At 49.0% G+C, this 116,473-nt stretch overlaps 5 protein-coding genes across 6 annotated transcripts; 3 read left to right on the top strand and 2 right to left on the bottom strand.

Annotated features, from left to right (window-relative positions):
• Positions 1-11,009: 11,009 nt before the first annotated feature.
• CD300LG (CD300 molecule like family member g) lies at positions 11,010-19,962 on the bottom strand. The gene is made up of 6 exons (XM_032617042.1): positions 19,905-19,962; positions 18,614-18,949; positions 17,937-18,075; positions 17,133-17,245; positions 14,573-14,625; positions 11,010-11,123 (listed from the first exon to the last, which is right to left on the bottom strand). The coding sequence occupies exons 1-6, from the start codon at positions 19,945-19,947 to the stop codon at positions 11,010-11,012; spliced, it is 798 nt and encodes a 265-aa protein (XP_032472933.1). The 5' UTR covers positions 19,948-19,962.
• Positions 19,963-33,591: 13,629 nt separating this feature from the next.
• Positions 33,592-60,680, top strand: MPP3 (membrane palmitoylated protein 3). 2 transcript variants are annotated; one of them, XM_032616804.1, is made up of 19 exons: positions 33,592-33,665; positions 34,861-34,917; positions 35,161-35,279; positions 35,417-35,494; positions 36,750-36,830; positions 37,069-37,206; positions 40,277-40,358; positions 42,305-42,390; positions 43,765-43,839; positions 47,086-47,282; positions 49,117-49,181; positions 50,620-50,640; positions 51,201-51,242; positions 52,395-52,559; positions 52,654-52,734; positions 56,075-56,168; positions 56,386-56,494; positions 57,863-57,985; positions 60,236-60,680. In XM_032616804.1, the coding sequence occupies exons 2-19, from the start codon at positions 34,893-34,895 to the stop codon at positions 60,410-60,412; spliced, it is 1,758 nt and encodes a 585-aa protein (XP_032472695.1). In that variant the 5' UTR covers positions 33,592-33,665; positions 34,861-34,892; the 3' UTR covers positions 60,413-60,680. The 2 variants fall into 2 exon arrangements, with proteins under 2 accessions (XP_032472695.1, XP_032472694.1); XM_032616803.1 differs by lacking the exon at positions 33,592-33,665 and having other exon boundaries at positions 34,751-34,917.
• On the bottom strand, positions 58,286-73,492 carry CFAP97D1 (CFAP97 domain containing 1). Its single transcript, XM_032616805.1, has 6 exons — positions 73,303-73,492; positions 72,735-72,805; positions 72,345-72,463; positions 71,251-71,374; positions 70,705-70,761; positions 58,286-58,471 (listed from the first exon to the last, which is right to left on the bottom strand). The coding sequence occupies exons 1-5, from the start codon at positions 73,424-73,426 to the stop codon at positions 70,714-70,716; spliced, it is 486 nt and encodes a 161-aa protein (XP_032472696.1). The 5' UTR covers positions 73,427-73,492; the 3' UTR covers positions 58,286-58,471; positions 70,705-70,713.
• A 1,440-nt stretch (positions 73,493-74,932) lies between these two features.
• On the top strand, positions 74,933-87,960 carry DUSP3 (dual specificity phosphatase 3). The gene is made up of 3 exons (XM_032616802.1): positions 74,933-75,099; positions 78,025-78,251; positions 84,002-87,960. The coding sequence occupies exons 1-3, from the start codon at positions 74,975-74,977 to the stop codon at positions 84,205-84,207; spliced, it is 558 nt and encodes a 185-aa protein (XP_032472693.1). The 5' UTR covers positions 74,933-74,974; the 3' UTR covers positions 84,208-87,960.
• Positions 87,961-95,796: 7,836 nt separating this feature from the next.
• Positions 95,797-100,732, top strand: SOST (sclerostin). The gene is made up of 2 exons (XM_032617599.1): positions 95,797-96,047; positions 98,747-100,732. The coding sequence occupies exons 1-2, from the start codon at positions 95,831-95,833 to the stop codon at positions 99,166-99,168; spliced, it is 639 nt and encodes a 212-aa protein (XP_032473490.1). The 5' UTR covers positions 95,797-95,830; the 3' UTR covers positions 99,169-100,732.
• Positions 100,733-116,473: the final 15,741 nt, after the last annotated feature.

The following is a 116,473-nucleotide window of genomic DNA, read 5'->3' as shown; positions in this document are numbered from 1 at the left end:
GCTTTGGCTTCTCCCTGTGATGACCTTCTCCCTGTGATGACCAGGTGTGGAACTGGCCCCCTTTCCTTTGACTTCCCCGCAAGCATCCGTTCACACAGGGACGAGTGTGGAGCTAATTTGACTGGTGATTTGGAGGCAGCCATAGGGGTCTATATCACCCACCTGACAGCCCTGATGAGAATTTAGACCTGAATATTAAACACCCCGATTCTGAAATGTCCCTTGACCATTCCCAGCATGTAGAATGTTTTCCTGGCCAACTTTCTGTTCTTGGGTCCCCCTGCTTCCCTCCGTGTTTCTGGGCCCTCTCCTGCTTTTTTCTCTCATTTCTGGACAACTTTCTCCCCATCTCCTGGGGCACCCCAGGAAACTCAATATTTCTTTACTATACCTAGCAACTCCACACTTGTAATTCTGTCCTAATCCAGTGGTTCTCAACCCTGGTCTCACATTAAAATTGCCTGTGGGGTTAAAAAATACAATTGCCTGGACCCCAATCCAGAACAATTAAATCCGAAGTTCAGGAAAGGCTAAGAGCTTAGCAACTGAACAACTTTATTATTCATTTCTTTCTCACAACACAACTGATGGAGATTGGGTGGCACTCCTTGCAGTGATTCAGGGATCCAGTCTCCCTAGTCACGGGGCCCTGGATTACTGCAAGTGAAGCTGGGAAATGTAGTCTTCCTTGGTGCTCCAGAAGAGGAAACAGCATCTAACCAGGACATGGGTTTGAGCCCTGGGCTGGGAAGATCCCACGTGCCGTGGAGCAACTAAGCCTGTGCACCACAACTACTGAGCCTGCGCTCTAGAGCCCGCGAGCCACAACTTCTGAGCCCATGTGCCACAACTACTGAAGCCCATGCCCATGCTCTGCAACAAGAGAAGCCACCGCAAAGAGAAACCCACGCACTGGAACCAAGAGCAGCCCAGTTCACTGCAACAAGAGGAAGCCCGTGCGCAGCAACGGAGACCCAACACAGCCCAAAAAAATTGAAAAAAAAATTGAAAAAGACCACATTAAATAAATAAATAAATAAATAAATAAATAAAAGCTCCCCAGATGATTCTAATATGTAGCCAAGTTTGCCAACCACTGCCCATCTATTTTGGACGTAACTTTGTGGTGTGGGGAATTTCCTTTTAGTCCCAAACTGGCATCAGTTTTCCTAATAAAGGCAGTTAAATTTCTAAAAGGAATTCTGCCAGTTTTTTAAAAAATCCTTTTTCCCTCTTGGCACAGTAGCATGTGGTTAGTAGGGCAGAAAGGATTCTTATCACACTATAGTTGGGAAGACTGGCCTAGAGGGGCAAGGGCTTTGTCTAATGTCACACAGAAAATTGTTCGCAGAGCTGGAACCAGGCTCTTGGACTCTTGGCTCCCAGCCAGGCTTCCCTGCCATGCTGCCTTCCAGAGATGGAGGGGGATTGATCAGAAATGGGGGTAGGGTTGTGCTTGGGGAAGGAGGCACTGTTGGAGGAGAAACATGGGCTAAGAAAGGGAACCACGAGGGATCGCGTGGGCTCCCTTGCCATCCCCAGATTCAGCTCCTCAAGAGACCCAGGGGGTTGAGAGCGTCACCTTTAGACAAGCTCACTGGCCCGGCTTCCTCCGGGCTGGGTTTGGTGGGGACCACAGAGTTCTGGGAGAGACAAGTGCAGGCCATGCCAGCTGGTAAGGAGGGCCGTCTAGCTTGTTCCATTGATCTGTTTATCTAGCCTAATTGCCATGATCAGAGTTTTAATTCTTTAGAAACTTCTGTTTTACTATCTAGTAAGGAAAGTTTCCAATTAATCTCTTTTTTTAATTTATTATTTTTAAAATAAATTTATATTTTTGGCTGCGTTGGGTCTTCGTTGCTGCTCACGGGCTTTCTCTAGTTGTGGTGAGCGGGGGTTACTGTTCATTGCGGCGCGCGGGCTTCTCACTGCAGTGGCTTCTCTTGTTGCGGAGCACCAGCTCCAGGAGCGAGGGCCTCAGTAGTTGTGGCATGCGGTCTCAGTAGTTGTGGCTCTCGGGCTCTAGAGAACAGGCTCAGTAGTCGTGGCGCACTGGCTTAGTTGCTCCGCGGTATGTGGGATCAGACCAGAGCTCGAACCCGTGTCCCCTGCATTGGCAGGCGGATTCTCAACCACTGCACCACCAGGGAAGTCCCTGTGGCTGTAACTTTTGCAGTTTGAGGTGTGACAGCAAAGCTGGCACAAATGTTTTTCCTTCTTCACAGTTTCCTGGATAGATTTGTTCTTAGACCGTTTGATGTTTTTTGTTTGTTTGTTTGTTTTTTGGCCGTGTGGCTTGTGGGATCTTAGTTCCCTGACCAGGGATGGAACGGGACCCTCCACAGCAAAAGCTCGGAGTTCTAACCATTGGACCACCAGGGAATTCCCTTTCTTTCCTTTTGAAGTTGAGAACTTTCACCTTTTCCCTTAAAGGAAGCACGTTACGGCTTCTCTGTGGCAGATCCGAATTGCCAACATCACTTCTCTGGTACTTTGGGGCGATTTTGAGTAAAATAAAAGTTACTTGAATGCAAAGCGCTGTGGTAGCAAGACAGTCGATCTAACTTAGAGGGCTACTAAGTGACTATCAGGTGAAATACGCTGGACAAAGGAATGATGTGTGTCCTGGGCAGGACAGAGTGGGACAGTGAGAGGTTTCATCACTCTACTCAAAATGGCACACAATTTGGGGACTTCCCTGGTGGCGCAGCGGTTAAGAATCTGCCTGCCAATGCAGGGGACACGGGTTGGAGCCCTGGTCCGGGAAGTTCCCACATGCTGCAGAGCAGCTAAGCCCGTGTGCCACAACTACTGAAGCCCGTGTGCACCGCCACAAAGAGTAGCCCCCGTTCGCCGCAACTAAAGAAAGCACGGGCACAGCAATGAAGACCCAATTCAGCCAAAATTAAATAAATTTATTTTTTTTAAAAAAATGGTACGGGGGCTTCCCTGGTGGCTCAGTGGTTGAGAGTCCGCCTGCCAATGCTGGGGACACAGGTTCGTGCCCCGGTCTGGGAAGATACCACATGCCGCGGAGCGGCTGCGCCCGTGAGCCATGGCCACTGAGCCTGCGCGTCCGGAGACTGTGCCCCGCAACGGGAGAGGCCACAACAGTGAGAGGCCCGCGTACCGCAAAAAAAAAAAAAAAAAAAAATGGCACGCAATTTGAAACTTATAAGTTGTTTATTTCTGAAGTTTTCCACTTAATATTTTTGGACAGCGGTTGCCCATGGGTAACTGAAAACGCCGATAAGTGGGGACGACTGTATTCATTCAACAATTATCTACTGAGCACCTTTGAACAAGGCGGGGTCCCTACATCCAGAGGCCCAGAGTTTACGGGAGCAGATAGGAAGAGGGTCCTGATCCGGACTCTGTAATGAGAAGCTGTTACGGCAGCACCAAGAAATGGCTCCTCAGTCAGTCCGTGGGAGCATCAAAAAGCATTTCCAAGAGGTGCTGATGCCGGAACGAATTCTCAAACATACGGGGATGTTTGCTAAGTGGATGAATAAATGCTTGTTGCACACTGAAAAGGAATTGGTATTTTGGTAATATTTTTGATCTTGAATATCTTTTTCTACTCTAGAATCCTGCCTATGAGTGTGTGTGCACATCTGTGAGGGGAGGTGGTGGTCGTGGGGTTTTTGCTTAAGGCACAGATCACCTAATTCCCCACTACCTTCCGTTTACAAATTTCCAAGTTAGGAAGGGAGTATCCCTCCCCTTAGTCTGTCGTGCTACCTTGGCTTAGGGCCAGACTTAAGATACTCAGACTTGCCAGATTAGAATACTGCCCCTTTTTTTGCCTACTGGGGGGCTAAGGTGTGTCCTCATATACTGTACTTAATGCAGAAAATAAAGCTGTGTTCTCTAAACAGGGACACAAGACTGGGAGGAAACGAGAATATAATAAGCCAACCTCTGAAATGTTATGCTGTCTTTAGCTCTTGTTTCTTCTCTGCTACACGGACTCCCGGGCCAGTGGGTCCACAGCATCTGTTACCTTGTACACATTAAGACTCCCAAACCCTATTTTCAACTGCTCATGAGACATATCTCCACCTGGATGGACTTCTTAGAGATTTTCCAAGACCCAAAGCCACAGTCGCACGTGCCTGCTGTTCACTTTCCATGTGACTCTCCAAGAACCCCATGGACCCCCTCGGGACACTGTGGTCATTGTTTATGTGGCTCCCCGCCCTCCATAACCAAGAGTTCCTAGAGGGCAGAGGCCAAGATTTCTTGTCCTTTGGCACAAGGCTTAGTACAATTATATCAACCAAAAACCATTTCTTTGAACAAATGAATACTGTCAGCTGACATGTTGACATTTTCTTCCCTTAAAAAGTTATGAGTTGGGCAACAGCCTCTGAATTTCTGAACAGGAAAGAGCTTTATAAGATGCAGTGTCATGTCATTTTACATGGAGGAAGTGGACCCTGTGTGTGTAAGTTTTGAACCCAGAAACCGGTTAGGAACAGAGGCTTCATTCTCTTTAACACCACTAGCTTAGTCAAACGTCAGCATAAATTCATGATGAAGGATCTAGAAACAACTTAAAGTATGAGCTTTCCGGGACAACACAAAAGGATAAAGGTAAATTTGGCCCCAATGAGACAAACTTTAAACACACACACAAACACTCCCAGCTACAGCCCCACACCTGGGAGGGGTCCCGTCAACTAGAGGGATGTTTCGATCTACTTGTTAATTTCAATAATGACTGTAATTGTTCTGGATAACAGATTGATAGACATTTTCAGGACTCCTGGCATGAGTGAGTTAGAAAATTATTTTAGGCTAAGGAATCAAGGAGAAAAGCTATTGGGAAGTGAGACTGAGCCTGAGGAAGAGTGTATGCAGAGTTGCCAGAAGATCGAGCTGACGGTTAAGAGAATTCATTGAACCCACTTAACCGAGGACATCTTTCAGTTGGTGGGAGTCCAGCTCATGGGAGCAGCCAAATATCCTCGAAAAAGGCTGTGCTGGAGCCACAGTGCACTGTGGGAACCAGATGTGCCAGGTGTGAGGCATGAGTGCGCACCTCTGACCACCATCCCCACCTAAGGAGGAGAAAGTGCAGCATCCGGATGTTTATATTTGTATCCTCTCTTATTTCATGTTTGCGAGTCTTGGCACAGTGCCTGACAGTTTCAGGAATTATTTAAGTGTTTAAGGCTGTTTCCACCCATTTTTTTCAGGGCTCGGTTTTCCTTCCAGAAACAGATCTTCCTCTCTCTGCAGTTTCTCATAAACCTGCCTTTATACTGTGTAGTACTGGTACCCAAGTGTTGGTCTGTGGACCATTTCATCTGTATCAAGTGAGAAAATTAAGTACAAGAGGATAGTTTATAATTAAGCTGAATATATGTAATTTTAAGGATTACCCTTTATTCTGATGTGGTGACTGTGAATTTTTTTTCGTCACATGCCGGTATAAGCAACACCCCATTACTTTCCTAACTTGAATAAAATCTTTCCCTGAGTGCCTGCTCACCAGAGTGGAAATAAATGATACCTCAATCCTGTTTGGGAAGACTTCTTCCCTTCCCTAGAGTTACATAAAAATCTAAGGGCCTTACATGGTGCCTGGAAAATGGGAGTCAGGGTTTTAGTGCAGACAGAGTGAACAAGGTACCTTGTGCTCTTAAACGATGAGATCCTACGTGAAACATTTTTTTTTATTGCATTGCTGGGCTGGTGGGAAGGGAAATCTCAAAGAGCTCACAAAACAAAAGAAAACAGCCCTCTTAGGCATGGTGAGTGGACAGGAAAGGTGGAGTTGTCCTAAAGGAAAATGCCAATATTAGCATCTTAGTTGGTAAGTTAAACATAAAGCCAGGGTCAAGGTAAGATAACCTGAGATTCTGGTAAGTTAGGGACCTGGTTCCAAGTTGGTATCTTTATCCTGGACCCATCCTGACAGAAGCAAATGCAAATCGTTTCTGGAGGAAGGTATCCTCAATTTAAGCCCCCAGATTTTCCGTAGATTCATCCAAACATGAGCTCACAACAAGAGATCACAAAATTCAGAGAAACGGACCACCATGAACAATAGTCAACATAAACAACAACATATTTATATGTCCAAGAACTTCTGATATTAGGCACAAAATGTAAACTAACCATGTGCGTGTAAATGTTTAATGAAATAAAAGATGGCATTACAAAAATTAACAAGCAAGAAGACACTAGAATGGACAGTTAGTTTTGAAGGAGAACCATCCAGAACTTATAGAAATAAAAATACAATGATTAAAACAAAAACTAATTGGAGGGGGTTAACAGCAAATCAAACACAACTGAAAAGAGATGAATGAACCAGAAAGGTGCTCCCCTAAGTATGGTCCTCAGATTAGCATCATCATCGGCCTGGGAGCTTGTTAGAAATGCAGCTCTCAGGCCCCATCCAGAACTACTGCATCAGATTTGCAGTTTAACAAGATTCCTTGGTAATTAATAGGCATTTTCAAGTTTAAGAAGTACTAAACTAGAAGATAGAGCTGAAGAAATTATATAGAATGAAGAACAGAGATAAGGAGAAGGGAAATATGAAAGAGAGGGTAAGAGATATGGCAGTTACAAAGATAAGGTCTAAAAAAATTTTTATCCTGGTCAATGGAGACATTAAAAAGAATGGAGTATAGATAAATATTTGAAGAGAATTTTCCAGAACTGATGAAAGGCATGAATCCACAGATGTAAGGATTTACACCAAACAAGAAAAATTTACTCATGGTCAGGAGTAAAACTGCAGAACACCAGTACAAGTAGAAAGCAGTCTGAGAAAAACGATCACATCACTCAGTCTGACAGCAGACTTCCCAACAACAACACTTATAGCTAAAAGACAAAACAATAGTATTTCCAAAATGCTGAGAGAGAATGGCTGTAAACCTAGAATTGTATACCCAGCAAAACTCTTTCAAGAATTTTTATGAAGTAGAGCTTTTCAGATAAAAGCTGACAGACTTTACCACTAACATGACTTTTTAAAAAGAAAATCTGAAATGTAAGAATCTAAGTAAACATTGTCTGTGTAAAATAGCAATTAACAATAATGTCTAGTTTGTACCTTCCTACAAAGAAAATTCTAGGCCCAGATGCCTTCACTGACGAAGTCTACCAAACATATGAAAAAGAAATATTACCAATTCTACACAAACTCTTCCAGAAAATTGAAGAGGAGGGATCACTTCTCAGCTTACCCTGATACCAAAACCAGGCAGAGAACTTAATAAGAAAAGAAAACTACATACCGGTACTGACCAAGTCAAGTTAATCCCAGGTTGGCTTAATGTTAGAAAATCAAAGAATAGAGTCATATTTGCAGACTAAAAAAGAAAAAACATATAATCATCTCAATAGTTGTTGAAAAATCATTGATAAAATCAACATCAATTTCTGATTTAAAAAAGCTCAGTAAACTAGGACTAGAAGGGAAATTTCTCAACCTGGTAAATGGTCTCTATGAAACACACACACACACACACACACACACACACACACACACATATATATTCTTTTTCAGTTTTTTTTCCATTCTAGGTTATTACAAGATACTGAATCTAGTTCCTTGTGCTATATGGTAGGTCCTTGTTGTTTATCTCTTTTCTATGTAGTAGTGCATATCTGTTAATCCCAAACTCCTAATTTATATCTTCCCCACTCTTCCCCTTTTGTAACCAAAAGATTGTAGAAAATCTCTCTTCAATAGGCCTCAGTGGATTAGGATCATAACATCCAATTCTTTGTCTAGGGGTTGATTAGGGAAGGCCTATCTTAAAACATTCATTTTCCCATCGACACTCTCTTTGGTGTTAAAATATTTCTTTAAAAGAAACTAATGGGAGGATAAAGGGTAGTTTATTATTATAGCTAATATCCCAATTTGGCAAAACAGAACTTTAGCAATGCTGATGTTCCCCTAGTTTTTACCTCTCAGCAAGTTCCCAGGCTGGAAACCCTTGCTCTTGGGATGGGCGAGTAGCGACTTATTGCAATTCTTTTGTTCAAGGGCCTCTCATAGGTACACGAGATCACAGAGCTGAAGATGTGGGTGTACAAATATAAAACCAAGGTGTATCAAGATGGGGGACTGCAGAGTGGCAGCTGGTGAGGGAGTAGACTTCTTCCCCTGCCCAGGAGGGTGGCACTGGGCCAGCACTGTGGCAGCACTGGGAGCTAGGACAGTGTGCCAGGGTCTATGAAGGATGCTTGAGTATTTAATAAATCCACGGAAACTTGGAATCCAGTGGATGCCAATCCTAGGCTGCCTTGGAGAGAGCTCTGCTTCACAAAAGACACAGATCTCTTTAGCAGGCACATGGTCTGAAATCAGGCAAGGGGTGGGACTGGGATGACCCAGCTGAGCATTCCTGGTCCCCCAAAAGCTGCTGTAGGTGACAGGCTGAGAGGACAGGAAATTTCTTTCCCTTCTGAGAAGCCCCTGTTCTCACCAGCCTCCAGCTGAGGGATTTCTCATGGGGCAAGCCTGCTTTGGAGGAACTTCTGGGGTCTCTGAGACCACCTGAAACTTGCTAATTCCTACTTCCCCCAACATCTGGGCACACACTGTGCCCAGATCCTGGGCAGAGTCCCTAGAGCTCAGACTCGGGTCTCCCTTTCCATTCACAGAAGGTAAAAAGTGCTCACTACTTCACCTCCCGGGGAACTGGCTACCACCTTCTGGTGAGTTTCCCTTGCATCTTCAGACCGGCTCCACCTTGCCCAGCCCCCTAGGCCCTCATTCCATAGGCCTTACGGGTGGTTTCTCCTCCCACACCCACTGGGATGGGTGCAGAGGCTCGTGAGGACTTTGAGAAATGCTGACTGCTAGGCCCTGGTGGGGGTGAAACTGGTACTGCCATTTCTCAAAGCTGTTTAGCAATGGGTATCAGTAACTTCAGAACCGTTCACACCCTCTGACCTGGCACTTCCACATATGCACATCCTTCTGAAAGAAATCTCCAGATGCAGGCAAAGCTATGTGCCTAGATTCACCATGCTGTTATCTATAGCAAAAATAGAAACAAATTAAATATCTAGTGAGAGAGAACTGAAATAAACTGAAGCATACCAATCTGAAATATTATGCTGCTGGTCAACATTTAATTTATAAAAGGTTTGTAAAAACATTACGCAAAAACATGCTTATGATATAATAATTAAGTGGGAAAAGCAGGATATAAATTTATATGTACAAAATAATTTGTAGAAGCACATCAGCAAGTGATGTGGAGAAAAAAGACTGGAAAGAAATAAAACAAGTTGTAGTCATTCTGTCTCCGGGTAGCGGGGAGACCATGGGTGACATGTGTTCTTCCTTTTATCCCCCCATCTTTCTAGGTTTTGTATATTGAGCAGCCCCCGGTTCATTTTTCAAAAACCCAGTCGTTCTGTTATTCTACCTTCCCTCTGCCCACTCCAGGGGACCAAACTCCAGGTCACCGTCAGGTTCCCCTTAGGGTCCTGCCCTGCCCCTCCCTCCTCCCTTTTAGATACCTACCTCCACCTGCACCCTGTGTTTTCCTACCCCCTCCCCAGCTCTCAGAACCCACAGGTAGTCAACCCTTTCTTTTTTTTTTTTTTTTTTTCGGTACGCGGGCTGTTGTGGCCTCTCCTGTTGCGGAGCACAGGCTCTGGACGTGCAGGCTCAGCGGCCATGGCGCACGGGCCCAGCCGCTCCACGGCATGTGGGATCTTCCCGGACCAGGGCAGGAACCCGCGTCCCCTGCATCAGCAGGCGGACTCTCAACCACTGAGCCACCAGGGAAGCCCTCAACCCTTTCTTGACAAGGAAGGAGCCGTGCTTTTTTCCATCCTCCTTCCAAAGCCTGGAATGCATGGCTAGGTAGGGAGATCAGAAAGACAACCGCTCCCCGCCAGTCCTGGGCTCACCCCTTCCAATGTGCACTTGACCTGGAACTGAACTCGGGCAGGTCCAGGAAAGCCCCCAGCTGGGTCATGGTGTCATGGGCAGAGCAGGCCCTATAGGGGGCAGGGGGGAGACTCCACACACCAAATGTAGACTCTCTAAACTGGAGGGGCCTGAGAGCTCAACCAGCCCACTGGTGCTCAAACTCAAGAGTTAGAATCACCAGTGCACTTTTTAGAAATGCAGAGTCCCGGGCCCAGCCTCAGAGATGGTTTTCGTAGTTCTTTTTTTTTTTTTTTAATTATTTTTGGCTTTGTTGCTGCGCGCGGGCTTTCTCTAGTTGCGGCGAGTGGGGGCTACTCTTCGGTGCGGTGCGTGGGCTTCTCATCGCAGTGGCTTCTCTTGTTGCGGAGCACGGGCTCTAGGCGCATGGGCTTCAGTAGTTGTGGCGTACGGGCTTAGTTGCTCCACGGCATGCGGGATCTTCCCGGACCAGGGATCTAACCTGTGTCCCCTGTGTTGGCAGGCAGATTCTCAACCATTGCACCACCAGGGAAGTTCCGTTTTGGTAGTTCTTGATGGGGCCCAGGAATTATCTTTTTAACCAGCTTCCTGAAGGACTGGAATGCAGGAGGTTCACAGCCTGGCTTTGAGAAATCAGAATCCGGTCTAACCCAGCAGTCTCCCTCCTCACCAGCTTATGTAGGAGAACTTGACCTTGCGTCTGAGGATGGAAGGAAGGGAAGAGAAGGTGGGATCTGGAGGGGGAGTTAGGAGCGGCCTGTGACTGGGCACCCAGGCCCAGGGGAGTTCCCGTAGCAGATACAAACTTGGACCAGACCCCCTGAGCCCTGCCTGGCCCCTTGAGGGTCCAGCGGCTGCACACTTTGCCCAGGAATGTGACCATCTTGGGGAGGTCCCCGTCTCCAGCTGGAACCGTGAAGCCACCACTCCAGGCTCCAGTGCGGACGAAGCCTTCTGGGTCAGCTGGGGCATGCAGGAGGAAAGCTTGGGGAGGGTGGAGGAGAGCCCTGGACTCTGGCAGGAGGACTCTGAAGCCGTAGCAGAAAACTTATCCGAGTCAGTGCAAATTCAGCCCTTCCAGAGATTCACGGAGGGTGTTAGGCGGCTAGACTGAGACGAACTTAGAAAAGTCTGGCTCTTCCCCAGACACGGGGAGGGGAGGGCCTGGGGTCATGTCTCCCTCAGGGGTCTGCCACGAGGCTTCGTCTTCCTTTGAAGTCTGTAAAGACAACAGTAGGGGTTGAAAAGCAGAGTCCGGCTTGGGGGGGTCTCCAGGTAGCTGCTGGGTCCAGCCCAGCCTTTTCTGCACATTCTGGGCCTGTCCGTCTGGGGGTCACAGGACTAACCACTCCTTTTTCCCAGAACCCCCAGGCTTTGATTCATTGCCCCCCCCCCCGCCCCGCCCCACACACACCAGGCGCCACTCCCTGGGAGATCAACCTCATGGCCTCGGGCCCAGTTGTGGCTGCAGACGTGGGGATCCTGCCAGCTCAGAACTCTTTAAGCTGTCACTGTCACCATGCTGTTCAAGAATTTTCTGGATCAGAAGAAATGAGGACGTGAGGTCAGGAGGCCTGGCTTCCTGGGTGAAATGGTCTAAGCTCTGGCTGTGATGCGGAAGGTAGGTGGATGCTGAGGGCAGAGACCTCCCCCACTTCCTTGCATTGTCTGAGTGGAGCCAGGCTAGGTGGCTCCAGACCCCCAGCGCCCTCTGTCCACACCTGGCTCAGGCACCAGATCTCCACGTTGGGGCTGGCAGGAGGCCCAGTGGGCCCTGCAAGGTCGATCACAGCATACTCTGGGACCCCGCTGTTCCCCAGTGGCTGAAACACAGACTCAGTCAGAACGGCCTGTTCTTGGCAGCAGGGATGGTCCGCAAGCCAGAGGAGGAGGAGGGAAAGGCAGGGGGTGGATTTTGCAGAGTCAGAGTCCTTGCGGCCCATTCACTATGTCTCAGCGTGACCTCAGGTGAGCCACCTAAACTTCTCTGAGGCCCCGCTTCCCAAGCTATAAAATGGGGATAGAAAGTTTTCCCTTAGGGTTATAATACATATTTCTGATAATGCTTTTATCACTCAACAACTGGGAACTCCTGGAATGATTAATTTGTTTCCATGATTATTATTTCTATCCTTGAAGCGGGAAGAACGTACAGGCTGCAGGATCTTTGTAATAGGCCCGGAGAGAGCAAAGTTGGACACCTCAAAGATTCACCAAATAACAAACAGCACAGGAAGAATTCTTTAGGGATCATGGGTCAGAGCAATCCCTCCCTGATCAGATGAGAAAGCCGAGGCCCAGGGAAGCGAGGTGGGTAGTCCAGAGCGAGTGCGGAAGCCCGTCTCCTGGCCTGGGCTCAGCTGCCCCCGTGGTCCTCAGGTCAGAATGCCGGGCCCCTCCGTCACCTGCTCCCTTGCCCAGCAGCTGAGCAGAGCAGAGGCTGGAGCTGGCCAAGGCCCCCAGCCATGTCTCCTAACAGCACAGCTGCCCTGAGGTGGCCTGGCCAGCAAACCCCTGGCCTGATAGGCACCGAAGCCAAGGAAAGAAGCTCCCATTTTCTGGCTAACTACGAGGGTCTCATCTCACTCGTTCCTAAACACAGTCTCGTGAGATGGGGAAGCCGAGGCTCAGAGCGGTGATGTAACTTGCCAGATGTCACACAGCTGGTGAGTGGCTGAGCTGGGCCTTGTCTTCGTGATTCTTTGGTCTCAGACTCTTTCCTACACCTACACTCTTTCCTGGTAGGGCGTCCTGCACACTTCTCTTTGTGGCAGTGTCCCTTGTCTACTAACTGGGCCCCTGCTTCTATCAATACCCTAGGTGGGGGACATGGGGGCAGAGGTAGATGTTTGAGCCACCTCTGGTGACACCTTCAGTTTTACGGGGACAAGGTAAGAGTCAGAACAGAATCCCTCAGGTGAGATGTGACTGGGGGGATGAGGGCCTGAAGGAATAGGGGAGGGGGAGGGAGAATTCACAAATGCTGTCACTCACGGCCCTCCTGCGTCCCAGCCCTGCCTGTGGGGAGGACATGGCAGAGCTGGGGTTGGGCCAGAGGACTCCTGACATCAGGTCCATTTCCCATGAATCCCATACTGACAGCTTTCTGATTTGGTCGAAACCCAGCCACTGCTGACCGCTGACCACCAACAGCTGCAGAAGCGTCACCTTCTCAAGGGTGACAGAATTTGAGGAAAGAACCTCAGGGGACAGAGAGCAAACCACACATGTAGGCCAGGACCGCTACCCTCTGTCCAGGGGGGCGTCTGCATCTCTCAATGGTCCCTCTGCCCACGCAGTGGACCCTGGGCTGTTCCAGCGAGCGTGGAGGCATTTTCTGGGTTGTTGACTATACGAGATCTATACGAGAGCCTCTACTTCTAGGCACTAGAAAAAACGGTAGCAAGGCATGGAGGTTCTCCCTCCTAGCCCAGCCCCTCTTCTGGAGTTGGGGGAGGGGTGAGCCTCAGGACACCGAGCCAGGAGGAGGGCCCCGGCAGTGGCCGTGGCAGCCCCTCCATCTGTTTCCATGACCTTTCCCTCACTCCTGTCCACCTCTTTGGTCTTGCTGAGCTTCCTGAGATAACAACAGCTGCTTCCTAAGTGAAGAAAGGCCCGGTACCCCATCCCACCGCAGCCCCTCCCTAGGGGGATCGGGCCTGAGTGTTTTGTCCCTGCTGGCGCCAGGAAAGAAGGCAATGGCAGCCCCCCTTTCCTGCTCCAGTGTTTAAGGGAATCAGGGTAGAGGCATCTCAGTAAACAGCTGAGGAAGGAGAGGCTGGGGACGGGGGTGTTGGCGAGGCAGATGAGGCAGTGACTCTCTCCGTAGGAGTGCTGGTGTGGGAAGAGGGTCTCTCTTTGCAGGGGTCAGGGAGGGGCCCAGCAGCAGGTAGACTCAGGGCAGCTTCCTCTCTCCAGGATGATGGGCACAGGGACCCCCATTCTGTCTGTCCCCTGGTCTCCAGAGCACCACCCGCAGCCCGAGTGTCAAGGTAGCTACACCACCTTGGTCTCAGAGCCAACGAAAGCTCAGAGAAGGGTGTTATGGAAAGAGGAGAGATGGGAGTCGAGAGCTCTGGATCCTGCTCTGTATCTGGGCCACAGCCTGCTGTGTGACCTCGGGCAAGACTTTTTCCCTTTCTGGGCCTCAGTTCTCCCTTCTGCAAAAGCAGACTAGAGTCTATTGGTAGTCACACTCTGGTGTGCTATCAGAATCCCCCAGGGCAGCATTTAAATTTCAGGTTCCTGGCCCCCACCCCAAGAGGTTCTGGCTGGGACCGATGTCGGGGAGAGTGTATTTCTAATAAATAGCCGCCCACACACACCCCAAGGTGTTCCGTAGGGGATTTTGCACCAAATTTAGAGAAAGGCTGGACTAGCTGATATCAAAGCCCCCCTGTGGAGCCAGCTCCAATGTTCTCTGATTCTAAAAGGGGAGATGGGAAGAGGGCCTTGGGCCTGGAGCAGAGCCCCACTGGCACCCGGTGGGAAGTCTGGGTGAGGAGGGCAGCCTGAAGGGCTGATCTCGGGGCTCACACAGATTCCCTGGATGTGGGAAGCAAGTCCTGCCTTGAGGTCAGCCGTGGAGGACCAGGCAGGGAGCCAGAGAGGCAGGGCCTGGGAGTCGGACGCAGAGGGATCTGAGCTTGGGCTTGCCTCCTTCCTTACCAAGTGGGAGAGATGGACCTTCTCCTTCCTCTGTGTCTCCGTGGCCAGTTGAGCTGAAAGAGACCAGAAGTGTTAAGGGAACCATTGACTGAAACCGCCCACCCTGGCCAGGCCTGTTAGTAACCACTTGCATGAGTTATCTTAAACAGGAGGTCCTGGTAAGGAATGCGGAACTAACAAGCTACCACCAACCAGAAGAATTCAGGAAAGGTCAAAAGGAGAGAGGAGACTCCAGTCCGTATGTCCTACCAACCTCCCAGAATCCTTCTCGCTGGAATCCATCTTGAGTGAGTGATGCGTGGGCCACCAGAAAGGACCCTGAGTCAGAATGATTGGCCAGAGACAACCCGGAAACTAACCCCATTCCCATAAAACCCGAGACTGCGAGCCACGTGGCAGAGCAGTTCTCCTGGGTTCCCTTACCCTCCTGCCCTCCGCCCGGGTGCCCCTTCCCAATAAAGTCTCTTGTTGTGTCAGCATGTGTGTCTCCTCAGACAATTCATTTCTGAGTGTTAGACAAGAGCCCACTCTCGGGCCCCGGACGGGGTCCCCCTTCCTGCAACAGAAGGAGCACCTTGAAGCCAGGAGTAGCTGGGAGTCGTTTGCAGCTGCTCCCACATAGGTGGACCGGGTTCCTTGCACCTGGGGCTTCCCAGAGGGAGCTGGCAAGCAGATTGGGCCGAGAACCCCAGCACCTCGGCAATGACCTGGACTTTTGAGATTGGTACATGGAAATCCCCTCGCGTGGGCCAGAAACTGGCTAGGGAAGTGATCCTGTATGCCAAGGTCATTGCTTCTTAAATCTCAGTGTGTGCACAGGACCTTGGGAAATTTTACCCAAACACAGATTCTAATTCAGTAGGCTGAGGTTGGGGCCTGAGGGTCTGAGTTGCTAACAGGCTACCAGGGGATGTTGCTGCTGCCAGCTGGGGACCACAATTGGAGAGGCAAAGCGCTAAGAGGCTCTGAGGTTGTGATGGGAACGTTCTCACCCTGTGTGCTCCTCCCAATTCCTCTGAGGGGGCCTAGGGACGTGGGCAAAGCTGACATTTCTTCCTGGGGGCCACACAGAGGGGAGTCACGTAGCAAGCCCAGCGTTCCCCACCACGGCCACCAGTGCTGGGACAACACTGCCAGTTTGCAAAGTTGGTTTCCTGGTTCTGCCACTTTCCAGCTGTACAAACACAGGGCAAGTTGCTTAACCACTCTGTGCCTCAGTTTCTTGCCCTGTAAATTGGGGGTATTTGTACGTGTTGAATAAGTAGTTCCTAACTCGACAGTATTGAGGAGATTAAAGGAGATAAAAAGAACATAAGCCACACCACTGCGCTGGGCACAAGGCAGCTCCCGTTACTGTTACTTCGGTTAAACCCTCTTAATCTGTGCCGTCCACCACGGGAGCTACACACGGCCACTGAGCACCAGAAATGTGACTACTCTGAATTACACTGGGGTTGAAAGACTCAATTGGAAAAAATGAACGTAGAATGTGTGTCAGTAGTATCTTTTTTTTAAAAAATAAATTTATTCATTTATTTATTTATTTTTGGCTGCATTGGATCTTCGTTGCTGCATGCGGGCTTTCTCTAGTCGCGGTGAGTGGGGGCTACTCTTGGTTGCTGTGCGCAGGCTTCTCACTGCGGTGGCTTCTCTTGTTGCGGAGCATGGGCTCTAGGCACGTGGGCTTCAGTAGCTGTGGCAGGTGGGCTCAGTAGTTGTGGCTCACGGGCTCTAGAGCGCAGGCTCGGTAGTTGTGGCGCACGGGCTTAGTTGCTCCGCGGCATGTGGGATCTTCCCGGACCAGGGCTCGAACCCGTGTCCCCTGCATTGGCAGGCGGATTCTTAACCACTGCGCCACCAGGGAAGTCCTCATTAGTATCTTTATATTGATTCCATGTTGAAATGATAATGTTTTGGATATATCATATTAAATAAAGTGTATCATTTGAATTAACTTCACTAGTTTCTTCTTTTTCTCATGTGACTATTAGGGAATTTTAAATCACACGTGTGGCTTCTATTCTATTTCTGTTGGGCATATATCTGAGGAAGCTGAGGCTCAGGGAAGTTAGATGACTTACCCAAGGTCACACAGCTAAAAAGTGGCAGAGCTGGAATTTGAAGCCAAGTCTTGAAAGGAGCTGAGCACCTCTAGAGACCCAGCGGCAGGTGCGGGGCCATAGCACACATCCTGCTCAAGTTCAAGTGCTCAGGCCTGCACTTCCCCCTGTAATCAGTCCTCGTACAAGAAGCAGAACCTACAGAGACTGGACATGGATTCACTGGGATTGACAGGGAGAGAAGTGGCTGATGAGCTTGGTCGGACAGACCAGAGCAAGATGAGAGCCCCCCAGCCTCTTGCTCCCCCATTTGAATTGCTTGTGCCTGGTGTGGACGGCCCTGCGGGTCCCTCAGAAAAGAGGAGCAGGGCTCCTGATGCCCACGTCTCGGACGCATACGCCGAGGCCCGTGAGGTCTCTCTGGGGCGGTAGTGGGGACTGTGGGTCTCAGCGAGGCCCCTGGCTGACAGCTTCTCACCCCTCCTGTCTACACTGCTCACCTTTCTTCCTCCATTGGAGCATGTAGCTGCCGAGGGTGGCCAGGCCTGTGGCCAGCAGAAGGGCCAGCAGCACCAGGACTGGGGCCAACATGCGGGTCATCGGGATGGACACCCTGCGGACGAGATGGAAGGAGACTGGTGGCTGTCATCAGATGTTGGCAGCACACTGGGCATTCTCATTCTGAGTCCCAGTCATATCCCTCATCTCTCCCAAGGAGGTCAGAGGGTACCAGGGACCACAACATCTGGTTAGTCCCAATGGAAGGGACCTCAGCCCCCATCGCCAGACCTAGGAGGCACTTTCCGCTGGGTCTGAACCTGTGAGTAGTTACCTGGCCACCAGCAATGGAGGGCAGTTATATATAAAGACCCAAGAGCCAGTCCTTCAGGCTGGGATTCCAGTTGGGTAAGAAAACATCACATTGTTTGGTTCTACAGTTTCCTGCTTAGCACAGGGCCCAGTGTAAAGTGCACAAACAAGAACTACTGAACTGGGGTGGCTGTCCCTGAAGCCGGGCAGGGAGCGAGGTGGGGACTGGGGCCATGGCGGACCCTTCACCTTGGGCGGGCCTGCATGTCCAAGGCAAAAGGGCTGCTGGCCCCCGTAATGTAGGTCGTTCACTGCTCCAGGGCCCTGCTGGGTAGGGGGTGGGATGGGGGCTGAATCTGCCCTCTCTGCATGTCTGTGGCCACGACAAGAAGCTGTGTTCTCCCAGAGGAAGGAGTATTGTGTTCTTATTTGCTCAGGGGCACCTTATGGTTCAGTGATGACCTGAAAAGGTGGCCTTGGTTGGAGCTGCTCACCTGGTCTTCGAGCTGCTTCTGATGGGGACAAAACTGGTGTCCTCTGTTGAGGTAGAGTCTAGTCGTGTGGCTTGGCGGGAGATCCCTGCAGGAGGAGAGGTTGCTGGGTGAGGAGAGGTCCTTGCATTTGGAAGGGTTGCTGCATACGGAGAGGTCCTTGCATATGGAGAGGTCCCTGCATACGGAGAGGTTGCTGGGTGAGAAGAGGTCCTTGCAAATGGAGAGGTTGTCGGGTGAGGAGAGGTCCCTGCATACGGAGAGGTTGCTGCATGCTCGGATGGGGAGGTCCCTGTGAATGGAGAGGCCTCTGCCCCTGTCTTCCCCAGCTTGGCTGTGGTGACTGTCGGGTGGAGACCAGCAGAAGCTACAAGTCCAAAAGCAATGCCTCAGCACCTGCCCTGATCCTTGATTCCCAGCATTCCCAGACCTCTGACCCTTGACCCCTGAACCCTAATCTCCCCAGGACCAATTTCTCAGAACTTCCCCAGCTACACCTCAAACAGAGGCCTTGAGGAAGCCATTTTGAGCAAGCAGGTCATATCTCAGGAACACCCCAAACCTGTGCGTGGCTCTCAGCTCCCCCCCATTTGAGCTGCAGCCTGTCCTTTATTGTGGGGAGGTGCCATCCTCCAGCCCCCACCTCCATGACCCTGAACCCCTCCCAGGGAAGGAGGGACATTTGTTACCTGGAAAGACGAGCAAAGAAACCGAGAAAGTCTTATCGAAGCCCACTCTTTTGACCCCACACCAGTACTTCCCCACGTCCTTCAGGGTGAGGTTCCTCAGGGTGACCTCAAACCTGAGCTGCCGGGGGTTGTCGTGGACGGACACCCTGCCTTCCTGGCCATATTCTCCAGCGTAGACAGTCCCAGAGCAGCGGGAGATCAAGAACCCGCTCTCCCTGCACCAGTATTTCCTGTACTTCTTCAGCTCTTCCCCGTAGGTGCACTGCAGGGACACGGTGTCACCTTCAAAGCCGCTGATCTCCTTCGGGCCCTCCAGGGCTCCATAACCTGAAACCACAGCAGGGATGAAGGTTGGAATTCCCTGATTCAAGTACCAGGATCAAGACCAGAAGGCTTTCCTCAGTCACTCCCTTCTTGGGGCAGCCCTGGTAGGAGCTGGTACTCCACTCTGCCACCGAGGGATCTTGGGACAGGACTGTTACTGTTTCTCTACACCTGGCATATTGAAGGCTGGTGATGGGGAAGATCTAGATTCATACAGCCCAGAGTCTGAATCCCAGCACTGCCACTTAGTAGCTGTGTGACCCTGGGGAAATTGCTTGACCCCTCTGAGTTTTCTCACCTATAGATGATGACAATGTCCTATTTCATTGAATTAAGATGCTATCATATGTAAGAGCCACCATAATTTTATAAAACATTAAGAAAAAAACACTGTCATTTGACCAACTGACATCAGTTATAAGATGCATCCTAATTTTTTATGTTAAAAGGTTAAAAAACGAAAGAAAGAAAAAAAAGAAAAGCAGGCTTGTGAATTGACGAAACAGGATAATTTATCTCTCGGGGCTGTTGTGAGTGGTACAGCAGAGGTTCAAGAAATATTTGCTGAGTTTAATGTGGCAACATTAAATAAGGGGTGTCTTGTCTGTCTCCAGGCTGGCACAGAGTCAGGAAATGAAGACAAAAGAGGTAAAGGTACTCTCACAGCCACTTGGACATGAAGGGTCTGGAGCCCACAGGTCTGGGGGAAGACCTGGCTCTGGGTTCCAGAAACAGCAAGAGCCCGCACCCTCTGAGGGCTGAGGACGAATGGGGAGGGGTGAAACCTGGAAGGATCAGGCGGCTGGGCTGGGTCACCCCCACAAGGAAATGTAGGTTCAGTAGGTCCCTCTCTTGCAGACCCAACGGGCAATAAGAATAAGCAATAAGGACGTTGGGGATAAGCCCCACATCCCTCCATCCCCGTCCCGCATCTCACCATCCCCGCCCTCCATCTCACCTGGGAGCACGAGGCAGCCCCACAGCAGGACGAGGGGCCGCATGGTGAGCGCTGGCCAAGCGGGAGTGCACGCCAGGAGCTGGGAGTTCCTCTCCGGGCCACGCGGGACTTTAACTTCCTCCAGAGGCAAAATCGAGAGAAGGAAGGGAGGGGAGGGGCCGTGTGGCTCCCCCAACCAGGGGAGGCGCCTCTGCTGATCCCTTCAGTACTTACCCTTGGTTCACAGCGACCTGCACCCGAAAACCCACCCAGCGCTTCTCCCAAACCCATGCCCTTTCAGGGGGTCTTAACCATGCCCCCGGCCGCGCACCCCAGAGGGCCTCTGTGTAGAAGTCAAGGAGCCCATGAATCTGGGCGGGGAAATAGTACATCTTGACTTTTCACTAAACTTTACGTAATATTTATATAGCTTGAAATACTGTGTACGCACCTCACTACTTGGAAAATCATTAGTTATTAGATCTGCCACTGGAGTTGTTATTTAACATGCTAATTTTAAAAAGCACATTTGGGCTTCCCTGGTGGCGTGGTGGTTGAGAGTCCGCCTGTCGATGCAGGGGACACAAGTTCGTGTCCCGGTCCGGGAGGATCCCGCATCCCGCAGAGCGGCTGGGCTCGTGAGCCGTGGCCGCTGGTTCTGCGCGTCCGGGGCCTGTGCTCCGCGGCGGGAGGGGCCGCAACAGTGAGGGGCCCGCGTACCGCAAAAAAAAAAAAAAAAAAAAAAAAAAAAGCACATTTATTACAGTATTACACAATTATATTTTGATAACCACTTCATTTATTATTGGTTTTCTTTCAAGCATGTGTATAGTATTTTATATGTTTTAAAAGACCATTATTCTGAGGCGTGGCGCATAAGCTTCACCAGACTGCCAAGTGGTCTATGGTACAGAAGTTAGGGGTCCACAGGCAGCCGCCACTGCTTCTCCTCCCCATCGCCTCCCGGAGGGCGCAGTACCGCCCTGGGCCACAGGGCGGCGGTGCAGGCGGAGGGTGAGGGAAGCTGTCCGGCTGGGCTGAGCCGGGTACCTGGAGCCACCAGCAGGCCGAGCACAAAGGCTAGGGAGCCGCGCTGAGGTGTCTTGCCTTTTTAAAAGTTAATTAGCGGCTTCCCACCGCGGAACTGAATCCTTCCTGAAAGGAATAGAACAAACACGCACACTAGAGGGAGCCCTGACATACCGTTTTTCCAAAATAGTTCTGTTTGTTTTTTCTGATTGCAAAGGTCACACCGGTTGCAAGCAAAATTTTACACGGTGCAGATATGTTAAAAAAAAAATGGTAACGTTTCCTGTTATTCTCCTCCTCTCTTAGAAAACCACTGTTAATATTTTGGCATATATACTTCCATATGTACAGGTGGAATTTTTACCCACTTGCTGGGCTAATATTTGAAGCATTAACTCAGTGGTTCTGGGAGGGGAGATTGTGTGTGTGTGCGTGTGCGTGTGTGTGTGTGTGTGTGAACGATGTGGGAGATATGTTTGAATTTCACAATGTTGGCGGCTTGGGGGGCGCTGCTGGCATTCAATTGGCAGGGACAGGGGTTCACATGGGTGAAAACTCTGTTATCACCTCAGACTACAAAAGGTAATCACAGTTTTTTTTAAAAAAATTAATTTAGACTGCATTTGGTCTTCGTTGCTGCGCGCGGGCTTTCTCTAGTTGTGGCGAGCGGGGGCTACTCTTCGTTGTGGCCCACAGGCTTCTCCTTGCAGTGGCTTCTCTTGTTGCGGAGCACAGACTCCAGGCACGCGGGCTTCAGTAGTTGTGGCACATGGGCTCAGTAGTTGTGGCTCTTTGGCACAGGCTCAGTAGTTGTGCGCATGGGCTTAGTTGCTCCACGGCATGTGGGATCTTCCCGGACGAGGGCTCGAACCTGTGTTCCCTGCATTGGCAGGCGGATTCTTAACCACTGCACCACCAGGGAAGTCCCGGTAATCACAGTTTTAAAAACACAGATTAAAATAATGTTTATTCTAGTGTTTAATAGTATAGCTCTGCTCTTTTATTTTTTGGTTCTTATACAGAATAATTTCTGATCTTCTTGCTTTCGTAAATCCTAACTTATTTGTTATAAGCAGGGGCAAGCATCTGACACTTTATTGTGTTTTCTAGTGTCATGAGGCCTCAGCATTGATGCCTTGAGTATGTGTTATTTGGTTACAAATCGTTTTCCTTCGATTTTTTTTCCCCCTCTATTACAGCTCAGGCACTATATTGTGATTTTTAAAAATTGAGTATGTGAGAAGGCATATTATTGATGATTGCCATTTCGGGAGAGTAATGGAAGCATTACCCCAATTTTTATTTTTATGAAGAGGGTGTGGGGTGTACTGTGCAACACTCCTGATGCCTTCATGTGTATTGTGAGGTCCTTTTCCTCCACCCCCGCCAGCCCCACACCTAGCCAGGAGTGAGGTTCCGCGGAGCGGCTGGGCCCGTGAGCCATGGCCGCTGAGCCTGCGCGTCCGGAGCCTGTGCTCCGCAACGGGAGACGCCACAACAGTGAGAGGCCCGCGTACCGCAAAAAAAAAAAAAAAAGTCTCTCTAGATGTTGTCAAATATTTCCCTGGGAGGCAAAATTACTCTGGGTTGAGAACCACTGCCTTAGATGATGCATGAAACTTTGGGGAAAAAAACAGTGTAAGTTGTGTTTACATAGGTACAGTAACCAGGTTTTGGATGTAGGAGAGTGAGCTCTCTACTCCTGAACCTCAGAGTTAGGCGCACTATGCACTCACAGGCAGTGCAGAACACAGTCTCTGCAGGCGAGCCAGCTCCCAGGAGGAAGGGAAGTAGAAAGGGCTGGGCGACACATGCCTTGTCCTCCTTGCAATTCATCTATCAAATAAGTAAAGGTGTGGGGAGAGAGCAAGAGTGTTACACCCAGCAAAGATGGGTGAACCAAAAGCTGGAAAGAACCTGGATCCTTGAGTCACCACTTGGAAGAGAGCTGACTCTCTTCCATGCCGGCGGCAGACTTGCTTTTATGAGCAAGAGAGGCTTTTATGTGTTTAGCCACTGAGATTTTTTTAAAAGATTTATTTATTTATTTATAATTTTGGCTGCTTCGGGTCTTAGTTGTGGCACACGGGCCCTTCATTGCGGAGCGCGAGCTTCTCTCTAGTTGTGGTGTGCAGGTTTTCTCTTCTCTAGTTGTGGCACGCAGGCTCCAGGGCATGCGAGCTCGGTAGTTGTGACGTGTGGGCTTAGTTGTCCCGCAGCATGTGGGATCTTAGTTCCCTGACCAGGGATCAAACCTGCGTCCCCTGCATTGTAAAGCGGATTCTTTACCACTGGACCAACTGGGAAGTCCCTAGCCACTGAGATTTTGCAGTTTGTTTGTTTCTGGGGCATAGCCTGAGCCAACACAAAGTTTTTTGTTTTCTCACATACATTTCATCCTCTATTCCACTTACAGCTCCCCCATCCCCAGCCAGTGACAAACTCAATTGTTCAACTTCCTCCACTATACAAGTCTAAAAACTGCTTTCGAGATTTTTATGTTGACTGTTTAAAGGATTTTAAAAAAAAATTTCTAGGAATGCCAGTGAAACAATGGGGGAGGGCAGCAATGCAAGACGAAGTAGGACCATCCTCCCTCAGAAGCTGGATGAAATAGACATATATTTTAAAATATTCTCAAAAACATTTAAGGCTAACTGCAATGTGGTGTCTTGGATTGGATCCCAGAACAGAAAAAGGATATTAGAAAAACTAGCGAAATACTAAGAAAGCCTGGATTTTAGTTAATAGTAATATACCAATGTTAATTTCTTAGACGTGACCAACGTACATGGTTATGTAAGATGTTAACATTAGGGGAAACAGACAGAGTGAAGGGTATTCAGAGACTTTCTGTACTAATTTTGCAACTTTTCTGTAAATCTAAAATTATTCCCTAACATAAAGTTTATTTTTAAAAAAAGCAGTGAAGAGCTAACAAGAGTGGGAAGGATTACCCGGCTGAGGTCTGCAAGTAAAACCCCAGAAAGATGAACTGAGTAGGCAAGGTCCCTTTGTCCTTGGGAGCATTTACTGGTTCAGAGGAAGCAACTAAGGGGATGAGCTAGGAGTGGGGGGCCCTCCAAGGGTGAGAAATCTGGTCTATATGTAATTTTTTATCACCTTAGGCTAGGACCCCAAAGAGCTGCACTTTGGGAGAAGACTGAATTGCAGATAAACCAAGCCACATGGACTTCACTCAGCTTCCTGTCTTTTGGGTGTCCCAGGAAACCTCAAACTTTGAACTTGAATTTTAAATGGTCTTGGTCCGACAAGAGCTTAATCTCCAAAATATACAAACAGCTCATACAACTCAACAACAAAAAAATAAAGCAGAAAAATGATCAAAGAATGGGCAGAAGCCCTTAATAGACATTTCTCCAAAGAAGACCTACAGATGGCCAGTAGGCATGTGAAAAAATGCTCAGCATCACTAATTATTAGAGAAATGCAAATCAAAACTACAATGAGCCATGGCCACTGAGCCTGCGCGTCCGGAGCCTGTGCTCCGCAACGGGAGAGGCCACAACAGTGAGAGGCCCGCGTACCGCAAAAAAAATTAAAAAAAGATGCCTTGAAGAGCGAAGAGACACACCCACAGAGAGGGAGAAAAGGTCAGCAATGCACATGACAGGCAACATGGATAAATCATAAAAAAAGATGACGTTGAGTGAAAGAAGCCAGGCATACAAAAGACTGATTTCATTTAGATGAAATTTAAAAACAGACCCAACGAAATGGCATTGTATTGTGATATATATATACTTAGAGGGTAAAACCAGAAAGCAGAAGTGATTCCTATAAAAGTCAGGGTAGCGGATGTCTTTGTGGGAAGATGTTGTGCTCTCAGGGGTCACATGGGGGCTTCTGGGGCCGGAAGGGTTTATTTCTTCATTGGGGTGGTGGCTACCCAGATGTTCGTTTTTTATTAATTTGTGAAGTTGTCTTGTTTATGCCCTTTCCTGCGAGCATATTTTATATCACAAATCTAAACTTTCTTTTTGAGATGGAGTAACAGAAACAACAAATAGGAAAAGTTATCAGAAATCTCAAAAAACAAAACAAAAACAAAAACCCAAGGTTACAGTACTTTCCCTAGTTCTCACTGAGATGTAAACAGGCTGAGCCCGCCCTTTCTTCAGACCCTCTGACTCACTCTCTTTGTCTGGGAGTGAGCCCATTTCTCCTCTTGGAATTATTCTTCTTTCTCTTCGGTGTCTGGGCTGAGTGCCAAACCAAACGATGCAGACCTGTAGCCTGAAGCAGAGATTCTGTCACCTCTAGGAGGATAAAGGACCATTGACATTCTATTTTTGCCAGAGCATGCCTCCTCTACTTTCTCTCCCTGCAAAGATGGACCCCCAAGTTATTCATTCCTCTGGCCTCAAGCTCATCTTTCTATTCCATCTGTGGCTGCCCTGGCTGGAGCACCTTGACCAAGGCCTGGGTGGGTGAGGTGACCCTGCCTGGGCTTCCAGCTATCTTGGCCACCGCCGCCCTGAGTTATCTGCTCTGTCCTGGGGTTCAGCCCTCTCCTCAGCTCTCCAGCTCTAAACTCTCATTCATCCAAACATCTAACACTATGTTAGTTTCAGGTGCACAACACAGGGATTTGATATTTCCATACATTGCAAAATGATCGCCACAATAAGTCTAGTTACCATCTGTCACCATAGAAAGTTACTACAATATTATTGACTATATTCCCCATGCTGTACATTTCATCTCCCTGACTCATTTATTTTTGTACCTGGAAGTTTATACCTATGAATCTCCTTCACCTATTTCATTCATTTCCCCACCCTCTCCCCTCTGGCAATCACCTGTTTGTTCTCTGTATCTATGAGTCTTTTACTGTTTTAGGTTTGTTCTTATGTTTCGTTTGTTAGATTCCACATTCGAGTGAAATAATATAGTATTTTTGTCTGACTTATTTAACTTAGCATAATACCCTCTAGTTCCATCCATATTGTTGTAAATAGCAAGATTTCATTCTCTTTTATGGCTGAGTAGTATTCCATTGTATATATATATACCACATCTTCTTATATCCTTTCATCTATTGATGGACACTTAGATTGCTTCTATATCTTGACTGTTGTAAATAATGTTGCATTGAATATAGGGGTGCATATATCGTTTTGAATTCGTGTTTTTTTCTTCTTCAGAAAAATACCCAGGAGTAGAGCTGCTGGATTGTATGGTAGTTCTATTTTTACTTTTTTGAGGAACCTCCATACTGTTCTCCATAGCAGCTGCACCAATTCTCATTCTCGCTAACAGTGCATGAAGTTTCCCTTTTCTCTCCATCCTTGCCAGCACTTGTTATTTGTTGTCTTTTTGATAGAAGCCATTCTCACAGATGTGAGGTGATATCTCATTGTAGTTTTTTTTTTTTTTTTGCGGTACGCGGGCCTCTCACTGCTGTGGCCTCTCGTGTTGCGGAGCACAGGCTCCGGACGCGCAGGCTCAGTGGCCATGGCTCAGGGGCCCAGCCGCTCCGCGGCATGTGGGATCTTCCCAGACCGGGGCACGAACCCGTGTCCCCTGCATCGGCAGGCAGACTCTCAACCACTGCGCCACCAGGGAAGCCCCCCTCATTGTAGTTTTGATTTTCATTTCCCTGATGATTGGTGATGCTGAGCCTGTTTTCCTGCACCCGTCGGTTTTCTATATGTCTTCTTTGGAAAAATGTCTATATCAGTTCTCTGCCCATTTTTCAATTGGGTTGTTTGTTTTTTTGATGTTGAGTTGTATGAGTTTTTTGGTATATTTTGGATAGTAACCCCTTATCAGATGTATCATTTGCAAATATCATCTCCCATTCAGTAGGCGGCCTTTTGTTTTATTGATAGTTTCTTCTGCTGTGCAAAATCTTTTTAGTTTTTTTTTTAATATTAAAAAAATTTTTTTTTATTTGGTTGCGCCGGGTCTTAGTTGCGGCAGGCAGCCTCCTTAGTTGTGGCAGGCGGGCTCCTCAGTTGTGGCACGCGAACTCTTAGTTGCGGCACGCGAACTCTTAGTTGCGGCATGCATGTGGGATCTACTTCCCTGACCAGGGATCGAACCCGGGACCCCTGCATTGGGAGTGCGGAGTCTTATCCACTGTGCCACCAGGGAAGTCCCAAAAGCTTTTTAGTTTGATGTAGTCCCATTTGTTTATTTTTGCTTTTGTTTCCCTTGTCTGAGGAGACATACCTAAAAAATATTGCTAAGACCAATGTCAAAGAGTATGCTGCTTTTGTTTTCTCCTGGGAGTTTTATGGATTCAGGTCTAACATTTAAGTCTTTAATCCATTTTGAGTTAATTTTTGTATATGGTGTGAAAAAGTAGTCCAGTTTGATTCTTTTGCATGTAGCTACACTATTTTTTTAGTAATTTCTCCCCCCCAACTGATTTATAATGTCATCTTTCTTAAAAGTTAAATTAGCATATACATGAGGAATATTTCTGTACTTTCTATTCTGTTCTATTTGTCTAGTTGTTGATGGTTTCTTCTGTACAAAACTTTAAAAAAATTGTTTTCATATCAGAAATATTTCGTATCTGATAGGTCTAATGCCTCCCCACCCCCCAATCTAGTCCCATAACTTTTCTTTTTCAGAATTTTCCTGCTATTCACCAATGCTTATTTTTCATGAAGAACTTCTGTATCATTTAATAAGTTCCCTCTGCAAATCCTCTTTATATTTTAATTGAGATTGCATTGGGTTTGGAGATTATTTTAGAATGAATTGACATATTTACAGTATTCAATTGTCCTTTTCCCTGAGTTATAGTTTGTTGTATATGTCCTTTACTAGTGTTTTAAAGGTCCCCCCTCCCATATCAATAGGTCCTTTACTTTTCCTATTCAGTTTATAACTTGGTATTTAATCTTTTGATTGGTATTTTAGTTTGGAACTTTTTTCTTACATTATGCTTTTTTTTACTCTTTTTTTTCGTTTTTGTTTTTGCGATACGTGGGCCTCTCACTGTTGTGGCCTCTCCCGTTGCGGAGCACAGGCTCCGGACGCGCAGGCTCAGTGGCCATGGCTCACGGGCCCAGCCGCTCCGCGGCATGTGGGATCTTCCCAGACCAGGGCACGAACCCGCGTCCCCTGCATCGGCAGGCGGACTCTCAACCACTGCGCCACCAGGGAAGCCCGATATGTTTTCTTCATTAACCGATTCCCTTATCATTATGAAATATTCATCTTTATGCCTGGCAATAGTCCTCGTCTTGAGGTCTACTTTGCCTTGTATTAATGTAGTCGCTTCAGCTTTCTCAATTAGTATTTCCATGGTAAGTCTTTTTTCACTCATTTTCTTTTAACATGTGTGTCTTTGTGTTTAAAGTGAGTTTCTTCTAGCTAGCACATAGTTAAGTCTTTCTTTTTAAATCTATCCTGACAATCTCTGTCTTTTATTTGGAGGATTTAGACCATTTACTTTATACAAAACAACTTTGAGATATAATTTACGCACCATAAATTTCATCCATTTAAAGTGTACAAGACAATAGTTTTTAGGATATTCACAGAGTTGTAAAACCATCACTATAATCTAATTTTAGAACATTTTCATCATCTTAGTAAGGAACCTCACGCCCACTTGCAATCGCTCCCAACCTCCATCTCTCCCAGCCTAGGCAACCACTAATGTACTTTCTGCCGCTATAGATTTGCCCATTCTGGATTTTTCACATTAATGAAATCATACAATATGTGGTCTTTTGTGACTGGCTTCTTTCACTTTGCATTATGTTTTGAGGTTTATCCACGTTGTGGCACAGATCAGTATCTCATTTCTTTTTATTGCTAAATAATATTCCATTGTATGGTTATACCCCATTTTATTTATCCCTTTATCAATTGACGGACCTTTGGATTTTTTTACACATTTGGCTGTTATGAGTAATATTGCTTCAATATTCTTGTGTAAGTTTTTGTGTTTTCATTTTCATTTCTCTTGGGTATATATCTAGGAGAGGATATATATGAAAACTCTATGTTTTACATTTAGTTCACCTTCACTTTTGAAAGACATTTTTGAAAAATCAGCATCTGTGGACATAATAATATGAAAATTTCACTTTTTATTCTATTAAAAGATTATTTTATATGGAGTTATAGTAACAGATTTCCAGAGAGTAAACCGTTTAATTTCCAAATATTAAACCATTTTTAGAATACACTCTACTTGATCATTTGTATTATTTTTCTGGTATTCTGGTGACACTGTCAGCTAATATAGCTTTTAGGATTTTTTAATAAGTGAGACTGGTTTGAAGGGTTGGAGTGTGTGTGTGTGTGTGTGTGTGTGTGTGTGTGCTGCTTTCTTTGACAGGTTTTGGTGTCAATGTTATGTTCACTTCTTAAAAAGAATTTTGAAGATTTCCTTTTATTTCTGTGTTCTAGAGGAGTTCAAGGTAACTGTTCCTTAAATGTTTGGTAGAATTCTTCTGCAGAACTATGTGGTGCTTCTTGAAGGAGAAATTCTTTGACATCTCTACTCTATTAAAATCAGCCTGTTAGTATTTCTCTTCTGGGGTAATTTGGTAATTTGTATAATAATAATAAACTGGGTTTCTGGACCAGCCAGGTCAAGGCCTCTGAGTGCAGTGACAGCATCAAGATCACAACCCTCCAAGAATCATACAGTGTGTATTTTTCGTGTCTTCCTTCTTTCATTCAGTCTAACGTTTTGACATCTACCCATGTTGTTGCATGGTGGGGATAATCTTTGAATATTAGTTTTTTTTCACTTGTGAGTCAATATACCACTGTATGGACGTACCACAATTTATTTATCCATTCACTTGTCGGTGGAATCTGGATTGTTTCCCTTTTTTGGCAATTATGAATAATACTCACATGGCAGTCTGACAGTTTCAGATGCTCCCCGTCCTTATGTGTTATTCAGTCTAACACTCTAGTGTATGCAGAGTGGTACCTGCTTGTGGATTTACTTTGCAATTCCCTAACAAATAATGTTGGATGAGCACTTTCTCATATGCTGCTTATTGGCTATTTATGTATCATCTTTTGTGAAGCGTGTGTTTACACGTTTTGCCTGATTTTTGGTTGGATTGTTTTTCTTTTTATTATTATTATTTCTTTTATTATTGGGTGGCAGGAGTTCTTTATTGTGGATACAAATCCTTTGTCATATATATATATATATACATATATATATATATATATATACATATATATATATGTTGTGAGTATTTCCTCTCAGTCTGCTGCTTGCCTATTTATTTTCTTGACAGTGTTTTTTGATGAACAGAAATTTAAAATTTTGATGAAGTCAGTTTTGTTTTGTTTTTTGGAGTCCATGCTTTTTATGTCCTTTCTAGAAATCGTTGGCTTCCAAAAGATTGAGAAGATCGTCTTCTATGTTTTTCTTCTAGAAGCTTTCTCAATTTAATTTATGTTTATGGTCCCTTTTATTTTTTTAATTTTTAAAAAGTTTAGTAAAATATTTTCATCAGCCCACTATGTCCAAAATATTATCATTTCAACATGTAATCATCATACAAATTGTTAATGAAGTATTTTACATTCTTTTTTCTGTATCAGGTCTTTAAAGCTGGTGTGTAGTTTATAGTTACTCACACCTCAGTACAGAGTAGCTGCATTTAAATGCTCAACATGTTAGTGGCTGTAGTATCGCACAGTGTGTATTATACTTATATGTCTCCCCACCTCATGGATACTCTTGTGTATGACCTACTTGATCATCAAACCAAATACAGTCTTTTCCCCATACACCTGCTCCTCAAACCTCTCCATCTGGACCTATGGTCCCATTTATTTATTTTTGAGAGATGGAAAAAAATTCTCATATTTCTTTGTTCTTTTTTTAATTTTTGAATTTTATTTAATTTTTTTTTTATACAGCAGTTTCTTATTAGTTATCCATTTTATACATATTAGTGTATATATGTCAATCCCAATCTCCCAATTCATCACCCCCCCCGCATTGCTTTGCTCTTAATGACATGAGTGTACTTCATTCATCCTCCACACGGTCAGTATAGTGTTACAATATCAAATTAAGATGAGGACACAGAAGCTCTTGACCAGAAGTTAAAGGTGAGGGGGCAAGTCTGCATAGTACCCAGGGTCCCTACAGGGGACACATAGGACCGTTGTCAGGATTAAGGGAATGAGGTGAGTCACCCAGGGGTCTGTGACAGTGGGAAACTCTTGCCTTTTACCTTGGCCAAAAAGGGCCGATGGGAGGGAACTGTGTGGGCGAGCCTGGACAGCTGGAGGTGTGGCAAAGGAGGGGAATAGTCCCTGACCTCTCTCTCCTCCCTCCTGCCAGTTTCCTGCTGTGGCTCCCACTGGCCAAATCCAACTGGAAGTCCAAAGTAAAGGGAGCCCAGGTAACACAATCCATCAGTGTCAGTCTCCAAGGACACAGAGCAAAACAGAGTAGGACAGAGAAAGAATTGGGGGCAGGGTGTGGAGCGAGGTACATGGAAAATACCCAGCATGGTCTGATGCCCATAATCCTAAGATGTGGCTGACGTCCTCAGCACAGTCTCTGCATTTCTGTATGATTTTCTAAAACCAGAGAACAGCAGCCCAAGAGCTGTGCTTGGGTGGCCAATCGAACACCTGAAAAGAATCTGTTTTTCAATTTTCCAAAGAAATTAAGAAATTTCCATCATCTTCCCCAAGGCTGTGATGTCAGACTGTTTTAGTCTCAGCTCAGCTACTTCAAACACTGTCACGTATTTCTATAAATTTGAACCATGGGAGTTCCGCTTTCACGGTTTTAATATACAATCTAGAGACAAAGACTGTGTCGATATGTCACAGATGTCCTGGTTACAGGATGCACCGCTACCCGGCCCGGACGAGGAGCCAGCGGGCCCTGCCAGACCCAGCTGACCTCATTTGGCAAAGCTGGCTTTGGGGGATTTTATTTTAAAACCTGAATATTTATACAGTTTGCATTCTTAGGGAGGTGAGAAATTCTGTGAAACTTCAAGAGCTCTCATTTGCTTTATCTTTTTGCTAAGAGAAGCCAGGCGGTCTGGCTGAGGGGACCTAGCTGACTTGGCTTAGCTGAAACATACCTGTTGTTATTAACCACAGAGCAGAATTATTTGAAGTTCAATTTCTACGTTAAACATAATCATTTTGCTCTGTTTGGATTTCTGAGGGCTCTTTGGATTCTGTAATTTATTTCATTGCTCTGATGCTGCGCCTCCCCCCACCCCCTTGTATTCCAGACTCTTCGGCCCCTATGGTCCCTTTTAAACTGAACTTTGTATGTGGTGTAGGGTAGGGATTGACCCCCCTCCCGCCCCCACCCCAGAATATCTACTTTTTCCAGCACATCGGTTGGTGCCCTCGTCAAAAATCATCTGACCCTATATCAGATGACTCTTGATATCTCTCAAACGCTAAGCACCCCTGGTAAAAATGTGTCTCATTTAGGCTTTCCCTACTCAAAGTGAGGTCCTAAGACAAGAGGCGTCACATCACCTGGGAGCTGAAATGCAGAACCTGGCACCACTCCAGCCCTACACAACCCCCAGATGATTCATAATCACATTACATTTTCAGAAGCACCGGTGTAGATCATTTTTGAGGAAGGAGGGGAAATGTGATCACGACATATTCTGCCACTGACAGCCTGCCCGTGCACCGCAGGCTGTGGGGGCCTATGGATCCATTTGTTCTCCTTGAATCACTGGACTTACTCCCATACTTCAGCCCTGGGTCCACGCTCCCGCTGCGTGCTGCGTGCTGGGGGCGAGGGGCGGGGACTCACCGGCCCAGTCCTCACCCTCGAATACCCACAACCACCTGCTCACTCATCCAGCAGCTCCTGCCCGCTCCTCCGTACACATCCTTCCCTCTGAGCCTCAGTTTCCTCAATCACAGAGCAGAGATAATAATGGTCTCCATCTCAGGAGTTAATGCGATGCAAAGTGATCTGAAGAGTGCCTCGGGCATAGAGACCGCACAATAAAAGTCAGTGATCGTCACGGCTGTTTCCGAGCCGGTCCCCCAGGAGAAGCCCCTGCCCACAAGCCGCCGTTTCCCCGGCAGATCCACCCCCGCCAACTACAGCGGGGCAGAATTGAGCCTTGCAGTCTGGCCGACTCGACTTCTCCTCTCTCCCTTCCCCGCTCCCCCAGGACCCGGTGCACCGATAAATCTTTCCCAGTACCGTTGCATTGTTACGAGTTGCCCTCGCATCTGACTGGTCCCCCGCCCCGGCCTGGGGACTCCTCAAATCCAGGATCTCTGCCTTGGTAGTCTCGGAACCCCCAGCCCCCGGCACAGTGCCTGGCACTTGGAGGGCGCGCAATAAATGTTTGCAAAACCTAATTCGGCGTTAAGCAAGCGTCCACCTTTCAGCACGTGGGGGTGGGGTGGGGGTGGTAAGTGCGGGCTATGGTGGGGGAGGGAAGGCTGGCTGTGTGCCCGGGGGGGGACACAAGGCAGGGAGCTCCTCGTGGCTCGGGTGGGAGGACACTGAGGAGGGGGTACGACGCAGGAGAGCGGAGTCAGGGCCGGCAGAGGGCTGGCGGCGCCAGACGCCGCTGGGACCCTCCGCTCCTCCCCCTCCTCCCGGCGCGCCCCCTTCCCCCTCCTCCTCCCGGTGCCTTGCCTCCTCCGGCTCCTCCGCCCCAGCCAGCGCGGCCGTGGCAGGGAGGGGCCGGGGAGGCGGAGCCAGCGGCGGCCGAGGCTCCCGGCACCCGCGCGGCTCCCGGTCTGGAGCTGAGATCCCGGCGCGCCGAGGTAGGAATCCGCGCGGAGGACGGACCAGGGGCTCGGAGCCGCAGGGGCCGGGCGGGACTGGAGGATGGGCTGAGACCCGCCTCTCATGCCCAGGCAGCCACGCGGCTCACGGGGCCCCCAGCTTGGTGATGGTCTGGCGGGGGGGCTCAGTCCCCGCCCCTCGGCCCCTGGTCTTCTCACCGCACCCACCCCCTCCTCCGTGCGCCCCTCTCTTTTCCTGCCGCTCCGCATCCTCCGAGACCGCCCCGAGCGCCCCCCAGGTCTCGCCTCGCCTTCACCTTCGCCCAGCCGCGCTCCTTGTTGGTCCCACAGGTTCCTTCCCAGAGCGAGCTGGAGTCTCTGCTTGGCTGCCTGGGGGAGTCGGGGGCACAGCTAGAAGGAGCCAGAGGATGAGTCTGGCGTAGGGGGGCGGGGCGTTGGCTGGAGGGCCGGGGACCATTCTTATGCATCTCGGTGTCAGCGGGGCTCGGGCGGGCGCTGTGGGGCTGGCTCCATGTTTGCGGAATGAATGAATCATTACTCTCCTTATCTCCTTCTGAAGGAGGACTTTTTGAGGTCCACGTGCTGCAGAACACGTCGGGGGGCCTGCCGAAACAGGGCTCCCCCCGCCGGCATAGTAGACACTGACTCTCATCTCTCCACCTCCTCTCTATACGCTCTGTTTTGGCGGCAGGCTCCCTTTAGGTTGGGGCTTGGGGATGGCGGGGGAGGAAGGGTTGTAGGCCCAGCCAGGTACTTGTTGACAGTCAAGGGACTTGAGTGAGGCCCCTTAGAAGGTAACAGGGGAGGGGTGCGCTGTGGAGGAGAGCACCCACTGTCAGCCAGGGGCCACTTCTCATCTCTGAGACCTGCCTGGAAGGGCCAGTCGAGTATGGATTCTGACCTACAATTTACTGAATCCTCCAAGCTTCTGTTTCTTCATCAGTAAAATAGGAATATTAGTGTCAATTCCTCAGGGCTTTGAACAGATTAAGAAAAATGTCATATGAAATCACCCAGGACAATGCTTGACACACTGGGAGCACTCAGCAAGGCTTTGTTTTCTTTCCTTCGTCTCTGAAAAAACTGAGCAGAGAATTATTTATTCCTAACCCTTCTGTCCCGAAATTGATCCCGGACAGACACAGTACATGTGTAATCACTGTTTGTTGAATGAATATGCTTGATGGAGTTTCACCCCTCTTTTTTCTCCCAGAATCCACAGGCAGAGATCTGACCAGCGCAGACATGCCGGTGCTGTCCGAGGACTCTGGTGAGTGTCTCCCGGGGCTGGACCTGCCACAGTCTTGAAGATGAGACCCTGCCTAGCAACCTGGGGCAGCAAAGAAAGCAGCTGCTATCCAGTGTCAGCTCCAAGCCCCGGGAATGAGAGCTGGGGGAGAAAATGTGCACATAGCAGGGCTGAAGTGTTGTTGGAAGGTCCGTTAGGGGGTCCCACAGGGCAGGAAGTACCCACTGCATTGGTTATACAGTGTTTTTCTTACTCTCTCCTCAGGTTTGCATGAAACCCTGGCGCTACTGACCTCTCAGCTCAGACCTGACTCCAACCAGAAGGAAGAGATGGGCTTCCTGAGGGATGTTTTCAGTGAAAAAAGCCTCAATTATTTAATGAAGGTAAATATGCTGCCCCGTGGATGACCCGGTCTGCAGCCCCAGGCATCCCCACAGCCGTGGGTGGGGTGTGTGATGTCCAGGGTAAACCTGGGGAGCTGGCTCGGGAGGCCGCAGCCTGAGATCAGCTGTCTTTGCAGATTCATGAGAAGCTTCGCTATTACGAGAGGCAAAGTCCAACCCCCGTTCTGCACAGCGCTGTGGCCCTTGCTGAGGATGTAAGCCCCAGGTTTCTCCTTACGGCCTCAGCCCCCCTCCCACCTGTAGCTCCTTCATCTGGCCTGCATGCCATTGCTTAGTGAGGGGACGTTGGGACTCGGGAGCCCCAAGGTGAAGAGTGTCTTCTCCCCTTCCCCTCCTCCCTGGGCTTCCTAATAGGCAGAGAGGAACTCGTGAGTCTTGGACAGGGCCAGGGGACATGGTGACGCCCACTTACTTTGTGTTCCTGAGAAAGTCTGTTTCCCCAGCTGTGAGAAGAGGACCGTTCCCAAACGGTTGAGAACTGGTGACAAGAACAGTTCAAACATGCACATTGTGTATCTGCTTTGGGGAGGCCCAATGTGAAGTCCTGCGTCCAGGGACTTGCAGCTTCTTGGACTTTTGTTGTTTGTTTGTTTGCTGTACGCATATGGCTTGCGGGATCGACTAGGGATTGAACCCTGGCCCAGATAGAACCCGGGCCTCCAGCAGTGAAAGTGCTGAGTCCTAATCACTGGACCGCCAGGGAATTTCCAGGCTTTGTTTTTTAAAGGAATCCTTCCTCATTTCTTGTGGACCTGTCTGCTGTGTTGCATGGTTGGAAAAACTGTCCCGGTTGATTACTAAGGCTGGCTTCTGAATAAACTCACATAACCCCAGGAGATGGCCTAGTGAGGGGTCGGGGCAGATCCCCTGCCTTTCTTGGCTGTGGAATGCCATTAGGAGCAGGTTAGGTTGCCAGGCTCCCAGGCTCAGCTCTGCCTCTGCTACTAGCTCTGTGACCGTAAGCAAGTGACTCAACCTCTCTGAGCCCCAATTTCCTCATCTGGAAAATGTGGTGAAGGGCACAGACAATAGAGCCAAATAAGCCCAGGTTCAAGTCCTGCCTGTGCCACTTACCAGCTTTGCGACCTTGGGCAAGATATGTAACCTGTCTCATTTACTTCTTACTTCTGAAATGGCAATGTAATAGTACCTGCTCCATCTAGTTCCTTGTGAGAGTTAATCCACATAAGGCAGACAGCACCCAGGAAGAGCTTAATAAGTTAGCCCCCATTAGGATTAGAGGCTGCTCAGGGTCTCTGATCTCTGGTGCGATTACCCTGGGAGTGTCAGTCCTGGGGTGGCTGAGGGTCCAATGCTCCCTGGTGCTGTAGTAGTGGCTGGGAGGGCCCTTGGGTCTGAGGCCCAGGGAGCAGGGTTTCCCCTGGGTCACTCCCAGCAGGCTCGCAGCGCCCACAGCCATCTGTGGCCTTCTCTCTCCTTTCCCCCCAGGTGATGGAGGAGCTGCAGGCCGCCTCCATGCACAGTGACGAGAGGGAACTGCTCCAGCTGCTGTCCACCCCTCACCTCAGGGTAGTCACGCTGCAGTCCCTGGCCACCCACACATCTGTGTCTCCTGGGATGAGGGCAGGAGGGAGCGCTTGGCCGTGAGACTGAGGACATTTCTGAGCAAGTGCTCCTCAGCGCCAGCGTCCAGGGTGGTCGTCTCTCTGGCATGAGATTTGAGACCCCCAAACCACTGCCCGGCCAGGTCCTCCAGACCCATGTAAGCTCTAGGGCCAGCCCTTCTTTTCTCTTGCTTTCCTGACAGGCCATGCTCATGGTACATGACACGGTTGCCCAGAAGAATTTTGACCCCGTTCTCCCCCCTCTGCCCGATAATATTGACGAGGATTTTGATGAAGAATCTGTGAAGATTGTCCGCCTGGTGAAAAACAAGGAACCCCTGGTATGTGGCCCTCACCTCTCTGCCCCACCCTCTCCCTGTTTCCCACCTCCACCCACCCAGAAACCCTGGAAAGGACCCTCCTGAAGTCTTCGGAGTGAGTGATGGCAGCTTTGTCGGGGCTGCCACTAGTCCCTGTGACATCTTTGTGTGCAGAGTATCCCTTTCTCTGGGTGATTACAGCTTCCCTCCACTGTGGTCAAGCTCCTTTGTGCAGTCAAGAACCTGCACAGCTGTGCAGGGCAGCCCTGATCGTCAGCTCTGAACCAGAGGTTGGCAGACTACGGTCCTAGGGTCAAACCCCGCCCACTGTCAGTGTTTGTAAATAAAGTTTTATTGGTGCCCAGCCATCCCGTTCATGTATATATTGTCTGGGGCCCCGCCTTTACATGGCAACGGCAGACTCAATGGAAACTGTGTTGCCCACAAAGTATAAAATATTTACATTTGGCCCTTTCCAGAAAAAGTTGGCCAACCTTGTTCTGAATTCCAAGGAAGCTCAGGGCAGCAGCCATTCTTCTCCCCAGCTGACAGATTGTTATCATTTTGGTCCTGGTTCAGCACGGATGTACTGAGCAAAGGGACAGAGTTGTTTACGAGATGGAGGGAAGTAATGGCCGTCCAGAGAATTGAGGGCTTGCCCTAGAGAATACCACATCTGGCCCTCTTTATTGTCAACTTTCACCAAGTGACCTCAGATGAGCCGCTTCTGCAAACAGACCACGGTTCTCCTCTGCCTCTGTTTCCTTACCTTCAAAATGGGCCAGTCATCCATCCACTCAGCAAACGTATCGTGACCCCCACCCGCCGTGTGCCAGGCGCTGTGTTGGGTGTGGGCAGGATTAAGACTTAGTCCTTGCCCTCTGGGAGTTCACAGGAGGTAGTGACTGGGAGGTTTCCTGGAAGAGGTGATGCCCACGCTGAATTCTAAAAAAAAAAAAAAAAAGGAACAGGAGTTTTCCAGAAGGAAGAGGAAGAAGAAAGGCATTCCACCATAGAACTGCGTGAGCAAAGCCATGGGAAGGTAAACGGGCTGCTATATTCAGGGAACTTGCCGAGTTGAAGGTAAAGTGTGACAGAGGCGAGGCCAGATCAGCGGGAGAGCGGAGAGATCCAGGTTACAACACGCAGTTGCTTGGCTGGATCCTGAAGGCAGTGGGGAGCCATTGAAGGGTTGTAAGTGAGGAACCAAATGGCCAGATTTGCAGTTAGAAGTATCACCCTGGCTACGAAGTAGAAAGTGGCCTGGAGGGTGAGACCAGAAGCGGTGGACCAATTTGAGGGTAGCAGCCAATACGTGAGGTTCAGAAACAGGGCTTGACCTTGGTTTGTGGGAAGAGGAAAGAGAAATCCAAGAAATATTTTGGAAATAAAATTAATGTCACTTTGTGCCTGCCCCAGTTTGGGCAGGAGTCTGGGGAGGCATCTTGGGTAAGGCCCAGGGGTCCAGCTAGGATGATGGGTGGGCACTGGGACCGTTATAAGGAGGAACTTAGGGTCCGTTGAATTCAAGAGGCCTGTGTGCCCACAAGTGGAAATATCCAGGAGGTGAAGGCTTACGTGTGCAGAGATACAGACTTGGCAGCTGCCATCTTCCAGGAGGGGTTACCACCCCGCCTGAGAGGTTGAGACCACCGGGGTAAAGCGTCTACCCTGGCCCTTTAATCAACATTTAAAAGGCGTATAGAGGAAGACTCGGCAAAGGAGAGGAATTGTCGGTGAGAAGCACGGGGAGAGAAGTGTCACCAGGGCCCAGGCTAAGAGAGCATTCCAGCGGGAGGGTGAATCAGACAGGAGATGAGAGAGAGAGAAGACTGAGGGTGGCGAGCTGGCAGGGTCGTCGGTGCCTTTGCTGGTGCATTCGAGGCAGGCGGGGAGTGAGTCAGAGGGCAGGAAGCGGAGAGAGCAGATGCGTGCTGCCTCTTTGAGAAGCTTGCTCTAAAGGAATGGAGACCGGTGGCTGCCGGATGGGGTTGCCAGCTTTTTAATGATGGGAGAGACTTGATAATATTTTTAGGACCAGGGGAAGGAGCCAGTGAGGAGGGGGCATTGAGAATGCAGGAGAGGGAGGGAGGGGGTAGAGGGCAGCCTAGCCAGGAGGAGCCCCTCCCCTGAGATGGGGAAAAGAGGAAAGGATGGATAGAGATGCTGGCAAGTTTGAAAGCCTAGGTGGCAAGAAGCCGTAGCGTTTTTAGCTGCTGGTTTCTCTTTCCAGCAATATTTATCTTATGGACTTTGAATGAAGTTACTAATGAGTGTGCCAGTGGGTTTGCATGTATAGCCAGTAACAAGTGGTTAGCATTTATTGAGCACTTACTGTGTGCTAAGTGCCTTGCACGCGTTACCTGATGTCAACCTCGCAACAACCCTGTGAGTTAAACGCTTTCCCACACCCCAGACGAAACAGTCGCAGAGAAGATAAGGATTCCTCGCTAAGAGCACGTGCTCTTAGTAAACGGCAGGGCCATCCAGCCCCTGACCGCTGCCCTGCCCCGCCACCGTCCAGTCTGTGTGGTGCACGAAACTGAGGGCTTGCTAGTGCCTTTTTCATCCTAGATATCATCTCTGCCATGCTTCGTGGGCCCCATCCTGGTCCCGAAGCTCCGGCTGGGGCATAATTGGTTCCCCTTGGCAACAACAGAAGGCCCGGTAACCCCGTGCTTGGTTAGAGGCAGGTTGGGAATTGGCTGGCACATATTCTCCTCATTATTAAATGTCTTTGCAAGAGGCAAGGGCTGCGGTACGATAGAGAAAGCAGTGGGTGTGGCATCACAGAAAGCTGGGTGACCTTGAAGTTGCTTTCCTTCTCTGTGCCCCAGTCCCTCATCTCTCAGATGAGATTGTGACAGCATTCTCCTGCCTTCTTTAAACTGTAAAGTGCTGTGCTATACTAATTTGAGATGTGGGTTTTATTTCATCCTCAGCCTTGGAAAGGTGTCCACCGATCTGCCCCCTGGGGTGGCAGGGGGAGGAATGGGGCGGTGGCCGGGGGAGGCTTTGCTGGGTCCAGAGAGTCGGGGTCTGAGGTTCGGGGCTGCTTCTCAGGAGCCTGCCTGCTCTGTCTCTGATGCAGGGGGCCACCATCCGGCGGGATGAGCACTCGGGGGCTGTCGTGGTGGCCAGGATCATGCGAGGGGGCGCAGCAGACCGGAGCGGTGAGTGGCATCAGTGCCGGCCTAGCTGAGGTGATGGCCATGGTCCCCCAGCCTGCCCCCTTTGGCCACAGCTCTCCTTTTCCTCTCCTGTCCACTCACCTGTTTGGGAAGTGCTTTGCTTTCTGGAAGTGGGGCTGGAATTCTCTTCTCCTTCCTAAGCTCTGTAGAAAATTTAGTTGTTTGGAAATATCTCAGGCATGGAGTACTTTGAGGGTGATCAGAAAGGTTTGAGCATTGGCTTAACCTGAGGACTGTGCTAGTTAAGCTTGGTGTAAATCCTAACTGGGGTGGCAGGGACACCCTTCTCCGACACCCCAGTTGCCTTAACAAGCCACAGTTACTGAGGGGAGGGTGTTCATGTCCCAGATGTGTTTAGGTGGAGCACAGGTTAAGAGTCACTGGTGTGGGGCTTCCCTGGTGGCGCAGTGGTTGAGAGTCCGCCTGCCGATGCAGGGGACGCGGGTTCGTGCCCCGGTCCGGGAAGATCCCACGTGCCGCGGAGCAGCTGGGCCCGTGAGCCATGGCCACTGAGCCTGCGCGTCCAGAGCCTGTGCTCCGCAACGGGAGAGGCCCAACAGTGAGAGGCCCGTGTACCGCCGAAAAAAAAAAAAGAATCACTGGTGTGAAAGAGACTCACAGACTTAGAGAACGAACTTATGGTTACCAGAGGGGAAGGGTGGGGGGAGGGATAGTTAGAGAGTTTGGGATTGAAATGTACACACTGCTATATTTAAAGTGGATAACCAACAAGGACCTACTGTATAGCACAGGGAACTCTACTCAATACTCTGTAATTACCTAAATGGGAAAAGAATTTGAAAAAGAATAGATACATGTATATGTATAACTGAATCACTTTGCTGTACACCTGAAACTAACACAACATTGTTAATCAACTATGCTCCAATATAAAATTAAAAGTTAAAAAAAAAGAAAAAAGAGGGGCTTCCCTGGTGGCGCAGTGGTTGAGAGTCCGCCTGCCGATGCAGGGGATGCGGGTTTGTGCCCCGGTCCGGGAAGATCCCACATGCTGCAGAGCGGCTGGGCCCGTGTGCCATGGCCGCAGGACCTGCGCGTCCGGAGCCTGTGCCCTGCAACGGGAGAGGCCGCAGCAGTGAGAGGCCCGCCTACCACAAAAAAAAAAAAAAAAAAAAAAGAATCACTGGTATAGGGAGGAAGTAAATTGGGGGGCAAATCTCCTGGCATAGGGGAGTGTTGCCCCAGAAGTCTGGGGCTCATTGTGGTGGGACCCCTAGACCCGTGCTTCCCAAACATTAACAAGCATGGAAATGGCCTGAGTGTCTTTTTAAAACGCAGATTCGGATTCAGCAAGTCTCAGGTGGGCCCAAGACTCTGTACCTTTTACTGTCTTCTGCTGCTTCTGGGCCAGTGTCCACACTGAATGGCAAATAGGGCCCGATATGCAGAGATGCTAGTCATTAAAGCAGAGGCCAACAGACAGGTGTGTCTAACACTCTTGACACCATCTTCCCTGGTGCCCTTAAGTTTTCGTGTAAAATTTGAGAAAGACATTCTTGGAGTCAGGTCTGTACATCCAGGAAGGTGAAGAGTTAATGATATTTTTAAAGAAGCAGAGGCTATAGCAGAAAGAACACAGGGTTTCTACAGCAAAGTAACTGCGTCTGCGCACTGGCTCCGTTTTTTCTTAGCAGTGTGGCCTTGGGCAAGCTGCATCTTTTTTTCTGGATCTCAGCTGCCAGTTTGTAAACCGGGGGTTTCACCGCGTGGTTGTGAGGCTGGGATGCCAGGTGAGGCACCTGGCATCCTGTGACAACTCAGTTCATCCCAGTCCCATCCACTGTCTTTAAACATTGCGTCTCCCCTGCAGTGGGCTCCGCAGGCAGGTGCCAGTGGTGCCCAGAACTCCCTGCTTTGGGGACCTCAGCCCCCTTCCCGTGCTGACCGTCAGCCCCTGTGTCTCCTAGGCCTGGTCCACGTTGGAGACGAGCTCCGGGAAGTGAACGGGATCACGGTCCTGCACAAGCGGCCTGACGAGATTAGCCAGATTCTGGTCTGTGCTGCGCGCATGTTGGGGACGCGGTGGCTCTTCAGAAACCCAGAGCAGGGCGCTTCCTGGAGCCAGGGCTGATCTGGCCCAGCGTCCCTGTTTGCACGGGGAGGCCGCAGGCCAAGTGGCCTCACAGAGTGCCCTGTATGGAGGGTGGGGGACAGGAGGAAAGGAGCGCCCAGACCACCCACTTCTCTCAGACCCCCTCTTCAGCACAGCCATCCTCCCTACCCCCAGCCTTCTTTCCTGAGGACCCGTCTGGAAGACCCTGTCAAAAGGGTCACCTCTTCCAAAGGGCTGAGGAATATGGAGTAAAAGGCTGTAGCCCAGCAGAGCAAGGGCTTTGGGGTCACTTGGTCCTGGGTTCGAATCTTGCCTGCATCACTTTCCAGTTGTGTAACCTTGAACAAGTCATCAAATCAGTCTGAGTTTCCATTTCCCTTCCTGTCCAGCAGGGATAGGGATGGTTTCTCAACCAAAGAATGGTTATCGTTAGGATGTAAATATCCGGAAGAGGATATAGCACTTTACAACTGCAAGGGGATTCTAGGGGATCACGTGCTGGGATGGAAACAGCCTTCTCAGTCCATTCTGCGGGTTCAAGTCAAAACTGAAATTACAGAAATCCCCCATCGTAGTTCTGTCCTCTTTATCCTCAGGCATCCTCTCCCAACACAACAGTCTTTGCTAACTTCTGATGGTTTGGGGGGCAGATACGGGATGAGATCTGAAGCTCCGAGGCCCGCTTTTTAAGGCCCCTGCTGTAGGTGGTCCTGGTTACAGGCAGACACTTCAGTCTTCCTGCCCCCACTCCCCTTTCCCTGGTTCTGGGCACCGACTTCCTCGTGTTCCAGAGTGATGCGGAGCCAGGGATGGCTTTGGGTGAGATGTGCTCTCATGGGCTGACAGTGTGCTTCCCGTGGGCCCCCCACGTGGGGTGCAGGGCCTCTCTCCAGTAGAGGGGAGGGGAACCCCTGGGAAGGTAGCAGTGGCCTGAGATTGGGGAAGATGCAAGCAAAGAGGGGAGTACTGTTTGGGAACCAGCCCCAAATGAGGCAGGAAGGAGGAAAATGAAACTGGACGAGGTTATTAAAATAACCCGAGAGAAAAGAAAGAATGGCAGCCCTTTGGATGGAGAGCTGTACTTGGTGCATGCATTGTCCTCGGGTTCTCTCTCACTTTAAGTCTTCTGTCCCTTTGTCGCATGAAAATGCTTTAGTTAAGTCAGCCGGCTCCCACCATAGAAGGGTGGGTCATAGGGGAGGCAGCACGTCCCCTTTGTTTCTGAACGTGAGTTTCCAGATCTGGGAAGTAAGACGTGACGTCCTGGAGGGTCAGATCTGGTAGATGATACGGCTGTGTGCTCTTTCCTTTCAGGCGCAGTCCCAGGGGTCCATCACCCTGAAAATCATCCCAGCCACCCAGGAGGAGGACCGCTTGAAGGACAGCAAGGTATGGGGGAGCTGGAGGCAGCGGCGCGGGGGGCAAGCGGGGGCGGCGGACTCCAGCCCAGCCTTTGAAACAGTCATCCGGGAAGAGATCATCCATCTGGTCCTCGGAACAAGCTCCCAGTAGAGACCTGTAATTCAGTCACTGAGTGATTTATTTGTTTGCACCCGGCCTCTTCTAAACAGGATTTGACGTAACTTACTACTAAAAGACAAGGTTCTTCTAATAGAAGTCGAAAAGCAGGGCCGTGAAGAGGAGGAGAAGGTACCCAATGTTCTGGCTTTGGGACCAATTAAGTAACTGCCTTTTGTTTAATTCCTTGTGGAGCCTACCTTTGGTAGGCACCTCCTCTGTGCCCAGGCGCTCAGCCAGATGCTGGAGACCGGGATGATTAGTAGCTTCAAGGATTCCTGGGTCAGAAGGGGAGGCTGGGGAGCCATTCTCTCCTTGCTATGTGATTAAGCGCTTTGGAAGGATTCTGTACAGAGTGAGAGGCACTTTGGAAGGTGTCATGCAGTAGGGGTGTTGGAAGTGAGGCTTGAGGAAGATGGAGATGAGAGGGACTTCTCTGGTTAAGAGGAGGTGGAGGGAAGGGCGGGCAGAGGGGTCTGCATATGCAGGGGCTCAGAGATATGACAGAGAGGAGTAGGGGGGGCTCAGTGAGAAAGTGCACGGTGGTGGGGCTCCAGGGGGAGGATGGGGGCGTGTGCTGGGGAGGTGGGTCAAGGCTACCTTCTGAATGGCTTTGAATGCTTTGTTGAGGGTTTTGGCATAATCCCTGCTTAGTTTAGGATCTCAGAAGCTGACTCTGATACAGGGATTCACTACAAATAGTTTATTTGGAGGTGACCCCAGGAAACACCAGTACAGGAGTGGGGAAAGGAAGGCAGCCAGTGCAACAAAGGGTGTGTTCTCAGCAAGCTACCACAGGGGGCAACCAGAGCTTAATCCTGCTCCAGAGCTTGGTATCCCTTGTAGACCGTGCCTCCGTCATCCCTGCCAAGAGCTGGGAGATCTGGGGGTTCTGTACACCAACTCCCACCAGGCTGCATCCCGGGGGTTAATTCCCAGCAGTTCCTGCCGGCCAGGTTAGGGGAGAGCAGATCCCAGTGGCTGGAGAAAGCCGTTAGGCAGTCAGCCTGGGATGCCCTGAAAAAGTAAGGCCCCGGGGGATATGGGGGGCCCCCACAGCCCAAGTTACAACCCCATAGGCGGTGAGAAGCTCTTAAAGGTTTTTCGTTTTTTTTTTTTTAAGAGGGAAGTGATACAACCACATTTGTGTTTTAGAAAGCTCCCTGGGACAGTGAGTAGAGGAGGGTGGAGACCGGGGCTAGGGTACCTGGTAGGAGTCTGTTGTGAAAGCCCAGGTGAGAGATTGTCAAGCCCTGAGCTGAAGTGGGGGTAGGGACGATGGAAGAGGGCATTACTTTTATTTCCCAATGAATTTGGACCTGCCCTTTCTGGCAGCCAAGGCAAAAAGGAGAACGTAATGAATTACAATAATGAACAGAATTCATCAGAGTATGGAAGGCAGCATGCCAATTTTTCAAGAAAGCTAATTCCCAGCCCGCATGAAAGATGGGACATTACAGCGCTTGGCACAGAGTAGATGTCAATAATTTTTTTTTTTTTTTTGCGGTACACGGGCCTCTCACTGTTGTGGCCTCTCCTGTTGTGGAGCACAGGCTCCGGACGCGCAGGCTCAGCGGCCATGGCTCACGGGCCCAGCCGCTCTGCGGCATGTGGGATCTTCCCGGACCGGGGCACGAACCCGTGTCCCCTGCATCGGCAGGCGGACTCTCAACCACTGCGCCACCAGGGAAGCCCCGTCAATAAATATTTTGATGAATGGCGATTAATAGTGGACAATGTATTTGAGGGTTTTTTATGGCAAATGAAGAAATCATCTTTATATGACTGTTTCTTATTTGCACCTTCAGTTGAATCCCAGGGCACATGTAATACCTGATGGAAGTGGTTCTTCCTGGGACAAGCTAATATGGTCTCCATAGGCAGCTTTTGCAGGTTCTAACTTGATACAGGGAGAGGACTTGGTTTTCCTATAGGACAAAATGGGTAGCCTGTCTCTTAGTCCATCCTTTCTAAATATTTTTCTTTGAGCTAGATGCTTGATCACGGCTGACCATTTAAGATTATGCTTTCTTCAGAGTGCCTGGGACCCTGGTAACATCTGTGGCTAAATGAGGGTATCTGTCCTCATAATATATGCCAGAAATTTCTTACTATTGTCAAACTGCGTCTTTTCTGCTTGGTGCATAAAGGAATATGATTTGGATTTGTCTAAGGAAACCCTCTGGCCGTTTTTTTCCCCCCTATTTGCTGTTAAAGTTATTGGGCTGTAATGATCTGGAAATAGAAATAAATAAATCCATGCCTCTGAATTATAGAGGAGAACGAAGAAGTGTGACAAAATGCTATGTCTTCCCATCCTCTTCTCTAGAGGGATGACTTCAGGGTAAAGGGGAGAGTTGGGGGTTGGCTAAGTGCGTGACAGATGAGGCAGGATTGAGCTGTCAAAGATGTAGCTGTCAGTTACCCACTGAAAAGTGATGACGAGGAATCGGTAACAGTAGTTTCACTGATGTTTGTGTTCTTATCAAAACATCTAGATTACCTATTTACAGATGGCTGCTGACATCATTAGGGGCAGTTAGCGTATCAGAGATAACATTTGAGTTAGAAATTGTGCTTGACTTTACTTTTTGCTCCCGGGACTAATGGTTGCTTTGTGTAGGCTGAGAGGCTGTTGTGAGGATAGCAGATCAGGCCAATAAGGAGATGTTTAGGTTGGAAAGGGAAATTCATGGGGCCCAGCTATTCATTTTCTGATTCTTGATGGATTTCCCAACTGGGACGTTGAAAATGGTTGAAGAACACTAAGAAAATCGGTGCGGTGGGTTTCTGATTAACTTTCTATTCTTTTTTTTTTTTAACATAAATAAGTAAATAAATAAATAGTTATTTGCGCCGCGTCTTAATTGCCACGTGCGGGATCTCTGTTGCGGCAGGCGGGATCTAGTTCCCCAGCCAGGGATTGAACCTGGGCCCCCTGCACTGGGAGCACAGAGTCTTAACCACTGGACCACCAGGGAAGTCCCAGCTTTCTATTCTTGAGGCTGCTTGTTCTTCCTAGTTGTGAATGGTGGTTGTCCTTTGGTTTTCCGTGTGGCATAGACACATCTGTGCTTACACAGCAAAGGGCTGTCTCACTGAGCCCCTCCCCCGCAGGTGTTCATGCGGGCCCTCTTCCACTACAACCCTCGGGAGGACCGGGCCATCCCCTGCCAGGAGGCAGGCCTGCCCTTCCAGCGCAGGCAGGTCCTGGAAGTGGTGAGCCAGGACGACCCCACGTGGTGGCAGGCCAAGCGAATGGGGGACACCAACCTTCGAGCTGGCCTCATCCCCTCCAAGCAGTTCCAGGAAAGGTGGGTCTGGGGTGTGTTGTAAGGGGGTGTGGTTCTGGAGTGGCCGAGGCATAAGTACGTGACAAAGCCCCAAATCTCTGCCAGCACAGCCAGAGGGGCCCACTGGGTGTCCTCTGGGCTAAGTACCGATTGTACTTGTGTTGGCCCTTTATCTCCCATCATCAGTGGTGATGGCTGTTTGAGATTTCAATAAATATTGAAAGATGGAAATCTATGTTATTAAATTAATGTATATTTTATAATGCATACTTAGGGCAAGTTGAGAAATAAAGTATAAAAATACAGAAGAGGAGGACGAGGAAAAGAAAATTACCCAAAGCCTCACTGCTATCTAAACAACATGATTTATTTCCTTCCTGTGCCTGTTATGTGAGTGGTGCACATAGAATTCGAGGTCTTGCTTTTTTTTTTTTTTTTGGTAGCTTAGCATTTTGACATGAGCATTTCCTATATTACTCTAGAATAATATTATTCTGTACTATTAATTGATGGTAATATAATATTTCATCAGGAGATGTACTCTTCATTCACAGGCAGCAGCTATGGTTTCTTCCCTGGAGGAGCTTACAGTTTAGCTGAAAAGTCACCCATGGTTCAGACGAACACTTTATATATAAATGTGATGGGTGTGTGGGAGGAGGACACCGGGCCCCGCCAGGTCCTAACAGGAGGGTTGGCCCTCGTCCGGGCACGCGTGGAAGGCTTCATTGAGGAAGGGTCCTACCTGAGTGACTTTGCTTCCTCCGTGTGGCTGTACTTTGACGCTGTCTCTAATGTTTCACTGCTACATTCTATGTGCAGATAATTATGTTGCAAGTAGACTGTTCCTTACATTTCAAATTGTTTCCTGAGGATAGCTTGCCCAAAGTGTAAATCCTGGCTCAGAGGGTGTGGCACTTACACCTGCAAGCCTCTCCTGGGGTTTGTAGCCCTCTTCCATTTTTGGGGTGTGCAATGATGCTGTAGCAACAGACCTCAGGGTTCATCTGTTTCAGTGGCCCTCCTGGTGTGGTCCTCAGACCGGGTGCATCAGCATCCCCTGGGAACTTGTTAGAATGCCAATCCCTGCCTGGGCCCTGCCCCAGACCTGCTGAATCAGAGACTCCAGGGGCAGACTCTGAGCTCTGTGTTCTAACAGGTATTCCAGATGAATCTGAGGAGCTGAAGTTTGAGAACTGCTGCTTTATTTCCTCAGGGGAGCCTCAGACCCATCTGCATCTTTGGCTTCACAGGTCTTGGGGGAAGGCTCTTTAGCTGCATCTAAATGTGGAAATCTAGAGACCTCTAGGAGCCCTGGGTGTTTTCTCAGCTCAAAGAGGCCTTGGAGGTGGCTTCTCCACCCAGGGACGCATTGCATAATGTGCCAGGCTGAGCTCTCTGTTGGGCTAGGGTGGGTGGGGAAGGGCATTAAATTAGGGTCACTTTCACCCTCGGCTTCTCCTGGGAGTCATTCTGCTGTTTTCCAACTTCCTCAGAGATGGGGAGGCCGGGTGAGTTTGGAGAAGGTGCCTCCTTTCCTTGAGAATCAGCCATGGGAAAGTAACGACCAACTGCTGACCATGGACACTGGGCTGTACCCCTGTGTGTGACCACCTTGGGCTGGAAAAGCTTCTCCCAGAGCAAGAAACTCAGTTTCTTCCTCATGAACCAGTGAGAACCTGTGAAAATGTCCCTCTTCACTGGAACTCAGTGTGAAGCAGGAGGCCCTTGGAGTGCCAGGCTATCCCCACCTGTGGGTTCCAGGCCTCGGTTTCCCTGAGTTTTCCAGAAGGTTCCCTATGACTGGTTCTCTGGTCCAGCTCACGGGCCTGCCCATCCCCTTGTGTCCGCACAGGCGACTAAGCTACCGGAGAGCCACGGGCACCCTGCCGAGCCCCCAGAGCCTCAAGAAGCCCCCGTGTGAGTAGACTGGCAGGATGGCACTTCAGGGAAGCAGTTCAGGGAGGGGCTGGGGTTAGGGCTCTGGGGCTTTGTGTGGGGAAGAAGCAAGCACTGGGCTGGAGGGGGCACCGAGGGTCCTGTCTGAGCTCTCAGGCCTCCTGAGGGAGGAGGGGCTGGGGAGAGGGATGAAGAAGGGAAATGGGGGTAGGTTGCGGAGAGCTATTCCCTGGAGAGGAGCTACTATATTTGGGGCCCATAGATGACACTGCGGGGGCATGGTAACACTGCTCCCAAAATTTTGTGCGAAGTGTGTGTGTGTGTGTGTGTGTGTGTGTGTGTGTGTGTGTTGTGTATCTGTGTGTCTGTGCCTGGGAGAGGCTCCACAGCTTTCATTAGATCCCCAAGGGGCTCTCTGACCCTGACAGTTTAAGAACCACTAATGTTGGAAGGGAATGGAGATGGCTGTGAGCGATCCCGTGCCTCTGAGTCAGCAGTCAAATCTGGCAAATAAAAATAAAGGCTGCCCAGTTAAATTCGAATTTCAGATGAACAATGAATGGGTTTTTAGTATAAGTATATCCCATGCAATATTTGAGACATACTTATACTAATGAATTATTTGTTGTTTATCTGATATTCACATTTAACAGAGCGTATTGTATTTTGTCTAGTAACCCTACTCTCTGCATCACTTACCTTTTAGAAAACACATTCACCTACCTTCTTGCCTTTTAATCATCACAACAGCCCTGGGTAGTAGTGGAGTCAGGGCATCCCTTTTGCCAAGACGATTAAACAGAGGCTCATGAAGTCAAGGGAGTGGGGCTGGGGTCAGGTTTCCAGAGGGCCTGTGATCAGAGCCCCCAGGTTAGAGCCCCGTATGGAGAGGAAGCTTACCCAGGGTATGGCCTCCCTAGCTGGGGGTCAGGGGTTAGGGGGGAAGGGGGGGCTTGGAACCAAGTGGGGCGCCAGAACAATGCCAGATGAATGGAGCACAGCTGGCCCGCAGCCCTGCGCTGTGCCACTCTGTCGTCTGGCACCTGCATTTGCCCAGGAGAGTCTCAAACCCAAGAGAAGAGAGAGCAGGTCCTGGTCCCGCTGCAGGCATCGTAGGGCGAGCTGCTCCCTTGGCTGGGTGGCCACTGCCGACAGCCGCCTTTCCAGACTTGCTCTCAGGTCGGAGGGGCTGCTGAGTAAATTGGCCCTGAGGCTGCTTATGCCAGTGAAGATCTGGCTTTCTTTGGGCCGCTAATGAGACACACACAGGAGGACTAATTAGAGCAAGTATTGGTTTAATAATGCACCGCAGCTCAGATCTCGGGTTTGTTGGAGGAAAGAAAGAGGGGACAGATGGAGGGCTCCTGAGGCACCCGAGGCTGCGGCTGCCTCTGGGCCACAGGGCCTCGCGGTTCCCCTCCGCTAACGCTGTTCCATCTGTCTTTTGTGCAAACCGCAGATGATCAGCCTTGTGACAAAGGTAGGCCCAGTATTTGTCCCCTGTGTGCATGGACAGGCCCCTTTTCTGTAGAGTGTCTGGGGCTGGAGGGGCTTGTTCTCCCTTCTGCCACCCCGCTCTGGGGTTGCTGTGCCCCTCTGGCTCCTGGCACCCCGCTCCCCGCTCTGTCAGCTGGACCGACCTGCTCCTTGAGGCCTGCAGAGCTGGTGGGGACGTGGGGCCCGGCCCTCCCTGGACTTTGGCTGGGATGACCACGTGACCCGGCTGGGTAGCGGTAGGGCAGGGCGAGTGAATCTCCCCTCCTTATTCTCACTGATCCTAACGCTGAGGGGCTGGAACGAGGTCTGCTGGCCCAGAACCCCAGCCAGGCCTGGAAAGGCTGTTTGTGGCCTAAGCATGGAGAACTGGGTGAAACAGAGGAACTTGTTTACCTGGGGTGGCCGGGACATGGCATTTGTCCTGGGCCCCCCGAGACTCCATCCCAGAGGGCTCTGCCTGGCCATCCGGGGCCTGGGTACCTCCGGGCTGGGGCATGTGTCCAGCATGGCTCACTGGCCTCCCTCTCTCTGTTTGGTCCCCAGAGACCTGTGACTGTGAGGGATATTTCAAAGGACACTATGTGGGTAAGTAATGGGGGCTCTCCCCCCGAGATCCCCGCCCCCCGCCTGTGCACAGACCACCGTGGGCTCCTGGGTCAGGGAGAGGTGATCCAAGCCCAGGAACCCCTCAAGAGCAGCTGAGTCTGTGGGACCCACATTTTCCTTCAGTCTGTGTCTGCCAGAGGCTGGGCTGAGCCTGCCCAGGCCTGGGGTCCCCCACCCCAACTTTCACCCAGCCACTGGGAGCAGTGCCCTGGCAGGACCCCTACATTAATACTGATTTTATTATTACCATAATCTCAATCGTAGTTTATTCAGTGTTTCTGCCACCCCCATACAACAATGGAGCCTTTTATCGATCTCCAAAGTACCTTCACTTCTTTTATTTTGGTAAATCTTTTCAAAGGCCTTAGAGACAGGCGAAGAGTTTTTAAACTTTTCGTTCAGAAGCAATTTCAAACTTACTGAAAAGTTGTGAGAATTGTACAAAGAACCCCCATATACTCTACACGCAGATTCCCCGGATGTTAACACTTTGCCTTATTAGTTTTATCATTCCCTTTTTCTGCACGTACACATTTAACCCTCTTCCCCCTGAGTCACGTAAGAGTTGTGGACGTTATGTCCCTTCACTCCTAAATAGCTCAGCATGTGTCCCCTAAGGACAAGGACATTTTCTTATGTAACCCAGGGCTATTATCAAATTCTGGGAATTTATTTTTTATTTTATTTATTTTTTTAAAAAATTCCTGTAATTTAACAGGCATACAATTCTATTATTTAATATCGTGTTCATATCAGAATTTTGCCAGTAGTCCCAATAATGTCCTTTAGAGCATTTCCCCCGATCCAGGATCCAATCTAGGAGCACCCGTTGCCTTTGTAGATTTGGATTCCCTTTCATGGATAAGGGACTGAGGCGCAGAGGGGTGATGACTTGCCTGAGGTCAGTCACATACCAAGTAAAGCAGTAGCCTTGAACCCTAAATTTTGGACGCCAGGTAATCGCCCTTTCGTCATATTACCGTACGTCCCGATCAACCCCTTCCTGTAGCAGGAGGTGGTTGGGAGAGGCCCGTGGGTCTCAGTCCCACCTCCAGGTCTGACCAGGTAGAGAAAGTCTATAGGGAGATACTGGGACAAATGCCGCAGTGTCCCCCTGCCCTTCTCCCCAAGCTGGTCTTCGGAGGAGCTTCCGGCTGGGCCGCAGGGAGAGACTGGGAAGCCCACAGGAAGGAAAGACATCTGCAGTGGCCGAGTCTCCGAAGCTGCCGACCTACGAGGAGGTGACCAGGTACCAGCACCAGCCTGGCGAGCAGCCCCGCCTGGTGGTTCTGATCGGTAGGTGACGTCTCCAGAGAATGGGCTGGTTTCTCCCTGGAGGGGTGTGGAGGGAGCTCAGCAGGGACCTTGCAGCCTTCCCTTTGTTTCCCAGGGTCTCTGGGAGCCCGACTGCACGAGCTGAAGCAGAAGGTCGTGGCAGAGAACCCACAGCACTTTGGTGTCGCTGTTCCACGTAAGAGGGCTCGTGTGTGTGTGTGTGTATGTGTGTGTGCAAGCATGTCTGCACATGAATATTTCTTGGGGACTTGACTCCATGTATCCATCTTCATCCTTACTTTGGGTCTGAAGGACTGCCAGGCACTGCCTGCTATAGGCACATCAGGGGACCTAGGCATGATGGGAAGAGACCCACTCTCAGTGGTCCACTAGGACCCTCTGAGGCAGTAACTGGAGGACCACTTGCCTGGCTCTTGCCTGGGATGGGAGGTGAGTCTAGAGCTCATTGCAGGTGAAGTGGCAACTTCAGCCCAACACCAAGGGGCCCCCAGCAGTGGGTGTATTTCAGCCTCCTCTTCCCAATGACTCTGACTCCTATGGCCCCTGCTCTCTGCTTGGGCAAGAGAGTAGGTTGGGGAAGCCTGAGAGCCCTTGAGCAGTGTTGCTCGGGCACTCCGCCTGCAGCTGGATCCAGTCCAGCAGGGTGGCTATGTACACTCCTGAGTCCAGAGGCAGCTGGAGATGCTGAAATCCAGTAGGCAGAAGTCCTGGTTCTGAATGTGATGTGCAGTAGCTAGGAGCTCTACCAAGAGCTTTTATGTGCAGTAGCTTGGCCAGCCTTCCCAGTATCCCTGAGAAGAGGATCATCATCATCCCATACAGAGGAAGACACTGAGGCTCAGAGAGGTTAGGTAACTTGTCCAGTGTCACACAGTTGGTAAGTGGTGGAGCCAAGATTCAAACCCAGGCAACCTGCCCCAGTCTCATTCTTTTTTTTTTTTTTTTTTTAATTTAATTTATTTTTTGGCTGCGTTGGGTCTTCGTTGCTATGCGCCGGCTTTCTCTAGCTGCGGTGAGTGGGGGCTACTCTTTGTTGCGGTGTGCAGGCTTCTCATTGCGGTGGCTTCTCTTGTTGCGGCGCACGGGCTCTAGGTGCATGGGCTTCAGTAGTTGTGGCGCACGGGCTTAGTTGCTCCTCAACATGTGGGATCTTCCGGAACCAGTGCTCGAACTCGTGTCCTCTGCGTTGGCAGGCGGATTCTCAGCCACTGCACCACCAGGGAAGTCCCCACAGTCACATTCTTTTTTTTTTTTTTTTAAAAATAAACCATCGTAGTTTATTTATTTATTTATTTACTTTTGGCTGTTGGGTCTTCGTTTCTGTGCGAGGGCTTTCTCTAGCTGCGGCGAGCGGGGTCTACTCTTCATCGCGGTGCGCGGGCCTCTGACTATCGCGGCCTCTCTTGTTGCAGAGCACAGGCTCCAGACGCACAGGCTCAGTAGTTGTGGCTCACGGGCCCAGTTGCTCCGCGGCATGTGGGATCTTCCCAGACCAGGGCTCGAACCCACATCCCCCGCACCGGCAGGCAGATTCTCAAGCACTGTGCCACCAGGGAATCCCCCCGCAGTCACATTCTTACTGAGGCCACACATCAGCCTCTCACCTGCTGCTTGCCACTTCCTGTCCTTGGCTGTTCCTTTCTGAGACTCTCAGTCCTCTTCCTCAGAGGGATACAATGTGGGCATCTGATGGCCACTGAGAAGGGGATGCTGTGGTGGCAGTAATGGGACCCTTCTGGAGTATTCCGAGGTAGTGCACCTACGTATTCTTTCTTTTGCCGTATCACTCCCCTGGGCCTCAGGGCTCATAGCTCAGTCTATGGGTTATGAGAATTGTCTTCCAGAATCCTACCTGAAGTGGTAGGGATGTGGTGGCGGGGTCATGGGGGGTTGGGGAGGCCATTCTGGAAGCACCTGTGATGGACCTGGGAGAACTTTAGGGAGCCCACAGCTTTCCAGGCTGAAAGGATGGACTGAAACAGGGCGTGTGGAAGTTGTTCACACATGGATCCTTCAGAAACTTCCAGACCCATCCTCTGGGGGTGGAGTACCTGGATGGCTAGACCTACCTGCTTCTAGACATCCCACAGATAGGTGACTTTCTCCCTGCTATTAGGAACCAGACGAGTCAGGGAAGGCTTCCCAGCAGCAGTGACTTTTATCTGGGTTTTGAAGAGTAAGTAGGAGTTTTTCAGGCAGAGAAGGAAGAGTTCTCTATACCAAGGGAACAACATGTGCAAAGGGACAAAATATGACCCAGTACAGCAATGGGAGGGACTGGGGAAGTTAGTGTGGGTGATGTGGGGGGAGATGAGCTGAGTGGGAGGCTGGGTTGATTAAGAGGGTCTCATATACTCATCTAAGGTGTTTAGAATGTAATCAGTGGGTGAATAAAAGTTTTAAAGCAAGGACATGGTCAGGAAAGGTGACCCTAGCAGCTCTGCCAGAGGTTGGACACAGATGTCGCACGGCGCACAGAGCATCCCCTGGGTGGCCCACAAGGGAGAAAACACTGTCCTCTGAGACCCCCTCTTTTCTTTTGGAATGCTCTGGAAAAAGCTGTGTGTTGCTTCGCGAGTGCTCTTGTTCTGTGGAGGATCTGATTTTCCCCAGAGGTGCGTGCCTTGATTCTATTATGGAAATCAGAGGGAAAACACTATGTGTTTAAAAATTGTGTGAGGGGGTCTTCCCTGGTGGGGCAGTGGTTAAGAATCCGCCTGCCAATGCAGGGTACGCGGGTTTGAGCCCTGGTCCAGGAAGATCCCACATGCCGCGGAGCGACTAAGCCCGTGAACCACAACTACTGAAGCCCGCGCGCCTAGAGCCCGTGCTATGCAACAAGAGAAGCCACCGCAGTGAGAAGCCCGCGCACCACAACGAAGAGTAGCCCCCACTCGCCGTAACTAGAGAAAGCCCACGCAGCAACGAAGACCCAACACAGCCATAAATAAATTAATTAATTAAAAAAAAATTATGTGAGAGCCAGCCTTGCGGAAACATCTAGTCCACGAGGGGACTGTCTGTCTTCATGCCTTTTCTCCCCAGATGAGAAATAATTGAATAAAAAATTTAAAACATACAGCAGGGTCAACTGAGTTTTTGCCCCCTTGGCTCTCTAAAAGAAAAACAATTAGGAAATAAAACCTAGAGGACTAGGGATTCCTTAGGCGATTTTTGAAAAGCCACAGCATCAGTGAGGCAGTTTGGCAGAGTGGTTAAGGGAATACGCTTGGCCTGAGACAGAGAGCGTTCCGACCCAGCTCTGCTCCCAGCCGTGGGACATCCACACGGTGCTTAACCTCTGCACCTCTGTTTCCTCATCTGCAAAACCGGAGGCCTCCTTTTGCCTACATCACAGAGCCGTGCAAGTCAGTGACGTACCTGCACACAGGGACCCTCGGTGGAGGGAAGTGGGTGGTTTGTACACAAATCCGTGACCAGCTCCGGACAGGAATGAGGGCACGGGCTCGCTGTGCTGTGACATCTCTGCCCAGCTACCCTCCTCTCTTTCACAGATACCACCAGGCCCAGGAAGAGCCATGAGGAGGATGGGGTGGAATATCACTTCGTCTCTAAGCAAGCGTTTGAGGCCGACTTGCATCACAACAAGTACGTTTCCTTGATGGACCAGTGGGGCCTCCGTGCAGCTGTGTGTCTTTGCATCTGTCCAGTCTTCCACTTGACCTCCTGGGAGGGCTTCTGGAAAAGTCAGGGGAAGCAGAGGATGGGAAGAGGAGCGGGGAGTCGTGGTGGGCCATTCACCTTCTGTGTTAATTCAGGCAAACTCAGCAGCTGACAGGCCTTTTCCCCTGTGGTGCTGTTCTAGGTTCCTGGAGCATGGTGAATATAAGGAAAACCTCTATGGAACCAGCCTGGAAGCCATTCAGGTTGTGATGGCCAAAAACAAAGTGTGTTTGGTGGACGTGGAGCCAGATGTGAGTTCCTGGGCCAGTTTGGCATTTCCTGTTAATGGAATTTTTATAAACTAGGGGGTTGTACATTTCACAGAACATTCGACCTTAGTCCAGGGACTTTTTATTCCAGAGCACTGGAGGTTAATATTTCCTTGGGTCTCCCTTTGAGAATCTCATGAAAGCTTTTGTATCCCAAAATGTGCACCTCTATACACAAAAATGACATGAATTGGAGGGACCCTCTTGGTGGCCCACAGGCCCAAGATAGTAACCTCTGCATGGAGTAAATCATGCAGGAGATGGTGGCACCGACTGGTCCACTATGACCTGACAGTCAGGGACTTAGATGTAAATGCACCAGTGGAAGCTGGGCCATCCCTTCCCCGACGAAGACAAGTGAAATCAGAGAACCACTTAGAGAACCACTGAGGGAGGTGGTCAGGAGAGCAGTTTGAAAGGGAAAAAGGGCAGACTTGACCCTGTGTAGTGCTTCAGAGACATTTCCAGTTCTGCACACCCCACAGGGGCTTAACCGTCTTTCTAACCTTGTCTTTGAGAAAAATTTGTAAGCCTTGAACTCAATAGGGGCTGAGCTCTGATTTTATGACATACACTGTAGGCTTTATTTTACAGAAGTTGGCTTGAAACGGATTCCAAAAAGCACCTTATGTCCAGAAAGGAAAACCCTCACGAATTTGGACTTACTGGGAGTTGGTAGTGGAAATTAAAAGTCTGAATTTCAAAAATTTTTTTGAAAAGTGATTTTATTGGTTTAGAGGGGATGCAAGCTGTACGTATAGCAGTTTAATACCAGTGTTTCCAAATACAGGCCCTTACATCATAAATAAAATGCACTAATTAACAGGGCGATTTGCATATTGAAAACCTTCTAAAGTCTTTACAATTTGCTTCAAGGAATCTCTTAGTCTCTTCATTTGCTTGGCAAACCTTTTCTTCTTTGAATGTCACGAGGAGGCCTGTGTGATAGCACAAATTTTGCCTTAGTCCAAACTGATGACGTTTGACTAAACAAGTACACACATTGAATCCTTCTGGTTCTTCCATCAGGACTAGGCAGGCAGAGAAGGGTGTACGAAGGCCAATTAGAGCTTGGTGGAGGGTAGTGAGAGCTAAGAAAGATGGCAACTCTCGGAGCTGAGGCTTTGGAACCTCCGTTCTCGGCAGGTGAGCCTTCAGGGTCCAGCTGAGGCCAGCGGGAAAATGAGCAGGTGGTCTGCGCGGATGAAGGCCATTGTCGTATGACCATATAATCAGGACCTTTGCCATTGGGCTTATGTGATGAAGGACACCATTACTGAGTATTCAAGAAGTGCGCCTCAAAATAAAATATTCTCCACGTGTATAATGTTCCTGAACTGCCTTTCTCAGGTACTGCAACAACTGAGGACCTCAGAGTTTAAACCCTACGTTATATTTGTAAAGCCTGCAATTCAGGAGAAGAGGGAGACGCCACCCACGCCCCCAGCCGGTGAGGATGCAGCAGCCCCACTTGTAAGTTTAAAGTTGATCATTTCTCTTCCGAAGGCCTAAAAGGGCCGTTAGCTGCATGTGGGTGCCCATACCTTCTACACAAGACCATCTTTCCATTTTGCCTGTTGGCCAGACTCAGATGGTCATGTGATCTGAAGACTCAGGGTGGGGCAGCCAGAAGTGCCCCCCAATTGGCTTTGCCTGGGTTCCCCACCCTCCACTCCCTCACATAAGCACCCCGTTGGAAAGTTAAGGGACTGACATCTATCAGGGACCTGATCTGAGTGTGATGTACCACAAAAATTTGTTGAACTCCTAAGCCAAACCCAAAGAATTTTTAACCGAAACACCAACTTCAGATCCAGCAAGCTAATCCAGGATGGAGGCAAGGGGCATCATGGGGGAATCTTTCCTATGTGCAGCTCAGGACTGTGACTCTCTTGCTGAAGCTGCAGGTGGTCGAGTTCCACCTTTACAGGGCAGGGAAAGGGTTCAGGGGACTGACAGCTTCAAAACAAATGTCACACGTTTTACTCCATTAGAGATTACTTGAGTTCTTTCAAGAGGCAGGTATTTATTAGGAAGATTGAGTGATTTAGGGGCAAAAGAATGTTCCTTCTATAATTGCTTAAATAGATAAATGCTTCCAGGATGAACAACGAAGGTACCTGGAGGAGGGGAAACTCTAGTAGCGGCAGACAGTCTACAGGATATATGTGTGTAAGGGGGTGGGGGAAGTGGGATGAAAGATCCAGGGGCAGCAGTGGGACACTGCAGGGTGGTTTTGAGTAGGAGAGGAGCCCTGCAAGATGCCATATAGAATTGGGAAGCTCTGCCCAATTTAATCTAGGTTTTTCCCTCCTGGGGGAAAGAAGTAAGAAGGAGTTATCTAAGCCTTCCCGTAGGTCTCTTCTGTCTTTGCGGTAGCACGCATAAACTGTTTCCTAGACCTTCAGAACATATTTTCTGAAAGCATGGATGCTCTCACTAAAGTAGGAGTCTGGTTTTGATTGGTGACAGAGAGGGGGAGGGAACATTTTGGAATATGGGTCATTTTAGGGGAAGACAGCTCACCCCCTCCATGGCAGCATAAAAACAGAGCTCCTAGAAGCAGAGGCGAGAAAGCAGCAGAGGACTGGAAGGAGATAGAAGGGGAGGTGGGTGAATGCCAGCCACAAATTTCACTTTGCAGTTTTACCCGGTGTGGATCCTGCCCCTTTCCTTTCTTCCAAAACCCAAGCTAACAGTCAGTGAACTACCTGCTTGAAATTCTACATACTAGAGGTATATTTGAATGAAGAAGCAAACAAAACACTGGGTAGGTTGGGTAAAGGAGGGATCATTGGCTGTCTAGACCTTACGGTTAGATGTCAGGAAAGCAATCTGATTAAAGAAGCCAGGTATCCTAAGGAAATGAGGGATTGGGTCAGGGTTGTCCCAGCACTTTCTTAAATATCTCTGCTTTGTCAACTGTGCTAATGTTGGGCTCTGGTTTGAGGAAATGAAAAGAAGAACTGAGTTCTATATCATGTGAATTTAGGAGTCTTCAGAAGGCATTTGAGTTACTTATTCTCCTTCTTTTTCCCCTAGTTGATTCCAGAAATGCTTGCTTTGCTTTTATATAGTGACTACTATTTTTAGTTCTTTCCTGCAATTATTTAACCAAATTGCCATGCAACACAATAGTACTGCTAGTTTGGAAATACCTTCGGACAGGAAGTGTGATATTGACATATATAGACAGCAGATATAGAATCAACATCTGCCCAAAGCATGGCTAGCAGTTAACAGGTCCTCAGTAGATATCTTGTGAATGACTGAACAATGATTATGGCTGCAGCCCATGAACTTTCTTGGAAGTTTGATAGGCTAGCATCACTATGCTCTGTTCTTGTGTACCCAGTTGGTTATTCAAGGGCCATAGTCATCCACTCATCACCTAAAAATGAGAGGTTGGACACTGCCCAAGACAAAGGCTGTAGGTTTCTTTTTTTTTTTTTTTTTTTTTTTGCGGTACGCGGGCCTCTCACTGTTGTGGCCTCTCCCGTCGTGGAGCACAGGCTCCGGACACGCAGGCCCAGCGGCCATGGCTCACGGGCCCAGCCGCTCCGCGGCATGTGGGATCCTCCCGGACCAGGGCACGAACCCGTGTCCGCTGCATCGGCGGGCGGACTCTCAACCACTGCGCCACCAGGGAAGCCCAAGGCTGTAGGTTTCTTATTTGGGGGGAGAACAACCCAGTTGTTCCCTAACTGCCCCTTTTCCTTGCAGGATGAGGAGCAGCGAGAGATGGCCGCCTCTGCTGCCTTCATAGACCAGCATTACGGGCACCTGGTAGATGCTGTGCTGGTGAAGGAGGACCTCCAGAGTGCGTACAGCCAGCTCAGAGTGCTCTTAGAGAGGCTGAGCAAGGAAACTCACTGGGTACCTATTAGTTGGGTCAGGTAACTGTATCCTAGAACATCCAGGTTGGAAGGGACCTGGAAGACCACCTGGTCCAGGCTCCCCCATGTTACCATCAAGGAATCTTGAGCGAGAAGGGCAGAATTTTCCATAAACTCCATTATCAAGAAGAGTCTATGTGGGGAGTCTTGTTTTTTGCTGGTTTTTGTCTGTGGCTTTTCACTGCACCCCTTTGGAGCCGAACATACAAGTCGAAAGGGAGCATATCACAAAATAACACATGTCATTCATTAAAGTATCACAGGCAAGTTGACCCTGATTCTCCGTACCAAAGTTGAGTAGCCACTGTCTTTTGGGGGGTGGTGGTGGTGAATGTATACAGTACCAATTTGCAGAGGTGTTTAAGCTTTATAAACAGAGTGACACTTCATTTATCCGGCTTCATTGGAAGTTGAGTTGTTTCACCCAAGAGGATTTTCCATGCAATTGAAGTTCCCCTGTCTTCAGGCACTAAAATGTTGATTTTAACCTTTTCGGTAGTGTGTGTTTGCCTGGTAATGGAAAACGTGGTTCTCTGCCTTCCTAAATAGTGAGCATTCATCAACTTTTTTGGCAGACTAAGGCACCCTTCCCTGTCACCATGATTTACTATACTCTTCCATGATACAGTGGTGTTTTCAGGGACTCTTGCGGAATGTCAGGCTGCTTGTGCCTTTTCTAAATATTCTCAGACTCTGAAACTTGATGCTTGCTTGCTTTGATTTATTTTATTCCATCACTTGTCTTTCTTGTTACTGACAGCTCTCTTGGTTCTCACCTGTCCCTACCTTCAGATTATAGGGGCTCCTATCCTGCTACATCATGGGAAACCACATGATTCCCCCCTGTCATAACTATGCCTAATTCACAATAAATCAGTCCTGACCATCAAAATCAAAGTACATAGACTCTGAGTGTGGGCCTGATGGGTTGTCTCTGAGCAAAAGTGCTTAATGTCACACAGGATTTGTGATATATCTTAGCTTCAGAGAATTTTATTTCTTATTAATAGCCAATGTGCGGCGAGCCGCTTCTGACCAGCAGAATGACGAATCACCACACGCTAGATTCTTCTCGCATCACACTTTATTGGAGTACAGCTTGGTTTCGGGCGGATGGAAGGAAGACCCCGTACGCTCGAGCCTGTCTGCTTATATAAGGGCTTAAGGACTCGTGTAAGTCCCTGATTCGTCCGTATGGTTATCGCATTTCGCAAGCCGGACTTTGGATAGGCCACTGCTTCAAAACCTGATTAGCATATTAGGTGCATACGCCCTAGCGGCATACTTAGTGCATGCGTAATGGCTATCCGGCCGCGCCCTACACCAATGTATATAAAGCTTTATTCTGTGCCAGGAGCTATGCTAAGGCCTTTACGTACGTGATTTTGACAGATGCACCAAGCCTATGATGTAGGATTCTTTTTTTTTTTTTTTTTTTGGCCGCACCACATGGCTTGTGAGATCTTAGTTTCCTCACCGGGATTGAACCCTCGCCACCGTAGTGAAAGCGCCGAGTCCTAACCGCTGGACCACAGGGAATTCCCTGATGTAGGATTCCTATCATCCCTATTATACAAACGAGAAGAACAAGGCTAAAAAGTTTCAATAATGTGTTCAAGCTCACACAGCTTGAAAAACATGGCAGAGCCATTGTATTTGAGCCCAGGTCTTCCTAATACCAGAGATGGTCATTAATCACTATACTGCCTGTTTCTTTTGTGGTCCCATAATTGAGGCTACCTGTTAAATTATGGACTTAGAAGTGAGGAATGTGTTCTCAGCTAGAATTTACAATAATATGCAGTGTGGTTGCAGCTTCTAAGACTGAAAATAGTCTGCTTACATGTGTAAGTTTTCAAGCTCTCTTCCTCATGAGAAAAAAAAGGAGGCCAGGTGAAGGGTGAAGCACCAGGGAGAAGATCTGTTGCCCATTTAGAAATTTCCATTTCTGCCTTCTTACACAAGGATACCTATGCCACATTCTAGCTCGTGAACCTGGTAGGTCCACCTAACAGGATCACATTCTTCAGACCTTTCTAGCAAAAGGATGAGGACCTCTTTGCACTTACAAAGTACTGGATTCTTATCAAGTGAAATTAGTCTTGAGCTGTTCCACATAGAACCAGCACAGGGAGGGCAGCTGCCCTTTGAAGTGGAATGGCATATGCCAAGTTGTGTGTTATTATTCAGGAGAGCCAGGATCTAAACTCAGCTCTCAGGCAAAAAACACATAAGTTAAAATTACTCCAGAAAAATCACCTAGGGAGGCCCCTTGGTGGAGATCCTCACCAACTCTGAAGTCCCATCTGGGTGGTTTTTCTCCCATTGTAGGAGCACAGTGGTTGAATAACAGATTTTTTTTTTTTATATTTCATACTACAACAGACATTTTCCGCTTCCGAATATTTTCGCACAATTGTCAGATGAAATAGTAATCATTCCCTTCATGTGTATTGTGAAGCAAGGTATTAAAATGTGACGCCTGCTTTATTTCCTGTCGAAATAGCCTTCTCACCCTCTAAGGCAAGCTGTGTTGACAGCTGTTTGGCTGCTACGAAATCTGTGAGTAGAATGGACAGGGCCCCAGAGACAGGTCATTTGTAAAGTGTTTTTGCTGTTCGTAAAAAGAAAAGTCTTATTTAAAAAAAAAAAAAAAGCACCTGTTTACAGATATATATTGGTGGAATGTGTGTAAATTCAATTCCCAGTCCCATTCCAGCCAGTAGCACATATGTTCTGACCCCCTGGGCAAAATTTTTGCAAAAGTCCATCACTCTGGGCCTCACACCAAGAAATCTGCTTATTTCATCCCTCTCAAAATGTACCTTTTTTTCCCCCCTTGGGCCCTCAAATGCCGGTAAGCTCTCTGCCTGTGTCTACAACCAGAGAGAATGTGAGCTCTGGAGGGCTCTTCTAGGTCAAGGATGTTAGACGGGTGGGGCATATGTGCTGCCACCAACCATTCTTATATCCGTGGCAGACAGCACTAACTGATCACAGTACTCTTTTGCTGAATGTAGGCACTGCTTTGGATCTTTCAGGATATAGTATCCAGTCTCAACTGAGCAGAACTGGCAAGTGAGTTATCCTGTTTGCCATCCTTGATCCATAAATTTGTAATCTTCTCTACCATCCACTCCACTCCCTGAAGGAAATGGGTTTAAGAAAATTATAACCATCTGTCCTTCACAGGCAATGCTTAGCTATGTTAAACATTAGCCAATTGTGCTTTTACCATTGTATGTTTGAAAACATACGTGCTTTAAGACATGTGACCCATCGGAGTTTTACATCCACTTACCCAGGGTTACATCATTTATGCCACCAATCACAGGATCATGTGTCCAAAAATATGAAAGCATTTGGTGACTTATTTAATAACTACAGACCAACATATGCACAAAACCCATTCTTGAATCATATAGTTTAGAACTAATAAGCAGCATTTCTCTAACTGGTGGAGTCGATATGGATTTTTTTTTTTTTTTTTCCTGCCCTTTGAATACAGTCTCAAACTGCTTCCTTTAAAAGTCAGGCTTGTGGTTTCAGAACAAGATGATGTAGAATCATTTTTCCCTCCTCCTCAACTCTAAATACAACTTAAAACCTTGGAAATTTATTAAAAAGACAATGATAAAAGGACTCTGAAAGCTGGAGAGAAGATGATGGATTGATTAGGAAGCCTCAGGACTTGAGGAACAACAGTGTGGTGACTTTCCTGGGTTTTCTTTTCATCTCCTACACCCGACCTGCAACCCAGAACCACCAATAGACAGAGACAGGGAAGAAAAAAGGAAGGAAGGAAAAAAGGGAGGGAGAGAGGAAGGGAGAAAAGCTTGCTTTCTCTGCCAAAGGACAGGGAAGGGGAAGCCTAGTAGAGACCTACTGGGGAGCTCCAGCCCTAACTCCACACCTGGGTACCAGCAGGTGGCCCAGTTCATTCAGAGCAGGATTGAAGCCCTATGTCTCGCTGTCCTCCACCCAGTGATATTAGGAGACCCAGGCCCAGCAGTGCCTGCCTGCCCCTCTGCAGAAGGTGGTCCAGCAACACTGTGCAGCCCAGGGAAGCACCTTCCTACACTGCAGAAGACACCAGCAGGGATTGAGTGGGAGTCCTGGAAGCATCCAAAGAACAAGCAGACCAGAATAGTATTGTGAAGGCTCAGAAAACTATAATGTCATTGGAAATAAAACCCATAAAAGAAGCAGAAACTTATACACTACACCTAAACAGGACTCCTACCTGCTATAATGGAAGATGTAAATAGCATTAAGAGATTCCTAACATAACTACTCAAATATCTAGGATACAATAGGAAATCACTCATCATATCCCAAACCAGGAAAACCCTAATCTAAATAAGAAAAAAAAAAAATCAATCGATACCAATATGATATGATTCAGATGTTGGAATTTATCTAACAAGGATTTTAAAGCAATTGTAGTAAAAATGCTTCAACAATCAATAACAAATTCTCTTAAAAAAATTGTTTAAACAGAAAATCTTAGCAAAGAAATAGAAGCTATGAAAAATAACCAAGTGGAAATTATAGAAATGAAAAGTTATTGTAAAATTAAAAACTCAGATGAACTCAATAGTAGAGTAGAAATGACAGAAGATCAAATCAGGGTACTTGAGGAAAGATCAATAAAAATTACTCAATCTGAACAACAGACTGGGGAAAAAAAAAAAAGAGAGCCTCAAGGACCCATGAGACAATAACAAAAGAGCTAACACTTGTATCATCAGAGTCCCAGAAGGAGAGGAGAAAGTGTGGGACCAAAAAGTACTCAAAGAAATAATAGCTGAAAATTCCCCAAATTTGATGAAAGATATAAATCTACATATTCAAGAAGGTGACAAACTCAAAATAAGATAAGCCCAAAGAAATCCATACCAAGATACAGCATAATTAATCTTCTGAAAACTAAAGACCAAGGAAAAAAAAATCTTAAGAACAGGGAGAAACAATGGGAAGGAACACTAACGCAAGTGTTACTATTTTACTAATACTATTACTATTACTAATACTATTTTAGTATTACTATCAAGGAGACTGTGGAGGCCAGAAAAAGTGACACATTTATCAAGTGCTGACAGCAAAGATTGTCAACTTTGAATCCTATATGTGAGGAAACTATCCTTCAGGAACAAAGGAGAAATAAAGACATTCTTAGATGAAGGGAAACTAACAGAATTTGTTGAGACTGACCCTTAAAGAATGGCTAAAGAAAGCTTTCCAAACAAAATGGCAGAAGGCTGGGACTTTCAGAAAGGAAAGAAACAACTGAAAAGGTAAAAATAGAAGTAAACATAATAGCTAGTTCTTCACCTCTTGAGTTTCTTTATCCATATTTTCTGGTTGAAACAAAAGTTATAACCCCATCTGATGTGATGCTCCTTGTATGCAGAGGAAATACATAAGATAATTATATTCTAAAAGTGAGGAGGATAAAGGGACCAATTAAAAGACAGATATTGGTAGAGTGGATTAAAAAAACTTGACCCAACTATACGTCATATACAAGTGTACATAGGTAGACAGAAAGTAATGATGGAAACTTAAATATTATGCAAACAGTTTTTTTAAAGACATCATTTTAAAAGGCTATATTATTATCAGATAAAGTAGACTTCAGAGAAAGAAAATTACTAGGGACAAAGAGGGACATTATAAAATGTTAAAAAGGATCACTCCCCCAAGTAGGTATAGCAATCCTAAATGTGTATGCAACAAACACCAGAGCTTTAAAATACATGAAGCAGGGACTTCCCTAGTGATGCAGTGATTAAGGATCCGCCTGCCATTTCAGGGGACATGGGTTCGATCCCTGGTCCGGGAAGATCCCATATGCCGCGGAGCAACTAAGCCCATGTGCCACAACTACTAAGCCTGCGCTCTAGAGCACGCGAGCCACAACTACTGAAGGCTGCGCGCCTAGAGCCCATGCTCTGCAACAAGAGAAGCCACCACAATGAGAAGCCCGCGCACCACAATGAAGAGTAGCGCCTGCTCGCCACAACTAGAGAAAGCCCACGCTCGGCAATGAAGACCCAACACAGTCAAAAATAAATAAATAAAAAATAAATTCATTTAAAAAAACAGCTTGAGCACCAGTTGCTTTAAAAATAAATAAATAAGATACGTGAAGCAAAAACTGATAGAGCTAAAAGTTGAAATAGACAAATCTACAGTTATAATTGGGGAATTCAACACCCTACTCTCAGCAATTGATAGAACTAGAACAGAAAGTTATCCAGCGTATAAAAGAACTGAACACCATCAACCAACAGGATCTAATTGACATTTTAAAACACTCCCCCCAACAGCAGCACAGTATACATTCTTTTCAAATGTCCATGAAATATTCACCTAGATAGGCCATATTAATAAATTTTAAAAGAATTGGAAATATAGAGTATGTTCTCTGACCATAATGGACTCAAACTAGAAATCAATAACAGAAGGACAACAGGAAAATCTGCAGACATTTAAAAGAATACCTAATATAACCTGAGCAGTTCATGGAAACTTCCTAGAGAATGGACTCGCTTGTATAAATAATGTATAGGTGTTTTCCAGGTAAAGACATAGAACTATGGATTTTCCAGCTACAGGGGACAACAGATGAATGGGATGAGAAGAAAACATGTCTTCTGTTAGTTGAAAAAGGCAAGGAATGATGAGATATAAGTTTGCAGACATTTGTCATTTTTGTGAAATTCTAGTACCTGAGCCTCATTCTAACTGGGGGGAAATTTCCTGTGCTGGTGAGAATGAGAAGCAGAACTCATGTCCAGCATTGGAAAAAGGCAGATACTCATTCCCCCAACCCTTGCAGATAAGGAATGGGCATATATGATCTAAGTTACACCAATCAGATAGACCTTCACTGACTTGGAATTGGGAGATAGTGACACAAAATGGCGGGGACAGTGAAGACTTTTCAGAGGCGGCACTAGCAGGTCAGCAAGATCCAGTTCTAGATAGAGCAAGGGCAGCTGTGCTAGCCACAGCGCCACAGACCAGTTCTACAGCAAGACTTGGAGCGTTGTCCCTTGATGTGCCGCTTGAAGCTGGGTTCCGCAGTTTTCTAGCAAATACTGTTAACGATTTCATATTCTTTCAATAAATTATTTCACCACTTAAAGTCAATTTCTGTTGCTTGAACTAAGAATTCCTGTTGATAGAGGCTTCCAAGACAGGAGGAACAGGATTGAGGGGGGCCATATTAAGAAGTGTGGCTCATTCTGGAAGGAATGGCAAATCATTGAAGGTGTATTAAGCTAGAAAGTGATACGGGCATATTTTTGCATTAATAATACCGGTTGTAAATCACAAGCGCCTGAAATGGGCAGTAGCACATACAAAGACTGAGAAGCAGGACTGGTAGATTAAAAATATGCAGAGGGCTTCCCTGGTGGCGCAGTGGTTGAGAGTCCCCCTGCCGGTGAGGGGGACGTGGGTTCGCGCCCCGGTCCGGGAGGATCCCGCATGCCGTGGAGCGGCTGGGCCCGTGGGCCATGGCCGCTGAGCCTGCGCGTCCAGAGCCTGTTGCTCCGCGGTAGGAGAGGCCACAGCAGTGAGAGGCCCGCGTACTGAATGAAAAAAAAAAAAAAAAAAAAATATGCAGGAAGGGGCTTCCCTGGTGGCGCAGTTGTTGAGAGTCCGCCTGCCGATGCAGGGGACACGGGTTCGTGACCCGGTCTGGGAAGATCCCACATGCCGTGGAGCGGCTGGGCCCGTGAGCCATGGCCGCTGAGCCTGTGCGTCCGGAGCCTGTGCTTCGCAACGGGAGAGGCCACAACAGTGAGAGGCCCGTGTACTGCAAAAAAAAAAAAAAAAAAAAAAAAAAAAAAATGCAGGAAGGAGGAAGGGATGAAAGAGAGGGAGTAAAGGATGACTGCCAGACTTCTCACCTGGATGTCTAGAAGAATAGTTCCTCAAACCGAGATGAACTGGAACCAGTTTAAAAATGAATTTACACTTGGACATATTGATTTTTTCTTTAAACTTTTTATTTTGAGATAATTGTAGATTGACATGTGTGAAAGAAATAATACAGAGAGATCCTGTGTCCCCCTTACCCAGTTTCCCCAGGTGGTAGCACCTTACAAAACTATACACAGTATCACAGCCAGGATATTGATATGAGAGAGCCAGGATACAGAACAGTTTCACCATTGATAAATTGAATGTCATCAAAATTAAAATGCTTTACTCTGTGAAAGATGAAAAGATAAATTACAGAAAAAATATTTTGCAGATCACATATCCAGCAAAGGGCCTGGATCTAGAATATGTAAAAAACTCTCAAAATTCAATAAAAAAAAATCCAATTAGAAAATGGGCAAATGCACCAATATTTTACCAAAGAGGATATACAGATAGCAAGTAAGCATATGACAGATGTTCAACTTCATTAATTAGAGAAATGCAGGTTTCTCTACTGCACACATGTTATAATGCCTAAAATTAAAAATGGTGGTAACATCAAATTGCTGCTGAGGATGTGGAAAAACTGGCTCACTCATCCATTGCTGGTGGGAATGTAAATGGTACAGCCACTCTGGAAATAGCTTTACAGTTTCTTTTAAAATGGACTTATCGTACAACCCCACCAATACACTCTTGGGCATTTATCCAAGAGAAATCAAACTTACTTTCATGCAGAAACTTGTGCACAAAAGTTCACAGCAGCTTTATTCAAAAACGGTCAGAAAACTAGAAACCACCCAAATGTCCTGCAGTAGGTGAATGGTACATTCCTAAACTGTGGTACATTCCTACCATGGAATACTACTCAGCAATAAAAAGGAATGAATTCTGGGTATACACAACCTGGATGAACCTCAAGGAAATTATATGGAGTGAAAAAAGCCAATCTGAAAAGGATGGATACATACTGCATGACCCCATTTATGTAACACTCATGAAACAGCATAATTACAGAGATGGAAAACAGATGAGTGATTGCCAGGGGCTAGGGCTGGAGGAAGAGGGAGGCTGTGGCCAAAAGGGGTAGTACAGCAGAGTATTTCCATAATGGTACAGTTCACTGTCTCGACTGTGGTTGTACTTATACAAAACGAGACATGCTAGTTACATAAAACTAGCTATACACCTACATACAAATGAGTGCATGTATAATTGTGAATTTATATATGCTCTATAGATTGTAGCAATGTCAACTTCCTAGATTGATACTGTACCGTATTTACACAAGATGTTAACGTTGGGGGAAGCTGGGTGAAGGGTGCAGGAGGCCCCACTGTACATTTATTTGCACCTTCCTGTAAATCTAATTATTTTAAAATAAAACATTTATTTGTGATAAGAACAGGTAAGATCTACTCTCTTTCAAAATAATTAGACCAATTACAGGAGACACGCACCACTGTCTTGTCACGTGTTCATATGCTTTTGTTTTCCATTTTGACAGAGCTGACTTTGTGGCTGGATCATCACACCCCACCTATTCTTTCCCCCGGGGTGGTGGTGATGGTGTATGGTTTAAAAAGTTGTCTCTTTCTCTCTCTCATTAAAACTTGTCATAGCCCCCCATAAAAATGCCTGTTGCATCTTTCCTTCTGCCTGCCCCATTCTGTCTCCATTTGGGGATGGGACTTAAAGCCTTTGGGTACTTTAAATGTAACTTACTCATTTTATGTTCCAAGCTTTATTGTAGCATCTTAAGACCGAGCATTCAGGCACTTAGGAGTGTCTTGAAATCCTAAGCAGCTAAGAAATCCTAGGGCCTTCTCTTGTCTTTTCCATGGTGAGTAACCTTGTATTCAGGGAGAGGACAAGGAGAGAAATGGAGAGCCATCAATTATACAGAACTGTTCTTTGGAAAGCTTGAGTGTCCATTTACCCTTCTCCCCAGGGGCAGCAGCAGAGCGGGGAAACTTAGTCACTACTAATAATATGAAATAATACAAAATGCCAACGCAATATTACTTTTGAACAGTGACAGAGATCTGTAATATAAGTTTAGCATAATATTAAAGCCACAAGACCTCCTGTTTACGTCTTATTGAAACAAATCACTTCTCCTTAGACTCACATAAGGCCTCAAAGCTGATGACAAAAGGCAGTCATTTCCTACTTGTATGCAGAGAGGAAACAAAGACAGAGCTCTAGTCCCTGACTGGATGGCCAATGAATATTACACAAGAGCAAAATCCACCCCTTAGTTGGGCCCCTCGTTCTCCATCTACACGGTTTTCAGGACTTTGGCATCAACTGTGATCACCGTGTTCTCTAATAAAGAGCAGCCGTCTGAAGACATACCTGTTCATCTCAGGAGAGAAGATATTTGGTTGTATTTCTGATATAGCGCCTTGAATTCTTGAAGGAAAAGAATCAGAAAGATTTATGTCAATGCCAGGGTGCTGATGCGAAAGCTGAAGTCCTAAATCCTACGGGTGGCTTAGAAAAGGCTTTCAGAGCAAAGAAAGGGAGTGGAAGTTTATAAAAGCACTGCGGATGGCTTTTTTTTTTCCTTCTTGAAGAGCCATTCCTAAATGAAGCAAGTCAACCACATACTGAATTGTATACCCTCATCCCCTTTGCTTGTCCATTCAGCCCGAATGAATTAAGGGATGAGGGAAGATGCTACCAGATATTCTCTGAAGCTGACACATAATGGCTTTGCTACCAAGCTGGTGGATGGTTTGCTCCTCTTGTTAGCTTTGTAGGCTCTGGATAGTTTTTCTTTCAATGATGGTTGCATTTCTCATGATTTCACCCTCAGCCGCTTAGGGGTCTCTCCTGAGATTGGCTCTACTCTGAACGCAAACTCTGTGCGTGCATAGGAATATCAGAGTACCCACGTGCCTGCCAGTCTAACTCCAACGAGCTGCGGTCATAGTGGGGTTTGCGATCACCGAGCCTCTTCAGAATGCCCTGGTTTTCCATGGTGATTCTCAATAGCTCCCGGTTCCTTGTTTCTCTGTTTAAGCTGAAAAATACAAAATCCCAAGATGCGTGAAGAATAAAGTTCTCCTCCTGGATGGGAGTGGGGGAGATGAAGTCGTGATGTCATAAATCCAGGCTGCCAAAGGGCAGGGAACCAGCTGTCCCGCAGAGCCCTGAGGCCCTGTACGCCTGTTGAACCAGACCACACTCTGGGAAACGTGCAAAGCCTTTTCAGATTAAGATCAGTGGTTCTCAGCCCCGCTGCCTACTAGAAAATTCTACTTTATTGGTCTGGGATGGAGCTTGGGCATTGGCATTTTGCAAAAGCTTCCCAGGCATTATTATGTGAAACCAGGATTGAGAATCTCTGGTTTAGAGGATGAAGGTCTTGCCTACAGATAAATCACAAATGGCTGATGACAAGTTTTGGTTCACCTCACTCCCCTCAGCTGTCAACTCAATTTCAGAATACAAGGATTAGGAAAGACTTCTTGACACTCCCCACCCCCCCTACACACACACACACACACACACACACACACACACACACACACAACACTTTTCTTTCCCTGCATACACTCCTTTGGAGCCCTGATCACACTGCATAACTATTTACATAAATGTCCCCCTTACCTGACATTGGGTTCTTTGGAGTTAGGAAATATACTTCTCATTTCACCTCTATAGTCCTGGTGCTTAGCACATGGTAGTTCAGGAAATATTTGTGGAAACAATTTTAAGAGTGCTGTAGTCCCAGCTATGGTCACCATTTTACAAAAGTGCTTTCTTGTGTCAAACTCTAAATAGGACTCTGAAGAGTCTCTTAGAGGGAAAAAAAGCTCTTTAACGCTAGAGAAAGGTCCCTGTTTGGGGTGGTTTTCTTTCTCCTTAACTTGGTCTCTTTGGTTATCCCTCAAGATAACTTCCCTTAAGTATTCCTCTGGCACTAAAACCCAAAAAGGGTGAAGTCAATTTTGACTTTTGGAAAATGAAATGAAGAGAAAGAACACTACCTCTTAGAGAAGTATTCGTTCCAGCAATCCACCTTGGCGGGGCCGTGGTGGGCGTTGGCAATTTTCTGACACAGTTGCTTGTTTTCATATTCGATTTTGTCGAATTTCTTTTGTTCACCCTGGTGAGAAACCCCACCCCATCATGGTGACGTCATTGCTACATGGGGCTCCATCCCACAAACGCTGAGCATCCCCCTCCTCTGGGATTGTGCGAAAGGGGCATATTGGGGGCCACAGTGGAGACTGGGAGAGAAGCTGAGGAATCGAGGGGTGGTGTGTATGGGGAGGAGAAGGGTGAACGAATCTTTGGTGAGGTGGGTATTTAGAAGGCTCTGGGAAACTGGCCCTCTTTAGGACATAGATAAAATCAATAATGGCAGGAACAAGTACCTGTAGTTTGCTCAGTTTTAAAATGTGATGTGTGTGCACCACTGGAGGCTTGGTATCAACAGTAGGCTTCACTAGAGAGGGGGGAAAGAGAGCAATGTTACATCACAGGTGTCCTCTTAGTAGCCTTAGAAAATCTGCTCACATTCTAGACAACGGCCCTGATTAAAACATTACAAGTTTGAATTCTGAACTAATCCAGTTAGGAATTTTGGTTTAGTTGAGTTTCCCAAACTGACATCTTTTGGAGAGTTTTGAGCAGACATGAGAGAATGGTGAGGGCTGTGAAAAGTAAAATTTACAGACATAAATATCCTTTGAATCTAATGAAAGAAACCTCTCTCCCACCCTTTCCCAGTACGACTAGCCTGGCTACTGGATGCTGAAGCCCTATCCTCTGTCTACCTTACTTTGGCTTTAAAGAGTTTAAATGAGCATATCCATCAAATGAACTCCCTGGTGGAAGATAAATTTGCAAAGCCATGTACTGGTCTGGTTTACTGTCAATATCTCTAAGGTGGGCCCTTCCAGAACCCTAGTCGCAGTGTCCTGTTCAAATTGCCCCACGTACCTATTTGTATTCTATTCTTATGAAATACGTAGTGGCCAAAGTCCAGTTTCCTCCTGAATGATGTGCTCTGTCTATGATTAGAGACGATCACAGGGTAGGCTAGATAATCCAGGGAATTGTTCATCTTCTCTTCCTAGTCTCACTTCAGAAATGAGGCACCCAGGCTCCTCTGTGAGGTACTTAGCTGTCCCCATGATGGGTTGTCAGTTACCCAGTTATGACATCAGGGACAGGTCCCCTGGAAGAAGGAGGAGCCCCAGAGCATGCCTGGCCGTCCCCGGGCTTCTCTTTTGAGAGCTAACCCAGTCAAGATGAGGGCAGAGGCTCAGAAGCTTTCCCAGCTGTCTGGAATGCAGGTGCCACCAACAGCAGCAGGAAAAGTTGTGGTGTCTGGGAGGGGTGGGAAGGCACGGGGTGGGATGGGGAGACATCCAGCCTTGGTTACACACCTTGGGCTCTAAGTTTAGTCTCCACTGCAATGGTTTCCCTGAAGGTGTGAGACTACAGCTGTTTGCAGAAGTAAAAGACCTTAATGATAATTCGATCCGATTTCATTTTGCAGATGAGGAAACTGAAGTCCAGAGCAACAGCCAAACTTCTGTAGAACAAGTTAGTGGCAGAACTGGGCTCAGGATGTGGGTTTCCTGAATTCCCAGGACCACAGGTGCTTTTTGGAGAGGTGGCAGCTGCCATTTTCATGGCAGTGGAGGAGAACAGAGACGGTCTTTTGCTGGCAGCTGGACCTCAGTAAATGATGAGTTGCTGACATCGTGTGGCTCATAGTGGGCTGGCAGCTGCTCCAGGAAGGGCTGCAAAGGAGCGGGATTCACGTCCACACTAGCACAGGGTGTAGCACCTAGTGGGTGCGCTACACGTTTGCTGATCAAGAGAGGGAGAACGCCTATCCAGTGCTCGCTTTCCTGGCATGTTAATCTTTCAAACAACCCTAGGAGTTAGGTGCTGTTATTACCCTCATTTTTTTCAGTAAACGGGCTCAGAGAGGTTAAGTCATTGCCCAGGGCCAGAATGCCATGCTTGCTTGCATAGAGCCCAAGCTTTAAGCACGATGCCAACTCTCACTGAAGGCTGGAAGAAATGTGCCTCCGAGTTGGGCTTCTCAAACTTTAAACCTTCGTAGGGATCCCCAGCAGGGCGTATAAAAGGCACATTCTCACTCAGCAGGTCTGAGCTGGGGCGGAGATTCTGCATTTCTGACCAGCTCCCGGGTGATGCCAACGTTGCTGGTCCGCAGCAGGCAGAGCTCACAAACGGAACCCGGGTGTCCCTGTAATCCTGAGAAAATTCAGCGACACTAGGGTGTACCCCGGTCAAGAGAAACTTTTATTGCGCCCTGCATTTAGTCCAGTGAAGTTACTGCACTTCCATGCCTTAACGGGGGGTGGGAAGAGGACCCCCCCCAAAACTCCGGAGTAGCGGCATCTCAGCCCCCTAACTCAGGCCCAGAGGTCTGCCCCCGCGTCCGCCCGGCGGCGCGCATACTTCCCGGGAGCGGAGCGCGCCTGGCCGCCGGCGCTCCGCCGCTTCCCGTGCCCGGCGGGCCCGCCTCCGGGGCGGGACGGGGCGGGTCCCGGCTCCGGAGCGCCCGCCCAGCTGACCCGGCCGCCTTCCCTTAGCTTGCTGCTCCCCGGGCGTGCAGGGCCCGGCCGCCGCCATGTCGGGCCCGTTTGAGCTCTCGGTGCAGGATCTCAACGACCTGCTGTCGGACGGCAGCGGCTGCTACAGCCTCCCGAGCCAGCCCTGCAACGAGGTCACCCCCAGGATCTACGTGGGCAACGCGTGAGTCGCCGCTCCCGGGCCCCGAGACACCCCAACGGCCCCTCCCCGGGGTGCCCCGCCCACCCGAGGGCTGGGGGTGGGGGCGTCAGCGGGCGCGGGGCGGGGGGAGCCAGGGCGGGGTCGTTCCTCCGGAAGCCGAGGCGGGGGCTGGGCGGGGGCTGGGCGGGGGCTGGAGTCACCGCCCACCCTCGCGCTTAGGGCGGAGGGGCTGAACCCCTCCCCGCCCCGCCCCCCTCTGTTCTTCCCTTCGCTGGCTGGCGGAGACCCGGGCGCAGCTCGGGCAGCCCGGTGTCAGGCCCGAAGCCACAACCCTCTAGGGGCTCGGCCTTGGGCCGTGTCGGGGCTACCAGGTTCACTTAACAGGTGGCCCTCTGTCCCCCGGCCGGTCTCCGGCCCGCTCGTCATGTGACAGCTGCCTGGTTCTGCAGTGAGGTCACCGCGGAATGTCTGCCTTCGCTGCCATGGCAACGGGATGACGTCACAATTCGGGCGTGGAACTTTCCCGGCCGGGCAGGCCCAGATGTGGGAATTGAAATATCGCAAACTAGGGGTCCAGAGACGTGGGCCCGGGCTTCCTCGCTCCTCCCCCTGCCTTCCAGTTAGGGTTTGATTTATCTAGAATTCTAGAACGATCCAATGATAACGCCCCCCTAAGGACCTGAACCATCACTTAGAAAAGGCTGCCGACCTTCTCACCACTAGGAAATGCATTTATTATTTATCACTGAGGAGTTCTTACCAAATTGATTTTCTCATAGTCAAACTACCAGTAAGAATTTCTCAGCAGCAGAAAACCAGTGTTAACCATTCAGAGAGTTGCTGAAATACCAGCCAAAAGCAAAAAAAAAAATAGATTCCCGTGCCTGTGCAGCCGTGGGAGGGTGCAGGCTGGATTTTCTGAGACCCAGTTGCCAAGGCCCTAAGCTCCATGGGCCCAGGGACTGCATGTTCAATCCGGTTCTCTCCTTTTACACAGGAAGAAATGATGGCCCAGGGCACTTTAGGGATTGTGAAGATAGGGTCAATGTCTTGTTCATGTCTGTATCCCAGGTCCTGGCATAGGACCTGATGCTTAGTCTGCCAAGGACTGCCACAGAAATGGGGGCCATCACGGAGCTAGGGCATCTGGAAGGCAGGCTGGGCCTCGTGGGGGCTTGTCTCATCCATCCATCACTCATTCACCACTTGGAGCATCACTATGTGACAGATGTTGATATTGATGACAATGATAATGGTAAAGTTGTTGAATGTTGACTTAGAGAAGGAAGATGAATGGTAGTGACTCTTCAAAGTTAGTTATTTTAGTGCCTTTTTAATGAGCCACTGCTTTACAATTGTGTGCAGTATCGTGATAGCTAAAACAGGGTCCTAGAATCTCAGCCAAAGGCCTCAGTAATTGCCAAGTTCTGAGAATAAGCCCCTCTCCAGCCACCCAAGCAGCAAGTGGCCTTGGCCTTCTTGGAAACCTGCTCTCTCGGGCGGCTTGGCACATTGGGCTGTCACCACTTCCCAAGTGAAAGCTAAGGTTGTGAACAAGTAAATCTGCCCTCAAGTAAATCTGCCCTTGACATAGCCAGGGGTGTGGGGGGCGCTCAGCAGGGAGAATGAACTGAGGACCGATCCCCCCTGCCCCCACGCAGTTGGGAGCGCCTTAAGAAAATCAGGGCTCCTGATCAGGGCTCACAGGGCAGAGAGGAGCCTGGATGAGCCACATTTTCTGCCTCTTGAGATTTGCAGTTGATATGGGCACGAGAGGCAGGGTGAGGAGGAAGACAGCAGGGCTGGCGTGAGGAGAAAGGAGGCCTTCTCCCAGCACTGCTGCGCGGCAGCCCATGTGAGCATATGCACATCCTTCCGCTGTCATGTCGGGCCAGAGCTGAAGCTCTGTCCTTCCTCCCCGGGCTGCTGTGACAGGCAAACAAGATCACGCAGGAGAAGGCGTTCTGTAAAGTATAAACTGCTGTTTGAATTGGGACGTTGTTGTGAGATGAAATAAAGGAGCCCTTTGACTATTCAGATCGAATGTTTTGTAACCCCCCGAGTTCTGTTGAGGCCACTTGTTCCCCAAGTGCTTACTCACCCAAGAGAGCTTCAGAGACGTGGCTAGTGGACTATGGCAGAAAGGATCCCCCTGGGGGATGGGAGGGGGCTGCTGCACTTTAGAATCCAAGGGAGAAGGCTGCCTGGGATGTGCTGATTTCATTCTTTACTGATTCACCACATATTCAGCACCGACTGTGTGCCAGGTTCCATAGCACATGCTGGGCATACAGACACGAAGTAGGCACGGTTCCTCCCTCAAGCAGCTCACAGCCTGGACATCTGAACAAATAAGCACAATCAAGCATTAGGATAGTGGCAGTGACCACGGTGTCGGGTTCTGTCTATAGAACAGCTCATTTGACACTCAAAACAACTCCAGGGGTAGGTACTGTTATCACCCCCATTTTACAGATGGGGAAACTGAGGCACAGAAAGGTTTAGTGGCTTGTTCAAGGTTGTCTGGCTGATAAGTGGCAGGGCTGGAATCAGACCCGGGCAGTCTGGCTCCAGAGCCCATTTTAGCCCCGTGGTGATACCACCACCACAGTATAGGGAGCACAATGCTGAATGGACGGGAGATCAGGAGATACCGCCAAGGGTGGTGAGAAATGAGAGGGTGCATTTCCATGAAGATGGTGGAGAAGGGCATTCCAGGCAGAGGGAACAGCATGGGCATGAAAGTGCCCAGGCTATTTGGGGCAGGTAATTAGATCTGGCTGGAGTGAGGGCAGAGGGTCATAAGCTGGGGCTGGAGAAGTAGTCGGGGGCCAGAGCATGGAGGGTCCTTGCTGGGCCAAGAGGCTTGGGATCTTCTCCATCTTTCTCCCCCGAGGGCTGCCAGGTGGTCAGTTGATCACCCCCCTGCTGCTGTCTCCTGTCCAGGTCTGTGGCTCAAGACATCCCCAAGCTGCAGAAACTGGGCATCACCCATGTCCTGAATGCGGCCGAGGGCAGGTCTTTCATGCACGTCAATACCAGTGCCAACTTCTACAAGGACTCTGGCATCACCTACCTGGGCATCAAGGCCAATGACACACAGGAGTTCAACCTCAGCGCCTACTTTGAAAAGGCGGCAGACTTCATCGACCAGGCCCTGGCTCAGAAGAACGGTAAGGAACCTGCCACCCAGGAAACTGTGGGAGGCACCTTTGACTGGACTTTCTCTAGAAAACAGGCCCACGACAGGCCTCTTCTTGGAAAACCTGTTGTTTCCCGTGTCTTGTGCTGAATTACTGAGAGCTTCGGGTCTCTCTCTGCTCAGCTGGCTGCCCGTCAAGTGGCTTCACATGACACAAGATGTACGAACCCATCACACAGTGGCAGCCCCGGGCTCCTTGTGTTGGATCTGACTTTGGCTGAGAGTCAGTTGCCGGCCCCTCCCCCCACTCAGATAGCTGCAATAATGAAGATCTATTGTTTTCTGTGATAAGAAATCCTGAGGCCAAGGGGCTCCAGGGCTTGCTGACTCAGCAGCTCTGTGGTGGCTTCAGGACTCTTCTGCCACCCTTAGTGTTGGGGACTCCCCTGATGGTCCCAAGATGGCTACGGCCGATCTGGTTACCACCTCTCGACAGGACAAAGTGCAGCAAAAATGAGGCAGCCATCTCTTCCTCATGTTTCTCTCTTTTCTTAAGAGCAAGTGAAACATCCCCTAGAAACCCCCCAGTGGAGCCCCCCTCACATCTCACTGGCTACAGTTGGGTCACATGAATACCTGGCAAGGGGAGGGGGGCCAGTCATGATCGGTCAGGCCCAAAGTCAGCAAACTTTGGCCCAGTTTTTAAATGCTTCCTGCAACTCCCCAATATAAGGTAAGACGGAAGCAGGACTGTTGAGGTGCTGGCAGTCGGGCGAGGCGTGCCAGAGAGAAATCCTAGAAGGCCAGAGGGTAGACAGCCGCTGAGCAGGCTGGGCCGCTTGCCCTTTCTGCTTTTAGCTTGTTTCTCTCAGCAACTGCCTTTACCTTCCTGCCGCTTCCTCCAGCCTCTTCCTTCCTCCCCACCGCAAACCTTCCCAGGCGGAGTGACCCCCACTGAGGCGTCACCAGCCCTGTTCTCCTGATTCTAGCCTGTCTCTGCTACCCTGATGCTTCTTGTCCCAGCAGCCTCCCCGCTGGAATGATTTCCAGGGAACAGAGTTTACTAGCCGCTGGTTAGCACACGTTTGGGGCCCAGAAGGGAAGATTTATTGCCTGGGGAATCTGCAGAGTTTATCATCAGGTCCTTCGTGGTCCTCCAGTGCCTTGTACACCTTACCCACCTCCTCTGCGGCTGTCCTGAGCTCCTGTATAGACGAGAGCGAGGGGCCCAGTTAAGGGGATGGATTTCGCTCTTCCTGTGTGTTGACTGGTCATCCATTCAGGGAACTTAGAGCCCTCTGATGGTTTCCTCTTTCCAGACAACTAGGAACATACCCTGACTTTGTGTGACCTCCTGCCTTAGCCCGCGTGGGTTGGGTCATTAGTCTGGAAGGCTCTCTCTGCCTCTTCCTGCCCTGTCCTCTGGCAGACTCCACCTCGTGCTTGAGTACTGGGCATAGTGTCCTCTCTTCCATGAAGCCTGCCCTCAGGCTGGGTCTGCTGTGTCCCTTGTCTGGTCTCCCTAGCACCTGATGTAGATCAGACACACAGCAGGTACACTGGATTACTGAACCAGTGACAAAAAGGAATTCCAAGGGTTCTAATGCCCAGTGTAAATGCTTCCAGAATTGACTGGCCAAGTGAGTCAACAGAAATGTGCTGGCCCCCAACACTGTGCTGGACTCGGGGGAGCTGGGGTCCCATCACTTTGGAGAGGGGAGAGGAGGGGAGTGGCCAGGGGCACTCAGAGAAGGAAGCAGTCACTTCCATCTGGGAAGATCGAGGGAGGCTTCGTGGAGGAGGTGGCATCTGGGCGGGGCCTGGAACGATGGGCTTTGAACCCTCCCCTTCCGCACTGGCTCTATGAGCCCTGGGCATGCTGAGTCTGTTCCTGGTTCCAGGTGGTGAGGCAGCTGCTCTGCAGAGGGTCCCGTTGCCAGGGCGGGGGCAGGGAAAGCCCCACTCTGAATACTTTGGGTCCACTGGCCAGAGAGTGGAGGACTCCCCATTCCTGCTCATCAGCATTGGGAAGATAGGGTTGTGTTTTGGGGATAGGGTAATGGGAACGGAAGACACTCTGTTTGATTCTGGGCCAGCAGATTTTCTTCAGAATAATGCCCGTGTAGAGGTGTTGGTGGGTATTCATTCACTCAGCTGGTCGGCAAATATTTATTGAGCACCTAGTATATGCTGGATATTGTAGGGCATCTAAAATCAGTACCCCACTGTCCTAACCCTTAAGGAACTCACACTCTGGCAGAGGAGGGTCGGTCTTTGTGTGGCCGACGTTAACACAGAGCCAGGCTGCTGTAGAAGAGGATGTACCAGGTGCCAGCAGAGAACTCGTACTGTGTTGGCTAATATTTATTTATTGAATGTTCCCATCTGCCAGGCACTAGCCTAAGTCTTTCTTTTTTAAATTGATTTATTTGGCTGCGTTGGGTCTTCAATTGCTACGCACGGGCTTTCTCTAGTTGTGGCGAGGGGGGGCTACTCTTCGTTGCGGTGCACAAGCTTCTCATTGTGGTGGCTTCTCGTTGTGGAGCATGGGCTCTAGGTGCGCAGGCTTCAGTAGCTGTGGCACACGGGCTCAGTAGTTGTGGCTCGCGGGCTCTAGAGCGCAGGCTCAGTAGTTGTGCTGCACGGGCTTAGTTGCTCCACAGCATGTGGGATCTTCCCGGACCAGGGATCGAACCTGTGTCCCCTGCATTGGCAGGCGGATTCTTAACCACTGCGCTCCCAGGTAAGTCCCTAGCCTAAGGGTTTTATGTGTCACTTCCTTTAATCTTCCAACCACCTTGTGCCATGAGTACTATTGGCACAGACAAGGAAACTGAGGCACAGTGGGCTTAGGTGGGTCATAGAGTAATAACCAGTGTATTGGCCAGGGTTCTCCAGAAAAACAGAGCCAGTAGAATATAGCTATTATTTATTTCAGAGAATTGGCTCACGTAATCATAGGGGCTGGCAAATCTGAAATCTGTCAGGCAGACCGGCAGCTGGAAACTCGGGCAGGACTTCTGGGGGTAGAATTCCTTCTCCAGGAAGCCTCAGTTTTTTGCTCTTAAGATCTTTAACTGATTGGATGAGGCCCACCCACCTCATCAAGGGTGATCTCCTTTATTTAAAGTCAACTGATGGGAGATATTCATTACATCTACAAAATCTCTTCGAGACTAGTGTTTCACCAAGCAACTGGGCATCATAGACAAGCCAAGTTGACAAGTTTAACCATCACAACCAGCAAGTTAAAATTTAAACCCAGATTCACATGACTTCAAAGATTTGGGTTCTAAGTCCCGATGCTGACAAAGGAAATACTTGAGCTGGGGTCTTAAGGTATGAGCAGGAGTTTGCCAAGTAGCCAAGAGGGAGAGGATGTTCCAGGTAGATGGAAAAACACGTGCAAAGGCACAGAGGTGAGTAAAAGCCTGGAAAGGTGTCGGGGCCGTGGGCGGTTGGCCTGGTAAGTCACACCTTGGGGACTAGACTACCCGGCTAATGGTGGCAGGTCACGTTTATATTTTAGAAAGCTCCCTCCAGCTGGAGTGTGGGTTGGTGGTGGTGAAGATAGAGCGAGAACTCAGTTTGGGGGTGAGGGGGCAGAGGTGGGAGGTGACAAGGACCTGAACTGAACACTCTGTGTGAGGAGGGGGTGGAGATAAGAAAAGCCGAGGCTTGTAGCTCAGGCTACAAGAACCTTGTTGACAATGCCTCTGACCTCTCCTGACCATCCCTTCCTTCCTTCACCCAACGCTGGGGATGCAGCAGGGAGCAAAACAGATGGACATCCCTGCCCTCGTGGAGCTTATGTTTTGGGGGAAGATGACAGCAAACAAGTGAAAAAGATATGTGGCCCGTCAGGGGGTGGGGGGACCAAAGCAGGGAGAAGGGGATGAAGGAGTATGGGTAGCGGGTTTGTGTTGCCAGCCGGCTGGAGAGAGGGAGGAGGGGATTACGTCAGTGGCGGGGGGAGGGGCAGATTTAGTAGAGCCTCGTGGGACGTTTGGGGGACCACGAGAGGGTGTTTTTGTTTGTGTGGGTTTTTTTTGCGGTACGCGGGCCTCTCCCGTTGCGGAGCACAGGCTCCGGACGCGCAGGCTCAGCGGCCATGGCTCACGGGCCCAGCCGCTCCGCGGCACGTGGGATCTTCCCGGACCGGGGCACGAACCCGCGTCCCCTGCATCGGCAGGCGGACTCTCAACCACTGCGCCACCAGGGAAGCCCTGTTTGTTTTGATTTCTTGTGTTTTTATTTGACACGCACGTACCTTTTATTTTTAAAATGGCTTTGTTGTGGCATAACTGACGTTCAGTAAACTACACATAGTTGAGTTTGGTAAGTTTTGACATATGTATACATCTGTGAAGCCATGACCACAACCAAGATCATGAGCTTATCCGTCACCCCGCAGATTTCCCTCATGTCCCTTTTGACCTCTCCCTTCCGCCCCTCTCTTCCCTCTGTTCCTAAGCAACCACCGATCTGCTTTCTATCACTAGACATTAGTGTACATCTTGTAGACTTTCATATAAATGAAGTTGCACGGTATGTCCTCATTTTTGGTCTGGCCTCTTTCACTCAGCATCATTACTTTGAGTTTCCTCCGCGCTGTTGCACGTATCAGGAATGCCCTTTTAACGCCGAGTAGCCTTCTGTTGGATGGACATACCACAGTTTGTTTATCCATTTACCTGTTGATGGACATTTGGGTGGTTGTCATCTTTTGCTTTTGCTTGAAATAGAAGATTCACATAGAGAAGTACCCATATCACAGTGTATCAGTGCGCTGCACACACCCATGTACCAGCCCCCAGATCAAGAAACAAAGCATGACCAGCACCCCAGAAACCCCCGACGTATTCCTTTCCAGTGTCACATCTCCCGCCTCGCATACCAGTATCCAGACTTCTAACAGCATAGTTCAGTGTTGCTGGCTCTTTCTCGTCGTTGTTAAAGTTTTGTTTTTGTTCTTGGCCACACTTTGTGGCACGCGGGATCTTAGTTCCCCTGCAGTGCAGCGCGGAGTCCTAACCACTGGACCACCAGGGGAGTCCCCTGGCTCTTCTACCCTATGGGATCGTACGCATCCTGTTTGTGTGTTTCTTCCATGCTGTACCTGGGAAGCTGGAGATTGCTTATCCTTAGTGTTTATCTACTCTGCCATCGACGGGCCTTTGGGAGTTTCCAGCTTGGGGCTGGAACAGTGCTGCCTGCAGTCTTTTAGCAGACGTGTGCGTGCATTCCTGCCGGCCATGGGTCTGGGATGGAACTGCCAGGCCCTGGGGAACGCGTGTGTTCAGCTTGAGGAGATCCTGCCACACGGCTTTCCGAAGCTGTGTGCCCGTTTACACCCCGTCCCCGAGCCACAGGTCAAAGTCCTAGCTGCTCCACATTCTCACTAATGCTGTGTGTTTCGTATTTATCTTTTTCATCTTAGCCATTCTGGTGGGCACACAATGGCCTCGCATTATAATTTTCATTTATATTTCCTGGAAGGGTTTTTTTTTTTTTTTTGCGGTGCGTGGGCCTCTCACCGCTGTGGCCTCTCCCGTTGCGGAGCACAGGCTCCGGACACGCAGGCTCAGCGGCCACGGCTCACGGGCCCAGCCGCTCCGCGGCATGTGGAATCTTCCCGGACCGGGGCATGAACCCGTGTCCCCTGCATCGGCAGGCGGACTCTCAACCACTGCGCCACCAGGGAAGCCCCCTGGAAGGGTTTTGACTGGAGTCGAGGTGTGACGGGACGGCCCCAGCTCACTGTGTCCCCATCTTTCACAGGCCGAGTGCTCGTCCACTGCCGTGAGGGTTACAGCCGCTCCCCGACTCTCGTCATCGCGTATCTCATGATGCGTCAGAAGATGGATGTCAAGTCTGCCCTGAGCATCGTCAGGCAGAACCGTGAGATCGGCCCCAACGATGGTTTCCTGGCCCAGCTCTGCCAGCTCAATGATAGACTAGTCAAGGAGGGGAAATTGAAGCTCTAGGGTGCCCTCACTGCCTCTTCTCTAGAGGTCGGATGGAGGGAGGCACCCTGGTTGTGGTGTCCCAAGCTGCCATGTTTAGGAAACACAGTGTACCCTGCTCCCAGCATCACCAGGCACTTGCCCACAAGTCTGTCCCAACACAGCCCTGGGCCACTTTCCCCCTGGGGAGCATATAAAGAAGCTTGCTGAGGAGGGCATTCCTGCTCCCTGGTGCCTACAATTTATGATGTCCTCACCCTGAGGAGGGGGCACAGAGGGGGCGCAGGCCTGTGACGGGCGTGCTTCTCCTGGATGGCCCAGGGCAAGGGGTGTGTGGAGGTGTAAGGCCTGAGATGCTCACAGGGACCCCTCCCCGCCTCCCCACCCTTCACCCCTGGGCCCTCTCCTGAGTGGGGACCCCAGCCCTGTAAAGGAACTATGCAAACACGGGCCCCTCTCCCCCCACCGTGTCTGTCTCCCCTGTCCCCTCACAGCTGTCCACACCCTGCTCGTAGGCAGAGGCACGTCGTGAGGTCTGAAGTTGGCTCAGGGTCAGTTGTCTGTGGGTGGAAATTCCCATGAAGAGACTGCATTTTAATGATTTCCTTAGGATTAAAGATACCGAAACAAAGAAGCCTTTGAGTGGGCAAATACATGTCCCTGGAGGGCTCTCCTAAATTAATTGTTTAAAAAATGTGACTCCTTGGAAGGCTTGAGTTCAGAATCCACCTCTTCGGGGTACCCGGCTCTCAGAGGTCACTTGGTCGGTTAGAAGAGCGATGCCTTGGGCAGGGTTTTATTTTTCTTTTTTAGAAAACAGGGTGTTGAAGTCCAGCCTATTTAAAAACCCCACCATTTGGAGAATTACAAGGGTTTTGTCCTGAATTATAGTGTTGGCGAGCCCAAGCCACTCGTGCTCACTGCTTTTTGTCTCGGTTACTATTCCAAGAACAGGAGGAGGAAGTTGGCCAATTATAGCACGTGCGTGCACGTGCGCGCGTGTGCGTATCTGTGTGTGTGTGTGTGTGTGTGTGTGAGAAAGAGAGAGAGAGAGAGAGAGAGAGAGCAACACAGCCAGTGGCTGGACAAGCAAGGGGATGAACGGACCCAGGCTCACATCCTGCCCGCTCACAGGTAGTTCTCCCAGCTCTCTCTACCGCCAGAAAAGGTCCAGGAGCCTTGGCAGCAAAAGATGACTCAACCGGGCAGAAAGGAAACATGGCGGAACGTCCAAATGCAGCCTTTACTGGTGGTAGAGAAAACAAAAAGAAACAGCCTCTGTCAGGACTTTTTTAGGATGACGTCGGAACGCACAAGCACTCACACACGTGTGCACACGCGCACATTTGTCAGAATATAGGAGTTTTGTTTTGAACACAGCCTTCTTAGCACTTGACATGATTGCCGTCAGGGCAAGCGATGCAGTGCTGCCATCTTCAGGTTCCCTAACGGCAGAGAGGTGGTCCTCAGCTCTGCCCCCAGCGCTTAGCACATAGATGTCTGATAAAAGTTTGTGGAATTAAACTTTTTTTTTTTTTTTTTGCGGTACGCGGGCCTCTCACTGTTGTGGCCTCTCCCGTTGGGGAGCACAGGCTCCGACATGCAGGCTCAGCGGCCATGGCTCACGGGCCCAGCCGCTCCGCGGCATGTGGGATTTTCCCGGACCGGGGCACGAACCCGTGTCCCCTGCATCGGCAGGCGGACTCTCAACCACTGCGCTACCAGGGAAGCCCTAAACTTTTTTTTTTTTTTGAGCACCAAATATATGCAGGGTGTTGTTCTGGGGGGTGTATCAAACTCCCAGAAGCCTGACTTGGTGGTAGGATCACTTGCAAGGATCTGCAAAGGAGTCTTACCTGAAAGGAAATATCAGGGACTTTTGTTGAATATTTAAAATTCAGTTTTAAGTTTCAATTCAGGCAGCGTCATTACTGTATGGAGGTGGGGAATGTGCCTTTTCCAGAGTTGACCAGAAGCTTCCAGCTAGGTTGAGGAGAAGCAGGTGTGCCTTGGGCCTCACACCCAGGTGTAATGGTCTCTGTCTTGGCAGAAGCAGCACCTCCGCAGCCTGGATGTCCCCTTTGCTTTGTGACCTCAGCAGCCCCGAACAAACTAGAATCTGTCTTCTTTTTCAGCTACGAGGCTGCCCCAATAGACCCACCTAAGTGAAACGACCACGCTGTCCACCACGTCCCTCACAGTGCCCAGATAACTCTCACACTTAATCTATCTTCATCCTCACCATAACCTATTAACTTGGTAGGACTTATTCATGTATTGTTAGCTTTCAGGAAAGGAACTGGGGTTCAGAGTGAGTAGGGGTGTAGTGCTCAGGGCTGCCCAGCTCTAAGGCAGAGCTGAGGCGAGATTTCAGGTTGGCTGCTCTCTGAAGCTGAATTCTTTCTCTCATACTACACTCCTCCTCAAGAAATGAGCCCCTGGGCATGTCCGTGACCCAGCCCGTGTGCACAAGAGCCAGTTAGCTTTGTGGCCAGAGGACAGCTGTTCAAGCTGTGGTGTTGGGGGCGGCGGGACTCTGCTCCAGGACAAGGAAGGAAAAGGTGTGGGTCCCCAACTGGGTTAGAATGTGTGGCTCTTCTTCTAGGAAACATGTAGCATCCCTAAGTCAGAGCTTTCTGCTCCACTTCCGGAAGAGGCCCAGGAAGCTGGGGCGGGGGTCCGCCTCCCACACCCAGGCAGTGGTCCCTGCACAGGACGGCCACAGCTACTTAGGCCGGCTGACCAGGATCTCTTGAAGGACTCTTTGTTAGGGGTATGTTGGAGAAAAGGCCATGGGGAGAATTAATGCCTTCACTTTGGGGCTACTTTTTTGCTGATAACTTGGGTTTTCTTGATAGTTTTTAGTCCCAGAAACGCCGCATTTACTTCACGAGATGTAGCTCCTCAAAATCAAATTCTATTGTTTGAGCCAACACATGCCCAGCTGTGAGTGGAAAGCTGTTTCTGGATAGCTTTCTACCCCTGGGTAGTGATGGGATAGGAACTCAGGACGCCTCTACCCCCTCCTCTGACCTGATCTCTTTCTTTGACTAGCAAACCCCCATCTAGGCCAGATGAGAGCACGAGACAGTTTTCTTCTAGATTCTAGAGCAGTACACCTTCCGCAGGCTGGTCTGTTTCCCTGCCACTCTGAGTGAGCTGGAGAGCAGAAATCACCATCTGTCAAGCAAGGGGACTCAATTTGAAGACCTCTAAGGTCCCTTTTGGCTCTGACACCGTGGGGTTCTTTAAGAATCCGCATTGATACTGACCGCCATCTGGAAATTATAGGGTGTGTAACAATATGATGACCAGCAGGTGGCGTTGTGTTCCACCTGTGGTGATGGATGCTTGGAAAAGGAATGTTGGTGCCTTTTGTGTCACAAGTTAATGATAAGATGCTAATGTTTTAATCGAAATAAGCACTGATCTTAAAATGTGAACATATTAGCTTTTATCGCAGGAAATTTTCTGTCATAAAACCTGCACAGAAATCACTGAAGAGCCAACAACGATGGTCCTTCCAAGTCAAGATTTTATCCTGATTGGAAAGAGAGGCCATCTCCGGTTGGGAGAGCAGATTGTTTGGAAGCTTTACTTACCTCCTGTCAGCTTTTAGGGTAATTTGATTGTGAAAGTGTGAATTTTCTGGACAGAAAAGGAGAAGGTATTAAATTGGTTTTAAAAAAAGTAAGTTTAATGTCTGTTCTATCACAAATCAGTGTTAAAACACTAAAACTGTAACCAAAATAAATGTCTTACATTACAAAGAAATGGTCTTTTTGTCCTTCTTATCATAGTTGATTTTCTTTTATACTTAGCTTTTGTTTGCTTTTTCTAACGTTTTAAAGTAATCATCTAAAAATTAGCCCTCCTGATTAGTTACAGGTTCCATGATGATTACATTCATTCAGTAAATATTTATTGAACATCTCTCCAGTACCAGAAATTTCCTGTGTTAGGAATAATCCTTAAAAATAATTTAATTAAAAAAAATTTCAGCTTTATTGTGGTGTAATTGACTGGAATATTCTTTTTTTTAAATTAATTAGTTTATTTATTTTTGGCTGTGTTGGGTCTTCGTTGCTGCGCGCTGGCTTTCTCTAGTTGCGATGAGCGGGGGCTACTCTTCGTTGCAACGCGAGGGCTTCTCACTGCAGTGGTTTCTCTTGTTGGGGAGCACAGGCTCTAAGCAAGCGGGCTTCAGTAGTTATGGCATATGGACTCAGTAGTTGTAGCACATGGACTCAGTAGTTGTGGTGCACGGGCTTAGTTGCACCACGGCATGTGGGATCTTCCCGGACCAGGGCTCGAACCCACGTCCCCTGCATTGGCAGGCAGATTCTTAACCATGGCGCTACCAGGGAAGTCCTGACTGGAATATTCTTGATTAGAGTAGCCCACTGCAAATCAGGGAGGTAAGATTTATGTTCTGAAAGCAGGGGACAGGGGTGACAGTCTCAAGGTGGCCTCACATGAAGATGACTGGGTGGCATTTTAGGATTTGAGTCATCCTGCAAGCAGGCAGTCCCCAACATCCCCTCCCTCCAGATGTCTTATAAATTCCTCCCGTAGCCGTAAGCTCCTTTATGATAAGCATTGCCTTTTTTCCCCCTGAATAAAAAACTTAGAGAAAATTGGGTGCCTTTTCTCCAGACAGAAAGAGCCTGGGCAGAAAAAGAGCCTCTCTGGTCTCCAGCTCCCCATCTGCAGCAGGAGGCAATTAGACTAGCTCAGCATTTGTCAAGCTTCTTTGGCAACATAATCTTTACATTTTCACACAAAATCTTAAGGCAGGGCACTGATATATAAAACTGGTAACATGTTTTTTTAAGTGTAAGTTACACTTAAAAAACATTTTAATTAAAAAGGCAATACTGTATATGTACACAGTAATAAATTCAAACAATACAAAAGGCTTAGAACAAAAAGTGAGTCTCCTACCCCAAACCTTCAATGCCTCTACCCCAGAGGAAGCCACTACTAAGTATGTCCCTCTAGAAAAGTGCCGTTCATGTGTAAGTGCACACATATGGATACTTGTGTGTATGTAGAGATAGCCTTTTCCCCGTAAGTGGAGAATGTTTGGCACTTCGCTAGGTTGTACCCTCTTGTTTCTTATAGTCCCATTCATTTTGCCAGCTGCCTAGCATCCATTGTGTATGGACATACTGTGATTTCTGTATACTTTTATTTTAAAGGTGTAGTCTGCTTTAATGAGCATCAAATATACAATGAGACTCATGAACGATAACCACAGTATTTGATCTGCTTTGCATGCAGTTAATTTCTGTCATCTGCTGGGGTGGTACAGCGTCAAGCACATCCTGATACTCAGAGCTAACTAATACTCAGAGCACATCCTGTGCTCCCTTGTGTAATTTCATGGGCGTGGATATGCCCAAGCCTAATTTTTAAAACGACAGTCACTGAGCTATGGCCTTCTGTATTGATGACCCATTTATAATAAGTTCAAATGCACGGAAATACCATTTCTGAAGTCTACACCAAAATGAGTTAATTTGGAGGCAACAACGTGAGTGGATCATCTCCAGTTCATTCAAAGCAGATGCATAGGGCTTCCCTGGTGGCGCAGTGGTTGAGAGTCCGCCCGCCGATGCAGGGGACACGGGTTCGTGCCCCGGTCTGGGAAGATCCCACGTGCCGCGGAGCGGCTGGGCCCGTGAGCCACGGCCGCTGAGCCTGTGTGTCCGGAGCCTGTGCTCTGCAACGGGAGAAGGCCGCAACAGTGAGAGGCCCGCGTACCGCAAAAAAAAAAAAAAAAAAAAAAGCAGACGCATACCACATTTAGGTAATGTAATATGCATCTGCCTCTGGACATAGAGGGTGACAGAGAGTCTTCCTTGTCACCTTAAGCCCCTCTGAGCTCTTCTTCAACTGGGCCTCGACTTTTGGACTTCCATGTTCATCTCTGTATTGTCTAATTTTAGCAAGAATCCTGCCAAGTCAGTTTAGGCAGAATCCCCCTCCCTCCATATCTGATCACCCTCAATACCTGATCGGGTTCCTCACCCACCACCATCCCCCAGGTGATGTCTGACCACCCTGGCCTGCCTTTAGCAAGAGTCCTGTTAGGTCCATTTCACCAGAATCCTCCTCACCCCTGATGTTTCCTCAGTAATTTTCCATCTGCTGACCCCCACCCTGCTGCTTGGCTATAAATTCCCACTTTCCTTCTTGTATTCAAAGTTGAGCCCAATCTCTCTCCCTGCAACTACACAACCCCATTGCAGTGGTCCCTATCCCTGCCATGATGGTACCCCCTTGAATAAAGTCTTCTTTACCATTTTAAACTAGGATTTGCAGATAGGGGCCCTCCTGCAGGCAGAGGGTGGCAGTTTGGACAGCAGTTGGCGAGATTCTGGGGATGGGTCAGGGCCCCCCAACTTAAAGGGCCTGGTCTGCTAGGCAGAAGGAAGCAGAGGTTTTATCATGTGGGGGCTGGGGGAGCCATTAGCCCATTCTAAGCAAGAGGTTGAGTGACACAAGCTCTTTGGGGCTGTTCCTTAGAAGCTGCTGAGCCAACAAGTAGATTTCCACCTGTGCTGAGACCCTGCCCTCTACAGAGAACAAGTTCTCAACTGTGAATAAAGACAGGGTGATTTGGACTTCCCTCAGGGTAGGCAACTGCCTATAAACAGAGATTGCCCTCCAAATCCAGATCCTCCATTCTTACCACTCATCTGTGGCAGCAAAATCTGTTTGAAAATGCAGTTAATAAGAGTCCTCAGTTTCCATGAATTAGAGACCGGGAGCTTGGGAACCAAGTAGAGAGTGAAACTAACTTACCTTTGAGGTCCCTTTCAGATCAAACATTCTAGAATCCCAGGGAGTCAGACGAGCACAACTTACTTTCCAAATTTGGCCTGTCCTTCAGAGTCTGGTCCAAATGCCACATCTTCCCAGAACCAGCCCAGGGGGAAGAGACTGTTCTCTTCCCTAAAGGCCCATAACACTTTATCCTGTTTAAAGAATGTATCTGAAGATTTCCTAGTGGCACCAATCACTTTCTACCCGGCATTAGAGTCATTTGGGTGAAGAATTTATTCCTTCCCTGGTACCAGAGCTCCTTGGTGGAGAGCGTGTATGAGTTCATCGTGCCTGATAGGCGGCCTTGCTTCATTAAATGTTTGACAGGTGGACTTATAAACAGGCAGCTTGGCAGAAACAAAACCCAGTAAATCATCACATAGAAAAACAGCCTTGCTAGAAATTTAGGTGCAACTACTAAAGTATTAAATTCAATATGGCGGGGGGACTTCTATGGTGGCACAGTGGTTAAGAATCCGCCTGCCAATGCAGGGGACATGGGTTCGGGCCCTGGTCCAGGAAGATCCCACATGCCCCTGAGCAACTAAGGCTGTGCGCCACAACTACTGAGCCTGCGCTCTAGAGCCCGTGAGCCACAACTACTGAGCCCACGTGCCACAACTACTGAAGCCCACGTGCCACAACTACTGAAGCCCGCATGCCTAGAGCCCATGCTCTGCAATAAGAGAAGCCACTGCAATGAGGAGCCCGCACACCACAATGAAGAGTAGCCCCTGCTCACCACAACTAGAGAAAGACCGCGCGCAGCAACCAACACCCAATGCAGCCATAAGTAAATAAATAAATACATTTATTAAAAAAAAAATTCAATAGGGGGACTTCCCTGGTGCCACAGTGGATAGGACTCCACGCTCCCAGTGCAGGGGACCCGGGTTCGATCCCTGGTCGGGGAACTGGATCCCACATGCAGGCTGCAACTAAGAGTTCGCATGCCATAACTAAGGAGCTGGCGAGCTGCAACTAAGGAGCCCTGGAGCCACAACTAAGAAGCCTGCCTGCTGCAACTAAGACCCAGTGCAACCAAATAAATAAATATTTTTTAAAATAAATAAATAAATAAATTCAGTTTAAGGGACTTCCCTGGCGGTCCAGTGGTTAAGACTCCACATTTCCACTGCAGAGGGCCTGGGTTTGATCCCTGGTCGGGGAACTAAGATCCGGCATGCCACGTGGTATGGCCAAATATGTAAATAAATTCAATAAAAAAAAATTTAACAGCCCAAACCCAGGGTTGGCAGCCTTGTGGAGAAACATGCTGTTATGGATTGAACTGTGTTCCTCCAAAATTCATATGTTGAATCCAAGGACTTCAGAATGTGAGCTTATTTGGAAGTAAGGTCGTTGCAGATGTAATTAGTTGAGATGAGGTCATGAGTGTGGGCGCTAATCCAATACGACTGATGTCCTCATGAGAAGGCGGAATTAGGACACAGATGCGCACACAGGGAGGACAGCATGTGAAGATGAAGGTAGAGATCGGGGCGAAGCTTCTGCAAACCAAGGAATGCCAAAGCGTGCCGGCAAGCCCCTAGAAGCTAGGGGAGCGGCACGGAACAGACTCTTCCTCGCAGCCCTCAGAAGGAACCAACCCTGCCGACACTTTGATCTCAGACTTCAGCCTCCAGAAACTATGAGACAATAAATTTCTGTTGTTTAAGCTACCCAATCTGTGGTACTTTGTTTCAGCAGCCCTAGCAAACTAAGGCACATGCCCACTTGTATGTTGCTCATGGGCCTGGGGACTGTTTATCCTCTCAGACCCGGAATTCACTTCTGAAATAACCCTACAGTTAAAATACTTTGTGGAATACTACTCAGTAATAAAAAGGAAACAAATTGCTGATACATGTAACAGCTCAGATGAATCTCCAGGGAACAGTGCTGAGTGAAAAAAAGCCAGTCCTAAAAGGTTACATCATGACTGATTCCATTTATGTAACATATTTATTTGAAGTGACAGAATTGTAGAAATAGAGAACAGATTAGTGGTACCACAGGTTAGGAATGAAGGGGAAGGGTATGCTTATAAAAGGGCAATGAGAGGGATCTTTGTAGTCAGAGTTGTTCTTTCTCTTGACTGTGACGGTGGTTACTTGAACCAACAAGGGATAAAGTTGCATAGAAACACACACACACACACACACACACACACATGTGCAAATAACACTGGGGAAATCTGAATAAGACTGGTGGATTGTATCAATGTTACTATCCTGGTTTTTGCAAGATGTTACCATTGAGAGAAACTGGGCAAAGGGAACAGGGAATTTCCTCTGTATTAATTCTTGCAAGTGCGTGTGAATTTACAAGGACCCCAAAATAAAAAGTTTAATTCAAAAAAATGACTTTGTCCAAGGACGTTCACAGCATCCCTAACCGAGGATAGAGGAGCATCGGAAATGACCTAAACTACCCACAACAGAAGTCAGCTAAAGCCCTGAGGGTTTAACTCTGGGGAGTGTTGTCTAGCTCTGAACAGTGACAAGTTTGTGGACTGAATAAATATAAAAGTGAATTAGTGTTAAGTGAAAAAGCAGATGGCATCACAGCAGGTTCTCTCTGAGCCATTTTGTGAAAAGCATGGCTATACCTTGGCAGAGAGTTAATTCAAAAGGATGGAGATAATTCAGAAGTTCAAGTCCACTGGATCCTTCTTTTCTTTCTCCTCCTCCTTCTCCTTCTTCTTCTCTCTACATCTCGCTCTCTCTTTAAACATTACTTCAGTTTCAAATAAAATGACAACAATAAAATGAAATGAAACCCTGAGCTTTGCCATCCTCCGATCGTTGGCTTCTCCTTCCGTCTCCAGCAGGTGGCAGAAGTATTCTAAGGATGGTCCCCACGGTCTCCGTTTCCTGTGGATGAGCTGCAGACCCCAACAGCAGGTGGGGCTCCAGCATCAGTCCCGCCAGCTCAAGGAATCCAGACATCAGAACTGCCCTCTCCGAAATCCAGGGCAAGAAGGCAGTTGTCCGGCCACAACAGGGTTAACGGTCCACATTCCAGGGCAAGGGAAAAGGAGGCTGGAGGGTCACAGACAAAGGGAGAGGGTTCCGAGGGCCCCCTTCTCACAACATCACCAGCTCTGTTGGGAGAGATAGATCACCCGCAACAATGGCCACAGCTGTTTTCGTCTGCCCTGAAGGAAACTGACTTAGGAAGCAGGTATCAGAGAGGGCCCTTCCTGCAGGGGCTTCTGTCTGGCTTGTAAAACTGTCAGAGCAGCTGCATTCATGTGTCGAGTGATGGATGATGGAAAGGAGGGACAGAAGGCCACAGATGGACACGGCGACTTACAAGTCGAGGCAGGTGGCAGAGGCTTTGCAGAGGCTCTGCAGGTGGGGTGCACTGATTCATTGCCCACTGAAAATACCAAGGGACCTGGGCCACAGCCCGCTTCCCAGCCTCCTTCAGGGCCAGGAGTGGGTGCGCCTCCTCAAACAATCTGTCTGCAGTGAAAGCTTCCGCTGGCCGTCTTTCCTTGTCCTGCATCTCAGGTGTGAACATTCCTCCCCCCGGGCCCCTCCTTCTTCTCTGGGGCCAAGGTAGCAATTCCTTTTGGGTTCTCTGTGGCTAGCTGGACCTGGGATGGCTTCATAGAATGCGCCTGTGCTATGCACCAATAAGGTTTTCCATATAGGACTCAAAGCTGGTTTTGAAAAATGTAATGGGCTGGGAGACAAGAAAAAAAATATATATCAGCACTAAAAATGCTGGCTTTCACTTTTGCTAAGAAAAGGGGTTTTGTGCTCTCCACTCCTACCCACAGCCTGGTCCAGGAAATAACTATGGCCCATCAGCCTGCCAAGAAGTGCCTGTCACCAAGCACGGGATCCCCGAGGAGCATGAGCTGAGGTTTCCTCCTTGTCTCCATCACCAGAGCCTCTTGACTTCTCATCCTGGCCTTGAAACCGGAATCCCTGCCCCTCAGCCAAGTGGAAGCCCCAGCTGTGATCCTCCAGTTTTCCCTCTTGCCTTCCAGAGGGATGACAAGAGGGGCTTTCCTGGTCAGGATAATTGATGCTGAGCTGCATGGGGTCGGGACCAATGAGATTTCTTAAAAAGTAGCCTTCTGGGCTTCCCTGGTGGCACAGTGGTTGAGAGTCCGCCTGCCGATGCAGGGGACACGGGTTCGTGTCCCGGTCCGGGAAGATCCCACATGCCTCGGAGCGGCTGAGCCGGAGCCTGTGCTCCGCAACGGGAGAGGCCACAACAGTGAGAGGCCCGCGTACCAAAAAAAAAAAAAAGTAGCCTTCTGCCTCTGCCTGGGTCTGTGAGGGCCAGAGAGACACCCCTAGGGCCGTTTTATTTTGGTGGGGTGACAAATGAACGTGGCCTGAGAAATGGGATCGGCTGGGCTAAGACCTGTGGAGGACTCAGAGCTGCTGTTTTCTTTGTTAAGCTGGTCCAAAGTTTGCTTGGAGGAAGCCCGAGGGACCCAGGGAGGTAGAGACTAGGAGCTCATTTTGATATCTGAAAACCACAGCCGCCTGCACGTGGGAGGCTCTGAGAGCAGGCTTGCCTCACACGCCCCCTCACTGTGGGTCACCTGGGAGCACCAGCGGCAATTTGGGAGATTTCTGAGCTCAAGGAGGAGTCTTTGGGGAGGGCTTGCTCGGAGCACACCCCGTTCCCTCCCCCTGGGCTGAGGGAAGCATGGGACCAGCCCTGCCCCAGCCTGTCCTCATTGGCTGGCATGAGGCAGAGGGGGCTTTAAAAAGGCAAACGTGTCTGAGCTGGGGACCTGAGCCTGTGCTGCTGGAAGGCCGGGTGCCCCCCTCCAGCTGGCACCATGCAGCTCTCTCTTGCCCTGTGTCTCGTCTGCCTGCTGGTACACGCAGCCTTCAGTGTGGTGGAGGGCCAGGGGTGGCAGGCCTTCAAGAATGATGCCACGGAAATCATCCCCGAGCTGGGCGAGTACCCCGAGCCTCCGCCAGAGCTGAACAACAAGACCATGAACCGGGCAGAAAACGGAGGGAGGCCTCCCCACCACCCCTTTGAGACCAAAGGTATGGGATGGAGGAGAGCCTTTTTAGCATAAGGGTCCTGGGAGGGTTCTCTTTGGGGAGGTTTTGAAGACTGGGGTAGACTGTCAGCCGCTGCCAGCACCAGTGGAGGCACCATCTTGCCTGTAGGCAGGGTAAGGATGGCATGCCAGTGTAGCCCTGGAATTCAAGTGCAAGGGTGTGGGGCTGGTAGGGGGCTGGCAGCGAGAGCCCAGAGCGGGAAGGAGGCTGAGGTGGAGAGGGACAGCCTCAGGGGCTCAGAAAGGAGATTTCAAAAAATCCCCTCCTGAGAAGAGAGGAGCAGGGTCCAGCTGCTGACACCGCTGGGGAGGAAGTAAGGCAAGGGGGCCTCACGTCTATGAGTGCCTGCTGGATGCAGATACTATATGGGCTGTGCCTGAACCATACCCTGGGGAGCTCCCAAGTTGAAGGTGAAGAAACGGAGGCTTCAGAGAACAAGTAGCTTGTTAGTGAGTAGAGAGCTGAGATTTGAAGCCAGTTTGATCGAATTACAAGACAGCCCCGGTGGGGGGCTGTGTGGGGGGCATCGGAGGCCGAAAGCCAGAGCAGATCCCTGCAAAGCAGTGGGAAAGGGACACCAAAGAGGCACCCCTTCAGCTCCCACCACCCATGGTCTACCCAGTGAGCTGGCACTCGAGGGAATAGGAGCTGCAGGCACAGTTTTAGCTTCTGACCTGGGTGGTAACTGGGTCCAGGCCCTGGAGGGGAGGCAGCATCCTCTGTGCAGGGTGTGGACACAGGTGGCACCATCTGTCCTGAATCCCCACCCCAGACCCTGACTTGCCTCCTTCCTGGGAGGGACACTGACCCTAGCGGAAAGGCAGTGGCCCCAGTGGAGGGCACACCTGGGTTCCTGGTCAGGTCTGCACATAGAAGCCTGGGGGGCAGTGTACACAGCTGGCTCTGCAGCTGGCAGGAATGGCTGGGGGCGGGGGCTGGAATGACGCTTCAGAGTGAGGCCCTCTGGCTATGGTCCAGGTGGGAGAGGAGTCCACTGCCCAGGCCCCTGCATCCCATCCTGCCCTGCCTCACAACCAGCTGGGAATGGGGGTCTGCAAAGGGCACCCCCCCGAAGAGGCCTCTCCCCTGCTCCTGCCCAGGGAAGGTCAACTAAGCTCAAGCAATGGACTTTAGGGGACCCAAGCACAAGACGTCCTCCCTGGGCTCCCATGAGAGCCACAGGCCGGGAGGAAGCCATGTGCTCAAAACAAAGTCGCCCTTTGCAGAGGAAGCGCCTAACCTAGGGGTACTATTCTTGGAAAGCCCCAAAGCCTCCTTCCCTGGGCAAACAGGCCACGCCCACACACCACCCCTGGGGCCTGGGAGCGGAGGTGAGGATGCCAAACCAACCCAGAAGCCAGGAGGCCACAGCCATGGGCGAGGGAACCCTGACATCTCCCCTGCTGTGCTTGTTCTCACGGGGGCGGCGGGGGGTGGGGTTGGCCTTCTTTGCCTCCTCTCTGGTTTTGGACTTAGGACTATTTTTCATCCCTTTGTGTCACATTGGAACTGTTCCTATGAGACCCTTGGGGATGGGCAAGTGCTCACATGAGGACAAGCTGTTTAAAAAAGCTCCCACCCATCTAAGCCCACACTAGGAGACATGATCAAGGCGTCTTCGGGGACAAAGTCAGGCCTTAGAGCCCAAACTTTCTCTGCCCAGGGAGCAAGCCTGTGCCACCACTGGGTGTCCATCAAGTGTCACAGAAGAGACTCGCCCAGCACGGTGCCTGGTACACAGCACGTGCTTAATAAATGTTTGTGGCGGCCAAAGCTGTAGGTTTTCAGTCAGAGCTTGGTCTCCCTCTGGTAGGGAAGTAACCATAGTAAAAATAGTAAAAAGCAGGCCTTTGTCCCCCACCCAGCATCCCTCGGTGCTCGGGCATACAGCTTCCACCCTTGTGGGAGCTGAGAAGCTCTGGGACTCCAGAGAAGCAGAGTCAGGAGACCGGCTCTGTCTATCTGGAAAGAGCTTTTCCCTCTCTGGACCTCAGTGTCCACAGTGATAATGAGGGGGTTGGATATGCTGCCATTGGCTCCTTTCAAGTCTAACGACTTCAGTCTCCTCTCCACCTCCCCTTCCATCCTTCTTCTCAGTAGCTGCCCTGATTTATTATCTTCAATTAACCCCTACTCCTTTTTCCATCCCCCAACTCCCAGTCTCCCCTCCCAACCGGCTGGAAAAAATTCGGGAGAAACCAGAGCCATTCAGAGAATGTGGCTAATACCTACCCTACTGAGGCCCTGTGGCACAGATGCGACTTAAGTCTGGCAAAGAGGGCCCCCTTGGAGAGGAATAGTAATAACATAATAACAGTCAACACTTCCAGCTCTGAGTATGTTCCAGGCAGTGTCCTCTGCATTATAGATGTAATGGATTAGCTCACTGAATCTTCAAGACAACCCATTTTACAGATAGGAAGCACAGAGAGGTTAAGTAACTAGTCCAAGGTCACACAGTCATGGAGCTGATACTTGAGCTGAAGCAATCACTTGGCTCCAAAGTTTTAGGGGGAGAGGGTGGATCGGAGATCTTTCCCCCAACTCCAGAGTACCTGGGCCCTTCCCGTAATAGATCCCCAGAGGCAAAAGCATCAGGGGAGAGGCAGGTTTGGAAGAGGCGGAGTGGTTTGGAGGGAGGCGGGACGGATGTTCGCCCTCACGCGCACTTCTCTCCGCAGACGCTTCCGAGTACAGCTGCCGCGAGCTGCACTTCACACGCTACGTGACGGACGGGCAGTGCCGCAGCGCCAAGCCGGTCACCGAGCTAGTGTGCTCGGGCCAGTGCGGCCCGGCGCGCCTGCTGCCCAACGCCATCGGCCGCGGCAAGTGGTGGCGCCCGAGCGGGCCCGACTTCCGCTGCATCCCCGACCGCTACCGCGCGCAGCGGGTGCAGCTGCTGTGTCCCGGCGGCGCGGCACCGCGCGCGCGCAAGGTGCGCCTGGTGGCCTCGTGCAAATGCAAGCGCCTCACCCGCTTCCACAACCAGTCTGAGCTCAAGGACTTCGGGCCCGAGGCCGCCCGGCCACAGAAGGGCCAGAAGCCGCGGCCCCGCGCCCGGGGCGCCAAAGCCAACCGGGCGGAGCTGGAGAACGCCTATTAGAGCCCGCCCGCCGCGCCGCGCCCCCAGCGGGCGCTCCCGACCCAGGCGCCCCAGGTTTCCGCCCCTTGCGCGCGCGGTTTGATCGTTTGTGTTTCACTTTAAATACCTGGCACCCAGGGCCGGGGGCTGAAACCTTCCCGGCTGCAGGCCCTGGGGATCCGGGTGTCAGCAAAGCATCCCCCCCCGCGCCGCCTGCAGAGGGGGTCCCCAGGGGCATGGGAGGGAGCTGAGAGTCACAGACACTGACCCACGCAACCCCGCCCTCCGGGGCGCCTACCTTTGCTGGTCGCACTTCAGAGAAGGCAGAAAAGGAAGCATTTCACTGCCCTGGAGTTTTAAGGGAGCAGTGGAGAAAAGTCCAGGGACTGGTTAAGAAAGTTCGATAAGGTTCCCCTTCCCCCCACCTCTCTGCCTGGCAAGTTGTGCCCAGAACACGTGACTGGGGTCCGTAGATGGGGTTTCTAGTCCTGGCTCTGCCACTAACGTGCCGGGTGACCTCGGATTATTACACTCTTCTCTTTCTGGACCTTGATTTCCTCTTTGTAAAATGGAAGTGGGGGTGGGATTAACATCTGGAGGAATTAACATCTGGAGGAATCTACTGTCATATAATTCCAAGGACTCGGGTGCCCTTTGAATGGGCAGAGGAGAGAGCGTTTGGATTGAATCACTGACGTGGTCGCTTCCAGAATTCGGAGTTGTAATCCTCTGATCTGGCAGCCAAAGATAAAAAACAAGCAGGGAAAAAGAAAAGAGTCTATTTATGGCTGACAAACTCGTGGAAGAAGCTGTGGTGTGTCCCAGCCTGGCCTCCCAGATGTTTGGCTACCTCCACCCCTCCATCTCAAAGGATGCAGAAACAGCACCGTCACCTGGGGTAGAGAAGAAGGTCCCAAGGGTGGTGGGAGGCACAGAAATCACCCCCTATTCCCAAAGAGCAACAACCCCCCGCCCCCCACCGCCATCATGGCCATATCACCCTCTGCAGAGAAGCTCAAGGTCCCAGCACCCTGGGCTTCCGGGCCCAAGAGAGCAGCCACCACCCATTCAAATGCCAATGGGTCCCTTCCAAGGCACTTCCTCCTGCCTACCGCTCACGGACACATTTCTGTCTGGAAAAGAGCTTCTTACTGCTGTTATGTGTGATGGCATAGCTTACATTAAAATAATATTATTGGGGAAGAAATTACAAGTGCTGTATATATGCTGACAGGCTGCAAAGCTTAATGCTGCCATCCAAAAATCTTTTGGAAAATCATTTCCAGACACCACTTACTTTCTGTGCAGTTTTTAATTGCTAAAAAAAAAAATTTTTTTTTAAACAGAAGCACATGCTATGTGAAAGCCTGCCCAGCTGGTCGTTTCTGCAATCTTTTCATGTGGAATTTGTCCACAAGAATGAAAGTAGCAGTTTAAAAAAAAAGTTAAGTTACATATTTATTTTCTCACTTAAGTTATTTATGCAAAAGTTTTTCTTGTAGAGAATGACAGCGTTAATATTGCTTTATGAAATATCAGTCTGTTCTTTCAGAATCCAGAAACATTGTTAATAAAGACAATGAATTGTTACGGAAAGGATGTGGTCTTGTTTTGTCAACCACACATGGTCATTTCTGTCAACGTTAACATCTTTCTCTTGGTCACTAGAGCTTAAACCTGGGAGGCACCTTTGATCGTGTTATGGTGGCCCTTGTGGCAATTATGTCCTTCCTTTGAAAGGTCGTGTTCATCCCTTCCTTTCCAAACCGAGACCTCATCCCTTCACCTCGGCCATTGTATTAACCTCAGCCTGGTCTCCCTTTAGCAGCCCGCCCTTCACACTGTCTTCCAAAAGCACTGTTCTCATCACTTCCTACCCCTGCTCAAAAATCCCTCAATAGCTCCTCCTTGCCCAGGATCAAGTTCAGGCTTCTCACTCTGCCCCGGAAGTCGGCTTGATTCCCATCCCCCATTCTCCCAAACTCCCTTAATTACTCCCAAGTGGCCGCAGACTGTCCTGATCCTTGCCCGCCCGGCTTACCGCGCTTGCTTACCACCCCCAACAACTCCTGCTCTTTCTCTGGGGTGCATGTTCTTTGTCACTTCTACCGTGAACCTTCCAGAGATAACCCAATCCCCGATGATCCCTCTCTCCTCAGATGTCCAGCCCCTTCATCCGTGCCACTCCTTTGGTTTCTGATTCTGTGTCTTCCATTGGACATTCACTCATGGACCACCTGTTTCACCTGGCGGAGCTGTGCTTAGTACTGGGATAGACACAAAGCCAGGTACATGTTAGGACCAGCTCGCGGGAGCTCAGTCAAGCTTTTTCCCAAATGTGAATTTTATGCCTCCCGGGTGAACATGTAAACCCTTCACAAGCAGGGACAATGTCTTGTACTTCTCTCAAAACTCTTACCTCGCCTAATAGTTCTGGACGCTAGCTGAGAATCAAGAAATATTCTTCCATTGCCATGAGGAGGGATGATCAATTGCAAAACTTTGAATTAAGTCCAGCCCATCTTGGGGTAACCCCACCCCCAAAGTAAGCTGAGGTCCTCCCCCTAACTTTTCCCTTTAACTCCCAATGAGTGCTCGTAAATTCATTACCCATCAAGTCTTTGATAGGTGTCTGTGGGTGTTGTCGCTTCCAGGCCCCAAGGAGACCTTAGTGAGACCCTACAGGGAATCCACGCACCGTCAGGAGTGTCCCAGGGCCCAGAACACGAGAGCAGGTAGGAAATGGATACATCGTCCAGCCCCCAGATGCAGGGTGGCACAGGTGGGTGGGACAAGGGCTCCGGAGCCAGGTTTGTGTCTGAATCTGAGCCATGGGCTGAGTTCCTTTCCCTGACACTCAAGCTGCTCAGAGCCTGGTTGGGTGGGCACGTGGGCAAATAATCAGGTCACATTGTCCTGTACAAAGTGTTACGAGGACCAAGGACGGCAGTGATTTACTCTGTGGTGGGCGGGGATGAGGGATAAAGCTTAGGGAGGGTTTCACGGAGGTGCGTACTGCTTAGCGGTTCGCCAGGTAGAGAAGGGAGCAGGGACATTCTAGGTAGAGGGCACGGCCCGAGCCAAGGCACTGAGGCTAAAGGTTCGTGGGCAGAGGAGACTCAATTCCTTAACGTGTACTAAGTCCTCGTCGTGTGTAAGGTAGCGTGGGGGAACCGGGGATTCAAACCAATGCCCCAACCCCGAGATGCACCTAGGGTCGGCTTCTGGGACCTGGAGATCCAGGAGGGATGATCCCAGGCTACACTCCCATTACCACGAGGGGAAAACAACCCAAATCCAAATTGTAGGTCGGGCTGGGAGTTATTTATGGAAAGTTATATTCTACCTACATGGGGTCTCTGAGCCTGGCGCCGATCAGAAACGGAACAGACAACAGGCTCAGCTGGGAGGGGCAGCGTTCTGGGGCAGGAGCATATGTTCTGGGGGTGCAGCCAGACGTGCGGCTTGTATTAATAGTCAGAGTCAGACAGACAGAGGGACAGAAGGAAATAGGTCTCTCTGTCTCTCTGCCTCTGTCTCTGTCTCTGTCTCTCTCTCTCTCTCTCTCTCACACACCACACACTACAAGGGGCTCCACCTAGATTGCAAGTACAAACCAGACCACCTTTGCCCAAGGAGGTAGAGTGAAAGAAACTCAAAGAAGCCAAACGGCAAACAAACGTCCCCCTTTTCCTTGAAGCAGGCAGGACTTGGGCAGTTTGGGAGGGTGGAGAGCCTACAAAAGCTACCTGCCCGTGAGCTGAGCTCAGAAACACAACAGCTGGAGGCTGGTGCCATATCCCACACCCATCGTACCTGATCCCAGATGCAGGCCTGCCCTAATTCCTGATCATTGATTCTAGCTCTGGGTCCTGCAGTCGTTCCTGCCCTCCCCTCCCCCACCGGTTCCTGGAGTGCATCCTCTGTCTTCTCCCTTGTCCAAGGGCAGGCAGAGGCGCAGATCTAGCAGCTTTGACCAAGAGCTGAAGTTCCTTTTGTGGCCAGAGGGGCAGGAGGCAGGGGGACTGTCGCTCTTAATGAAATCACGCACCTGGTTTGTCCAGGACGCCTATTGGCGCAGCGTAATTATTAACAACTCCCACTTTTACTCTCAAAAATGTCCTGGTTTGGGCAATAAACTATACGGTTCCCTTGCTGTTAAAAGATGCAACTTTCTTTGGACTGGCTGGAGCCCAGTTACCCATTTCCAAATGCTGGTCCTCTGCCTGGGATGCTCCTTAGTGCAGGGACTCTTGTCGCTGCTCCCCAGGGCACCCCGAGTACCCAGCATGCAGTAGGTGACTTATATGCATTGTGGTCGCATAGTTGTTGTTCAGTTTATTTAGGATTTCTTCCCTCGTGGGATCAGGTGGGTGGAATAGACTGGGATGTACGGATGATGGTGAGGGGGACGAGGGGAAGATCTGACTTCTGTGCAAAGAAGCTGTTTGCCCGGGTCGTTTTACGTTAGGTTTCTGAGGATAAGACACAGCTTCTACCCTCAAGCAGTTTATAATCTTGCTGAGGGTCAAGTGGAAAATGAGGGCACTAGGTACAACTGTGGAGTATGTGACCATTTGTCACCAGAGTGATAGTCAGGGGAGGGTGGGAGCTTGAGGGAACAAGGCAGGAGTGGGGTCCTGAGCTTTGAAGGCTGCCAGGACTCAGAGGGGCAGAGAGGAGAGGCAACAGAAAGAAAGGGAGCAAGGGGGGCCCATATCGGGTGCGGTGGGGTGATGCCAGCACGGGACCTGGCATGCAGCGGGCTCTCTCTCTCTATGATTATTACAGAAGGAAGCAGAAGCCAGGAAGGAGAGAAGGGTGGGGTGGGGGGAGATACTGTCAATCACGGCAGGAGAGAGGGGCCATCAACTGGCAAGGAGGGAAGGGCTGAGTCCCCGGAAGGGTGGCATTGACTCCCGTGAGCAAGACAAGGAGCTGGGTCGCAGGTGCCGAGGGGCGCCCCAAACGATGCTCCGTTCTCCACCAGCCTGGCAGGGCTGCCTTGGAGACTAACTCCTGTCTTTCTTACAACCTCCCTCGGCCCTAGTTCCCAATTTCTCTCCAATCACCTGGGCTGTCTGAGCTTGGGTCCTGCCCACCAAGAAGGCCAGAGCTGGCAGTGGGCAGGTGCAGGTAGGAGATGGGTACCCATGAAGGAGAGTGGGAAAGGGAGATGGACAACGAAGAGCCCAGACCACAGACCTCACTTGCTCGACAACTTCCTGAGGTCTCATCCTGCCAGCAGTTTGAAGGCGGAGGCAGGAGAAGAAGTAGGAGCAAGGAGAAGACGGACATGGAAAGAAGAGGAATAATCATTCATTCATTCCACTGAAACTGACCGAGAGCCGGCTGCATGCCCTAGGCTCCAGGCGCGTGGTCGCTATCACGGAGCCTCTCAAAGCTCACGGTCTAGTGCTGGCAGGGGGATGGCTGTTAGATAACAAGGAAATGCATAGTATAATGCCCAGGAGTGAAAAGTTCTGTAAGGAAAAATAAAGCAGGTGAGCAGACAGAGAGCCATGGAGGTGGCCAGGCCAGGCCTCTCTGAGGAGGTGGTATTTGAGATGAAACCTAAATGCAGGGAGGGCGTGAGCCACACAAGGACAGGGGATGTGTGTGCCTGGAGGGGGAACGACAAGTGCAAAGGCCCTGAAGGTAAGGAGGGGGTGGAGAAGCGACACCACTAATTGCCTTGGGTGGCTTTCAGACGTCTCTGTGCCAAGGCTGCTAACCCCTGATCTGGAAGCCAGCGTGGTAATTATAATTATAGTGGGGAGAGGTGCGCACGCGCGCACGTGTGTGTGTGTGTGTGTGTGTGTGTGTGTGTGTGTGTGTAAAAGAGAGAGTCTCTCTTTGTATGTTCTTCTGTCTCTGTATGTTAAAGACCAAGTGATCCCCGGAAAAGAATAATTTGCATATTATTAATTATGTAGCTACACATGCCTTTATTCTCTTTCTTTGAATTTTATTTTATTATACAGCAGGTTCTTATTAATTATCTATTTCATACATATTAGTGTATATATGTCAATTCCAATCTCCCAATTCAACCCACCATCACCGCCCCACCCCCCCGGCCCTTTCCCCTCTTGGACTCCATACGTTTGTTCTCTGCACTTGTGTCTCTATTTCTGCCCTGCAAGCTGGTTCATCTGTACCATTTTTCTAGATTCCGCATATAACGTATGCCTTTATTCTTAAAGCACATAATAGGTTTGCTTAAATAAGGTCATGGGCATCGGGCAGGTGTCCTCTTTCTAGGACACACATATGTTATGAAATTCATATATAAGAGCAGAAAAGTCTGCAGTTTTCCTCTAGTGGATGCCCACAAAATCCAGCCTGGGATGGAAGCAAGGATTAGCTCGGCTTGGGAAAATGCAAACATGGATGTGTTGATTGTTTTTTCCTGCCGTGGCTCTAGCCTGGACATATACATATATGTAGAAGTATACATGTTTATTATGAGACCCTGAATCGAGGGATGGAGATCTGAAGGGTAAGCAGGAGTCTAGAAATGAATTTCTCCTGGAAAGATTCATTCTTACTTCTCGGAACTGGATAAGAACATTCCCATCAAGGAGCACATTCATGTGACAGCATCCACGGCAAACCCCCTCCTAGAAGACTGGCTTTCAGTCTGCTCTTTGGTTTTTGCACATGTGGTCACACGTGGGTGCATGCGTGCACATGTGCACACATACCATCTTTACTCTGAACATATAATGTCAAACATTCCCAGGTGTTCTACAAGCCTCCGGTTTCTGCCCCTTCGTTAGCAGGTGTCCAAGAACAGTACTGGCATCTGGGGGCTGAGAACGATGCTGAGACCCAGAAGTCACATCCGATCACAATCGTGGCCGGTTATGGACAAGACAGAGCCCCTTGTCTTCCAGGGACACCAGACAAGAGGCCAGGATTGCACCACAGCTCTGCCCAGGGGACAAAAGCCACCCAAGAAGGTGGGGTGTTTTCTGTATGTGTTGCCCTCGGGGGCCCCCCAAGATCTGTCTCCTCCATCCAGGAGAAGCTGTGTGGAGACAAAGAGGCCAGCTTGGGGTCCCTTCTTTCAATCTCCCTCCTTCCATCTTCTACACCACTACCAGATGGATCTTTCTCTGTTTTTTAAAAAACAAAGTTCAAATTAAAAAAAAAAACTTTGCTCCATTACTTCTTTTATATATAAAAACAAATAGAACATTATAGACAAAGTTCTCTGTATTTCTCCCCTTCCCCATGCTTTTCTCTCACTCTCCATAAGCAACAATCCATGTTTCTGTGCTTTTCTACATGTATTATTTGTGACCATATACAAATGTGTGGTTTTAAATTTTACATGCATTTTATCATACCATACATGTTCTGAAACTCACCCTTTTTTTTTTTTTTACTCAAAATTATGTTTTTAAGATCTAGCCGTGTTGGATCATTTTTAACTACTGAACTCTACAACATTTTCTCACTATGTCACTATTTGCTTATCTACATTTTCCTATGGATAAGCAAATAGTGGACATTTATTTTGTTTCCAGAGTTTTCACAAGCAATGCTATAAGGAAGTTGCCTGCATTGTTTTCCTATATAACAGAGTTTGTTCAAGACAGAAAGAAGTGAGTGTTCTAATATAAAAATTTAATCGTGTTGCTTCCTTGCTCAAAATTCCTCCGTGGCACCCTATTACTTAAAGGATAAACTCTAAACTCCTCAGCCTCTGGTTTCTGCCTACCTCTCCAGCCATTCATTAGACCACTGGCCTCCTTAACACTTTATTCCCTGCAATATTATATTTCTTTTAATTTCCAAAAAGTCCAGATAGTTTTAAACCTCTGTGCTTTCACACATGCTGTTCAGTCTGCCTAGGACACCCTCCTTCCACTTCTCTGATCTGGAAAGTTTTCTTCATCTTCAAGTCTCAGATGCTGCCTCCTCTGTGGGAGCAGACCACTGTGCCATCATGTACCTACTGCATCACAGGGCATTACACGGGCTGAACTTGGCTACCTCCCCTACCAATTGTGAGCCTAGGGAGGGCAGAGTCCCAGCCTTTGCACATTTGTAACCCCAGGGCCTTTGCACAGGCTTGGTCAGAGTCAGTGCTTAATAACTGTTTATTGAATTAATGGGTGTTTGGGCAGTAGGGCGTGATTTGAGCAGCAATGAAAACTCCAGCTTCCTTCTAGCTCAGCAGCAGGCAAGAGCTCTGGGACTACCTTTCCAAATGCATTTCTTTCATTCAAGTCCTTCTATAGCTTTGCAATGTTGCTGGGGGCAGTGGGGCCCCTCCCAAGAAAACCAAGTCCGTGGTTGTTTACCCAGGACATTATCACGCGTGCAAATTACAGATACCTCTATCACTTGGCCAACAATTTGGTGTTGTGGTGTGAGGTTATTTCTATGTCTGAAGAAAACAGCTCAGCTCTGACTAAAGAAATAAATGATATCATTTTTCGTTCAGGCAACCAGATTCCTTGGTACAAAAGGCTCCCTGGGGAGAAGCGCCGGGACAGCGTGGCTCCTCTGAGGCTATTTACATCTGTCAGCTTCTCTAATCTCTGGCCTGCCTTCCTTCGCCTGCTTCCTTCCCTTCACACAGAGGACGGTGTTGAGCCCCGTCCTTGCAAGGAGGGTACTGGAGCCACCGTTCTCACATACGCTCTGGGGGTGGGTGCGGGTGAGGTTTTAGCCTAGTGGCATTTGGGTTCCCCCCCCCTTCTCTTTTTTCTTAGAAACCAGCCTCAATTTAAGATAATGACTCTCTTTGCTGGCTGGTGATCGCTATTTGTAGGGACTTATTTTTCCCTGGTCAATTTGGCTAAGAGAAGTTGGATCTAAAAGGGAGCATTTTCTAAAAATGTTGCTGGACAGTTTGTAGGGCACCAAGGGCGTCTTCCGGATCACCTTTACCATGAGAGCCTGGGTGCCCTTGTCTTAAAAGGAGAGTTGAAGATGGAAACAGACTCCTAAGCCTTTTATGACCAGCCGGGTCAGGATGGCTCTTTAAAATGTCACTGAAACCTGGGGTAACAAAGGTCCTGAGAAGTCATTTGGTCTGGACTTAGCGGAAGTATTCCAATTACTGCACAGCCAGTCCCCACCTCCTCTCCAGCCCTGTCTGCTGTCGGTGTCCCTCACCCCTAACCGATCCTGGCTCCCCCTTCCACCCACGCTGCTCTCTGAGTTCCTCGAAAGCACCGGTTTGTAACTTATGGCAATGCTGTTCCCTCCGCCTGGAATGCTCTTCCCGAATTCTCTGCCCTCCAATCTCAGCTCAGATGTCACCTCCTCCAAGGCCGTCCCTGACCTCCCCATCTGAAACAGGGCTCTATCATTCTCTTTCCCAACGCTTGTCACAATTTGTCATTTTGCATTAGTGTCACGTCGTGTCTGCTTCTGCTGCCCAGTCATAAGTTCTATTAGGCAGGGGCTGAGCTGGCCTCCTCTCCACCCTGTGCCCTGTGCTGAGACCCAGGAGCCTGGCACACAGCAGGGCTCAGGAAATGTTTGTAAATGAATGAACTGGGAAGGAGCAAGGGGGCCACCAGCCCACGCCCTCTACTTCTGATGTTAATAGGACCATCGCAGGTGTCATTTAAATACTGGATCACAAACACAGCGGAGCTGTGGTCAGCTCACACAGCCCTCCTCCTGGAGACGGGATAAGAGACTCCAGACCTGGAAAAATGTTTTGAGTTTTTCTATTTCTCATCCTTTGTTTCTTTAGCACAAGAAGCTTTCCTTTCCTTAATCACTGTTTTGCCCTGTCACCCCCCACCCTGCCCCTCCCCAGTACTCACACCTTCATCAGAGACTTCATTTTGCTAACAATACCGTTTGTAGAATCCACTTCATGTTCTCCTGGTCCTGTCGCGCTGTCTGGGGAGACCCAGGAGCACCTCTGAAGTCACAGTGGGGCTCATCCACTCCACAGCTTCTGCTTGGCTGGCCGGCTGGGTGCCTCCAGCCCCTCGGGGGCCGCAGCCAGACACCTGGGATTCCCGATGACTCCCCCGTCCCCTCATTCCCTACCTCCAACCCACTGACCACCATGTATGTGATTTCTACCTCCTTCTATCTGCCTAATGTCCCTTGAATCCATTCATTTCTCTCCAGTGCCACCCGCCGGTTCAGCCACCCTCTCCCCTGTCCCTGCCTCCGAGGTTCTCCAGGCCTCTGGACTTACCTCCTCCAAGCCAGTCTTCCCAAAGGAGTGGAACCGGATCCTGCCCCTCCTCTGCTTAGCACTGCGGCCTCAGGATGGTGAGCCCTCACCTTGACCGGGCCCTGGGCCAGACCTGATCAGACCTCCCAGTTCCAGCTCCTTCTCTTCCCAGTGCCTGGCAGACTCCCAGGTGCCTCGCTGGGCATCTCTCACTTCCCCCAAGACCCACGCTCTCTCACACCTCCAGCCTTTATGCAGCTGGTCCCTCACTTAAAAGCCTTTCCTGCATCACCTGCTACTCTTGTCTCAGCTCACGTCACTTCTCCCACTGAGCTTCCCGGCCTGGGCTAGGACCCTCCCCTGTATTCTCATGGCAGGTCATACCTTCCCTTCTTTTGCTCTTGGCATGGTGCCGTTTCGTCACCAATTTACAGTCTATTTTCTCTGTTAGACTGGAAGCTTCATGCGGACAGGGGCTGGCTGCCCTGCTCAGGACTGCAGAGAAGACCCTGGTTTGAAAATTCTGTAACGTGGATGTGCAAGGGCAGCCATATTCGAAGGATATAAATTGACCCAACTTTGCCTCAGCAAAGGAGCCCAGCCAGGAGGATCTGATCTCCCAGGATCGGAGTTTGGAGACCCGTGGGAAAGGAGGAGCCCCAGGCATGCTGTGGTCTGATCTTGTCTTCAAGCAGGCATAACTGCGTTCCAGCAGTTATGAGACTTCTAGACGGAAGTCTGGACACACTTCCCCCTCCTCCTGGCAGGTGGCCTGAAAGAGGGCACAGCTCTCCTAACATTTGAGTGTAAGAGTGCCTGTTCCTCTCCAGCCCTGGAGCTTAAGAGGTCTACCAGATGCACCGTGTGTGTGGCGGGGGTGGAGGTGGGCTGGGGGGAGGCTTATGGAGTTTTTTTTCTCTTAAAAAGGGACTCATGATAAAAAAACTGTATTGATCAGGATCCAGGCAGGGAAGCAGCGTGTATGGGAATAAGGGATTTATTATAGGCCTTAGACTTTACCGCACAGCGGGAGGAGCTGGGGAAGTGACGTCCTGAAAGGGGATTTGGACCATCAGAGAAAGTATCACTCACCAGTCTTGCCACGGGTGACAAGTTCCAGCTTGCAAGGAAATTTGAGAAACCAAGCATGGCCAGCTGCCCAAGGGGGGCCGTGAAGGGAGCTTGTGGAAACATCTGTAGGAGCCGTTGCTCCGCAAGGCCAGCAGGCGGGACAGGGAGCAGAGGATGCGAGGACAAGCTGGGGCAGGCAGGACACCGCTGCCCCTGGCCCTCATGGTATCTGACAGTCACGGTGCTGAGAGTCAGCGCGGCTTCACTTTACTTCTCTGAATCTCGTGGGAGTTCCTCTTTTGACCAACTCTACCCCAGTCCCATGTGAAGAAAGGGATCCTGGGAAGTGTCATTCCCAGACTAACCAAGTTGGCATAATACAAAACCAGCACGAGGAGCTGCCCCTCATCTCCCCAACCTCCCTCTCCTCCACCTCCTCCCTGGGCCCTGGCCCCTATTTACACTTCCCCATTGTGCCCCGCCCATGCTCTGCCCTTTATCTGCAATGCCCTTGCTCCCTTCTTTAGCTGGTCAACTCTACTTCGACTTCAGGATCTGAAGTTCCCTGAGAAGTCTTTCCTCTCTGAGAGCCCTGCTCCCCTTGGGGCTCCCAGAGGACTTGGTACAAACCTACTTTGCAGCTGCCGTCGCCTGCCATGTCTTCCTCATCCCCAGGTCACGGAGTATCTAGGGAACAAGGAGCCTGCAGTGCCAGCCAGTGCCCAGCATGGGGTGGGGGTCTCCTGGGGGGAGCCAGCCTCCCCAGCACGGAAGCCACTCAACCACTGGTTTGGTTTGCTGTGCTTCAGAGTGACCCGGGGAGCTTGTTCAAAATTCAGGTTCCCCGTATTCACCTCCTTGAGTTCTGGCTGGGTAGCTCTGGAGCTGGGCCCAGGACTCTGCATTTTGTAGCAAACACGTTGAGTGATTCTGATGCAGGCAGACCCACCATGGGAGGCTGCCTCTGACTGGGCTGAGCTTTTTTTTTTTTTTAAACAGTTTAAGTCTGATTCTTTTATAGAGGAAAGTTCTGCCTCTTTTAACAGAAAAACAAATGACTTTTACATAGTTTATTAACAATACTTACTGTCAAAATATTTCTAAGTCCCTATAGGTCATATTCTGCTTTCATTGAAATCCCTGAAGTCCAGACTATGGGATTTAAAAGTTCCCACAGGGCTTCCCTGGTGGCGCAGTGGTTAAGAATCCTCCTGTCAATGCAGGGGACACGGGCTCGAGCCCTGGTCTGGGAAGATCCCACATGCCGCGGAGCAACTAAGCCCGCGCGCCACAACTACTGAGCCAGCACTATAGAGCCCGACAGCCGCAACTACTGAAGCCCACATGCCACCACTACTGAAGCCCACGCGCCTAGAGCCTGTGCTCCGCAACAAGAGAAGCCACTGCAATGAGAAGCCCACGCACTGCAACGAAGAGTAGCCCCCGCTCGTCACAACTAGAGAAAGCCCGCGCACAGCAACGAAGACCCAGCGCAGCCAAAAATAAATTAATTAAATAAATAAACAAAATAAAACTTTCCACATTTCCTAAAGAGTTGCGGGGGGTGGGGTGCCAAGGAAAAGGCAATGGAGACAAGTGTAGAGTATAGGTGTGGAGCCCTGCCAGGGGCCCACCCTGGGCACAGAGGCCCAGTAATGCCTTGGCCCCAAGAAAGTCTCCTTGCCTTCTTGGGAACCCATGCTGAGACATCCAGAGAAGGCAATCTTTAAGGAGTGGCCGTTGTCCTCTGACCCACCCATTATCCACTATGTCCTATCCTGTTCAAGCCCCAAATCCTGGCCCTCTCAATCCAGTCCCTTACTCCCTGGCCTCTTCCTGAATTCGTCTCCCAGTTGGTATGTCACACTCACCCCTCAGAACTGACAACTCAGAGAATGCCATCTCAAAGACTGGAAAAACCTGATTTCCCATCGATTTTTGAGGCTGCTAGTATATTATAAAATACAGCTATGCCAAAAGGAGGTTATAAAGATTGCCAGCAATTTGAATGTTTACACTGAACAGATTAATACTCTTATCAGACAATAATATGGTGAAACATTGTCATGAAACTCACCAGAAAAGTACAAATTCATAAGGCATCACAGGTGGTACTGACTGTCCAGGGGTGGGAGACAAGATCAAGGCCAAGTGACAAATGTCCTCTTTTGGTCTTGTCACAGTTGCTCTCTGGGACTAAACATGCAACTTCATTTGAAAATAACAGTCGAAGTCTAAGTTTGAGATCCACTGAGAATATTAGACCCGCAACAGTGGCTCTCCAGACAGCCTCCATGCTCACACCCAGTTAAAAAAAAAAACCCAAGGTAATTTAAAATGCTTCTCTAGACCTGGCCTTTGCCCTACCTCCTCAGCCTGAGTATGGCATCCATCCTCAGATCTGATGTCTTTTTGCTTGGAGTACCTCCTCCACCAGGCCCAGCCCCTGGGTCATGCCTTTGGCTGTGCAAGCAGGCATTTGAAAAAACTAATGATTTATAATCTTTTTATTATTGTAGATATGATGGATGGGGTTCTCTGGCCTTGTCAGCCTCTTTCCCCTCTCTGTCCTCATCCCTACTGGAGAGGGAGTCTTTTAAAATGATAAATCATTAGAGTGACACCTTGAGAATCCACCATAACCAGAGAGGCTGATTATGCTGAGGGTCCTCCACTCAGAGGACGGAGGGGATGCAAGGCAGGTGGTTGTGTCCACCTTGGACATTGAACATCTTTGCCCAGATGGATTTTTCTCTATTTAGGATTATTTACTTTTCCAGAAAAGGGACATTTCTGTGACTCCTGACATCTATTGCCTGATTGCTTTCCAGTCGATAGGTACCAGTTTACAATCTCATGACCCAAACAGGCAGAGAAAAGGTCCCCTTTCTGGCACATATTACTATGCAAGTGGAACGGAAAATCCCGCAGGAGGTGGGGCAGTGGTGCTGTTGCTGGAGAGAGAACATCCAGACCCGTAACCCCTGGGGCCGTTTCAAATACATTTGCACAGGATTTAAGGGTCATTAGTAGATGTTGCTAAACGAAATCGATAAATGGATATGACACACTCTCTGCAGGTCTTGGAGCAGGGGCAGATGGGGTGTAATTCTCAGAAATCCCACAAGGCCTTGACACTGCAGTGTGATCCTCGTGGCAGGGATTAATTCAGGGCCCTGGCATCAGAAGTCTTCTGTGAGAGTCCACTGATGACTCCCTCCAGATTCAAATTCCTGGGGGACAAGTCTGATTGCTCTAGCTGGGGCAGCAGTGCCCCTGAAGTCACATCAGGATTGCATGGAATGGGAGCGAGGTAACTGCTCAAATTAAAAGAGGATGAAAGCAAAAGCAATAGCTTGCCACTAGCCAAGCTACTAAAACATTGGAGGTTGCCATGTGCTAGGATGGGTTCGTGAAGTATGGTCACAGGCCAGATCTGAGCCTTTGCCTGTTTTTTGTTTTGCTTTTTTTTTTTTTTTTTAACAGCCTGCGAGCTAAGAATGGTTTTTCCAGATGAACATTTGGAATCGATTTGATGAATTCCAATTCAGTGAGATGTTATCCAAAAAAATCCATTCTTCTCATCAGTAAACCTGTATTACAAAAAAATTCCCCTGAATATTATGATTATATTTAAAATTTTGTCAGTAAAAATTGGTGGAAATGTTTACTCTCTTGTCACAAAAGTGCATACGTAGCATTCTTGATTTTGCTTCTTGGCCCACAAAGCCCAAAATATTTACTCTGACTCAATCAATGATCACTCTGACTCTTTACAGGAAAAATTTGCTGCTCCTTGCTCTAGGGCAGTTCTTCTCAAATTCTGGTGATCATAGAATCACCTGGAGGGTTGGTGAAATAGGTTGCTGGACCCCAGCCCCAGAGATTCTGATTCAGTGGGTCAGGATTGGGGCCAAGGTTTTCTAACAAACTCCCAGGTAAGGCTGATGCTGCCAGTCCAGAAATGACACTTTAAGCAATGAGGCTCCAACAGGCACATCTTGGGAAGAAGGCAAGAATGCAATCCTGAAAGTGAAGTTCTACAAAGTACCACCACAGTTCTAGACCTTCACTTCAGATGTGTTCTTGTGACTCATTTTGAACTAAGGATAGCATTTTCTTTTGTGCATCTGAAAGATGTACTTAAAAGTATTTTTTGAAAGCATCTATAAACCCATACAAGTATGGCCACTTGATTTTTTTAATGTTTTAATTGTAGTAAGATACCTATAACATAAACTTTACCATCTTAACCATTTTTAAATGTACAGCTCTATGGCATTAAGTACATTCACATTGTTTTGCAACCATAATCACCATCTATCTCCAGAACACTTTTCATCTTGCAAAACTGAAACTCTACACCCATTAAACAATAACTTCCCATTTCCCGCCTCCCCTGAGCCCCTAGTATCCATCTTTCTACTTTCTGTCTCTATGAATTTGACTACTCTAGGTACCTCATATAAATGGAATCGTACAGTATCTGTTCTTCTATGACTAGTTTATCTCACTTAACGTAATATCCTCAAGGTTCATTCATGTTGTAGCATGTGTGAGAACTTCCTTCCTTCTTAAGGCTGAATAATGTTCCATTGTATTCTGCATTTTGTCTATCCATTCATCTGTTGTTCATTTTGTTCATCCTTTTTTTTTTTTGCCCATTCTGTCTTGTCTTTTTACTCTGATTGTGTCCTTTGATTCACTTAAGTTTTTAATTTTGATGTAGTCCAGGTTATCTATTTTTCTTTGTTGTCTGTACTTTTGGCGTCATATCCAAAAAAAAAAAAAATATCATTGCCAAATCCAATGTAATGAAGCTTTCTCCCTGTGTTTTCTTCTAAGAGTTTTATAGTTGTAATTCTTACGTTTAAGTCTTTGATCTGAGTTAATTTTTGTATATTGTGTAATGTAAGGGTCCAACTTCATTCTTTTGCATATGGATATCCAACTTTCCCAATACCATTTGTTGAAAAGATTCTTCGCCACTGAATGGTCCTGACTCCCTTGTTAAAACTCATTTGACCATCTATACATAAGAATTTATTTCTGGGCTCTCTATGCTATTCCATCGGTCTAGATGTCTAGGCTATATGTCTTTATGCCACTGTTGGATTACTGTAGCTTTGTAGTAACTTTTGAAATCCGGAAGTGTGAGACCTCCAACTTTGTTCTTCTTTTTCAAAATTATTTTGGCTAATCAGGGTCCACTGAGATTCCATATGAATTTTAGGATGGATATTTCCATTTCCGAAAAAAAGAGCCATAGGAATTTTGATAGAGATTGCATTCAATCTGTAGATTGCTTTCAGTAGTATTGACATCTTAGTAATACTAAGCTTTTCCATCTATGAACATGAGTTTTTTTTTAATTTATTGGTGTCTTCCTTAATTTCTTTCAGCAACATTTTGTAGTTTTCAGTGTACAAGTCTTTCACCTCCTTGGTTAAGTTTATTCCTAAGTATTTTATTCTTTTCAATGCTATTGCATTAACTGATTGAGAAGGGTGTCAAGACCATTTCATGGGGGGAAAATAGTCTTTTCAACAAACCGTGCTGGGACAACTAGATAGCCACATGCAAAAGAATAAATTTGGACCTGCACCCCATACCATATACAAAAATTAACCTAAAAAATGGATCAAAGACCTAAATGTGAGAGCTCAAAGTATAAAATTCTTAGAAGAAAACATGGGTATATATCTCCGTGACCTTGGATTAAATAATAGTTTCTTAGATATGACACCAAAAGCACAAGCAACAAAATTTAAAAATAGATAAATTGTACTTCACCAAAATTAAAAACTTCTGTGCATCAAAGAATACAATCAAGAAAGTGAAGAGACAAACCACAAAACATATTTGCAAGTCATATATTTGATAAGGGTTAGTGTCAAGAATATATAAGAAACTCTTAAAATTCAACAATAAAAAGACAAATAACCCAATTTAAAAATGAGCAAAGGGTTTGAACAGACATTTTTTCCGAAGATACACAAATGGTCGATAAGCACATGAAACGATGATCAACATCATTAGACATTAAGGGAATATAAATCAAAACCACAATGCTACACCATTTCACACATAGTA

Source organism: Phocoena sinus, chromosome 20 (genome assembly GCF_008692025.1).
Source record: "Phocoena sinus isolate mPhoSin1 chromosome 20, mPhoSin1.pri, whole genome shotgun sequence".
NCBI classification, from domain to species: Eukaryota; Metazoa; Chordata; class Mammalia; order Artiodactyla; family Phocoenidae; genus Phocoena; species Phocoena sinus.
Note: the sequence above shows the minus strand (reverse complement) of the source record. Positions and strands in the feature narration are given on the sequence as shown.

Bases quoted from the DNA above. Each gene is read 5' to 3' on its own strand.
- DUSP3 (XM_032616802.1), top strand. From the start codon at position 74,975: ATGTCGGGCCCGTTTGAGCTCTCGGTGCAGGATCTCAACGACCTGCTG. The intron at 75,100-78,024 runs GTGAGTCGCCGC...TCTCCTGTCCAG, and splicing joins AGGATCTACGTGGGCAACGC to GTCTGTGGCTCAAGACATCC. The intron at 78,252-84,001 runs GTAAGGAACCTG...CATCTTTCACAG, and splicing joins GGCCCTGGCTCAGAAGAACG to GCCGAGTGCTCGTCCACTGC.
- SOST (XM_032617599.1), top strand. From the start codon at position 95,831: ATGCAGCTCTCTCTTGCCCTGTGTCTCGTCTGCCTGCTGGTACACGCA. The intron at 96,048-98,746 runs GTATGGGATGGA...TTCTCTCCGCAG, and splicing joins CCACCCCTTTGAGACCAAAG to ACGCTTCCGAGTACAGCTGC.
- CFAP97D1 (XM_032616805.1), bottom strand. From the start codon at position 73,426: ATGAACAATTCCCTGGATTATCTAGCCTACCCTGTGATCGTCTCTAAT. The intron at 72,806-73,302 runs GTACGTGGGGCA...CCCCCTCTCTAG, and splicing joins TAAGAATAGAATACAAATAG to TGAAGCCTACTGTTGATACC. The intron at 71,375-72,344 runs GTAGTGTTCTTT...TGTATTTTTCAG, and splicing joins AACGAATACTTCTCTAAGAG to CTTAAACAGAGAAACAAGGA.
- CD300LG (XM_032617042.1), bottom strand. From the start codon at position 19,947: ATGCGGCCCCTCGTCCTGCTGTGGGGCTGCCTCGTGCTCCCAG. The intron at 18,950-19,904 runs GTGAGATGGAGG...CTGTGGTTTCAG, and splicing joins GGGCTGCCTCGTGCTCCCAG to GTTATGGAGCCCTGGAGGGC. The intron at 11,124-14,572 runs GTAAGGAAGGAG...TTGTCTTTACAG, and splicing joins AGGTCCATCTCTCCCACTTG to ACTTCAAAGGAAGACGAAGC.
- MPP3 (XM_032616803.1), top strand. From the start codon at position 34,818: ATGAATATGCTTGATGGAGTTTCACCCCTCTTTTTTCTCCCAGAATCC. The intron at 35,280-35,416 runs GTAAATATGCTG...CTGTCTTTGCAG, and splicing joins GCCTCAATTATTTAATGAAG to ATTCATGAGAAGCTTCGCTA. The intron at 52,560-52,653 runs GTAGGTGACGTC...TTTGTTTCCCAG, and splicing joins CCGCCTGGTGGTTCTGATCG to GGTCTCTGGGAGCCCGACTG.